The sequence below is a fragment of the Cibotium barometz genome, chromosome 29 (assembly GCF_041138505.1).
Source record: "Cibotium barometz isolate CiBa-2024 chromosome 29, ASM4113850v1, whole genome shotgun sequence".
Classification (NCBI taxonomy): domain Eukaryota; kingdom Viridiplantae; phylum Streptophyta; class Polypodiopsida; order Cyatheales; family Cibotiaceae; genus Cibotium; species Cibotium barometz.
In genome coordinates, this window is record NC_141074.1 from 26,442,312 (window position 1) to 26,586,490 (window position 144,179).

At 39.7% G+C, this 144,179-nt stretch overlaps 3 protein-coding genes and 1 pseudogene across 3 annotated transcripts; 2 read left to right on the top strand and 2 right to left on the bottom strand.

Annotated features, from left to right (window-relative positions):
- Nucleotides 1–28,312: 28,312 nt before the first annotated feature.
- On the bottom strand, nucleotides 28,313–30,284 carry LOC147621987 (uncharacterized; annotated as a pseudogene).
- A 2,602-nt stretch (nucleotides 30,285–32,886) lies between these two features.
- LOC147621988 (uncharacterized) lies at nucleotides 32,887–37,662 on the top strand. The gene is made up of 6 exons (XM_086823017.1): nucleotides 32,887–33,245; nucleotides 33,922–35,152; nucleotides 35,235–35,302; nucleotides 35,395–35,886; nucleotides 35,974–36,364; nucleotides 36,467–37,662. Exons 1-6 carry the CDS (start codon nucleotides 33,195–33,197, stop codon nucleotides 37,543–37,545), a joined length of 3,312 nt encoding a protein of 1,103 aa, XP_086679143.1. The 5' UTR covers nucleotides 32,887–33,194; the 3' UTR covers nucleotides 37,546–37,662.
- Nucleotides 37,663–44,057: 6,395 nt separating this feature from the next.
- On the bottom strand, nucleotides 44,058–47,422 carry LOC147621989 (uncharacterized). The gene is made up of 6 exons (XM_086823529.1): nucleotides 46,450–47,422; nucleotides 45,877–45,945; nucleotides 45,385–45,453; nucleotides 45,154–45,282; nucleotides 44,842–44,907; nucleotides 44,058–44,327 (listed from the first exon to the last, which is right to left on the bottom strand). The coding sequence occupies exons 1-6, from the start codon at nucleotides 47,260–47,262 to the stop codon at nucleotides 44,121–44,123; spliced, it is 1,353 nt and encodes a 450-aa protein (XP_086679655.1). The 5' UTR covers nucleotides 47,263–47,422; the 3' UTR covers nucleotides 44,058–44,120.
- Nucleotides 47,423–62,163: 14,741 nt separating this feature from the next.
- On the top strand, nucleotides 62,164–97,726 carry LOC147621990 (uncharacterized). Its single transcript, XM_086823530.1, has 7 exons — nucleotides 62,164–62,336; nucleotides 66,881–67,863; nucleotides 68,301–68,377; nucleotides 68,557–68,611; nucleotides 96,927–97,041; nucleotides 97,154–97,382; nucleotides 97,451–97,726. Exons 1-7 carry the CDS (start codon nucleotides 62,164–62,166, stop codon nucleotides 97,724–97,726), a joined length of 1,908 nt encoding a protein of 635 aa, XP_086679656.1.
- Nucleotides 97,727–144,179: the final 46,453 nt, after the last annotated feature.

A 144,179-nucleotide genomic window follows, 5' to 3' on the forward strand; every position in this document is an offset into this window, starting at 1 on the left:
CTCTTTGAGGTGCATAACCACGACCACCTCGAGCACCATAAGAAGGCTGAAAATTCTGTTGTGGAGGTCTATCCTGCCATCCACGACCATTACCACCACGTCCACGTGATGCGAATCTCCCCCTGCCTCTAAAACCTCTCTGCGAGTAGAAAGCCTGATTTCTGCCATCATCATGGCTAGAAGATGCATCCAAAAATGAATCACTGAGCTTGATTTCCTCAACCAACAAGAGGGAAACCAACTCATCGAAGTCGGGTAAACCTGTACTCCTCACTGAGATAGATGTATCAAAAGATTTGTATTCCTTGCCAAGACCACGCAAGGTAATATCCACCAAATCATCATCAGGCATGGGGGCATTTATTGTGGCCAATGCATCTGCAAACTTCTTGATTTCTTGCACATAATCATGTATGCTCCTTTTATTCCTTTTCACATTGTGTATCTGCTGTCGCAATTGAGACTTGCGAGCACTCGTATCTGTATCAAACATTTTGACCAAAGTATCCCATGCATCTTTGGGATTCTCAGCATCCTGAATGTGTATGAGCATAGCATCAGAAATGCATATAGACAAATAATGCAGCACTTTGAATGCTCTCTCTGACCATTGCTTATGAGCAATAAGCTGCTGCTGTGTAGGTTGCCGAGGTAGCTCAGGCTCTGGCTCAGCACTTGTAATTAGATTCCAAAATCCTTTTCCTTTCAAGAAACTCTTTATCCTATACTTCCATGCCTGGAAGTTCTTCCTATCCAGCTTTTCACCAACAATCTGAACTGGATTATCCGACATGTTGCTCAATGCATACACCTTCCGCACACTTCAAATCTGTAAATGAGCCTTCCTCAGCTCAACCACACTCCAATGAATGTTCCAGATACTCCAAGATAGCCAACAAACTCCAAATTTGATGTAGAAAATCAACCCGTAATCATCTGAGATGAACTGACTCACGCAGTGCGGAATACCCTGAACTGACACGCCTTCCAAGGCTCCAAATCGCAATGTAATGGTGCAATCAAGTATAGGCAACTTGCATTCACACCTAATGAACCTCAATGTTGAGTATCAACTCCATTTGACATGTGTAATTATCAATTTTTGAAAACCCCTTTTTCTGTTTTTAGAAAAACCAAAAAAACCAGTAATGATTTGGCTCTAATTCCTTCAATATTTCACCAAATTGAGCAACCAGGCATTCATTGGCTTAGCAATAGTGTCCATCAACTCCATGTAAGAGGAATTTGTCCAATTGTAAAACACCAAAGATTAATTGCTCGATTAAAATGCTCTGTTTCTCTGCAACCAGTGGACAGCCTGTTTTAATCAGCTCATTCCCAGCTCAATTAAGCATCATTGGCCAAACAAATCACATAGCCCTCTTCTCCAAGATGTAAAGCATCCAATTGCTAAGAAGATTGTGGAAGATATCAAGCACCAAGTAAGAAATCGACCTCCTCGTAGTGAAAAAACCAGTTTTCTGCCCTGTTTCCTCTGTATGGGCTGCGCCGCCTGCAAATCAGGGGTTTTGGAGTGGTTCTAGAGTTAATTGATGATGGGTAATAGTCCCTAACACTCCTAGGTAGGTGTGTAATCCACCAATGATTGAATTTTTGCCAAATACATGCTCCAAATGATTCAATTTTGGGCTTGCTTTTCTCTGTTTTGTGTGAGCTCAAAAACCAGAGTTTTCCACTCAATTAAATACATCCAAATTGCTCCAAACTTTGTTCAAGGCTTGCACATGGGTTGCTAATACATCCCTCTTTGACAAATGCATATGTCTTTTGCCAGAATCACTTGTATTTTCACCATACATCAATGTTCCCCAAGCTTTAATGGAAAGCTTCAAAAACCAGAATTTTGCCTTGCTTTGATTTGCTCTAAAATGCTTTGCTTTTGCCTGTTTCACCTGCAATCCGCTCAAGGATGTTTAGAAGACCGTACCCGTTAGGCCAAGCTCTCAGATCTGATAAGATTCGGTGTGCTCCAAGCTTCACAGCTCCAATGGCAGCTTCACAGCTTCTTTTCACAGCTTCTTCTTCTCCCTCTTCACTCACTCACTCATAAACCCTAATAAACAGCACAAGGCTCTGATACCATGTTGAAAGAACGGTAGAGAAGGAGGATACACACACACAGGAGCAAACCCTAATGTATATTGCAAACCCTAACCATAGAGGGAAGCCATGTCCAGTCTCACACAAAGCATAATGCACTAATCCATAATCCACACAACACACAATGAGTTGTGTCCACACTCTACTAACCCTAGCTAATGTCCACACACTATGACCAGCTGGACACGCGGTCATTTATGTCTCACACATGTTCCTACCTAATCTGCCAGCACATAGCATAGCTGGCTCACACTAACATCGAGCTTGAATATCTCAACAGATTATATACTAGTTTAGCACTGCAAGTGAGGCTCAAACTCAAGTTTGAGCATAAGCTCCAAATGATTGAAAACCCATAGATGCATAATTCCTCCTAATATTTTGTGATATCTATAGTGAGGGGGCTAACTTCTTACTTTGCAACTTTGCAGGCCTTTGTGGAGACCACGGAGCACACATTACATAAGAACTTTGTCAAAAATGATTTACACTTGCTTCTATGTGATGATGATGTATGGCAGAACTGGGTTAAGATCATGAGGCTTTATGCAAAAGGCTTGCTACCAAATACAAAGGGCGAAACTCCAACTAAAGGTCTTGATCAAAATCCCAGACTTCCAACTTTGAAGAGTGGGCAAATTCAGCAGGCACCAGGAACAGTCCAACTAGGCCCAACGCTGTTTAGGTGCATTTTAGGCCTTCAGAAGAGTGAAGTTTTGGACATTCAAACATCACTTCTTGATAAGAGAATACTGCTTAAAAAGGGAAAGCAAACCCATCAAAGAATGGATATGGAGGAGATGGCTTGGAAGCTAAAAACAGATCGAGTTCTCAAAGATGCAATAACCGCCTTCTATTTTGATCTGACAAGGGAAAAGATGACTTGGGAACAGGTGTGTGAGACCTATAAGCTAGGGGAGTATGAGTATAATCAATTGAGGAGCTACAGCCAGTCCTTTGTTAGGGATGCTCTCAATCCTTCAAAAAAAAATCCTTCACTTTCAAAAAGTGTAGTAACTTTACTGAATCACCTATATAGAGCATCTATGGGTATTGTATCTCAACAAGAGTCTATTCCTTGGAAAATTAGGGGGATGGGTTTTGATATGACAAAGATTATAGCCTTCTGTAGTGAAGAGCATGTACCATTTCAGCTGGCAATCATGGACCTACATGGTACAAAGGAGCAGCTCTCGTCAGAATTTTTCTCCAAGTTGGCACTTGCTTTGAACACACTAAACTCACAATATGAATATATTCTTGTGTGTTTTGTTGATTTCATCACCATTGGAATGCTTATCGAAGGGATTTCTAGCCAGTCAACAAAGGTGCACTATGAATTTGGTGTGATCCACACACAAAAAGATGATGCCTGGACATCTGGAACAGTTGAGATTGCAACTGTTATTCTTTTCATCAGCAAGGTTGACAAGTTTGAGGCCATTGATAAGGTTCTCACAAAAAAGGTATTCATCTCAGGATCTAGTGGCCAAAATAGAGAATTCATCGACAAAGGCTTTATTGATGGTCTCATCACAGGGTTTTGTCCTGAACAGAGCTATGTTGTAGAGATATATTGTGGTGGAGTTGTGCTAGAGGAGAGCTTGCTAAAGAAGAGACGATGTATTGCTTTATGCAAAGATGATTTGGAAGCGATGGCATTAGAATCAAAGTGCTCTGCTCTTTTAGATGGTCACCCGTCCTTGCAAGAGTGGTGTGGTGCAAGTGGCGGCACAAAAAAGCAAACACTAGATGATGCAGAAAAAGAGAACCTTCAAAATCTTCACATTGATGACCCACCAAGTACAGAGGACGAAGAGGAAGGTGATGATATTGACAACAAAAATGACACAGATGATGATAAAGAAGTTGGGGATGCTATAGACTTTGAAGATGCAAGGCAAAGGAATGAAGAGGACCAAGGGAATGATGCTCTATTCAATGAGGATGCCGAAGACAATTTTGAAGATATTGGAAGGCATGAAAATGATGATGAAGGTGGGAATGGTGATGATATATTGGATTCTGCAAAAGCCATGGAAGCTACAAATGTTGGGGTTGCTATGGCCGTTGAGAAGATTGGGGATACAGATGTCAACAAGGCTTTCCATGCTCATAGCCCATCAAGCTCTCAACCAAAGAAAGGTAGAAAAGTGCATTGATAGTGCTTATTATGAATGTACAACGAATCATTGAAAGGAGCTTATCAACAACTAATATTAGCAAAGGTTTTGTTCAAAGTGTGGATTTGTTGAAATAATAATTTGTCTTTTGATTAATACATTGGCTTTTTTGGATTCACTTTTAACATTTTTCTATTAAAGTGAATATTTCTATTCTATTTATCCTTTATTTCATGCCAACGTCTAGTACAAATGATGATGCACACTTACTATTAAGAAATTTCTCCATATCCTAGTGTAGCAGTGAGGCTCAAAATTAAGTTTGAGCCTAATACAAATGATGACGCACACTTACTATTAAGAAATTACACTTACTCCATATCCTAGTGTAGCGGTGAGTCTCAAACTTAAGTTTCAACCGTACCTCCACTTATGTCCAACCTTGGGGATGTCTTCCAACACAAGGCACAATCTCAAGTTGAGCAATCTTTACGTTGCCCTTGTAAGTGAGGCTCAAACTCAAGTTTGACTCTTATGTTATGGTTCCTAATTCATTATGGTACATCAGTCGAAGTTTAGTAATCTAAGTTTGGATACAAAGTATATGTGTAGATATAAAAATGACTAGTATTGTATTAGCCTTGTTGTATTATTTAAATCCTAAAAGTAATAGCATTTTATTTTAATCTTACAGATATATACAAAGAAGGGAAAGACGAAGATAACATTGCTCAACTAGAACATCATCATGAAAGCCCTACTAGAGAGATCAACTCTCATGATTTAAATGCTAGAAATAATGAAGACAACATGGTGGAGGTAGATCACATCAATGATTCAGCTTTGCAAACATCTTCAAGGCCTTCAAGTGATAGGACTAAAGAGACTAAGGACATTCCTAATTTGAAAGTTAATGTTGAGGTTAGTGAGAATAAAGATAAAGTCAATGAAGAGCTTCAAGACACTTCTGCAACCAAGGAGAGACAAGAAGAGATTGTTGAACAAATGGATGAGGCTACATATGCTACAAATAAAGGGAAAATAGTTGAAATCAAGGACTCTGTGGCAGAGGGTGTTGAAGAAATTGATGAGGCTACATATGCTACGAATAAAGAGAGAATAGTTGAAATCAAGGACTCTGTGGTGGCAGAGGGTGCCAAGAAAACTAAAGGTATATCTTTTTCAATAGGATGTTATTTAAGATGATTTATTCAGCAATTTTGTGTGTTAAAAAGTATGTTTCTCAGCGAGAGTTGTTTTTGCAGGTATAGCTGCTTCTAACAATCACAAGTTAAGTACGCAAGAAATAGAGCAACGTGTTGAGGAGCTACGTTCCGATACACAAAAGAGTAGGCCTCTAGGAAGTTTATATTCTTTTGAGAGAGATGGAGATAGATTAGTATTTCAATCTTCACCAATCAATAGGGAAATGCAATCACGTCTAGGAGCCATCGTCATAGATGAATATGGGAGCATGAAACGAAAGTAAACTTGTGGATGTTTTGTTGTAATTAGCTCTCATTGATAATATAGGATCACTTGTTTTAATATTGTTAAGTATGTAAACACATTAAAGTGTTATCATTCTTCTATATTGTATGCAGAAAATGTTCCTCGTGCAATCACCATAAAGAAACATGCACTTATACTTGATCTTAATGGAGTTTTACTCAACAAGGAAGAGAAGAGGCATCCACAAACAAATTGTATTCGAATTGATATTGGTCGCACCACAGTTGTTATTCGCCCCGGGTGTTTTGAATTTTTGGATGAGATTTGCCAGTACTTTCATGTTGGTATTTGGTCCACCATGCTACACAAGAATGTTTGTGCCTATGTAAACACTCTTGAACAGTATGCACATAAGAAATATCATTTCTTTATGGTGTGGGGACAAGAAGAATGTTATATCCATAATCTTCGAAAAGTGTATAGGCCAGATAAGCCTACTGTTGAGGCTATGTTTAAACCTTTACTCAAGGTTTGGAATCAGTTCCAAGATATTTGCAATAAGAAGAATACATTGCTTATTGATGATAGCCCTTTCAAGGGATGTGTTAATCCAAAAGACAACTATCTCTTCCCTGAAAGTTTTCAAGGAGGGCACGACTACGTACTGTGCAATGACCTTCTACCCTACCTTTTAAATCTAAATAATACAAATGACATTAGGTCTATTATTTTGCTTAATCGGCTAGGTCAATCTCCTATCACACATGGCCATAATTTATTTATCGATTTTCAAGATGTACTGGAAGAATGGCTTCAATTCACCTCCCTATTTTTGCGAGAAGAAGTGGAAAACTCATCTTCTGCATCTTCACACTTACCATTATATGGTGATAAGCTAAAGTATGTCCAATCAAGAGGGGAAAAAAGAGAAGTAGAATCTATAAGAAAGGATCTAGCAATGTTGGCATCCAAAGCTGGAGTACCATTACTATTCAAAGACCAGCTAAGCTTGTTAAAAGTGTGTTACAAAAGAAGGATTTTGAGTGATCAACACGCTATTGCTTATGCTACTCGCTTGGGATATGATCGTGGTCATCTCATAAGTGGAGTTGCAGCAAAAGCATACATATCAAGGCTACAAAAGGCTTACTTGAGCTTATGGGTAGGATAATGTCTGGTTTCATTAAACATTGAGTGACAGTATAATCAGATTCCAACCTAACCCAAACTAGTTATTGCTGTGCAGGTCGAAGGAAACCATTTCTGAGGTCTAAACGTGCAGTTTGAAGTATGAGATCTGTACAAATATCAAGACTTGTTGGGTGCAGAATGTTTGGAGCCATTTTGTACCTAAAAGCCCATAAGATAGACTTAAGCTTTGGCCAAAACAATGTACTTAGATGGGTTTAATTTTTGGATTGTACGAGCCAAATCTTTACACTATTGTATCAAGAAATCAAATGCCTTCAAACTTACTGTCATTTGATTATCTCTTTTGTCAATATTTGCAATTCGATTGCAATAAAGATGTGTTTGTTTTTTATTGAATATATTGCCTTGTCAAGGTGTAAGGCTATGAATATCATAATAATTTAATTTGGATAGACTCAATTATCTCAATAGTGAAAATTTTTTATACATCATATTCAATAAATTTGATGAAATTTAGCATTGACAATATACTCGCTCTTTTATTTTTTTGGTTGAACTAATGAGGTATTGGAGCATTTGTCTATGAAGGTTTAAGACCATCCATATCATGGATGAATTTATGTTGTTGGCACATAATATATTTATTCAAAATTTTGAATGTACATTAACCAAACATTTTGTTTTCAACAGGATATGTTGAAGCATATAGCTTTGATTTCAAGTGTACAGAAAACTTACTATTGAGGTGGCACCAATCATTGGTGACTTATGTACCTAGAGGCAAAAGAGTTCCACCACCCCCAGATACAATAAGGAAACAAAGAAGAGTATTGATACTTGAACTCAATGGTGTTTTACTTAAGACCATTGAGATGCAACATGGTGATGTATGTCCAGACTGGGCCAAACATATGCATCTTGTGGAAGAGAATACAAGTGTTTGGCATTTGATTCGCAAAGATGCATTCACTTTCCTTGATTTTTGTATGCAATGGTTTGAGGTATGGATCTGGAGTACTAATAGACTACAAAGGACTCGATGCATTCTTGAGTTGTGCTTTCCTCGGCACCATCAAAAGTTTAAGGTCGTAGGCAGGGCATGCAGCATGTCAAAAGACGGATCTTCTTATTGGATATCGATTTGTATACCACAAAAACTTAGATGTAGCATGGAGAATTTTTCATGACCTGGATGGAAATAACACACTAATTTTTGATGATACCCTCTACAATGTAATGTGGAATATGCCCGGAACCTACTTGATTTTTCCAAAGATGTGGAATCAAAATATAGAGGAGCTTCAAAGTTTTTTGGAGACAACAATCAGCGCATGGTTACTTGGTTGGATTTATGCAAAGAACAAACGGGAGTATACTTGCAACACTTTAGTAAATGAAGCAGCTTATGATAGAGAAACTTTGTATGTATTGGAGCAATACATGAGAAAACGCTATGTTTGAGATACAATTTGTACTCAATTATTATCTTGACGAAGGATTTTTGTCTTCGGATAAATTGTAAACTTGAATGTAACAATCTCATTGAATGTAACAAGTGTTCTTTGGCATTATCATCCCATGTTTTTACTTCAATGTCCCTCAAATTTGAGCATATATATCATGATTTATAATCTTGATATAGTGTCTAAGATGGGTTTTTATCTGTGGATCAATCGTAAACTTAGCATATTGTTACTGTCATTGAGATTTACTTTTTGTTTTGTTGTTTCTAACACCACACCCTTTAGAGATCTCTCATTTTTAAGGTTCCTTTTTATAATGATATTTAGAATTCTTTTGGCAAATTAAATAAACCCCATGTTTTTACTTCAATGTCTCAAAGTGGAGATAGTATTTAACATTATCTTCTTCATATGAAAGGTGTTGTATAATCTCAATTAAGTTTAGTGTCACGTATGTATCTATACAACTACAAACAAATACGCCAAATAGTTGTGTCAAGATATAATCTATTGGCACAAAGAGTGCACCAACAAATAGATGTTAGCTCAAACTACACAAAAATACCGAGTTTCTAACCAATCCTATAAGAAATGGGACTTGAATAATTCCCAAAATTCCTAAATTTGTCTTAACACAAAAAATAAAGAGTCTCTCAATTATTTTACATCATTGATATAAATTTCTAAAGGGTAAATGATAATACATGATAAGAGGTATCAAAATAGACTTTTATTCATATATTGATATCAATTTGACCTATAAATCTTAAAAATTATACCAAAAAAGGTTTAATAAACTTATATTGTTATAATTACCATATGGTAGTGACCCCAGGCAACGAAGTATCATTAGGTTGACAATTTTAAGATATAAGTATAACTTGGAGCTTTAGGCTTCATGCTTTTTGTAGACTAAATTTCTAAATTTTGCACACTGGATTTATGGGCCATTTTATCTTGTTCCCATTTGAGTCTCTCCCTAGATGTATCTCATTTTTGAGTTTAAAGCAGCATTGAAATAGGTTATTAAAATATTCAAGTTGAGTAGATTACAAAGAAGGTATGCATCCATCTAGATCCATCGACCTTGTCGAAAGCAGATCCTATTGACACAAGTAGTTAACCCATGCTCTTTCAAAGTAGGCTTGGGGCATGGTTGGAAAACATCATTAAGAGCTTATATTGTCTAAAGCATGTGCTACCTTGCATTGGAAATTTGGATCCTATTACCACAAGTAGTTGACCCATGCTCTTTCAAAGTAGGCCTTGAAGGGATGGTTGGAAAACATCATTAAGAGCTTATTGGCATGAGCCCTTCAATCCCATATTTTTAATAATAGTTAACACTACTACTTTTTTCATATAGTCACGGGAAAGTTGATTGATGTGTTATATCAAAGGATTCTAACTCAACGTGTTTTACATTGTCTAATCTTGTTATTCACAATCGTGTAAGTGATTAGGAAGATCACAATCAATTTTCTATAATGTTAAGGCAACTAACGCACACATGTTGGTCCATCATGTGAGAAATTCAATGTCCGAACTAATACTGAAATTCAAACATTTGAAACCTTTGAAGAGAAACCTACCTTTCCAAATTAAGTTTAAAACCCAAGTATATTTTTTTGAGTAAGTGGTTTCACTTTAGGGCCAACATTCAATTTTGAAAACAATGAAGTCCAAGTATAGTTTTTTAAGTAAGTGGTTTCACTTGAGGGCCAACATTCAATTTTGAAAACAACGAAGTCCAACCTAGAGGTTTGTAAAATTTGAGCAATGATTGAAACTAGCATGGATGTGCATTTACACAACCAGAAAGTTTTATCATAGATAGTTTACACATAAGCATGGACCGTAATTGAACAACAGTATATGTCCTAGCCATGTAAATGGCATTGAAGAGGAATCTACGCTCGAACATCCAAAGAAATCTATGCTGGTTTACTATGCTATTTTAGGCATGAACACTAGCTTAGCTATCAATGGTATAAATTGAATGGTTTTAACCCTACCAAACAGTTGGAACATCTCACCACATTTCATGGTATACGAGAACCCATAGTCCCATGAAAAAATGTGCATTAATAGGTAACTTTTTTTGGGCAAGGGGAAATGAGGAATCATGCATGATCAAATGTGGAAACCATGTTGTCATGTTGTAAAAAATATCTTAATGAAGTTGGCTTTCAAATTTGAAGGTTTTAATATCCTTAAAAGGGGGTTTTACTCTTCACAAAATGGATGGATTAAAATTTTACCCATTAAAAGAAATGGTAGGTTTTGAAAATCCATTTTCCAATTTCAAAAGGACACATAGGGTAGATTTTGGTGTGTTTTGTGACAACTGGTTACAAAGTAGCATGTAAATCCTATATCTTGCACGTGAAACTATCTAATTTGCTTGTATTCAAAGCTACAACCACCAAGTACTCATCGAAATTGGGCCATATTATATAGTCTTTTGGGAGCATTTGTGCTTTGGCATTAATATTGTGTACACAGTCTAAGCATATGTCGCATGTGTAGAGCTATGTCCCATAGTTTCCAAGATAATATGGGTAGGTTTTCAAGCTCTAGATTGTTGTATTCCCATACCAAGGGTACTACATGAATGGAGGAAGAAAAAATGACCCCACATTTTGGTGAGTACTAGTAGTGAGCAGTGTTTAAGAAAGTTGTGCCGCACCTTAACCTTCGATTGATTAAAAAAGAAAAATAGTCGATTGAAATCTTATGTATTTCAAAGTTCACTTTACATCCTATTTTAATATGTACAGCATCAAGACACTGGCTACCTAACCCTATATACAACCACTCATTTCTAGAACACTTGATTTTCCATAGTATAATGAACCTAAAAATTCTCATCGTGGATTGGAATGTAAATGGTTTTTAAAAATTACAATAATAATGTATTTTGTTTCAAACAGTATGTCCAAATTTTCTGCTTACTGAATAGTAAAGAGGAATAATGCATGTTTCTTGAAAATTTTGTTTGAACACTACTAATGAGTGGGATTTTGCAGTAATCCATTTTTTTCTAATCTCTATACTATTATTCTCACTATTCTTGCCCTTTCAGCATATTCACCCACATGTAACTCTATGGCCATTTCCTTTTACTACGTATAAGAAGGGAGGGTTAAAGAGTGAAGGACATGCTTTATTCTCATTTCAAATTCAAATTCTAGTGTAAAGAGGAGACAGTGCTATAGGGAGGTCACTTAAATAATGAAAAAATATCTCTCTTTCTCTGTATGATTGTTTAGAAATAGAACACCCCATCATTACATAAGAATAAAAATAGTGAGCATACCTCAACAAACATCTCCACCAATGAAAAAAAAAGCAACAGCAATAACCATTTCTATTTTTGAAAAATGGTTTCTCTTAACAAAAATTCCTCATACATGTACACATAGACATATACATACACATGTATCCCCACATGAACACACAAATTCACACCACTCATGTGTGCACACACATGTGCACACTCTCACATACACATACACACATAGGCAAATGCAAGTGTACACATACATAGTTGTAGACTTGCATATGCACATGCACACACATGATTATGCATACACACAAAGTCACACGCACTCACATGTGTGCACACAGAATCAACACACACCCAATCACCCACATGCATGTGCGTGCACATACACCCACACACAAGTACATGATACACATACACACACTCGCATGCTTGCATACATAGACACACATATGTAGACACACTCTTGCACACACACACACTCACTCACTCACTCACTCACACGTGCTCATGCGCACTCAGATGCACACTCACATGCACATACATGCATAGACACACACAATCATACATGCACATAGTCGCACACTTACATACACACATGCACACACATACGACTATGCATGTACACAAAGTTAAATACACTCACATGTGTGCACACATAATTGACACACACCTAATCACCCACATGCACACACCCACACATGTACACATGATATAAATACACACATGTACATACACACATATACATGTATAAATACACACACATGCATAACACACACATACATATACAAATACAAATACAATTGCATGCACACACATACACGCATGCATGTTCGCATGCACACACATACATGTGCATATACATAGGTGCGCGCACACACAAGCACACACTTGGTGTGTGTGCACATGCTATTATTGATGACATAGACAATCATACGTTTGCAGACACATAGAGTCGACACAAATAGTCTCAGCATGAGGGTAACATGAGCCACCTTCATGAAGGCTTTAATAGATGAGGGTGCACTCACATAGATATATGCGCGCACACTATTGACACATAAAGGCCAAACAAAGTGTAAATACTAGTTAATATGTAGAATAAATTGAAATTCATACACATAAAAAGCACATAAACAAGGCATGGAACTTGAAGTAGTTATCCAAATACTTAGGAAAAAGGTGGGCTCACTTATGATCTGACACTACCTAATAAGGTGGAGTGACTTATGGGGGATTTGGCATTACCTTTTTTATGAAAGGTCATGATGGGTATTTCTCCCACACACCTCAAAATGATGTCAAGAAATATGTCATGTGGAAGTTCATGATGGGTGTTGTTCCCACATGCCTCAAAATGATGAAAAGAAACATTTCATCTGTGAAATGTTGTAGATGTTTATCTAGAAAAGAAGACTCTTGGCATCTATTTTGGATCTACCTTATCTACCTTGCACTAAGAGCAATGCAAATTAACATGGGAAATGGGCTTTCTTGGGTGTACCAGAGTGACATGGTCTAATTGGTTGTTTAGTAAATTTGTAGTCTTGCCGAAGAGAGTAATGTATTTCTAAGAGTTATTGGAATAAAATGGGGATATGGGATATCTTGGATACCTTAGTGACATGGTCTCGTTGGTTGTTTAGTAAATCTCCAAGCCACGATGAGAATTTTTAGGTTCACTATACTATGGAAAATCAAGTGTTCTAGAAATGAGTGGTTGTATATAGGGTTAGGTAGCTAGTGTCTTGATGTTGTACATATTAAAATAGGATGTAAAGTGAACTTTGAAATGCTAATGAAGGAAAATGGCCTATTGGTTTGTGTTGTTAATAGATTCTTTTCCTCTTGAGCTAGTTAGCTAGCACTGTAAAATTGAGGTTGTGCTATGGGTCCCTTTATGTAGCATTAGGGGAATCTAAGAAAGAGAAGGGGATATGGTCATCATTTAGATATTAAAATAAATAGCTATCTTGATAATGTGTTTTGAGTTCATTTAGCTTGAGATATGGGACTAGCACCCATTCAATGGTTGTGTTTGGCTAGCTTTCCTATGGACTATGATACATTCGTTTGCGATATGTACTTGCAACTAATGTTGTGATCCATATTTTTTATACGAGCTCTCATGGTGGGCCTTCATTCTTGGAGAAGGTACCCATGTCTAATGGCTACATTCAGGTTATATAGGAAGCAATTGTGGCAAGCTGAAGGGGATGTAACACAAAGACAAGAGAGTTACCAACAAGGTGACGATATACATGACGACGTAGATAATAGTGAATTAGAGGCAAAAATCACTAGTATCCATGATAGAACTATCCAACAAAGTGGATGATATTATGTGAAACTTGGTTAAGACAGTGCCTCTTTAAGATGGTTATATTAAGGTTGGATTCTAGTTACAATTATCTCACAAAGACTTTTGGGTCCCACTAGGGAATGTGGATTCTAGTTAAAATTACCTTAGAAAGACTTTCGGGTTTGTCCTCTTCTCTACGCTTAGAATATAGTTGGGAAGGGTAGTGAACATGCAAGCTATTGTGGTAACATTCTCTGTCTAAAAATATAAGCTGAGGTGTTTTTTGTTATTTCTTTTTGTAGGCCTTGCATGCACACGAACATGCATGTGTGCACATTCGTGCATGAATAAGCACACACAAACACAAACACACACACACACACATCTTGCCAAAAAAGAATACTCTTAATCTTCAATAGATATTTTAAAAACTATTCGGGTTGTTGCAAGATTAGGGCGTCTAGTTTTGTCCAATTTATGCTGGACTAGGAAAATGCTTGGAGAGAAAATTTGGAGGGGCAAGGTACTTCAAATGAGATCAAGCAACTAATAGAAAATACACATGCACTCAAATTAACCCAATATAACTTAAATTAATATAAATTAGTATAATTAATTAAAATTACAATGAAATGATTGAAAATGATCTTTCCATGCTTAGAATGATCCTTTTTTTTCATAGATGCACCATTACAAAGTGCACTAGTCATAACTAATTACATTATTAATATTTACAGGCCTTCTGATAGCCTGGAAGAATTTTGGAAAAGAAATCATAAAAAATCCAACCATTGGATTTGCAATTTTGACTAACCACCACATTCTACTAATGTCTCACTATCTGCCACTCTTTTGATCTACAAGATTGAGTATTTGAAGTGGTAGTTATTGTGGGTGCCAAAAGTGGCACATATTATAACACTTGAAAGACCTTGAAATATTTAAAGAAAATAGAAAAATAGCTTAAATTTTTGTCGAAAAATCAAGTGAAGCTATATATTATGTGAAGATGTAAGGTCCAAAGTGGGAATCTCATATGAGTTTATATGTAAAAGATATTAGCATTTTATGGAATCAGACCAAATTTGGGACAAGGTGCTTGTACCTAAGGAAATGAGGACTTTTGAGACTATCTAATGCTTAATTAGATTATGCAGCTCTGTTCCCAACTTTTCATGTGATGTTCCAACAAAAAAAAACTTAAAAGGAAATTCCTTCATTAGCTAGGAGAGATTGGCCACTAAAGGTAAGCCTGATTTTTACTGTTTACTTGGCACGCTAATCCTGCAACCACCCATTCATATCATCAACAATAAAACAAACCTTAAATTTTTGGATCAATGAGTAACAAACCTTGTGGCATTCTCTTACCTACATGGGAAGAGAAATCAAGAAGCACCTTATAATCTGGGGGATGGGATGTTTAAGAGAAGAAAAGAAGGAGGAGAAACTTTATAAGAAGGTTATATATGATGTTATAGAACTTGAAACATATAAATGGGAGGAGGAAGTATGGAGTAACTTGTGAGTTGGGGGGGGCGTTTGAGTGAAGGATGTAAAGAGGAGAATGCTTAGGACAAGACTATAGCTATTATATATCTTGAAAGAATAGAGGAGGAGGATGCAAGGAGCACCTCCTCATAAGTTGGGTTATGGAGTCCTGGGAAGGAAGAAGCAAGGAGGAGAATGCTTAGGAAAAGACTATGTGGGGAGTTTGAGAGAAGGAAGCAAACTTAAGGAGAAACCTTAAGAGAATGCTTAGAACAAGACAATGGATATCATAGATCTTGAAAGAAGAGAGATGGGAGGAGGAACCAAGGATCACCTGCTCATAAGTTGGGCTATGGAGTCTTGGGAAGGAAGAAGCAAGGAGGAGAAGCCCTATAAGAATACTATAGATGTTGCAAAACTTGAAAAAACATAGTCAGGAAGAGGAAGTCCTTAGGAGAAGGCTATCAATGTTGTAGAACTTAAAATGTAGAACTTGAACACACATAGATAGGAGGAGGAAGCCTCTTATGAGTTGGGGCTATAGAGTCTTGGAAAGGGGGAAGAAAGGAGAGGCTATGGAAGCTTGAAATTCTAAAAACATAGAGATGGAAAAAGGAATCAAGGAAGAAAACCTTAGGAGAAGGCTATAGATGCTATAACACTTGAAAATGTAGATAAGGAAGGAGGAAACAAGGATCACCTAATGGAAGGAGGAAGCAAGGAGCACCTCATGAGTTTGGTTACGGAGAAAATGGAACGTAAAAAACACAAATACAAAATGAGGAAGAAAGAAGCACTTCATGAGTTGGGCTATGGAGAAAACAAATGGAAAACACGAAGTTAGGAGGTGGAAGCAATGAACATTTCATGAGTTGGGCTATGGAGTCTTGGGAAGGAGGAAGCAAGAAAGAGAATCTCTAAAAGAATTCTATTAAAGCTTTAAAATCTAAAAATATAGAGATAGAAGAAGGAACCAAGAATGAAACAATAGCAAGGAGGATGAACTGAAGAATTAGGCTATTAACAGTACAACAGGTTCTTTGTGAGAGCAAACAGGTAGTTGTCTCTGAGTCTTAAGCAGGATTTGATTGTCAAAGCTTTCCGTGAAAGCTTCAGACGGATGCTTAGTACAAGCTACGATTAGATACTAAACTTGCCGTGCAAGTTGCATCATAACGTGGTGCTTTTTCTTAACGCGGTGCTTTTTTCTTATTATTATTTTCGTCTTTTATGGACCTCTAAGTTTGCTTACGTGCATGAGACATGGGTCTCCACTTTTAGAGTTCTAATTTTGGTTTATGTTCTATTCTTTACACGATCACTTTATGCTCGTTTGGTACATGCCTATTTTTGGCTACGTTTCTCATATCTCGTACATGGTCTGCAAGTTTTGTGATCTTATCTTGTACATGTTCTCACAACCCAACATGGCAAATACCATACTTGTTAACAGATTTCCTTCTGGGCAGCAGCATTCGGTTCCTCTTTTCCAAGGCCAAGGATTTCCTAGTTGGAAATACAAGATGCTATTAATTTTGGAAGGAGACGAATTGGGAGATATTGTTCTTGGTATTCTTGCATGCCCTCCTCAACCTATTGATCCACTTCAGAATGACGTTATTATTACCGAAGGTCCTATTTTTGAACAGTGGAAAATTGATCATGCACACTGGATTCATCATGATAAGGCTGCTCGTCGTCCTCGGTATATACTTTCTGCCCTTAACGATTCACTCATGCTAGATGTTTATCCGTTATCCATGTCATATGCTATATGGGACTATCTTATCACTATTCTTGCATGCCCTCCTCAACCTATTGATCCACTTCAGAATGATGTTATTATTACCGAAGGTTCTATTTTTGAATAGTGGAAAATTGATCATGCACACTTGATTTGTCATGATAAGGTTGCTTGTCAGTATATACTTTCTGCCCTTAATGATTCACTCATGCTAGATGTTTATCTGTTATCCACATCATATGCTATATGGGACTATCTTATCACTATGTTTGAGAAAAAAACTATTACAGAGATTTTGTATCTTCGTAATCTTTTGGGCAAGCTTTAATTCAAGGCAGGTACATCCATGTCTAGTCACATTGAATCATTCAAAGGTATTATGAATCAACTTTCTACTGCAGGGGATCCTATTCCTCGAACTCAATTGGTTACACACCTTATTGATACGATGAAGGATCCTTTATATGATAATATTGTCACTATATTATCTAACAAGAATGGAATTGACTTTGAGCATACATGTATTTCTTTGATTTAATATTCTCAACGTCATGATCGTCAGACGTCAGTAACTCATGAAACGGTCATGATTACCCTAGAGTACACAGAATCAGAGATAGCCTTTGCTATCTGGAGACGTCAGACGTCAGTAACTCATGAAACGGTCATGATTGCCCTAGAGTACACAGAATGAGAGACAGCCTTTGCTATTTGGGCAAGCTTCAATTCAAGGCAGGTACATCCATGTCTAGTCACATTGAATCATTCAAAGGTATTATGAATCAACTTTCTGCTCTACAGGGGATCCTATTCCTCGAACTCAATTGGTTACACACCTTATTGATACGGTGAAGGATCCTTTATATGATAATATTGTCACTATATTATCTAACAAGGATGGAATTGACTTTGAGCATACATGTATTTCTTTGATTGAATATTCTCAACGTCATGATTGTCAGACGTCAGTAACTCATGAAACGGTCATGATTGCCCTAGAGTACACAGAATCAGAGACAGACTTTGCGATCTGGAGACGTTCATTTCAGCAACACCCTTCTTCCTCCTCCCAATTTACATCTCGTGGCTTCCAAAGAGGAGGTAATTCTTCTCGTTTGAGATTTCCTCAAAAGCATTTTTCTTATCACAAAACTAGTCACTTGGTATCTGAATGTTGGGCATGAGAGTACGATGAAGAACACGGTATTACAAATAAGCAACCTCGTTTATCAAGGGGTTCTTCCTCTTCTGCAACCTGTGAATATTGTGGGAGCACAAGGCATTCATCCAGTCGATGCTTCAAGAGGCGTTATGATGAAGCTCGAAATCAAGCTTATGCTACTCAACAAAATCCTCATGATGAAGACAATGTTCATCAAGAGGCTAATTTGGTTCATTATAATGACTCTTTAGAAATGGTACTACATACTCGTGATGGTTCTCTCTTTATTGTTGATTCTAGTGCTACTGGCAACATGATATATCAATTGCAATGGTTACACAATTATCATCCAATTCCTATCAAGAAATTGGTTTATCTTGCTGATAATACAACTTGCCAAGTAATGGGTATTGGCGACTCGTATTTGGGAACTTCTTCCTCAACCAAAATACTACGAGGAGTTTTATATGTTCTTGATTTACAAAGAAACTTACTTTTTGTTGCGTGGCTTGTGGATCTTGGTCTATTTGATAATACAAAGTGTCGCATCGAAAAGGATGGCACCACTATTGTGGTTACTCACCACTATTGTGGTTGCCCCTCGACATGGTAATCTCTTTGAAATTTCATTGAATTAGGATGTTGCAAATGTTGTTACAGCTCTAGAAGATCTGGATTGTAAGCTATGGCATCATCGGTTTGCTCACTTAAATTTCTCACAAAGCTTCTTGATATTCATTGTCATGATTTTATGAGAGGTATGGACCTCAAATCTCACCCACATATGGGGATATGTGAATATTGTGCTCTAGGCAAACATCATCGTAAGCCATTTCCAATGTCTACAAATATTCATTCAAATAATCTTTTGGATCTCATTCATACTGATATTTGTGGACCCTTTCCTCTATCCAAGTCTTGCTACCGTTACTTCAATACTTTTATTGATGACTATTCACGATATACAAATGTCTTTTTGTGACATAAATCAGAAGCATTGGACATATTTAAGAGGTACCAAATATCTGTGGAGAATCACACTGGTCGAAGAGTCAAAATTCTTCGAAGTGATAATGGTGGTGAATATATTTCCAACTTATTTCATGATCATTGCATCAACCACGGCATCCACCATGAGTATACCATTCCATATTCTCCCCAACAGAATGGAGTTGGAGAGAGAAAGAATCGTACAATTTTGAATGCAATCAGATGCATACTTATTCATTCTGGATTATCTCGCTTTTTTGGGCAGAAGCAGTATTGATAGCCATTTTTGTTCAAAATCATCTTCCAACTACTGCACCTTCTCCTAAGATTCCAATCATAGCTTGGACAGGCCAAACTCCTTCTGTTGCACATTTCAAAGTCTTTGGGTGTATTGCTTATATTCATGTCCCAAAAGAGACATGACACAAGCTAGAACCTTCAAGTTTGAAGGTTATTTTTATTGGCTATTCTGACAACTCAAAGGGTTACAAGTTTTACGATCCAAGTTCTCAAAAGCCAATTGTTAGTCGAGATGCTATATTCAATGAGCAATTGATGGGAGGTTCGTGGTCCACAGATGATGCTGATGATACAAAAACATTACTCACTTCTTTTCCTTTTCTACTTTTGGACAATGATTTGCATGATGACAACACTCTTTTGATGGATATTGAAGACAAGTCTATTGATGTTCATCTTACAGTTTCAAGGAGACTGCTATAGATCTTGATATCTATGTTGATCTTCCTATTGAACTTGAGCACGGTGAAAATCATGTATATGATGATGATCTTGAAACCTTTAATCACGTATTGGTTGTTTGTTGTGAAGATCCTTCAACTTATGCAGAAGCTATGTCCTCTCCACAAAAGGAAAAATGGAAGGAAGCCATGGAAGCTGAATATGAGTCTTTGATCTCAAAAGGTACATGGGTTCTTACCAATCTACCTTCTGATCATACTCCTATCAAATGTAAGTGGGTTTACAAGACTAAAACAAGGATCCTTTGATAAATTCAAAGCTCCTTTAGTTGCAAAGGTATACTCATAAATTGCAAGGATTGACTATCATGACACTTTTCCACCCGTAGTTCGTAGTATAAGCATTCAGGTACTACTAGCTTTTGCAACTCAGGTTGATTTGGAAATACATCAAATGGATGTTAAGACGGCTTTTCTTAATGGAGACTTAAAGGAGGAAAAATATATGGAGCAACTTGAAGGATTTACAATTCCCAAAAAGGAACATCTTGTATGCCAACTCCACCGTGCTTTGTATGGACTAAAACAAGCTTCACGATCATGGTACATCAAGATTTATCAATTTCTCACATCTCAGGGGTTTGTTTCTTGCTTCTCTGATCCAAATCTTTATATCAAGCACAATGTGGATAACCATTTTGTGATATTGACCCTTTATGTTGATGACACTATACTTGTGTCATCAAATAATCTATCTTTCATGCAACAAGTAAAAAAGGTTTTATCCTCAGCCTTTGATTTGGTGGATCTTGGTGACATCCATTCATGCCTTGGTATTCAAGTTTGAAGGTATCGTCACAATGGTATTTTGCTTCTTCGTCAAACAAAGTTTATCCAAGATATTGTTCAAAATTTTAGATTGGCTACTGCACATTAAGCAAACACTCCTTGTCTTGCAAGCTCTGCTAGGGGTACTTCTGCAAATATTGAGGCTGAATCATTAGCTTTAAATCAACCCTATGCTAATCTTGTTGGTTTTCTTCAATTTGTCGGCATGAGCACTCATCCTGATATTCTATTTGCAACAAATCTATTAGGACAATACTTGTCCTCTCCATCTACAAGACATTGGTCTCAAGCTAAACGTGTTTTGAAGTACTTGAAGGGCACTGCAGATTTCGGACTTGTATATCGCCGTCAAGAAGACATATCTTCATCAACTTCTCTTAATCTTTTGGGTTATTTAGATGCTGATTGGGCAAGCTCTAACTTATCCATGTGATCCACCAGTGGTAATTCCTTCTTTATCAATGGCTGTTTGGTATCTTGGGCTAGCAAGAAACAACGTTGTATTGCAATTTCTACTACAGAGTCTGAATATGTAGTTGCATCTTTAGCAGCTCGTGAATTGGTTTGGCTTCGACAATTGCTTGCTGATATTGGTCATTCTCCTTCCTCAAGCACTCCTCTTAGATGTGACAACCAAAGTGCTATTAGTCTAGCCAAGGACTACGTGCAGTTCATTATGCAGTTCATTATCACTATGTTCGACATGAAGTAAGGAAAGGAGCAATAATGGTAGAACATTGTCCAACTGATCAAATGATTACAGACATTCTCACCAAAGGACTCCATGAAGCTCGGTTTACACTTTTGCAAGATCAGAACTTGGAGTTGCGGTGGCCTCTCTTTTTGGAGATTAGCACATCTCACGTCATGTCAATTTTGTCTAGACTTGTATACATAGCCTATAGACTTTAGGACACTTCACACATTACTTCACATCATGCACATTTATTCTTTGTACTTTGTATATAGAAGCACATTGCACATGGACTTTAAGGTGGCATTGTACATTTATATGTAGGAGCTCGGGTTTTTCCCTTGTGCTCCCAAGGGGTTTTTTACTAGCTGGAGACCTTTATTTGAGTGGGGGTGTTGGAGCTATATATAGCTATCCCTAACTCACTCTAGGTCTTGCCTATATATATGTGACTTGTGACTAATATGATTCATTCTTGTGGAGCGTATGTGGTGTCTCTTGTCTCGTCTCTCTCCCCCTCTCTCAACACATATCCAACCTAATAAAGATATTTTTTTTAAATGTTTTTTATCCAGGAAGGATATAATACCTCGATTTTTAAATGTTAACGAGGGTAAAATTTAAGGCTTTTGAATTATAATCACTTGGATTTTTCCAAAACACGTAAAATTCAAAGTTACTTATATGTCCAAACTTGTGTGATTTATAGATTTAACTAATTTATGGAGGCATATACAAATAGAATATTTTTAAAAAAATCTTTTAACTCAAAATTTAGGTCAAATTTAAAAAATATCTTTAAAAATAGCATATCAGATTTTTTGAATGCTGGTTTTTAATTATTTTTTCAAGAAAACCCTTTTTGTGGTTTTTTTAAAGAGAAACTTTAAGGAGATACATTTGTTATTACCCATTTAATCCATAATAGTGTTAATAGCTTCACATGAGGACTAATCAAGTTCCAAAGCTCACTCTTGTTTTTTGTGCAATCTAGAGAAAGTCAAGGTGTATGCTATCCAATTGTGCACGAAAACGGCTACTCTAGATTAAACAAAGAATAGAATATAATGTTCATTTATGCTTTCCTTTGTGTGGAAAAGGCTTAGTTTTAAGGTTTACAATGATTCCTGACAACTTGCATATATGGATCAAACAAAACATGTTAAATTTGACTTATCTTTAAGGTTGTATTTGAAAACAAGTGCAAACTTCAACATCAAGATGGTTACTTACAACATTTGTAGGTTAATTACAACATTTGAGCTATATTAAGGTTACATTTGAAAACATTAAGTGCAAAATTCAACATTAAAATATTTGCAGGTTCAAATATGTTATAACTTAAACTAACTTTTTGGCACAAAGAAAAATTTGGAAATGTAGAGTATCTTAGCAACATATAATATTAGAATCCAATATAATATGCAAATTTGATGCATGTCTCAATTCGATGACATTACAAGAAGGTTCAAAATCTTACTTCATATTAAAAAAGATACCTGATAAGACCATATTAGGGAGTTTGGGAAAATCCTCATACTTTGGGAATTCCAAATGGTAGCACTTTTAATCTACTTATTAGAGTATATTGAGCACACCAACTCCAAATTTGTCAAAGATTATGTATTCAGAGCCTACACATAAAGAGCTTTTCAATGATATATCACATGAGGGGGTTTTGACAAAATATTGATAGGGTTCACCATGCTCCCTTTTTGTGAATCTTTGCAAAGTGGGAATTGGGAAATTTCCAAACTCCTTAATATTGTCTTTAACTACTAAAGCCCAAAATGTAGCTCATAGTGGGTGGTAGTCTTCTTAATCCTTAAGTTCTTATGTGTACTTTGTACTATAAATTTTCATTACCTTTATTGATGATATTGTCATTGTGGATTTGTGAAATTATGTTGAAAATGTGAAGCGGATTTAAAAACGTAGTGGCATTAAGTATTGCCCAATTTTATGAAGAGCATTTTCATGCTCTAAAGTTTTATCCTGAGTAGCATTTCATGGGTGCACTATGGGTGTATGTGTCATTAATTATGTACTTTGAATGTCTAAGGGTTCATACCACCTAGAAATGAAAAAAAAAGTGCAGAGGTACTATTAATTACCTAGTGAAAAATGAAGAGAAAAATTCTCTAATTTTGTGCAAGCCCCTTAGCAGCTAGCCTACAACAACCGATGGTGGAATATCCACAAACATTAGTCACCATGGTCATGCCTTGGTTCTCACCAAGTTTTCCTTCCCAAAACAACACCTATATCATGGTAATCAATCATGAAGCAATACATTGGTGGAATACGTCAGCCCTCCAACAATGCAAGTAGCCTCACCTCTAAAGGTTGCTTCAGTTGTTATCATATCAAGGTCTAAATTTTCGCTTTGACATCAAATCAACACCATGTTACATGAGCAGATGTAGAGACAATGCTAAGCAACCATGTTTCCTCTCAACCTCCTGGAACACTTTCTCTCTATCCTATTCATACAAGACTCCATCTACTTGTGAATTTCATAAGCATCGCTATAAATTTTAGGAGATCCCACAAAAAAGTGGTTTGAAAGTAAAAAACAAGTATACCACTTGTGTGCACTAGTGTAAAAATACTAAAAGATGGAGCGATGTCAATGAGACTTCAAAACATGCAAATCTTTTTGTGAATCACAAGAAGGAGAGATTGTCTACTATAGGCAATGGGATTTTGGTTGATTAGTTTTGCCAATCTTTAGGCTCATGGCATAGGTGTCTCATTTGTCCCCGAAGAATAACACATGAGAGTTACTTGTCCCATTAAAAATACAATTTTTTGAGTTAACTTAGGGCCATTTTCTATACAAGACAGATAATAGCATAGTTGGCAATCACTTGCAATTTAACAATTCAAAGTTCATATGTTTTGAGTAATATTAGTTCTTTAAAACCACCTTGTAAAAGTACTGTAGCCAACTTGGGCAATCTATCAACATAAAAAATAAATAGTCTCTCAATTATTTTACTTCATTGATAAAAAATCTTCAAGGATAAATAATAATACACAATAAAAGGTATCAAAATAGACTTTTATTTATATATATATTAAAATAGACATTTATTCATATATTGATATTACTTCCTATAAATATTTAAAATTGTATCAAAAAGAGGCTTCAAGATCTTGTATTGTGATAATTACCATACGGTAGTGACCCCAAGCAACCAACTATCATTGAGTTGACAATTTTAAGATATAATTATAGCCTAAAGATTTAGGCTTCATGTTTTTTTTGGACTAAATTTCTAAATTTCACACACTGGATATGTGGACCATTTATCTTGTTCGCATTTGATTCTCTCCCAAGATGTATCTAGAAGCACCATTGAAATAGGTTGTTAAAATATTCAAGTTCAATAGCTTACAAAGAAGGCATCCATCTAGGTTCATTGACCTTGTCTAAAGCATGTGCTACCTTGCATTGGAAATTCGGATCCTATTGACACAAGTAGCTGATCCATGCTCTTTCAAAGTAGGCCTTGAAGGCATCTCTTAGTTGGAAAACATCATTAAGAGCTTATTGGTGTGAGCCCTTCAATCCCACATTTTTAATACTATTTAATACTACTGCATTTTTCATGTAGTCTCCTAGGAAAGTCGATTGATGTATTATATCAAAGGATTTTAGCTCAACCTGTTTTGCTAGTGCACATAGAATCAACACACACCGAATCACTTAAATGCACATGCGTACACACACACACCCACACACTGCACATGATGTACATACACACTCGCATGCTTGCACACAACACTTACATTTATGCATAACACACACACACACATACAATAGTATAAGTACATGTGCATCCACACACTTGAGTGTACACACACACATACACACATGCACGTATGCATGCACACACAAGCGCACGTCTATGTGTACACATATGTACACTTGCACACACACATGTAGGTACATACATGTGTGCATCCATACACACACGCACATACATTCACATACACATATGTACACATGCACACAGCATGTACATACATATGAACACACAGAGTTGGCATGTACACACTCGACACACACATGCACACATACAGTTCCATGTGTGTGCACATACATGCATATGTATACACACACACCTACACACATATGCACATGATATGCATACACACATATATACACACACACTTGCATGCTTACATGCATAAACTTGCACACACATACTTAGACATACGTGCACAACAACACAAAGACATACATATGCATATACACGTATATGCACACACTTGAGGGTGCAAACACACACACACACACATGTGCATGTTTGAACACACAAGTGGTCATGCATACGTACGGATACACATCCACACACATGCATACGTACATCCACATACACAAGCATATTGATGCATACCCACACTCTCTTACACACATACACATAGAGACATACACATGCATGCACACACAAACACACACACACACACACACACACATGCGCACGAGGCAACACACATAATCATATGTCTGTGTACATAGAGTTGACAAACACAATCACACACACATAGTCGACACACACACAATTAGAGCATGAGGATAGCATGCGCCACCTTCATTAAGGATTTACTACATGATGGTGCACTCACACAGACATGTGTGTACACATTATCGACACATGAAGGCACACACACTCATATGCACATGCATGCACACAAAGTTGATGTGCACACAACTGACACACACATACATGTCCACGTGTGTGCACGCACATACACACACACACATAGGTGTACATTGTTTGAGCACAAGGTTCTATACCTATAGTAGCACGAGAGTGTGTGTGTGTGTGAGAGAGAGAGGGTACATGTGCGGGCGGCAGGTGCGGGTACATACATGTGTGTGTTGTGTGTGTGTGTGTGTGTGTGTGTGTGAGAGAGAGAGAGAGAGAGAGAGGGTCGGTAACGCCCGACTCATCAATCTATCTGGTAAATTACTTGGTGCCCACGTGGCTCATGTTGGTTTGATTGTATTTTGGGCCGGAGCTATGAATCTATTTGAAGTGGCTCATTTCATTTCGGAAAAACCTATGTATGAACAAGGGTTGACCTTACTTCCTCACCTAGCTACCTTGGGTTGGGGGGTAGGTCCTGGCGGGGAAGATAACTATCGGTGTGTTTAGACGCTATTGACTTATAGTCTCATTATCACACGTAAATGTATCAGAGACAGAGTATCCCCCGAAATAAACCGCATGAACTATGTAAAAAGAAGATGAGGGAAGTGAGGTTGGTGAGGGATGGATAATCCAATTCATTATGCAATCTTTGAGGAAATATTAATGACTTGTCACTCCAAATGGATCAGACGAGAGAGAGAGAGATGTGTGAACCTACACACATGTACACATTCATATTCATAGTGGTGTTTATCGCATCAAAACATATGCATATCTCACACTATGAGTGTATTCACACATGGTCACTTACATTCGAATATAAGCTCACAAGTTGGTACATAGTATAATTGAAACATTATTTTGAGGTGATTATTGAGTTTTTTTTCTATGTGTGTGTCCATGACTTACATGCTCTCCCTTCTACCACATGGGAGGAGGAGAGCACAGCCTAGGGGTTCCTGTGGTAGTACGAGAGGAGAAGAGCTACCACATGGAAGTATTGTAGGCGGGCTGTCCACTCGATAATGCGAGAAAGTAAGATTGATTTCCTATGTCTACCATGTGGTAGGTCTGAGAGCTACTCTCTAACCATGTGTCACATGGCAATAGTGTAGTACCAAGAGGACAGTGCGCAGGCGACAAGCATGTGGGTCAAGTTCTAGTGTCTTTAAAATACACTTGTAAGGGACATCTCAATTATGATAATAAGTTTAGGTGGAAATAAATGCAACTTGCTTGTTGTTAGTCTTTTAGAAGACTTCACAAGTCTAGCGAAAAATTATCGAGCATATCAATTTTTTGTTATTATCTGTACTGGGCCTTGGTGGGACCGGTGTCAGAAAAAAACCGTCCTTTAGTGTAATTTTGACGGCTCAAATCGAGAGAAACCGGTTGTAATTTTGCCCAGCCTTGAATTTAAAGATAAAAAATTTCACAATTTTAGTTATAAAATTGATTAACCTATGTATCCTGTGTATTTTTCCAATAAAAGTAAGTTGAGCATGAAGGTCATCCTTTTTTTCACTCGTTCAAAAAAAAAGTTTATTTATGACAAATGAAGACACAGCGTATCGATAAGGTGTTGAAGTCCCATGCATGAGGTGCTGGGTTCAAAACCTGCTAGCTATTGACGATGGCATGAAAAAGCATACACGCGCACTAGCACAAAGATCCAAAAAAAAAAATATTTCTAACAGTGGCTGGGACGGCCACGATGGGGCTCTAATCAAACACACAGTCTTAGATTTTTTTTTTAAAACCAACAAGCGCAAGAATTAATTAAGAGAGACAGAATTTACACAGTCTGGCTGGGAAACAGCCCAACACAAATAATAATTACAAAACTCATTATCTCATATCTTCAATTCTGGATTGCAAAGTATATAAAAAGCGAAAGGCCTCCTCCTTCTTCATTTGAAGTGCACATTGCTGAGCTTGTGACGGATTACTTGATTGCAATGAGGGTTCTCCAAGTACTGCATCTTGTGTGGTATATAATTTCATCTGAACCAGGTGGATGTCATGGATCTGCACATGAAATTCAGCAAACAACATTCTCAGATTTGGAATCTGGTAAGCAACCTCAAAAGCAGTCGCACATCTATCTTTCCAAATTAGCTAGAGGAATTCAGCTCTAACTCCGGCCCAGCAACGAGAGACCACCCCAACCGAGTCCCCAAGAAGGAGTTGTTTTGCAGATGGAAGGCAACCCAGAGTAGCCCAAATCGGAGATAGTATGTCAACAGATCTCTGACAATTTCTGAATAGATGCCCAATATCTTCGATGCAAAGTTTACATCTAACACAAATCCCATCTGAGATTCCACATTTCCTACATTTGTCACCTGTCCAGATGGCTTTATGCATAATCAACCACATTAACACAGATTTCTTAGGCTGAATCTCTTTAGACCAAAGTGAGCTGAATTTGAAGTTCCATTGGCGTCTATCATAGAGGACTGCCCATCTTTTATCGAGAATCACATGAACAGGGGTAGATAGAGCAATTGGGACACGGGGGGGTGATAGAACGCTGTGCCTCCTCTCCAACATAGACCTTTGAGGGAGATGGGCTCGGAGACTGAAATCTGCCAGGCCACTTCTTCAGGAAAGATGCTGATACGTTCTTGCACCAGCCTCACTTCCCATGGGAGGAGAGAGAATTTTAACAGCAGCTCATCATTAGTCATCCACCTATGGGAGGGAAGGTGCCACACGTCAGCCCAAACTTTGATTCCTTTTTTGTGAATACGTAGTGCAGTACGTATTGAGATGCTGGACACCGGAGGCACTGGACTAAGAGGAAACCACGGCGAGTCGGAGGCTCTGATAGCGAAACTGTGTCTGCTTTCCCACACAACTCCTACTTTGTCACAATATTTGTTCCAGGCTTTCCATAAACAGCGAAGCAGATCAGAACCTTTAGGTTTGACAGATTCATGACCTATCAAGATGGTAATCCAAGGCAAATCCTTCCATCCTGAGAAGTTTTCCAAGGAGAATTGGTCAGAGTTCCTGAATAGCAAACGGGAAGAATATTTCTCAGGGTTAGAGACAGCTCTAATAATAGCCTTAACAGCAAGACGGTCAGCCCTAGCAAGAATATCTACTACCCCCAAACCCACTTTGTCCCTGGGAAGGCAGCAGAACTCCCATTTAACTTTGGCAGCTCCTCTCCTGAAAGGGTCTCCTGACCAAAGAAAGTTCCTACACAACTTTTCAATTTCCTTTAGATGGGAGTCTGGGGGTCTCCAACAGGTAAGGAAGAAAAGGACGTAAGCAACTAAGAAATGATTAATTACCAACACTCTGCTTGCTAACGAAAGCTGCATACCCACCCATCTATTCAGCTTACCCCTGAATTTTTCAACTACCCAGTCCCACCTTTGTTTCAGGGTAACCCCGAAGCCCATAGGAATGCCCAGTAACCGAAAGATTTCACCAGCCCTAATGCTGTGACAGCCCTGCTGAGTCAACCACAAAGGGAGATTTCCTTCTACAGAGAACACGCCGGTTTTTGTATGATTAACCCTTGAGCCAGAAGCTTGACAGAAGGTGTCCAACACCGTCCAGAAGGTCAGGAGAGAATTCTAATCAGTGATGAGCAAGGCGTTGGTGTCATCCGCAAACCATTTGAGCTCGGAAAGGGAATGCCTTGGATTAGCCCCAGTCTCTGGGATCTTTGCACCATACAATTCAAGCTATCCACAGCTATCACAAACAGTAGAGGAGCAAGAGGACAGCCCTATCTGACCGACCTGGCCAGGGGGAAAACATCTGACATTGAGTTGTTAAGTGCCACTCTAGCTGAAGCGTTGCCAAAAAGGGTCTTAACAAACTGGATCAAGCTCGGGCCAAACCCCATCTTCTCCAGACTGAGTAATACAAAACTCCACTCCAGCCTGTCATATGCTTTGTCAAAATCAACTTTGGCAAAAATAAAGTCTATACCTTTCTCCTGAGCATACTCTACTCCTTCCCAAATTGAGATTACAGCTTCAATAAGTCTTCTTCCACGTATGAACCCTTTCTGCTCAACTGAGATGTGATTTATCACTTTGGCGAGCACTTTGTATACAGAGTTCAGCATAGTCAGAGGCCTCCAATTCTCAAGGAGATCCTTAGGACCACGTTTGTGGATAAGTTTTATCACTCCCGTATTAATAATAGTGGGCAGGGCAGAGTACTTCACCAATTCTTCCCAGACCTTCTGAATGAAAGGGGCAATCCAATCTTTAAATGCAAGGAAGAACTCACCAGGCATACCATCCAATCCAGGAGTTTTGTTAGGTTTCAGACACTCTATGGCCATCTTAATTTCTGAGATTGAAATAGGTACATCAAGTTGCCTTGCCAGCTCTGCAGAGATGACCTTATATCTAGCCTCCCAGACAGTGTCACGTGCTTTAGCCTTCAGCTCACTGGGCTCTTCAGGTGACCTAAAGAGCTTTTGAAAGTGATTACGGACTAGCACACAGTTTTCTTCCTCAGTCCTAGCCGTGCCATCATCTGTGGATAGTAGGGGTACAAGATCCCTCACTTGTTTTTTCCTTTGTATCTTGAACATTTCTTTAGACGAGCGGTCTATCTTTCCAGCCCACCACTCTCTAAAGAACACCGTGGCATGCTTGAAGGCTAGTTCCTCTTCAGATCTAATATGGGCCCTTAGCTTTGTGATCACTTCTTGTTCCTCAGCTGCAGCATTGCTCTTGGCTTCAAGTTCCATAAGCTGGAGATAGATAGATTCTCTCCTTTTCCTCCTAATGATAGTCACCTCTTTCCTAAAACCAATGAGAGCTTTTTGTGACTCCCTCAGAGCTTGAGACCAGGCTGCGGCAGGGGAGTGAGCTTTGCTGAATGCTCTCACCCAGATCTTCTTGAGTTCATTTTGCACCACCTTAAGATGGAAGAGGGAAGCGTCAGTGTGAAACCATGAATTTCTAACTTTAGTGGCTTTGTCATCCAAGGTGACTACTAGAGGATAATGATCCGACAAACAGGAGGAGAATTTAGGTTTGGACTTGACTCTGGAGTATAAGTTGGCTAGATCCGAGGAGATGTAGCATCTGTCTAGTCTTGCCTTCCTGGCATTATCGCCAGAGGAGTAATTTTGCCAAGTGAACTCAGCTTCCTCACCTACATCCCACAAAGAAAAGAGCTCTTTGACTTGGTCCCACCTCTCTTTCTCTAGACCTTTGATTATTTGTCCCAGGCCTTTGTATCTATCCGCTATGGACTCTACCATGTTGAAATCTCCTACAATGACTACTGGTCCATCCATTGCACTAAGCTCACTCCACAAATTGGCTCTGTCAGCAGCAGCAGCACCCCCTGCATAGACAGAGTAAATCTGAAACTTAACTGGTTTATCTATCTTGGCTGAAATCTAGTTAGAACCCCCAACAACCGAGTTAAGGGAGACATCCCAATTAGCAGGTACACCCAGGACAGCACCTCCAGAGCCTCTAGAATGCGACGAAGAGAACCATCTATGATTCTCAGAGACCTCCTTAAGACGGTTAGATAGATCGATGCCAATGGTTTTGACCTCCTGGAGAGCTATTATCTCAGATTGGTTAGAGCGGAACCACTGTTTCAACTTCCTGGCTTTGATGGGGTCTGAAAGCCCCTTGATGTTCCACGAGGTAATCCTCATTTATGGGACTTCTTGTTGGATTTCTTGGACTGAACTCTGATGGGCGAAGCTTGTGAAGCAGCTTGCATAGGTCTTTTGTGATCTTTGTGAATCTCCATAGGAGTGGACAGCCCAGCCTCCTCCACCTGAGCTTCCTTGCCTTTTAAAGCAGAGGTGTCTCCCGCCAGCACATTAGGGTTCATTTCTCGCATTACAGTTTGATCATTTTCATTGACCTGATCTTCCAGAGATTTGCCCATCTCTGCTTCTTCATCAGAGCCCAAGAGAAGAGACTCATCAACTTCCGAATCAACCCACTCCGGCAGAGAGGCAAGGAGGGCAAACTTGTTCACAGATTTGGCCCTAGTCTTAGAAGCATCCTGCCAGGATTCTTTGGAAGCCCTCTTAGGGGGGGTGGCTCTAGCTGCTTTAGGGGCTTGCTGGAACGGGGTGGCATCAGGGGAAGCAGGGGAAGGGGCGTTGACAGAGGTAAGTCGAGGACAATTTCTGACCATCCTCCCTTCCGCCTGTTTTCACTGTGGTGCCAATGGGCACACAGCCTTAGATTTAAAAAAAACGCCTTAAATGCAGATTAGTTAAGTATGTACTATGGGAGAGAGTAGATTAGTAAAGAATATACTATATGGGTGTGCAGAATCCAGCGAATGGAACAGATGGAAGGCAATGGGCATATTGGTTAATAATGGAATTGACTCTGTGGGAGCACGCCAACGTGAAGTCTTGAGTCTTGAGTCTTGACTCTTGCCCACTGCCTCACTGTCCTTTAGCCCGTCTGGCCCCGTCAGCGTGCTCAACTTATCTCTGGGCGCACGGGGGGCGTAAACCAAGAAAAGCTGCCTGGAGTAAAATCGATTTAGGCGACTAATGTACTCCATAGTAAAATCGATTTAGGCGACTAATGTACTACATAGTAAAATCCATCTTGTTCGTCACCAGTTCGTGAGTCGTGACTACCTTTTCTTTACTGTACTGCCGGCCTGAGAATCATGCAGTGCTCTAAATACCCTGTTTCATAGGCTGTACAGGGCCAGGGCCAACCTCAACACTAAAGGGCACGGGACACTGGGGAAGCCAAAGATTTGGGATCGAGGGTGGGAAAGTGGGGGGACGCTGGCGGCTTCAATCTGGGCCGTCGGATGCAGTGAACTCGGGTAGCAACTGGTGAACTCGGGTTTCGGCTGAGCTGGCGCCCCAAATCGAAATTTAAAATAAACTCAATAGCCACGTTGGCTTGACGTGGAGGGCAGGCTTCTCCAGCGTGGCTTGCAAAAGGGCAGAATTTCAAATTTGTATGATGACGTCGTAGAGCATGTGTTGCATGTGTTCTGTAAAATCACCACGGCTATGGAAAGCTCTTCTCAGGAATCACTCAGATTGATTCCAGATTTAAACCAGGTACACACACACACAAAAACTCACACTTGCCAATCAACAGGCTCTCTCTCTCTCTCTCTCTCTCTCTCTCTCTCTCTATGTGAAGAGCCCCTTACTTAGGTTGATTTTGGATTTAAACCATGCACACACACACTGGATTTAAACCACGCATGCGTGCGCGCATGCACGCACACACACACACACAATTTTGCCACTTGAAATCAGCTTTTCTCTCTCTCTCTTTGAAGAGGTTTTTGCATTGAAGCTAAATGGATGCTCAATGAATATTGAAAACATGGGTCAATCAAGCCATCTAAAACAGAGACCACCTCATCTTTGCGAGAACAGATAAGAAAGAAGCGCTCATGGAGGGAAAAATGCATACATTGATTGCAACACTGTGTCTTGAGCAAAGCCTTGTAGGGGATACTTCTAGCCGTAGCGCTTCATTCATCATCCAATGTTTGATTGCTTCTAGGACTAGCAGACCCCCCATAGCTTGTCATTGGCTTTGTGGACATTCGTAGAGCGGAGGGTGACATTACCTTTGAAGTGGCATTAGTTATAGAAAGGTTTGCCCTTCCTAGTGCCCTACATTGTTTTCATAGCCATAATAAAATTAGCAAACGATGCAAAAACTTGTTTTAAGAACATGTCCTACCTCTCTCTGCCTATCTAACTTGGACTTCAATAGCAGGTTGATTGGAATCCAACGAGTGACACAAGTGACTTCGCGGTGCCATGGCAGGCTAATTGGAATGCATCAAATGAGGCTGATTGGAATGCATCCAATGACACAAATCAGTTCATATTGGATGAGTATTTAGATAATACAACAAGTAGTGACACTACATCAAGTGACGACGCAGATGTATGTGACCTCTTCCAAGATGATAATGAGGGTGTTTTTCCAAGTTCATGGAGTACACCTAGGCTTGATTCATGGGGGGCATTGGATCCATTTACATATACATCAAGCTTTTTTTTCTCTTTCGATGAGAAGAGCTTCTCCTTAATGGAGAAAGATCTTAGAGGAGCTCTCACAGTGACGCTTCCAACATTAAAAGCACACGATGCAAGAGACTTGTTGGATTTGAAGAGGTGGAAAAGAATAAGAGAAGAGCTTTGTTTCAGCCCGCTTCACCTTTGCCTATGTTCGAAATCAACAGGATTGAAAATAGCATACATTGAAGATTGGGAGCGTATTGTCATGGCAGCCCATCGTCCTCTTGAGCATGGTGTTCATCATGGTGTGAATGCCACTATCAATGCAATCAAGGCAGAATGGTGCACCGACAAGAGGAGGCATGGAATTTCTCTTGACTATGTGAAAGATAGGATTATCGCTTGCGGCTGCCTGCTTACTGAGGTCGGGGAACAGACCCCTACGAGCAAAAAGACCATAGCTCCAGCATCAACAATTGTCACAACTAAGTCTCAAGTCAATCAAGAGTTGACCAACATCATGATCAAGCACCAAACAAAGCTAGTATTACTTCGATCCACAAAGAAGCATGGACCATCCAAGTGGGTGCAAGAGTACATGTGCCATAGGGCAGGAAGTATTGCTCGGAGAGGTGCTAACAAGAGAAGATTGCGGAGGTCCAAGAGGTGTGGGTGTCCCTTTAAGGTGGTCTTGCAGCACTCTCATGACACAGAGAAGGTGACCATGCTAGTTCATGATGTTCACGAGGGACATATACCAGGCTCACGTGTTGACCTCTATTACTTGCCTGTGCACCCACGTGTGATTGCTTGTTGCATGGATGACTTGTTCGACGTAGGGACATGTCGTCATGTGGCAAAAATGTCTACATCAAAAGAAAGATTTCACATACAAAATGCCTTGCCATTAGATCGTGTAATCTTTCGCTTCTTCATGATACCAAAAGAGGTGCAAATGATGTCATATCAAATGCGCACACAAGGTACTTTGCTTTGCTTTACCAACAATTCTCCTTGTAACTTTTGGTTGTTTTATACTTCTAATCTGCCTCTCTATCCTTGTAGGAAGATGTACAAACAATGATTGGGCTGCGATGTTTGGAGAGGCTCTTCGTTTGCAAGAACAGAACAAGGTTCTTTATGTTCAACCTTACAGCCAACGTTCTTTATGTTTGAAGCTCTTTCCCCTATTCTTGCCTCTTTATTCATCATGATTTCTTTGTAGGTTCTTTATGTTCAACCTTATAACCCACAAGCCTCTGATGAAAGTAAACGACCCTTTGTCCTCATCATTCAAGATGAGTGGATGCTACAAATTGCTCTTCGTTTCTCACGACACAACACTTGGGCAGTAGATAGCACATTCAAGACAAATGTCTTTGGTTTGCCCCTGTATGCTGCAGTTTTGCCCAACCAAAATGGCATGGGTATTCCAATATGGCTCATGCTATGCACTAATGACATCGGCACTAACCAAGAAAGTGTAGCCTTGGAGTTGACCTTCAAGATGATCTTCACAAGGTTGCATGGAGTTCGTCCGACGGCTATTATCATCGACAAAAACCAGCAAGAGTTGGAAGCCATTATGAAGATTGTTGATGTAGACCCCTATTGCTGGACACAAGATGAAGAAGGGAGACGACACCAAATTGCATGCCATGTCTTGCTATGCTGGTTTCATGTTAAGAAGGCATGGGTAGAGAACCTCCTACCGCAAGTAAGTCACCTTTTAAAAGCTAGATCCATTCTATTGTGCATATCATTATCAGGTGGTATGTATATTCATTTTATTTTGGCTGTGTAGGTTCCAAAAGAGAAGCGAGATGATGTGTATAGTTCCTTGTCAAATCTAATGCAAATGGCAAGTGAAGAGGCATTTGAAGAGAGATACCAAGAGCTCTTGCAGAGATATTCAGCGTATATCAATGTTCAACGATACATCTCGAATGGATGGTGTGCCACCACATGCATGTGGCGGAGAAGGTGGCCAAAGTTTGGGCGTCTATTTTCACATGGAAATGTGGATACAACAAACTTGGTCGAGAGGCTCTGGCAATACATCAAGTACACTCTTCTTGATGCAAAGATAAATAGATCAATTCTAGTTCTGTTACATGCTATTGCAGGGGATTCTCTAACGGGCACTTACATCGGCGGAACGCTACTTGAGTTCTTTAAGAACAAACAAGAAATAGGTAATGACCTCTTTTTTTCTCTTGTGGCTTGTCCCCCCTTTGTTGCTTGACACTCATGAAGAAAAGGTGTCGTGATACTAACCAGCTTTACGTACTTTTCAGCTGATTCTCAACGTTTTAGTATTCATGGATCAAGCAAGAGTCATACGTCCAGATTAGCAGCAGGTGAAGAAATCTTGAGAAGATTTGAGGCTAGTTCGTCCACCCTTCAAGTGATTGATGAGTCCACTTTGCTATTCAAAATCTTGAGTATGTCTTCATCTTCGCAATGGTATCATGTCAGTGTTCAGTCCAACTATTGCGATTGTCCAAGTTGGGGATCTGATTGTAAGCATCTTTATGGAATCCGCCTAATAATTCAACATCATTTTCCACATCTACATGCCATTTTCCCTGTCCTTGATAGTCTTCATTCTCTAAGTCAAATGGACGAGGACATTGATGTTGGGCTAAGTGAGCAGGACATGCCAGATAACATAAAGAGTGGTGAGTGCAAGGTTGTCAACATCAATGAGCAGATAGCTTGCTGCATTCAAGACATGAAAAGGGTTCTACATGTTTTGGAAGAGAATCTATCAGCATGTGACACCAAGTTGAAAGAAGCAATACTCCAGCAATTGAGCATCTCACAGAATAATATTTCAGCTTTGATTATCCCAAAGGAGATTGATTTGCCAATGAGGGGGTCCATCAAACAAATCCAAGCTCATGTTACGCTTACTCGGCTTGGTCACGGGAGACCGCATGAAGTAGCTACAACCGTATGTGATCAAGAGATAGCCTGCTCGCCTCCAACAAAACGTGCTTGTATGACAGGGGTCTTGAGACGTAAGCATCAACGTGGCAGGAGTCGGGTGCGGTTTGACAAGAGACCTCGCATATTTTGTCATCATTGCTGTAGTAAAACTCTCCTAGTTGATCCTATACAAAGTCACTCGTGCCATACATGCCACGCGCTCCTTCCCCTTTCAAGTAGACATGCCCCAGTTGGTTCAGAGGCTCCTCTTATTAACCGAGCTGTTAACCTCTACAACAACCTTTGCATTGAAAAGGGACTACTCATCTCATGTATGTATGGGTCACTTGAAGATGAGGAGAGGCACTTCACTATGCATTTATCTAATGGTTCAGTACTCGAGAAGGTCCTTGCATCCGAGCAAAGGATAATACTTGTATATTAATAATGCAGATGTATTCAACTTGTACATTATATCATTTTGGAACGAGTGAGGAGATTTTTTGTCCATTTTGGTATAACCTGCTGCTCTAAAAACCAAATGTATATGCTTATTTTGGATCAGCTGGAGACTCAATGTTTTGTAAATTTGTATGTATGTTGTTTCTGTGAAGGGAATTCATGTTCAGTATAGCTTGATATAACTTGCTGCTCCAAAAACCATATGTGTCTGCTCATTATGGATCAGTCAAGAAAACGACGCTCAATTTGTGTTATGTTTTTTGACCATAGCTGATTTATACAGCCCTTGGGCATGTAATGCAAGACTAGATTCATGCAATCTTGTCCGAGCTTCTCTCTTTTTTTGTGTGCTCTTAAAACTGTATATTCTTTTTGCATGGGTACACAATGTGGGTTAGAACTTAGTTTTACTTGGGTTGACAGACAGACATTAGTTATTTCAAAAGCTGGTGGTTTTGGTACCACGAGACCCTGCAGCAGAAGTCAGTTTATTTGCAACAGGTGGGATCAAGAGCGGGAGGCCTGGTTCTCGTTGGGAGAGGGCGGATGGAAGAGGGAGTTTTGATAATCAGCTATGAACGTATGAGTGTTGTGGCTTTCCCTGCATATTATGTCGCATGGTCACTGTATTGATCTGTCACATCAACTCATTTCATGACTGACATGTCAAGAGGTAGTAGTTCCAACTGTTCAGTTGTTATGCTATTGTAGGGGATGGCCAGCCGGCTGTATGACACGTTACCCAACCTACAGCTGCCCGACCAGCTGCTCAACCCTCCAGACTAGTCAAAATGCATCCAGATCTGTCCCTACACGGCTTCCCAGCTGCCAGGCTTAGGTGTCTTGCCTGTGTGCTATCTACTTGCAATGTCCAATGCTTGACACTTGGCCTAGTAAGCATCCTAAGCATCTATACGTATGTCGACTCCAAGTGGGTTACAAGACTGTGCAGAGTTTGTGTACAAGGCAGGGCTCTAGAATAGCCTATTTTTTCGGGGTCTCAGGCAAAACACTTGCCTGCGTCCATCTAACTTGAAGAAGAGTGCTAATGTCTTGGATTGATGCCATGCCGATGCTCTTGCTAATGTTGGGTGGCTGGAAATCTAATGCCTTGGCTGGGAAGAGGCAGGGCCTTTAAATAGGGCAATTTTCTGCACCCTTCTGCTTATCAGCCTGGCCAGCCTGCTGTATGACCTGTTACCAACCTTCAAGCTGCTCAACTGCTGCAGACTAGTTAAAATGCGTCCAAAGTACCATCCCTTTCATCTGCAACCTCTGGAGCTCCATCAAGGCATCAATGATGCTTCTCCAACAAAATTTCGTCTTCTTGATACTGACTGGACTACACACATCTGTTGATACCAATGTTGATGCACCCAATGTTACTGAGCTTGACTGATATCCTTTGCTCTTGACTGTCCGAAGAAGATCCCTTGCTTTGAGCTGACCTTAGCTCCGAACTGCCTTGGGATGAACTGTATTCCAGGCGGCCCATGGCTCTAGCATGTCTTAGGACGAACCCTAGCTTTCATGTGCCTTAGGGCGAACCTAATGCTTTGATATTTTGATACTAATGTCTTGTGCAACATGGCCTTGCTCTACAATTTCACACGCAGAAGCCTTGATACTCATTTCTCATGCAACATAGCTTCCTCTGCTCTGATACAATGTCACATGTGGAAGCATTATACATACATAGCTGGATTGTGCATACTGTGGTGTGTAAAAACCAGACAACATTGGGTCCCAATACCCGCTGAGGGGCCCCCACCTTTCATTGTATGGAGCTTTATTATGAAGCTGAAATATCCTTGACCTGAGATAACTTCCTCCCTGCCGAGCTGAAAATAAGCATGTATACCTAGACTAGTCACTAAAAAATAGGATGCTCCAAAGTTCAAACAGGTCCTTAGCGGAACAATGCCTGCTGAGCAGGGCTTTGCAATACCCTGTTTTGTCAGATCTGAGACAAATGCCATCTACCTTAAAGAAGAGCCCTGATGTCTTGGATGATGCCATGCTAGATGTTGCTGCTATTGCTCTCTGGACCTGTCATGTCACCATGCAATTTCTGGAACTGTCATGTCACCATGCCACCCAAGTGCGGGGTGCACGTGACACCATGTCCCTGTATACGGGCCCAGGTGGCCAAAAGAGTATAAACGATGTCACTCCATATACTGCAAATACACTGAGTGTCATAAACAAATACCCTTAAAGGCCTCTGAGCATCTAGTCTTCCGGATATGCAACGACGTGATACTAGCAATAATCTCCGGTGGTATCCCATCATGTCAATGTTCCATCTGCTGGCCGACAGAGACCTGGTCCACCACAATACCTTCCATGCCTATGACAGCTAATGAAGCTCTAGAATCAAGTCTTTTATCTGCTGCTGCAAATCAAGGATAAGCATAGGGATTAGCATGTCCATGTGCATGCACACGACGTTCCCTTCTGCTAAACTTGCTGATGGGATTCCAACTTTTGACCAGCCAGGCACAATTCTCAATCAAGCTTTATAGTTTGAATGCAATGAACATGTTAATCTTTTTGTCACCCAAATTATGAACACTTTCAATACTATAAAAAGATTAAGATCATTTTACTAATAGCTTGATATTAGAAGGTAAAAAAGTGATCATATACTTTTATGGCTGCATCGGTAGAGCAAGATCTCTCTCTCTCTCTCTCTCTCTCTCTGTCTCTCTCTCATCATATACTTTTATGGCTGCATCGGTAGAGCAAGATCTCTCTCTATATCTCTCTCTCTCTCTCTCTCTCTCTCTCTCTCTCTCTCTATGTGCACCAGGACTAGCTTGAGAGTTTACACGTCCCACACAATCTACAAACAGAGACCATATCCAAAACGTGGAAGCACTTTGGCTCCTTACAATGCATGTTGGAGTGTCATTATACTCGATCTTCTCGCTACTTGGGCCAAGATATGGGGCTTATCTAGAGCAGCGGAGAATCTGATTCAAATTCAACATGAAGAGCTTCCAGTACAAGAGCATCAACAAGAACCATCATGTTGCGGAACTAAACTAAACACCAAATAGCAAAGTTGAAAAAGGAACCAACGGAAGCATATTTGTTGATAGACAATTTACATCGGAACCAAAACAAATTATATTGAGAAGCTAAAAAATATCATGTATTTCATGTGAATTGGCTGATACAAAACATCCTTAGATGCCAAATATGTTTATAAAGATGTTCATAAGAAGTGTGTTGCCCACGACAAGCCAAAAACACCGCTTCAAAATCGCATAGCTGGTGCCAAAAATAGAGGTTGCTGCTCCAAAAAGCATCTACATGCTTGTCGCTCGTGCAGGACTTCGCGTCATAAGTTTGCCACCCACCGATAAGCCATGTTACACTGCTCCAAAATCACATCGCTGGTGCGAGGTTGTCGCTCCTACAGTGCTCCAAAATCACATGGCTGGTCCTGCATCTACATGCTTCTTGCTCGGATGTCACTGCTGCTCAAGACAGTAGACGTGTCACAGTTCTTCCAAAACACTCATGCACCATGTGTGAAGCTCCATCCTAAGCGTGCATACATCTTCATGTTGAAACCACTGATCTGTGAGCTGAAAAAAAGCAAAGCTGTAAGCGTAAATGAGCTTGCATGTTCTTCTTGAAGCAGCAAAGACGTAACACGAAGCAAGCACTTACCCAATTCTTGTCTACATTGTTTTGCAATATACCAGCAATGAGGTATCTCATAAACGCCATCACATAGAAGCCACAATCTGTGCTATTGTCCTGTTGCGGTACCTGCCCCAAATGATGCACATGTAACACCAACATTCAGCATGTAGAACATTCATAACAAATTCAACTCGCTGCTACCAACAAATCAACGTCACCTTCACCTTAACGATTTTTAGTTTCAGCTCTGTCTCGGGGTTGAACAAAGCACCTTGAAGGGTTGAATCAGCCACATGCGGTGCCAAGCATTTTAGAGCACTGTAATCAATCCAAACCAGAACCATGTCATGTGTCATGCATTGTATGAGTATACATGAACAAAACCAACATGGAAGAGAATTTCAATTTACATGAACAAACTATCCAAGCACTCCTCTGGATTTATTAGTCCCAATGAATCCATGTATAACAAATAGCTTTTGTTCCCTTTTAAAAGGGGCACCTCCTCGTTCTTGTTAACATACAGGGTAAAGAGGGACCAATGATTCCTATTGCACACAATAGCCAGCCATTAAAAGCGCACAAATTTGAGTGCCAAGTGGTATGTAAAAAAGCATAGCCAAAATTCTTTACCAATGAAGTGACCACACACACCTGCATACAACGGGAAAGAAACATAATTGAATGGCTGACATATCCATTTTCTCGAAGAAGCGGGTGAGGAAATTCTCCACGCACTTACGTGACATAGAATACCACAAAGAATCAGCCCAAAACACCTTCTCAAGAATGTCCAATGGCAACTTGTTCTCCATCAACCTGTGCATGCAAGGAGGGAATGAAAGTGCATCCATGTAAGTGCACTAAAATGTTTAAAGTGATACACTTACATCCCAAACAAGGTCATGGTCCTAGTGGATGCCTCATTAACAAACATTTCCCTCAAAAAGCTATCATCTACGCGCACAAAGGTTTTGGATCTCATGGAAACAAAGTCAATGTCAGCCCCGGAAGCTAACCTGCAAGGCAAAAGCCAAACAAAAAAAAATGCAGCAAACCACACAAGCTGAGCTATCATGACAATACATGGTTTTGATAAACTGTCAATCGTGTAGAGCCTCTTACCTAGATCTCGCAACATTGCCCCTTGTTGCTACCAACCTCCCCTCCCCTTTCTCTGTAACAATAACCTGCATGTTGGAGATCTCGAATATAAATTCCATATTGTTGTATGCTTCAGAAAAAGTCGGCGATGATACAATAATCGGTGTTTCTTCATTGCTACTTTGCTTTGCACGAGAAGTCCTAATAGGCAACTTTTTCCTTGAAACCTCAAACACCTACACAATGGCAAGAAAACAATGCATTCACCCATTGAGTCCCTTTAGGACATAACAAACTCCAGGGTTGAATTAGCTGCACTTACCTGGCCCATGCAAGTAAAGAGAAGAGTGAACTAACAATGTAGGCAGCAACATGAAAAGCTTTAACAACTCGGCATAAAGGATATTGGAATCTCTTACGTTCTTTTGAGTGTTGTCCTTCTTTCTTGTATTCACGCATGGCCCAACACCCTCATGGGCTCCGGAATCCTGCAACAAACAAGAACAGGGCCCATGCAAGTAAAGAGAAGAGTGAACCAACAATGTAGAAGAACATGAAAAGCTTTAACAACTCGGCATAAAGGATATTAGAATCTCTTACGTTCTTTTGAGTGTTGTCCTTCTTTCTTGTATTCACGCATGGCCTAACACTCTCATGGGTTCCGGAATCCTGCAACAAACAAGAAGATGGCCATGGCCCAAACGATCTCAAAGTGTGAGGTGTATGGAGCCATGTTAGGCAGCGGCAAGGACTTGAACAAACTAGTGGGAAACCAAGATGATGTGACTCAGAGCAAGGAGATGAATGAAAAATATTAGAAAGCTTACGTTCTTCTTAGTGTTCTTCTTTTTTATATCCACACATGGCCCAACACCCTCACCGGTTCCAGAATCCTGCAGCAAGTAATAGCCATGCATAGTTGTATGCAATCTTTGCACCACAAACATGACTCGAAATGAGGGGATAAGTGAAGGAGATTAGAAATCTTACCTTATTTTGAGTGTTACTCTTCTTTCTTGTATTCGTGCATGGCCCAACCTCATGGGTTCCGGAATCAAAATCCTGCAGCAAACAAGAAGCATGGGCCAAATGATCTCAAAGTGTGGGCATGTAGTGAGTGAACTTGTGAACTTGGCAACAGCAAAGAAACTTGACAAGCTATGAGTGAACTTTGCATGCAGCAAGAAAACATGCATCAAGTTAATAAACTTGGTAAGCTGTGATGACTGAACTTTGCATGCAACAACTAGACAACACTAAGATTGAATGTAAGCAAACTTGGCAGCAAACTAAGAAGAATGTAAGCTTACGTTCTTCTTAGTATTCTTCTTTTTTATATCCACACATGGCCCAACACCCTCACCGGTTCCAGAATCCTGCAGCAAGTAATAGCCATGCATAGTTGTATGCAATCTTTGCACCACAAACATGACTCGAAACGAGGGGATAAGTGAAGGAGATTAGAAATCTTACCTTATTTTGAGTGTTACTCTTCTTTCTTGTATTCGTGCATGGCCCAACCTCATGGGTTTCGAAATCAAAATCCTGCGGCAAACAAGAAGCATGGGCCAAATGATCTCAAAGGCCACGCATGTAGTGAGTGAACTTGTGAACTTGGCAACAGCAAAGAAACTTGACAAGCTATGAGTGAACTTTGCATGCAACAAGAAAACATGCATCAAGTTAATAAACTTGGTAAGCTGTGACTAAACTTTGCATGCAACAACTACACAACACTAAGATTGAATGTAAGCAAACTTGGCAGCAAACTAAGAAGAATGTAAGCTTACGTTAATCTTAGTGTTGTTCTTTTTTGTATCCATGCATAGCCCAACACCCTCCATGCAATAGCCATGCATAGTTGTATGCAATCTTTGCACCACAAACATGACTCGGAACGAGGGCATAAGTGAAGGAGATTGAAAAGCTTACGTTATTTTGAGTGTTGTTCTTCTTTCTTGTATTCGCGCATGGCTTAACCTCATGGGTTCCAGAATTAGAATCCTGCAACAAACAAGAAGCATGTCCAAATGATCTCAAGCTGTAGGGCATGTAGTGTTATGTATGTGAACTTGACATCAGCAAAGAAACTTGGCATGATGTGAATGAACTTGGCATGATGTGAATGAACTTGGCAAGGTGTGAGTCGTGGACAATGGCTAGTAGACACATTGCCAACTGTTCACCGACCCTTACATGCAACTATGAAGCCATGTTAGATTAGAAGACTTACGTTCTTCTTAGTGTTGTTCTCAAACTAAAGGGCATGTAGTGATTTGTATGTGAACTTGGCAGTACCAAAGAAACTTGGCATGATGTGAATGAACTTGGCATGATGTGAATGAACTAGCAAGGAAGGGATAAGTGTGAGGACACTAAGGAAGACGATAATGTTGTGAGCTAGTAGAAACATTGCACGTGCATTGATTGCATGCAAACTGTTCACCAACCGTTGCATGCAACCATGGAGCCATGTTAATGAAGTAGATAGAGAACTTAGCAAGATTAGAAGGCTTACATTCTTAGTGGTGGTGTTCTTTTCTGTATCCACACGTGACCCAACACCCTCATGTGTTCCAGAATCCTGCAGCATGCCCAAATGATCTCAAACTATAGGGCATGTGAGTTGTATGTGAACTTGGCAGCAGCAAAGAAACTTGGCATGATGTGAATAAACTTGGCATGATGTGAATGAAATTAGCAAGGTGTGAGCTAGTAGACACATTACACGTGCATTGATTGCATGCAAACTATTCACCAACCCTTGCATGCAACTATGGAGCCATGTTAGTGATGTAGAGAGAGAACTTAGCAAACTTTGAAAGCTTACATTGTTTTTAGTGTTGTCCTCCTTTTTTGTATCCACACATGGCCCAACACTCTCATGGGTTTCAGAATCCTGCAACAAATAATATCCATGCATAGCTACAAACAATCTTTGCACTCGTGAATTCGCATACTTACTTATGCCAAGAAGCCCACATGAGCATCGCTAGGCACTTTCAACATCACAAACATGACTCAAAACGAGGGGATGAGTGAAGGATATTGGAAAGCTTACGTTCTTTTGAGTGTAGTCCTTCTTTCTTGTATTCGCGCATGGTCCAACACTCTCATGGGTTCCAGAATCCTGCAACAAACAAAAGGTGTGAGGTGTATGTCAACTTGGGCAATGACTAGTAGACACATTGCATGTGCATTCATTGCAATTTGCTTACCAACCCTTGCATGCAACTATGGAGTCATGTTAGTGCTGCAGGGAGAGAACTTGGCAAGCTGTGAGTGAACTTTGCATTGAACAAGAAAACATGCATCTAGTTAATAAACTTAGCAAGCTGTGAGTGAACTCTGCATGCAACAAGTAAACCTGCATCAGGTTAATAAACTTGGCATGCTGCGAGTAGACCATGGAAATTAGGCAATGGAAAGGACTTGAACATATTGTAGGGGAAGACCGTGAGAGAATGGCTAGGCACTTTCAAGGCAGCCATGTTAGTGAAATAGAGATATGAATCAGAACGAGGGGATGAATGAAAAATATGACAAAGCTTACGTTCTTCTTAGTGTTGTGCTTCTTTGTTGTATCCGCACACGGCCCAACACCCTCATGGGTTCCAAAATCCTGCAATAAATAATAGCCATCCATAGTTGTAAGCCCAACAACCTCATGGGTTACGAAATCCTGCAAATACAGCCATGCCAAGTGATCTCAAAAATGTAAGAAGTGAAGTTGACATGTGGTGAATAAACTTGGCCTGCAGCAAGGAAACCATGCGTGTTGTATGTGAACTTGGGAAATAGCCATAGACTTCGACCGTGTATATGACCAAGAATACATATAAATTGTAATCTAATTCAAGAACCTAAAAAAATCAGGGCATTAACTTCTCTTAAGTACATCTAGGAGACTCAAAAAGGGGAAACCAACTCCTTGGTGATAGCTCTCCACCCCCAGGCCCATCCATAACTAACCATAAGGCCTAACGCAAGCATTTAATAAATGCATCCTTGAGAGTAGAGCGAGAAGGGCACACATGATGGGTATCCTTTAGTTGAAAACACATCTTCATGAGATGAAAACACTTCAAAATTAAACCTTTTAGCTTCTAGATGCAGCAAAGCTTACCTCTTTGGAGATATTCTCATCTATCCGAGCCTGGATTTTGGCAACTCGAGCCTCTGCTGTTGACATGTACTTGTCCATCTTATCTTTCACCCAGCTTGCTATGAAGTCCTCTTTTGATTTGTTCTTGAACTGACTACAAAGGTTATCCCATGCGCGCTCAGCCTGCATGTATTGAGAATGCTCATACTTTTGTCGATTGATCTGAAACTTTCTTTCTTTATCTTGCGATCTTTCGTATGCCTGTCTCTTCCACCTCTGAGCATACGGGTGTGGGAAAGCACGAGCTACTAAGTTGCTCTTCGGAGGACGACCAAGTGGCAGCTTGGGAATATCAACATCTAACCCATGAGCAAGCTTTAAGTGCCCAATCATACTCTTTCTCTTTTCTATGAAAGATTTAGCAAGGGGGCAAGTGTCACTTGCACGACATTGGCGCCCAACCCTCCCATCTGGCAATCGTACAATGGCATATGGCAAAATCTGATCTGTCCCCTCAGCCATCCCTTCCCCTTTAACATTAGATGGGCCCGCGTTTTCCTGCATTGAGGTTGTAGGCTTCATGAGCATGGTTTCCAACTTTTTTTTGGGCCTCTTATTGAGGCTATGTGGGGGCAAGATTTCCCCTGATGCAGCATCCAAGTTTTGTGGGGAGGGCGATTGCGGTGATGCTTGCTTTTCCTTTAGTCGAGGACTTCTTCGTTTGTCAAGTTGTGTAGACTCTAGAAACTCCATTGCTTGACCTTCGTTGCCACCTGTTTTGCTTCCTATGGCAGCCTTCTTCCTCCTATGCACTCGGCTTGCACTTGGTGCCATGCTTCTATAAAATTGTGTTGCAGGCTTGATGAAGAACCATACACCTTAGAAGGCGTTGCTGGGTGCTTGTTGCAATACCAACAAGCAGGAAAAACCTTTACAGCTTGATGGCTAGCTTGATGAAGAGCCTTTGATTCTAGCTTAGAAGATCACCCATGCAAAAGCACAGCGTTGTCGCGGAGCCAAGCCTGCAATCGCAGCAAAGCGTGTAGAGAAAAACGCAGAGAGAAGCCTGGGCAAAATCAAATCTTTGAGATCTTTCTGGTATACGGGTACCCCTGCATGCACGGCTTTCCCCCGTGGCGTCCTTTTGCAAGCCACGCTGGAGAAGCCTGCCCTCCACGTCAAGCCAACGTGGCTATTGAGTTTATTTTAAATTTCGATTTGGGGCGCCAGCTCAGCCGAAACCCGAGTTCACCAGTTGCTACCCGAGTTCACTGCATCCGACGGCCCAGATTGAAGCCGCCAGCGTCCCCCCACTTTCCCACCCTCGATCCCAAATCTTTGGCTTCCCCAGTGTCCCGTGCCCTTTAGTGTTGAGGCAGGGCCAAGGCTCTATTTTCCCCCATTTTGTTTTTTAGACGGGCACTTTTTTTTCCAATGCCCCTTGCCTCTCTTAAAAATGCATTTCCGATTTTTTCCAACCTTCAAAGTTGACAACGGTCACCTACATAAATTGAGAGTGGCCCATACCCACCTTCGACACATCGTCTCGGCCCACTTTTAGACCGGCCTTTGGTAGATCGGTTGATGAGACCAATGTAAAGCATTCACTCTATGCATGTTAACGTCTATGACACATGTACATGCACATAAAGCACGTGCACACACATAGAACATACCACACACACACACACACACAAAGAACACACATGTACATAGAGCGAGTGGCACATGCTAAATCTTGTGTGTTAGAGCCTAAACGATGGGACTTGAGAGACTAGGAGCCTTGAAGGCCCCGATGTAGCTCGACATGATGTGGTGCTAATGTGGTAAGTATGAGGAATCTCGAGGGAGCTCATGAGCGATTATACAACACCTTTTATTGCCTCTTCTCTAGTGTGCTTATGTAAGATTCCTCCCCCAGCCTTCGAGGTATACAGGAGCGAATTGACTAATAAAGATCACTTCTCACGAGTCCCACCTGTTTTAAGGATTCAGAACAATGAAATCAGAAGTGAAAATCGGTGTTTTGGATATCAAGGTTTTGGTCTTCATTCGAGTACAGCCCAAAAGAAGTTCTTTATCTCTTGGAAAGTATAAGAAATTATCCCCCAGATATTGTGAGCCTTATATGAACTCAAAGAAAGTAGGTGTCTTAGCCTACGAGCTTCTTTTACCTCCTCATCTCAAAGTTCATGATGTATTCATGTAAGCCTTCTATAGATATATGTGCCAAACCCAAATCATGGAAAGACGGTAAAACTTCAGTGGCAAGATACCGTTGGCTTCTAGGTTACGCTAGCTCCTTCCTTTATAACTTTTACTTGTCGCTCATAGTAATCTTACTTCCATCGATCTCCTTCCTTTCTTAATCTCCTTCATGGCTTGGCAGCAAGAACTGGTTTTATCCATGATGATTTCTCACCTTCAAGACGCAAGCGAGTCTGTGAAGAAGGATTTTATAGAGTTGTATGAGCGCACACTTTTTCCTCACCTAGGAACTTCTGTAGCTCAGACCAAATGGCGGACCTATCAAGACGTAACTAGGGTAACACCCTGGGGTCAGCAGCACTTTCGTAACAATGTCCGCTTGGCCATGGTTATTGAAGCTTTGGGTTTGGGTCCCCGATACTACTGCGTCATGAGATCAAGGCATCTTGGGTTTTCTGAGCGGGTCTTCTTACTGACGTGTTTTCTTCCTCATTAGAAGATATGCCTTTACCCCGTTTTTGGCTTGCCTCTCAGAGGTCCTTTTGTTAGATCACCTCATACCACTGAGATAGGTGCGGCAATAACCAACAGAATTATTCCCATAGATGAGCTACCTTATACGTGCGCAGCTTGTGAGTGCTGCTTTTGTGATCATATGATGGACGGGCTTATGGAAGTGTAAATGCTCACATAAGATGAAGAGTTGAAAATGTACAAGGTTTATTAGTAAAAAACTATGAGCAATATTAAAAATATGAGATATTTTGGGTATCTAAAAATGAGTAAATACTCACATAAGATGAAGAGTTGAAAATGTACAAGGTTTATTAGTAAAAAACTATGAGCAATATTAAAAATATGAGATATTTTGGGTATAATGATTCCATTTTGACACATATGTAAGGAAGGGGAGTCCATTAAAGGAGGTGCATATTTTACATGCTTGAATGAGTTTTAAACTAAAAAATAATGTGATATTTTTATCTCTCCTCTCTCTTGAACCAAACCAAATCAAAAATGAACCAAACCGAATCAAAAAGGAACCAAACTAGGTCCAAATCTAGTCCAAATTCAACCAAACTGAAATTGGAAAATTCTAGAAATCAGTTAGCTTTGGTTAGAGCCTCCCTCTCCTATAAATAGAACTTGAATCCTTTGAAAAAAAGGAAGAGAATTTTACTATTCTAGAACTATGCTGAAATAATGCTAATATTTACTATTCTCTAAAATTCTCTCCATTTTGTACGAAATTGGAGCTTCCCTCTTTCTTCAATCTCCATGGGTGGCTCCATCAACATACTAAACCAATTGATTGGTTGGGGGCCTCTATCGTGAACAAAGAATCAAGCAATTTGTAAGGTAAGTGGTGAATTTTGAGCTTTTCTATAATCTCTCAATGTTTCTCTCTTCTCAACCCCTCTCAAGCTTGAGAAACTTAATTGAAATGGTTTTTTTTAATGCTATTGAAGTAATTAATGAATGATAGTAAAAAATTACATAAATTTCTATTTATGCTTAAATCTAATGGTTTTTATGTAATATCTCTCTCACACTCAAGAAATGGTCATACTCATGACCTATTCTCAATCCAAATGAAGCTTAAGACTAAATTAATGGCTTTCCCTATGCTTTTAGTTTATGTATTTCATGAATATTGATGATTCAATCCATTATGAGTTAATGATCCAATTAGGATCATTCTAATCATTCTTTTAATGATAAGCTTTATCTTTTAAGATAATTAAATTTATCAGTCATAGCAGCGGAGCTATGGCAAAATTTTTATAAAAATTACACATAAAATAATTTCATTCAAAGCATGAAAAGAGGACTTCCTACCATATTCTAGGAATTATCATCCTAGATTAATTAAAAGAATTTTATTGTAATCATGGAGAATTTGATTTTTATGTTATGCATAATTAAGATGCATAAGAGAAATTCTTTTATTAAAAGAACGATTTTTCATCATAAATGAATTGTATGCATAAACATATGCATAAAGGATAAAAATTTTATATTAAAAGAATGATTTTTATCATAAAAGAATTATATGCATAAACATATGCTTAAAGGATATAATTTTTATATTAAGAGTGATTTTTTCATCATAAATGGATTTTTTGCATAAATAAGATGCATAAGAGAAATTCTTTTATTCTAAAAGTGTAATTCCTACTAAATTGGATTTATGCATAGGAAGATGCATAAAAGATTGATTTTATTTCGAAAGTGTTATTCTCCTAAAAATAGAATTTATGCATGCGTAAAGAAATCTTATATCAAATATAAGAATTCTCTTGTATTCTATAAATAGATATTGAGATGTGATAGGATGAGTTAAGAGTTATATGAGATGTGATAAGATTGTGTATGGGATGAGTGGATGTGGATGTATGGATGTGAATGTGGAGGTGGATGTATGCATGTAGATGTAGATGTATGGATGTGAATGTGAATGTGGATGTGGATGTATGCATGGAGATGTGGATGTATGCATGTAGATGTAGATGTATAGATGTGGATGTGAATGTGGAGGTGGATGTATGCATGTAGATGTAGATGTATAGATGTGGATGTGAATGTGAATGTGGAGGTGGATGTATGCATGTAGATGTAGATGTATGGAGGTGAATGTGAATGTAGATGTGGATGAATGCATGTAGATGTAGATATATGGATGTGAATGTGAATGTGGATGTGGATGTATGCATGGAGATGTGGATATATACATGTAGATGTAGATGTATGGATGTGAATGTGAATGTGGATGTGGATGTATGCATGGAGATGTGGATGTATGCATGTAGATGTAGATGTATAGATGTGGATGTGAATGTGGAGGTGGATGTATGTATGTAGATGTAGATGTATGGATGTGGATGTGAATGTGGAGGTGGATGTATGCATGTAGATGTAGATGTATGGATGTGAATGTGGATGTGGATGTGGATGCATGCATAGAGATGTGGATATATGCATGTAGATGTAGATGTATGAATGTGGTTGTGGATGTATGCATGTAGATGTGAATGTACGCATATAGATGTGGATGTATGGATGTGAATGTGCATGTAGATGTGGATGTATGGATGAGGATGCATGAATGTGCATGTAGATGTGGATGTGAAAATAGATGTATGGATATAGATGTGGATGTATGGATGTAAATGTGGATGTGGATATATGTATGGATGTGAAAATATGATATGTGATGTGAAGGAATCTGAAGTGATGAGATGGAAAATGATGTGATGGGACGAGTATACATATAAATGGAATATGGAATAAGTAATGTGGATTGATGAGAGATAATGTGAAAAAATGAGAGTTAATATAGAAACTGTATTGTAAACTGTTTGTAAATGCTGTTTATAAATGACTGTTTTATGTCAAGAATGCTGGGAAAGCATTTTGACCATCTTGTGATTAAGGTCGTGGAGACCTAACTGATAAAGTTGCAACTGCTGAACGGAGAGTCAATGAAGGACGTCTCGCGTAGCAAGGTCGACCGATGTCTTGACCAGCCTCGGTTCGATTAAAATGGTGAGCTTCCGGTACGGTGGATGAGGGACCAAGGAAGCGGCCTATGAGTGAAGCGCTAGGTCACCTGCGAAGAAGGATCCTAGAGGGTGCTAACCATACGGTGCTCGGGCTCGTGGTCGCCTAGGATACCCACGTGTGTGTCAAGGAAGATATTAGAACAAGGAGTAAGAGTTGTTTTCTGAAACCGGGCATGGATCTGGTTGATTGACCTTGCTGGTCTTCAATGGATGAGTCCATGGCTCTTTATATGGATCTGTTGGTTGATCTTGCTGATCTTCAACGAGAGTCCATCTTGATTTTTATAAGTGATTATATTGTCGAGTATTATGGGCTAGGAACTATTGAAAAGGCCCCTGTGTGGACAGGTGGTGAGCGTTCTGGTTGCCAATGATGCCATAGATACTCTGATGAAGGAATGATGGAAAATTATGAATCAACCGGATAAATTGGAAGATTGTGATCAGTGATACTATGGTTTTATTAAAGGATTGTTTTAAAACTGGTTGAATCTGTGAAAAGGCAATTTCATATTGGTGGGTGTGTAAGTGGTGTGACTAGTTTTATTTTTGCATGAGAACATCCGGCTAGGGGGCCTTGGAACTCTTTTGCTTGGTACCCAGGACAAAACCTAACCAAATTCTTAATTGGATCCCATCACTACAGTGGTTGGGCGGTTGGCTAACCCATGGGACTGGATGGGGTTAGGCTGGACTGATGGATCCGTAAATCGAGACTCAATTTCTGTTATTACGATAGATGAAGTAAATCCCGGATAGTAATTGTTCTATGGATAGGAATCAACGGCTGTGCCTCTTGATGGGGAAAAAAGCGTTGATCCCAATGATCCAAGTGCAAGTTTCTTCCTTGATCTGACCGAGTATCTTTATAGGTGCAGTCGGATCAGTTTGATCAGTAATGGTCTTGACTACGTTAGAATAAAAAGTTATCCTGGTGGAATCGCCCGTGCTTTCCGAGTAAAGGAAGTTTTTCCGGGTTCGGTTTTGAATAAACCGACGGATTAGTCTCTTGTCCGGATATCCGTGGGTGAGGCCCCGAGTGTGGGACACTGCCCCTCGCAAGATGTGCTACTTCCGCTGCTAGCATCCGAATCCGTTGCGTAGTGGGGGACAAGGACCTCACAGCTTAGAAGCTCCCATGTGTTTGTTGCAAGAGAGTTATGGTTGTTGGAGGGAGAGCTACCACATGGTTGTTGGCCACTATTGTGAGAGAGCTGCCACAGAAGGGAAGATGGTCAGAACTATCGACGACACAATCTAGTTCTAGGGTAGCTAGATAAGCATGTAGAAAAATATGTAGTATATTATACTCTTTGCAGAATTATTATAATAATTGTCAAATAGGGATGGGTGACGTCAGTGGTGGTGACCATTATTTACATATGGTAATTGCGTTTGGCCTTGGGAGCTTTATGTGTGACTCATCATTCATTGGCTCAATGCAGAGAGATTTTCAGATTTAGGCAATGAGGTTGGTGGTGGGGGAGTCGGGGAAGCAGACTACATAGCCATTGGTGCACATTGAGTTCTTACATATAGAGTTGCCATAGGAGAGCCCCAGCCCCAAGCGCACCTACCATGTTGACGTGCATGTCGACATGTAGAATGTGGCTTTAAGAGTGAAGAAGAGGGCCTCGCTATTGCCCTTCGAGTAGTTGCTATTACTATTGGAGAAGCCAAACTTTGCAAAGATACTAGCTTCCCCACCCCATATCCATCACTTAAGGAAGAAGATAAAGATAAAGATGAATTCTTGATTACTTATCAAATTGCTAAGGGTGTGATTAATGTGGAGACACGACAAGAACATAAATAATGGGTTTGCGGGCAAAGGTGGTGTAGCAAAAGTGGAGGCAAAGGGTGAAACACTTGGGCCAAAGTGAAGTAAATAATTAGTACTTTAGTTTTAAATAATTAAAAACAAAGAGAGGGAGTGCAACAACTGAGCTACTATCCGAACTGCGGGGATGAGTACTAGTGGAGGTGGATGTATAAGAGAATGCTACTCTTTCTACTATAGGATCTCCACCCATGCCCACTAGGCAACGAAAGAGTGCATGCTCACTTAAGCTCAAGTGACTTGTAATGCTATATCCAACCCATTAAGTCCGCATGTTGCCTCTCCCTCCACTGGGACACAGCCACCCACGTGCTCTTCACAGTCGAAGCCTCGGGACTTAAAGCATGTTTGGCACCTCTTGTGAACATAATCCTTCTTTGGTTGGTTCACCACCTCAATAATAGCTCTAGCTATTGTTGTTGTTATTTGTGGTGGTGGTGGTGTTGTTGCTTGTGGTGGTATTCATCTAACTACATGCCATGCTCCAAGACAACCTCCTTTGCAACATGTAACTGCACATCATGCTCCATATAGGACCACCGCCTTAAGGTCCTAGTGCACATCCTAGGGTTACTGACAAAAAGGCTAATGGGAATATCACCAAAACGGAGAAGATCACGATGACTATTGAGCTAGAGGTAGGGAACTAATGGCACTGATAGGAGAGGAGAGGGGGGAGAAGCCATGGAAACGGTGATGGAGATTAAAATGGTTGTAATGGGAAGGGTTATACATTTGGAAAAACCACCCCATTTTGGTGCTGAATGCCACTTCTACTGATATTGCAACTAGCTCACATCTTGGGAAAGGCAATGGCCACAAATAAGGAGCATCTGGCCAACATGCTCGTAGTTCTGTTTTAGTGGGTGGGCAGCCATAAAGCTAGTAGCCGTGCAAGATGTGAGCGAAAGCATGGCTATCCACGTAAATTGGCATTGCTCAATCGAGATATGAGGTCGGTAAGTGAGAAGTTTGGGAGAAGCTAATAGGCTAAGTGCCTCTAGTGCATGGTGGCTAATGGCCCTACTCCACATGACAATGGAAGGGCAATTGGCACTGTTGCAAGCCATGGATTCTCTAGCTTTCACAAGGGGGTACCAGCATAGACCTGATGGGAACCTTCCATACTACTAAAATTTGGTAGCTACCATCATGCTCCTCTCCGATGCATTCTCTATCACATCGACACCGATGCCAATACCGACTCTTCTACTATCAGAAGCCAATCGTCTACGGCCATTTTTAAATACTTGTGCACACTTTCATCCTAGGAGTCGACCATGATGCTAGCACTATGCACACCATCTCGGAGGAATCCGATGACACCTTCTCCTTTTGAAGGCCGTGGATTCTCTGGCTTGCATAGGGGGTACCAGCATCACCATGGCCTTTGGGGACCTTCCATACTACAGGAGCACTAGCATCAAAATTTGGTAGCTACCATGCTCCTCTCTTATGGCGACCAAGGCTCGTTCACCATGCTTCTGTATCAATACCAATGCTAATTCCTCTACCACCTTATTGAAAGACAATCTTTGGCTCATATGATGACCAAGGCTCCTTCACCATGCGTCTGTATCGATACCAATGCTGATTCCTCTGCCACCTTGTTGGAAGGTAATCTTTGGCTATTTTCAAATTCCTATGCACACTTTTAGCCAGGAGTCGACCATGATGCTGGCGCTATATGCACACCATCCCATAGGAATCCGGTGGCACCTTCTCCTTTCAGCCTAGGAGTCAACCATGATGTTGGCACTATGCACATCATCTCGTAGGAATCCGGTGGCACCTCCTCCTTTATCCAAGGGGAGGGGGTTGTGGTGCAGGATGCGTGAACACTCAGTGCATTGGTTTCTTGCTTAGCATGGTGGCTATGTGTGCTTGGAGCCTCGAGGCTAGCGTGAATATTGCTGCGAAGACACTAGCTTCCCCACCCCATATCCATCGTTTATGTGTGTGTGTGTGTGTGTGTGTGTGAGTGTGTGAGAGAGAGAGAGAGAGAGAGAGAGAGAGAGAGAAGGCGGGTCTCCCTCGTGAAATGTTACTGACACGACCATAATAGAAGGGAGAGAAGATTGCCAGTGTGGTGTGCTCAAAGGGATTGCATAATTTCTCACCTTGCACGAGTCCTATTTGCCCACCATGTGGCCTTTCAAACTTATATTAAAGATAAAGATAAAGAAGAAGAAGAAGAAGAAGATAAAAATAAAGATATTTAGATAAAGAAGAAGATAAAGATGAAGATGAATTCTTGATTACTTATTAAATTGCTAAGGGTGTGAATAATGTGGAGACACGACAAGAACGTAAATAATGGATTTGCGGGCACGTGGTGTGGCAAAAGTGGAGGCAAATGTTGAAACACTTGGGCCATAGTGAAGCAAATAATTAGTATTTTAGTTTTAAATAATTAGAAAAAAAGAGAGGGAGTGCAACAACTAAGCTACTATCCGAACTGTGGGGATGAGTACTAGTGGAGGTGGATGTATAAGAGGATGCTACTCTTTCTACTGTAGGATCTCCACCCATGCCCACCAAGCAACGAAAGAGTGCATGCTCACTTAAGCTCGAGGGACTTGTAATGCTATAGCCAACCCTTTAAGTCCACATGTTGCCTCTCCCTCCACTTGGACACAACCACCCACATGCTCTTCACACTCGAACAGTCGAAGCCTTGGGACTTTTAGCACGTTTGGCACCTCTTGTGAACATAATCCTTCTTTGCTTAATTTACTGCCTCAATAATAGCTCTTGTTGTTGTTATTTGTGGTGGTGTTTATCTAACTACATGCCATGCTCCACAAGACAACCTCCTTGTAACATGTAACTGCATGCCATGCTCCATAGGACCACCTCCTTAGGAAGCACTTGTTGTTCTCGTAGCAAGAGGCATTGTGCCAGCCTCTAGCCTAGCTAAGGCTAGTTGTGCTACCTACAATGCATCTTGTTGAACCTTCTATAGATGAGCCTTGCATTGCTTCCTTTGTAATCTCTTAATTATTGTGTTTTACCATTGCCTACGGAAGGATGTGCAGCAAGCATGATGCTTTGACATTCGTAACAGCTTTGCCTTCTTCACCCCTCTTTGTAGTGCCAACAATGGCTCTCATATGTTTTGAGTAATATTACGTCTTTAAAACCACCTTGTAAAAGTACTGTAGCCAACTTGGGCAATCTACCAACAAAAAAAATAAATAGTCTCTCAATCATTTTACTTCATTGATAAAAAATCTTAAAGGGTAAATAATAATACACGATAAAAGGTATCAAAATAGACTTTTATTCATTTAAATATTAAAATAGACTTTTTATTCATATATTGATATTACTTCCTATGAATATTAAAAATTGTACCAAAAAAAGGCTTCAAGATCTTGTATTGTGATGATTAACATACGGTAGTGACCCCAAGCAACCAGCTATCATTGAGTTGACAATTTTAAGATATAATTATAGCCTAAAGATTTAGGCTTCATGTTTTTTGTGGACTAAATTTATAAATTCCACACATTGGATTTGTGGACCATTTTATCTTGTTCGCATTTTATTCTCTCCCAAGATGTATCTAGAAGCACCATTGAAATAGGTTGTTAAAATATTCAAGTTCAATAGCTTACAAAGAAGGCATCCATCTAGGTTCATTGACCTTGTCTAAAGCATGTGCTACCTTGCATTGGAAATTCAGCTCCTATTGACACAAGTAACCGATCCATGCTCTTTGAAAGTATGCCTTGAAGGCATAGTTAGAAAACATCATTAAGAGCTTATTGACGTGAGCCCTTCAATCCCACATTTTCAATAATAGGTAACATTACTACATTTTTCATGTAGTCTCTTAGGAAAGTCGATTGATGTATTATATCAAAGGATTTTAGCTCAACCTGTTTTGCTAGTGCACACAGAATCAACACACACCGAATCACTTAGATGCACATGCGTACACACACACATCCACACACTGCACACATGATGTACATACACACTCGCATGCTTGCACACAACACTTACATATATGCATAAGATACACACACCTACATATATAAGTACATGTGCATGCACACACTTGAGTGTACACACACACACACACACACACACACACATGCACGTATGCACGCACACACATGTGTGTTGTGTGTGTGAGAGAGAGAGAGAGAGAGAGAGGGGGTAATGTGTGTGTGTGTGTACACGTGCCGGTGCATACATGTGTGTGTGTATGAGAGAGAGAGAGAGAGAGGGTACATACACACATGCACATATGCATGCACACACATGTGTGTTGTGTGTGAGAGAGAGGGTACACGTGCCAGTGCATACATGTGTGTGTGTGTGAGAGAGAGAGAGGGTACACGTGTCGGTACATACATGTGTGTGTGTGTGTGTGTGAGAGAGAGAGAGAGAGAGAGAGAGAGAGAGAGAGAGATGTGTGAACCTACACACATGTACACATCCATATTCATAGTAGTGTTTATCCCATCAAAACATATGCATATCTCACACTATGAGTATATTCACACATGGTCACTTACATTCGAATATAAGCTCACAAGCTGGCACATAGTATAATTGAAACATTATTTTGAGGTGATTATTGGTTCTATGTGTGTGTCCATGACTTACATGCGCTCTCTTCTACCACGTGGGAGGAGGAGAGCACGGCCTAGGGGTTCCTCTGGTTGTAAGAGAGGAGGAGAGCTACCACGTGGAAGTACTTCAGGCGGGTTGTCCGCTTTGACAATGCGAGAAAGTAATCCTATGTCTACCACGTGGTAGGTCTGAGAGCTCCTCTCTAACCATGTGCCACGTGGTAGTAGTGTAGTACAAAGAGGACAGTAAGCAAGCGAGCGACAAGAGCATGTGGGTCAAGTTCTAGTGTCTTTAAAATACACTTATGGTAATAAGTTTAGGTGGAAATAAATGCAACTTGCTTGTTAGTCTTTTAGAAGACTTCATAAGTCTAGCTAAAAATTGTCGAGCATATCAATTTTTTGTTATTGTCCGTACTGGACCTTGGTGGGACCGGTGTCAGAAAAAAACTGTCCTTTAGTGGAATTTTCACAGCTCAAATCAAGAGAAACCAGTTTTAATTTTGCCCAACCTTGAATTTAAAGATAAAAAATTTCACGATTTTAGTTATAAAAGTGATTAACCTATGTATCCTATGTATTTTTTTAATAAAAGCAAGTTGAGCATGAAGGTCATCTTTTTTTTCACTCGTTAGAAAAAAACTTTATTTTTGACAATGAAGACACAGTGTAGCGATAAGATGTTGAAGTCCCGTGCATGAGGTGCTGGGTTCAAAACCTACTAGTTGTTGATGATGGCTTGGAAAAGCACACACGCACAAAAGCACAAAGATCCCCCAAAAAAAAATTATAACCTACTAGTTGTTGATGATGGCTTGGAAAAGCACACACGCACACAAGCACAAAGATCCAAAAAAAAATTATTTTTAACATTGGGTGGGACGTGGGGCACACAGACTTAGATTAAAAAAAAACCGCCGTAAATGCAGATTAGTTAAGTATGTACTATGGGAGAGAGCAGATTAGTAAAGTATATACTATGGGTGTGTAGAATCCAGATAATGGAACAGATGGAAGGCATATTGGTCAATATTGCCCACTGCCTCACTGTCCTTTAGCCCGTCAGCTGGGCGCGCACGGGGGAAGAAGGTAGAGCCAAGCAGCTGCCTGGAGTAAAATCGATTTAGGCGACTAATGTACTCCATAGTAAAATCCATCTTGAGTCGTGACAACCTTTTCTTTACTGTACTGCCGGCCTGGGAAATCACGGAGTGCTCTAAATACCCTGTTTCATAGGCTGTACGGGCGGGCAGGCTCTATTTTCCCCCATTTTGTTTTTTAGGCGGCACTTTTTTTCCTATGCCCCTTGCCTCTCAACCTTAAAATTTCACAACGGTCACCTACACCTACATAGATTGAGAGTGGCAGCTTCGTCTCGGCCCCGGCCTTTGGTAGATCGGTTGATGAGACCAATGTAAAGCGTTCACTCTATGCATGTTAACGTCTATGACACATGTACATGCACATAGAGCACGTGCACACACACATAGAACATACCACACACACACACACAACACACATGTACATAGAGTGAGTGGCACATGCTAAGTCTTGTGTGTTGGAGCCTAGACGATGGGACTTGAGAGACTAGGAGCCTTGAAGGCCTCGATGTAGCTCAACATGATGTGGTGCTAATGTGCTAAGTATGAGGAATCTCGAGGGAGCTCATGACTGCCTCCTCTCTAGTGTGCTTAGAACCTCCCATGTGTTTGTTGCAAGAGAGTTATGGTTGTTGGAGGGAGAGCTACCACATGGTTGTTGGCCACTATTGTGAGAGAGCTGCCACAGAAGGGAAGATGGTCAGAACTATCGACGACGACACAATCTAGTTCTAGGGTAGCTAGATAAGCTATGTAGAAAAATATGTAGTATATTATACTCTTTGCAGAATTATTATAATAATTGTCAAATAGGAATGGGTGCGGTCAGTGACCATTATTTACATGTGGTAATTGTGTTTGGCCTTGGGAGCTTTATGTGTGACTCATCATTCATTGGCTCAATGCAGAGAGATTTTGAGATTTAGGCAATGAGGCTGGTGGTGGGGGAGTCGGAGAAGCAGACTACATAGCCATTGGTGCACATTGAGTTCTCTAATTCTTACATATAGAGTTTCCATAGGAGAGCCCCAACCCCATGCCCACCTACCATGTCGACGTGCATGTTGACATGTAGACTGTGGTTTTAAGAGCCAAGAAGAGGGCCTCCCTATTGCCCTTCGAGTAGTTGCTATTACTGTTGGAGAAGCCAAACTTTACAAAGACACTAGTTTCCTCGCCCCATATCCATCATTTATGTGTGTGTGTGTGTGTGTGTGTGAGAGAGAGAGAGAGAGAGAGAGAGAGAGAGAGAGAGAGAGAGAGAGAGAGAGAAGGTAGGTCTCCCTCGTGGAATGTTGCTCACACGGCCATAATAGGAGGGAGAGAAGATTGCCAGTGTGGTGTGGTCAAAGGGATTGCATAATTTCTCGCCATGCGGCAGACCTATTTGCCCCACCATGTGGCATCTAAAACTTAAGATATTAAAGATAAAGAAGAAGAAGAAGATAAAAATAAACATATTTAGATAAAGAAGAAGAAGATAAAAATAAACATATTTAGATAAAGAAGAAGATAAAGATAAAGATGAATTCTTGATTACTTATTAAATTGCTAAGGGTGTGATTAATGTGGAGACACGACAAGGACATAAATAATGGGTTTGCGGGCAAAGGTGGTGTGGCAAAAGCGGAGGCAAAGGGTGAAATACTTGGGCCATAGTGAAGCAAATAATTAGTATTTTAGTTTTAAATAACTAGAAACAAAGAGAGGGAGTGCAACAATTGAGCTACTATCCGAACTGTGGGGATGAGTACTAGTGGAGGTGGATGTATAGGAGGATGTACTCTTTCACTATAGGATCTCCACCCATGCCCACCAGAGCAGGTAATGAAAGAGTGCATGCTCACTTAAGCTCGAGTGATTTGTAATGCTCTAGCCAACCCATTAAGTCTGCATGTTGCCTTTCCCTCCACTTGGACACAACACCCATGTGCTCTTCACAATTGAACAGTCGAAGCCTCGAGACTTTTAGCATGTTTGGCACCTCTTGTGAACATAATCCTTCTTTGCTTAGTTTACCACCTTAATAATAACTCTTGTTGTTGTTATTTGTGGGGGTGGTGTTGTTGCTTGTGGTGGTCTTCATCTAACTACATGCCATGCTCCACAGGACCACCTCCTTGGCAACATGTAACTGCACACCATGCTCCACAGGACCACCTCCTTGGCAACATGTAACTGCACACCATGCTCCATAGGACCACCTCCTTGGGTCCTAGTGAGGTCCTAGTGCACATCCTAGGGTTATTGACAAAAAGGTTAATGGGAATATCACCAACACGGAGAAGATCGCGATGGTAGTTGAGCTAGAGGTAGGGAACTAATGGCACTGATAGGAGAGGAGAGGGGGGCGAAGCCATGGAAACAGTGATGGAGATCAAAATGGTTGTAATGGGGAGGGCTATACATTTGGCAAAACCACTTCAGTTATTTCCAAGATGCCTACTTTGTCCAAGGGGACTCATATGATAGGAGGAGCCCTTGTTGGCACTACAAGGAGGGGTGAAGAAGGCAAAGCTGTTGTGAATGTCGAAGCATCATGTCTTGGTGCACATTCTTCTCTGTGGGCAATGGTAAAACATAATTATTCAGAGATTGTGAAGGAAGCAATGTAAGGCTCATTTGTAGAAGGTTTAACAAGCTGCATTGTAGGTAGCACAACTAGCCTTAGCTAGGGTAGAGGTCGGCAGAATGATGCCAGCACTATGCACACCATCTCGACAATGTCCCACCTTCATGGTCCCTTAGTTGCTTGTAGCTCCAAGGGTGAGTATAAAGTTTTCAACCAAAATTAGTTGAATCTTGGTACCCAGGATTCTTTTCCCACTAACACAGATGGTCAAGAATTCAAAATTCCCAATACTGAAGGGATTTTTGAACCCATTTTGACGTTGAAGGCCACTTCTACTGATATTGCAACTAGCTCACACCTTGGGAAAGGCAATGGCCACAAATGAGGAGCATTTGGCCAACATGCTCGTAGTTCTGTTGCACTGGGTGGGCAGCTATAAAGCTAGTAGCTGTGCTTAATGTGAGCAAAAGCATGGCTATCCACCTAAATTGGCATTGCTCAATCGAGATATGAGGCCGGTAGTGAGAAGTTTGGGAGAAGCTAATAGGCTAAGTGCTTTTAGTGCATGGTGGCTAATGGCCCTACTTCACATGACAATGGAAGGGCAATGAGCACTATTGCAAGCCATGGATTCTCTAGCTTGCACAAGGGGGTACCAACATCGCCTTGATGGGGACCTTCCATACTATAAAATTTGGTAGCTACCAGCATGCTCCTCTTCGATGGCTAGGACTCTTTCACGATGCATTCTCTGTCTCAACGACACCGATGCCAACACCGACTCCTCTACTATCAGAAGCCAATCGTCTATGGTCATTTTTAAATACTTGTGCACACTTTCATCCTAGCCATCTCCATTACCATCTATGTCACTGTCTTCACCTTTTTTACCCCTCTCCATGTAGAGTATGCATTGCAAGTAGAGAAATTTGCTTCTGCTGTGAGGAGCCACCATCGTCGACACAGACTTGCAAGTATATGATCAAGGTATGAGATCTTTTCCATTCATCTCTTGCTCGATTGAATCAGAGTTGCATGTATACGATCAATGCATGGGATCTTTTCCATTTATCTCATGTAAGTATATGATCAATGCAAGCGATATTTTCCAGTCATCTCCTCCTCGATTGAATCAAACTTGTAAGTATACAATTAATACATGCAATCTTTGCCATTCATCTCCTACTTGATTGAATCGGACTTGCAAGTATATAATCAATGCATGCATTCATCTCTTGCTAGATTGTATCCTTCCTGTCAATTGTTCCCCATGCCACATAGTACACATGGCTTGCTCACTCCCTGCTATGCATGAAGATGTTCCCCCTCCCTCTCCCTACAATGAACTCCACCCAAATCGATTAACCTCGCCAGTGCAATTACACTCCCTTCCTTCCTATGCACAAGCATCTACTAGTATGGCCTCAATTGCCGCTTCAAAAGATAGACGGACTCTATGCTACAAGCTCTTGGGAGGTTGCCAGCACATGGCAACCTTCACTTAAGATATATAAGGTTTCATGAAAATCAGACAAAAAAATAAAATATGTATTTCTCATATTATGATGGATAAAGAAAAAAAGTTTCAATAAGCATTAACAAAAAACATGATTTCAAACTATTAGCCAAAGAAAAGGACTACATGATCTACACTTGGATATATACATAGCTTTATCTCCAAAATGCATCTTCAATATTCTTATGAAGGTAAGATAGATTAACAAAAAAGTATAGACACATTTACTTTCTAAGTTTAGTCACCTCGAAAATACGATGGCTCTTCAAAACATTCCACACATACATAGCTTCATCTATAAAATATATCTTTATAACTCTTATGGAGTTAAGATATATCTTTATAACTCTTATGGAGTTAAGATAGTTTCTAATTGGGCCAAAAATGGTAGAGCTAGGTTTTTGCAAGAAAAACTTGGAGAGAGTCAACGTGGGAATGAACTCACACCATCCTAATAAATGCGTATTGAATTATTTGGCCAAGTTAAACTTGGCATGTAGGAAGATGGCCTTAGAGACCCATATTCCGCTTTAGTTAGTATAAGTAGGAGGAGGGGCATAATTTTTTATTGAGTAGAGTATTTTTGGCTCTTCTTTAGAAGCACCACTATTTCGATTGAAAATGAAGGTAACATGCTAGTTTTTTGTAAAAATGCCATCCCCTTTTCTTTCAATGAAATGCTTTTGCTAATTATAGAGATATTTTGCATCTATATTTTAGCTTATGATTAGCTATATTCATGAAGCCCTCCATATGTAAATGATGGGACCTCTGTTGCAGCTTATGCTTGTAAGCCCACTAGCTGCTAAGGCAGGACATGGCACCTTGACAGGGAGAGCTTCAAGAGGGTTGAGGGGCCCTTTCTTTTGCTTCCTTAAAGTTTCAAACCTTTTCTCCCAACCATAAATCAGAGGGTGCTAGTCTCTAGGGGCCCTCTCTTTTGATTCCTTAAAGTTTAACCTTTTATTTCAACCATTATTTATAGGGTGCAGATGCCTCCATTTAATTTTTATGGTATTCAAAAAACAAGCAGTGCCACCTTGGGATTTAATAACCATCTCAAAATCTTGGCTTCGAGTCCTCAGGCAGTGCTAAGAAAAAATATATTTTTCAACCAATCAAAATAAGGACAAACTGTTAAATCTATTCGGTTTTTTTTTTGAAACCTTCCCAATATGCCGATTTTATAACTAAAATGTATGAAAATTCATTCTTTAAGATAAGATAGGGCCTACTTAAAATCTCAGCCCGTTTGTATTAATTCTGGTGGGTACAAATACACTAGTTGCTGGCACGGCCACTCCCCCTCGAGCCTAGAGTACTTGGGTGGCAGTGGGCACCAGTGTTTATTTTTGAAGATTGCAGAGCCCCCTTCTAGGGGGAATTTGACCTGTGAAAGAAGTATGAGAAAGAGTCGAGTATTGCTCTTGAAGTGCTATAACAAAAAATTGCCCTTAACATGGAAGGGTGGAAAAAATTGAACCTTGCACATGAAGGGCATGTAGGTATTAATTTGTTGTTTCTTTAGATACACATTACACATCAATTAGCTTTTTTTTAAAAGACATTCATTGATGGCTTATTGAGAAAGATGATGAAGCTTTATAGCAGAACGATGGTGATCAAGAAAAACAAACTTATAAGCTAAGGAATTGTAATACGCTTAATTTGATAGTAAGTCAATGGACTTAACAATTTTATTTCATTTGTAAATGTTTTACAAAGGAGCTTAAAAGATAACCTTTATGTTGGCTCTCTTTAAAGGCAAAGAAAAAAATATGCCCTTCACACTCAAAGACAAATTTGAAAGAGGCCTTATTAAGAAAAAGGATACCCTACTTGCAAAAATAAACACTGGTGGGCACTTTTTGCCCGTTGGGCAATTACTAGAGATACCCAAAGAACCGGTCGCGCCTTGACTACACTGTCGGCGATGGAAGACTGGGCGACGCTTGCAGAAGAGCTATGAAAGCCCAATCAACTATCAAGAAAGCAGATTAGAAATTTAATACATAATAACGAAGTTCGATCGACTATCAAGAAAGCAGATTAAAAATTTAATACCGGTCGCTTCTATTTTACCACCGCTTTAGTCTTTCATCTTCATCGGCCTCCTCGTAGTACACACTCGTACTCACGCACCTTTAGGCTCTTCGACCCTGATAGGAGGCTAATTAGAAATTGCCTGCAGTTTGTTTAAGATCAATAAGCCTGTTGTTCGCTAATTAGGGTCTTACTCCATTTCCTGCGGCATGCTCACCTGTACGCTTGTTTATTGACTTTCTACATTCTAGGCCGCGTACTTTGTGACCTTGAAAACTATGGAGTCTTGCAAACAACGTCTAGCCAGAAATCAACAAGCCTGTTGTTCGCTTAGGGTCTTACTCCAATTCCTGCGGAATGCTCAACTATAAGCTTGTTTATTGACTTGCTACTTTCTAGGTACGGAGTCTTGCAAACAACGTCTAGCCAGAGATGAAATTTGAAGGTTTCCTTCCGTTGAGCTTCAAATGAAACTCATCTTTGAAACTTGGGTTTGAAGAAAAGACTGTGGAGTAATGGGTTTCACCTGAGACCTAGGCCGGTATCTTGGCTTTCAGCCTTGAAATTGAAGGCAGTAATTTTGAAATCTAAGAGGGGTTGCAGCGAATTTCAGCCTTGCGTCTGTAAGTTGTGGGGGACTGATCGAGTCAGCCTTATTTCACCTCCTAATAGCGGCTACTAATCGCGCCTCCTGATTCCTGAGACAGCTGCAGGTCGTGATTATCGGTTGTAGTGCTTATTCGATCTCTCTCTCTCTCTCTCTCTCTCTCTCACACACACACACACACTTGCTTAATCGTAATCTGCATACTTACTTGCACACTACGTCTGCTTTAATCCACCTTCGTACATTTTCTCAACCGTGAGCTTTTATGAGTTAACGCCAGAGTGATATCGATAGAGCAACATCCCTTAATTTCAGCCGCTATTGACAACTCATGATTTTGCAACCAAGAGTTAATAAGCCGGAGGATACCTGCACTGTGCTAACTATTTCCTAATTTCTGTTTCTCCGTCTGTGCAGGCGACTGGCTCGAAATATACTGTACGCAATGCTGTGGAGAAGCCCTTTTATGTGTACAAATGATGAAGCAGCTGGTGTTCCTGACTTGACACTGAACATCAGCTTTCCAGAATATAGTGCGAGCAACGCGTATGATGCTTCACATGATCTCCGCTTGGAGCTATGGAAGAAGGCCGACGATGATCGTCAGATCCACATGATGAGTAGCGGGTCTGACAGCGCCTGCCAGATCAGTGACAGCTCCACTGTAAGAAACAGCTCCACTGTAGACGTAGAGCTACATGTAGCTGCAGCAGAAAAGAAGAGGCAAGGAGATCAAGTGGCGGGCGCCTCCACGGACCTCTGCTTGGCATACCCCACCTCAGCCAATATCTCGGCCAAGGAAGCACAGTACGACCTAGATATGGCGCAGGATCTGGCAAGTGCTTCCGCAGTACGTCTCACGAGAAGCCACTCAATCTCGCATTCACGCTTGGAAACCATAGTTGATACACAAATTACAAAGAAGATGCGGTACCCTCTCTTTCGTCAGCCTTTCTCCCCAGGAAGCTCCAATTATATGCTCTCCACGAATCCTGTAAGCTCGACTTCTGGCTTAGCTTGGCAAAATCAGCTATCTAGACCTGCAACAAGCAAGGCCCCGGTAGTGGCCGATCCCCTGATCTTTTTTGCAAGCTGCAGCTCAAAGGCAGATCAGATCATGGAGACGTCCGTCAATAGAAATTCGATCAGCACATCAGATGCTGCTCTGTTAAATCTCACCGCTGCAGCTGCGGCGTACTCACCTAGCTGCAGTAGAATGGCGCCCGTACAGCAGTTGCAGGCTTCTCAAAGCAGTCTGGTCATGCGGCCGTCGAAGCAGTTGGGCGTCCAAAGGAAGCAGCCCATCCCCAAGAGAAGCGTGAGGGCACCCCGGATGCGCTGGACCAGCCGTCTCCACGAACACTTTGTGCACGCAGTGGAGGCACTCGGTGGACGCGAGAGTACTTACGCTTATTCTTTTATTAATCTTGTTTGAACAAAAGGGATTAAACCCTCGCAGCTAGCTCACCTAACTTACATCTACGCTTGGTAGTAAAGTTGAAATTATGGTTGTACATAACCACTGCATTTCTTTTTTTTAAAATCAAATAAAAGGCAGCTTATATTAAGAAATTAGAAACAGCTCATTAACACAATTCAGGAGATGATGATGTTGAGAGAAACAGTAATCACCAAGGATATTTTGCTTGTGACAGTTCTCTATCTTATTTAACTATAACCATTGCATTTCGTTTCTTTAGTTACGTACATCATTAATTACAATAAGCCTTAAAATAGCAGTATTGAATTGATTCTCTTATAATGTCTATCCTTGTAGCCTTTGAAGATGAATATTCTTCTTCTTGACATGCTTGCATGTTTCTGTTGATGTTAAAAGGAGCAACACCCAAGTCAGTGCTGGAGCTCATGAATATCAAGGACTTAACATTGGCTCATGTGAAGAGCCACCTACAGGTACCTGAATATTCTATCCACAATCTTGAATAGCCCGCTTTCAAGTCACAAAGGCGTCTATACGTATGAGAGTAATTTCTCTGTTCATGATCTTCTTTTCTCATGTCAACAGTTACTCTGGTCCTCTAGGTTGCCCTGATATTGGGATTATGTCGGGTGTTGTTCCTCTAACTGTGCAGCTGTATAGGAGTATAAAGATGACTGGTCACATGTCGAACATTAGCGGTAAATCATGTAAACACTCTACTACAACTTAACACATCGACAGTTCAACTCGTGTGTAGTTGTTGTATATGTTCGTGGATGTTGCCAAATATCTATGTGTGAAGGGTGCGTATATCTTAATTGATACAACATATTGATTTTACAGACATATTCCATACTAGTGCAAACAATTTGAGCATACAAGCATCGAATGAGTGCCTAGCTAGCCTCCATGACAAGATCTTCCCCAATTATACTATGAACTCTCCATCGAATCTTAACCTCAATGTGGGAGACACACGGGAATTGCTTGGGCTCTCCAAAAACCAACCCCACCAAAACGGCATGCCAACTAGCATCTGGAGCAATTATATGAGGTATTCCTGAAACCAATTCACCATTACTGATTTGTAATATGTATGGTCTTCATGCACGTGAGAAATGTAAGAAAATAGGGTGTGCAAGTACCTCATATCTGAGGAGCACACCATAGAGATGAGAGAATGGTGTAAAAAATACTCTAATGTCATTCCCCCTTTCTAAAACTGAGCAGTGGTTTGTGAGGGAATATGTAAAGATGCATGAATGCTATCATGTGTACAAGTATACATGCATGTATTCCATGTGTCAGCCTGGATCCAATGAGGGTGATGATGTCGGGAAGCCATCAACAGTGGCTTTGTCTTCATGTGCAGTGGAGGGCACATCTTTGGCGTGTCAGTGGAGACATGAGGTATCATGTATTTCCCCCCATTTGTTGAAAGTGGACGAATGTAACGGTGATCAAGCTACATTCCTTTGAATGGCACTCAGGAGATCAACATAGAGAGTTAGAGCAGAATAGAAAGCACCAATGGAAAAGGTGCTAGATTCAGCAAGGATGATCCCATTGGTATGAGCGGCTAACTCTACGAACATGCAACAATGGCTCCAACTGAATGGAGGAGTGGGCACATAGAATGCTTGAGTTGACAGGAGTTGGAATCACCAACAATAGAGCCTGTAGAGGCTAGCTGTAAGTCATGCCAGGAAGAAAGGCCATGTAAGGGCTGAGCTGCATGAGGAACATCGATGTAGACCTGATCCATAATGATGGGCACAATAGAGGTGTCTTGAGGGGTCTTTGTACGGGCTCACCCATTTGAATGTAGAGGATGTGCATTTGAAGCATGACAAAAAAAACCCCCTTAGGGTTGTGATTTGTTGAAGCAACCAGAGGTCCCCCTTTGGTGGGGGAAATGAGGGCAACAAAGGCAAGTAGTGGTTCCGTTTTAGTGGGGAGATTGAGGGTAGAAAAGGTATATTGAGGCCCATTGTTGTAGTACAAGAGGATGAGAGCATAGCCACGTCCACAACTGTGCTACAACAAAGGAAATTTGGGATTTTAAATTTTCCTAGCATGGCTATACACGTGGCTATTTGTGCAGCTAGGGGCATGCGGTTGCAACCGCACAGTAGTTGCATGTATAGCCTCACCCATAGCTTCGCGTAGCTATAACCTCGCCCATAGCATAGCCACTTGTATAGCTTCTTCCATAGCCTCATCCATAGCCACGTGTATAGCCTCGTATATAGCTATGCTGCAATCTATAACAAAAAGAAATGGGGACATAATGGGAGAGATGTGGGGACACATCTCTCCCATTATGTCCCCATTTTTTCTCATATATAAAATGTGCATTTAGCCAAGGAAGAAGAGATACAAGACCGCCAAAAGGTAATCTAGGACTTAAAGGAAGAACTTGAGGAAGCTCAAAAAGAGAAAAGGGCTTCAACAGATGAGGATTAGGCTTTAGCTAGAAAGCTTAAAGGAAACGTGTGGCTCTAGAGAAAGAGATCTCAACTAAACTCAAGGCAATTGATGAGAAACAAGAGCGTTTGGCCTTTGAGCAAGAGTGAAGGGCCAAAGAAGTGGATATTATGGAAGAGATCCACAATCTTAATATTCAATCACTAATCGATAGCAAACGTGCGACCCACTTCTACGGGTACAAAGAAAGATTCCAACAATGCGAGTACGGAGAAAGATTCCATAAGTACAAGAACCACAACAAAAGAGCAATCAAGCCAAATTGCAAAGCCAAGGCCATTCAACCAATGGGAACGGGCTTACAAGAAGCAATGAATAGATAGAAAGAGAGGGCGAAAGACAAAGGGGGGTCCATTGACACATGGACCACCATAACCCCAAATTGGCACTAAATGTTAGTCGAACAATTGGACTGGTTAAGTGTAGATCCAAATCTCTTGGCAAGTAGATAATTGATTGGATAATGATGATTGGGTAAAGGTGATTGGATAATTGAAAGGCGAGAGTGATGGAATAGTTTGTTGATTCGAAACGATCAATGTCCAACGCTATAAACAACCTTGTTTGATTCTTGTTGGGAGACGATACCCAATTATACCTTCTACATTCACCTAGAATCCATTCTCTTTTAAAGATGTAAGTTTGGTATTCAAAAGTCTGATCATTTATTTATCCCGAGTCTATGAAGGTTTTGAGCTTGTACATAGCATTATGCATTAAGTTGACATAAGCTATGTGTAGCTCTATGCGTAGTTATGCATAAGCATTATGCATTAAGCTTATGTATAATCTCTATGCATAGAGATCTATGCATTAAGCTTATACATAGACTTATGTATTAGGCTCATACATTAAGCTCTATGCATTAAGCTCATACATAAGCTCTATGCATAGGATTATGCATTAAGATCATGCATAAGATCAATATAATGCATAGATCTTATGCATTAATCTCTATACATAGGCTTATGCATTAAGCTCATGCATAAGCTCAATATAATGCATAGGGCTCATGCATAAGTTCAATATAATGCATAGAGCTTATGCACTAAGCTGTATGCATAATCTCATGTATAAACTCTATGCATTGAGCTTATGCATTAAGCTTATGATGTATGGCTTATGCTTATTGTATAGGCTTATGCATAAGCAATGAGCATAATGCACAAGATCTATGCATAAGCTTTATGCATATGCATATGATGTAAAGCTTATGTACAAGCCTAATGCACAAGCTATGCATAGGATTATGCATAAGAGCCTATGCATAGGCATAATGCACAAGCAACACCCAACCATTTGAAAATACAACCGGTCATGAGTTGTAGTTTTGAGAGACCAAAAAAATCCTTTAAAAACAATCCAAATCTAGCACCAAAAGAATCTTTGACATGCCCAATAAAGTAGAACTTTAAAAAGAGACTTTTTTGCTTAACTTAAAACATACTTGCAAGTGATTCATTCGCTAAATTAAAAATTTGCCAAATTTTTCACTATTTGATGTCTAAGTACAAGCCTATCAGCTACAAAATCTTAGAATATTTCAAACAAAAAAACATGACACAAAAGTTGCATTAGAGACTCACAACAAAGAGCTTCACTTTGAATACAAAATTATTGCTATCGTTACTAGAAAGCAAAATATAACTACTTTTACCTCACAACTTCAATGTCATATTAAATTAATCTTCATTGAATTAAAAAACAAGTCTAATTACGAGACAATTCCTATAAATGCTTCAATAGTGACAACATTTGACCAATTTTTTGAACCAATCTCAAAACGAAAGCTCCTCAAAAAGATTTGTGATGCTAGTTTTGAATACAAACAAACGTTGTTTAAAACATTCCCAAAACCTAGAAATCCTTGAACACCCCCAATGAGGATTTAAATACCAAAAATTGTTTGAAACTACAAGTGTCTAAATCTATTCTAGCACAGGAAATTCCTCCTCTTCATCACTAACTTCTTCATCAGTTTGCTCACGTCCTACAATGAGTGGTGTTGACTCCGTAAGAGGAATATCAATATCCACAGTATGTGGATCTTCATAAGGCTTAAGATCTGCAAACTGCATTTCATCATTAGGTCCAAAGGGAGGCTGAGGTTCTCCAGACGCATCCACCACTCTTGGGTTTGCTGCCATGTTTTTCATTCCAACCTCTTGAAACTCATCTGACAATTCTTTCATTGCAGTGACTCATTGTTGAATAAAACCAACTTGAACTGGATCTAGCTCAACAGCAATAACATTCCTTCCCTTTTTAAGAGCACTAATAGTGGTTGTTCCTAAGGAAAAAGAATCAACATGGTAAAGCTCACTTAAATGAGCAATATAAAATATGTAAAAAGTTAAGGTTACATGATTACCTGTCCCCGCAAAAAGATCCATGATCCACTCTCCTTTTAAAGATAGAAGCTCAATTAAATCCATCATCAAAAGTTGTGGTTTTTGATAAGGATTCATGATCTCATGAATTTGAATCACCAAAAAGATCCCTAAGCTTTCGACACACGCCTGGTCTATCAAAGACAAGAATTAAATAGACTAAAAAACAAAGAATAGTTCTCAACGTATTCTAAAATACACAAAGATAAGAAGTTTTATGAACTACGCGTACAGTAGAATACATACAAACTAGACTAGACAAACTTCATGTATATTAGAATACATGCAAACTAGAGTTGACTAGACCTCTACGTATTCCAATATATGAGCTGGAAAGACATGACTCAAACAAACTTAAAAAAGAATAACAGTTCTCTACATATTCCAGAATACACAAAGATAAGAAATTTTTTTAACACTAATGAAAAAAAGGTAAAGAGAAAGACATCCATACCCGTTTGCGTAATCATTGCATCTTTAAACTCTTGCTGGGTAGAAACAGGATTCATCTCTTTAAGCCAAAAATCTGCAGAGAAAACTCAAACTGCAAGAAACTTCCCTTTGTTGTTGTCTACCAGATGATGAATGATCCCACGAGATATACTTTCTTTGACTTCAACAATGCGACCATAAGTTAAATACTTTGTATTTTTACAGTAGTCTCCTTTTTCTTTAGCAATAGAAAGGAAAGGTGTGTTTGGATCAACGATTGTCTTGTGCTTACCTACCATGCCAAAGTAAATTGTCCAAGCAAATCCTTCTCGTGCTTTACCTCTTGCACTACTCTAAAGAGTTGTCGCTTCGATGCTTGAAGACTTTTTCTGCTGATGTTGAGTTAAAGGTGTGCTTCCTTGATGATGGAGGAAGTCCATAAGTAGCTAAAATCATTCTGCTTGATGGTGGTTGATCTTGTAACTCTGGAAACTGGTGAGCTACTAAAAGTTATCTTCTTGGCTCACTTGGACGCCTATCAGGGTTTGGAAGAGTCACAGTCACTCGAGGTGCATGAAAGTGAGGACTAATTGGAGCAGGTTGAGATCGGGAAGGTGTCAAGACTCCTGAACGTCCTGAGCCACCCACAGGGACAGATGTAGTTGCTTGATTACTTTTCTTTTGCTTCTTAGAAGTTCGAGCATCACGTATTGGTGAGGCCATCTTAATCCTAGACAAGATAATAAAAAATCATTATCTCATTTAAGATAAACAAACAGAGACAAAATCATATTTCTCATGAAAAAATATGATTTGTTAAGTGAAACAACATTTAAGATTAGCAAACGTGTATGTAGGGCAAACAAACATGAAAGACAAAAAGTGAAAGAGAACAAATAGACATAGAGAGAAAGAGAGAGAGATAGAGAGTGTAACAAACGAGAAAGACAAAAAGTGAAAGAGAACAAATAGACATAGAGAGAAAGAGAGAGAGAGAGAGAGAGTGTTAACCTCCATGCAAGAGATGAATAGATCAAACCCAAAACAATTAGGACCCTTTTTATCACCAAAGTACTTACAGGACCTCTTTCTTGAACACAATATGAGAAAAATTTACCCCCAAAATCTATTTTCTGCTACGTTGCTCTGATGGAGATTCTGACTGCTCTGTTGGCTTCAAAAGGGGGGTAAAACATCAGGACACCTGGTCCAAATACTCCCGGGTCGCTCCTCCTCCGTTTTTTATGTTAAGACTATAGTTTGCTGTTTTTTAGTCGCGCGCGCGCGACACGAACTCGAGAGCTTTTGCTTTCTTTGCATGTCTTCTAAAATTAGATAAAAAGCAAATCCTTTTTGCATGAAGGTCTATTCTAATGGTTTACATTGAGTTTGGGTTATTGTAGAACACATGGCAGGGCAACAAAATTCTCTCTCAAGCTTGTTTTGCTCTTTTCAAGTGCCTGTATCCATACTCACTCCTAAAAGTCTGAGCCAATCTATTAGTGATGATGATATTACAAGCCCACTATTTGCTAATTTATCAAATTTTGATACTGATGTTCCAGTTTCTCCATCATTAGTTCAGCCTATTCGTGTGGAGACATTCGCTCCCTTGAGAAGAAAAGACAAGTTTTTGCATCGCAATGCATTGAGAGAGGCATGTAGGATGTAGTGTTGTAAAAAAATTGCTTGAGGACACTTGGATTCAGAAAAATTAAGCAAGAACGTGAAAACTTCTTTGCTTTAAAACATGCTCAATAGAATACAGCATTACATGGTTTTTTATTAAGGTCTGGAGAGAGAAGATAAAATATACAGTTTCCGGCATGATTGTGTGTCGAAAGTATTTTGTTTAAGCAATCAGCAGATGCAAAAGATCTTAAAGCGGTTGCAACGGGTGGAAGAAGATTCACGGTACTCATTTAGTACACGTGACACTCCTCAGCTGTGTTCAAGAGCTGGATGGAACGATTTGTCACTTACAATGGTGAGCGCATGCCAAATTCAAAATTCACCCATTTGCCTGATAATTTTACAAAGGGAGAAGTTTACAACCTCTACGTGGAAATGTTGAAAGGAAGGAACATGTCATTTCTTTCATTAACTTCATTTCTTAGAGTTTGGAGACAATATTTTGCTGATCTGAAAATTCCCAAGAAAAATAGAATGGGGGTTTGTCAAATTTGTGCAAAGCTCAAAGCCAAAAGAGATGTTGCAAAGACATTTGAAGAAAAACGTATGTTTGATTTGTGTTTTTTGTACGTTTTAATTTATGAATGAGAATTCCAAGTGGTATAATTTAAACTAGCTTTACATTGTTTTGAGTTTTTCAGGTCCTATTCTACAAGCACTTAAAGCTCATCGAGAACAACAAAGCACAGAGCGTCAAAAGCTAGCAAAGCATCGAAAGAAGTGCCTTGAGCAGAAAGAAATGTTTTTGGGATTAGTCATAGATGGAATGGATCAAAAGAAGACGTTGATACCCCATTTTATACGTGCTCCAAAGAATTTGAAGGAAGAGAATTTCATACAACTACATGTTGTTGGAGCCCTCATCTTTACTGGCATCATGACGTCGAAAGTTTTTATAAACTTTCAAAATTTACACAACGACCCTAACTTGACCATCACCATAATTCAGAAAATAGTAAGTGAATGGTAAGGAGAATTACTTGGCACACTTTATGTGCAGCTAGATAATACGGCAAGGGAAAACAAAAATCAAATAGTGCTTGCTTATTTGAGTATGTTGGTGCAGCAGAAAGTTTTCAAAAAGATCAAACTTGGATTTTTGTTGGTGGGTCACAGTCATGATCAAATTGATCAGATGTTTAGCAGGTTTTCAGTCAAACTTGCTAGGAAAAGTGCATTTGACCTTCCAGAGGTGTGCACAATTCTTAAAGAAGCTTATGATCCTGCGCCAAAAATTCATGTTTTGAAATGCACCTATGATTTTAGAGAGTTTGTAACAGGTGGAGATTTTGCAAGCCCTGCATTTGCTCAGCTTAATGACCATAGTTTCCAACATCAATTCAAAATAAAAGAAAAAGAAGATGAAACACGTTTGTGGTGTAAGAAGTACTCTAACTTAGAGGCATGGCATCCTCGGGATGGTTTGAAGTTTTTACTCAGTGTCCTAGAATGACAAATTCTTCAGGCAGCAAAAATGCTTTTGGCATCAAGCATTGGAGTAGCAAAAGCTCAAAAAGAAAAGCGAGCCATCAATTATCAGCAATGTTTGATAGAAATTTAAGAGACCACACAATCAGCACATGTGTATTTTCCAGCTTGCTCACTTGGATGGTGGAATACATCTTTTCATGAGCAAGAAATCTTGATTGAGGAAGTTCAAAGCCCTTTCTTTGGAGGGTACAAGAACTTGAAGACCGTGATGCAACAAACATAATTGCCTAAAGAATTGCAAATATTGGTGCATGGGGAGACTCGCGAAGCATATGTTGGTGCTAGAAGGACTAGTCAACGATGGCAAGAGAAGGAAATGTGGGGAAAAAATATTGAGGAGCTCATTGTAGGTGTAATGATTGCAGTGTTAGTAACAGATGATGAAAGCGGATATCCTTTTTGGTTGAAAGGTACTTAAAGTCCTTGAGGAAAATGGAAAAGTAAGCTCAATTGAGGTCCACTGGTACAAGGTCAATGGAGATGATGCATTATCAGGAAAATATTATCCAGAGATGATTCGAGTAAATAAAAAGGGAAAGAAAGCACATCGTAGTCAACGTCGCGTGGATAGCCTAAGCATGGAGGATATGGAAGTTCTTGTTTATGGTTTTACCTTGAAAAAGTTGGGTCATCTACGAGAACAAACCAAAAAAATTCTTCTGGAGAAAGTCAAAGATTCAATACGAGAGACATAAGACCTCTCATTGTAACCAATTTTGTGGACATTATTATTTTATTGCAAATTGAGTATTTTTTTCTCAAAAAATGTGTGATTTTATGAGCAACTCTGTCATCTTTCAAAGTATTAAAGTGTAAAACTTGCACTTTTTAACAGTTTTTTGAGCTTTTTAGAAGCTCGTGCTCTTTTTGGTTTAAAAAATAGTATTTTTTGAGATATTTTAGCATTTTCAAAAAAGGGTTGTATTTTTGATGGTTTAGTTGTACTTTTAAATGGCTAGACGTTAATCTCTATGCATTAGCTTTATGCATACATGCATAGATTGTGATTATGCATAAACTTAATGGATATTGTGCATAAGAATGTATGCATTTGCTCTATGCTCTATGCATAGGCTTAACGCATTAAGCTCTATGCATAAGATTAATGTATAGACCTTATGTATATGCTATATGTATTAAGCTCTATGCATTAAGTTCTATGCATAAAGCTTATCCATTAAGCTCATGCATAAGCTCTATGCATAGGCTCTCTACATTAAGCTCATGTAGAAGCTCTATTCATAAGCTTAATGTATAGACCTTATGCCTATGCTCTATGTATTAAGCTCATGCATAGGCTCTATTCATAGGCTATATACATAAGTTTAATGTATAGATCTTATGCATAATCTTAATGTATGATCTTATGCATTAAGCTCATGCATAATTTCTATGCATAGACTCATGCATTAATCTCTATGCATAACGCTCAATGCATAGAGCTAATTCATTAAGCTCTATGCATTAATCTTAGGCATAAGCATAATGTAATTCTCCTTGCATTATAAGCTTGAGGACTTGTAAGGTTTATACTTTGATTCTCCACCCAACCATATCCCAAATGGATCCTAAACTCATGGTTATATAGGCCTAAATGGTGCATGAGCTTCGAACTTCAATCCCTTGACCTAGAAGGGACGCTAATCATGCCTTTTCATTAGCCGGTGTCTCTTCAACTACACCTAGAAGGGGGCACACTCTTTTGTGTCTCTTGGGCTTCCATTATGCACCATTTACTTTCCCTTTTACTTTAACTTTTATTCCTATTAAGCATTGATTAGGTATTTCCTATTTAAAATCCCCTAAACCTTATTTATATGCAAACCTAGCTTTTATATATAAATAATCGTTCCTAGTCTTACCTTTTAGTGTTTCTTGTCAGTCTCATAATATTTCTTTCTCCACATCAGAATGAGGGTTTAGCAATAGCAACACTTTTATAACTAGAAGGGTACGGAGATGTCGGCCCTATATCGCTACTAAACATGCTGCTACTTTTGCTAATAGGTTCGCTGCTCAGTAACGCTATTTCGCTGCTCAGCAGCGCTATTTCACAGTTGTGAGCAGCGAGAGTACTGTATAATAAATCAAAACTGGGGTAGACTGGAGAGTCTGCACATGACTCCCTAGTCTGCCCCAACTCTTTTTTTTCTAAGGTAGACACAGTAAAACTAACATAACTTCACATCATCATGGACAAGTCTAATGTAAAACTTGTCAATACCAAAAAGAAAAGACATTTGCAAACCATGGTTTTAGGAATGTCAAAATTCAATTACAATACTTAGCGGAATTACATAAGTGTATGTTTCCAGGAAAACTCATATAAAGCTTAATAAAACCTATGGAGCTAGGGGCTATCTAGATATCATGTTGTGTGATTGGTATTGTTCCTCTTGCAGCTCCATCCCCTTCGCTTTTCACATTTCCATTGCTACCAGCATGGACATTTTCACCACCGTTTCTAGTTACATGATCCTAAAACACAATCAGACGAACACAAGTGGGAATTAGTTTTACAAAAACAAAGAGGTTTAGGGTTTAGGAATGCACTTACTTACCATGCTTACCAAGCATCTCCTCCAGTAATAACAATATATTCTTCATCTTGCACCCTATCAAATAGAGCTTGCAAACCCCGTTGTAATGCAAAATCATATTCATCTTGTGTAGGGGAGCGGTCCACTCCTTTCAAGCTAAAGACATACAAACAAATGAACATTTTAGAAAGTTGTTATTTAAGATAACCTTCTTTAATTAAAAGATAAGAGACAATTTGAGGCTAATATATACTTATAAATATTGTTGGGATATCGACTCCTCTCACGTGTAATATCACGCCTTAAGTTATTTGCCATCTATTTAAGAAAAAACATAAATACTTAACTCTTATGCATAGGAAGCTACCGGCATGCTACCATGCGTTGGTTGCTATCGGCATGCATAGGAAGCTACCAGCATGCATTGGTTGCTACCGGCTTCCATAGGTTGCTACCGGCATACATTGGTTGATATCGGCATGCATAGGTTGCTACCTCCATGCATAGGATGCTACCGGCATGCATAGGATGCTATCGAAATGCGTTGGTTGCTATCGGCATGCATAGGAAGCTACGGACATGCATTGGATGCTACCGACATGCATTGGATGCTACCGACATGTGTTGGTTGCTACCGGCATGCATTGGAAGCTACTGGCTTCCATAGGTTGCTATCGGCATCCATAGGTTGCTATCGGCATGCATAGGTTGCTACCAGCTTCTTGCGTAGGAAGCTACCGGCATGCATAGGTTGCTACCAGCTTCTTGCATAGGAAGCTACCGGCATGCATTGGTTGCTACCAGCATGTGTTGGAAACTTTCGGCATGCGTTGGAAGCTACCGGCACGCATTACCGGCATGCGTAGGAATCTACCGGTATGCATAGGAATCTATTGACATGTTTAGGAAGCTGCCTCCATGCATAGGTTGCTACCGGCTTCCATATGTTGCTACCCACATGCATAAATTGCTACCTTCATGCGTAGGTTGCTACCAGCATGCGTAGGAAGCTACCGGCATGCGTAGGAAGCTATAGGCATGCGTAGGAAGCTACCGGCATGCATTGGATGCTACTCGCATGCATTGGTTGCTACCGGCTCCCATCATAGGTAGCTACCGGCGGCATGCATAGAGCACTGAGCATGGGAAAATAAACAAACCCTATAACATGTAAAAGTATAAGAGAAGAAACATACAAGAAAGAGATCTCTTACCTTGTGTGGCTTGTATGTGTTGAAAACCTACAAAATCAAACCAAAATAACAAAAAAATGTATTAATAACAAACCCTAATCTTAAAAGCCCTAAAACTTACAAACCCTATAAATATGTAAAAGCATGAAAGAAGAAACATACAAGAGAAAGAGATCTCTTGTAAGGCTTGTATGTGTTGAAAACCTATAAAATTAAACCAAGTTAAGGAAAAAAAAGTATTAAGAAATATCAAGATCTCTTACCATATGAAGCGTTAATGGAGAGCTCTTAATTAGGGAAAAAGAATAAGGGAAAAAGAAGAAAAGAAAAACTTAAAAGAGAGAAAAGAGAAAGGAAATACTCAAAAGATAGCTTTCATGGTGGAAAGCTTGTTTGCATAGGAGATAAATGAAAATAGTAGACATACCTTGGTTGAGCTTGAGGAGGATAGGGTAGGAGAGGTAGAAGTGATGACAAGGCAAAAACCTACAAAAAATACTCAGAGTACAAGTTTATTATATTCAAAAGATTGAAATACGCGGCAGGAAAAGAAGCGGGATATTTTTACAGTATAGCAAGGTTTCTTCGCTACTATAGACGCTACTAAAGTAGCACTGGTGGGGCAACGATATTGCTCTACTAAAAGCGTTGCTTAGCAGTGATAGATCGCTATTGAGCATCTTGAAAACCCCCACCAGTGCTGCTAAGTAGCACTGGTGGGGCAACGATATTGCTCTACTAAAAGTGTTGCTTAGCAGTGATAGATCGCTACTGAGCATCTTGAAAACCCCCGATATTTTCCTTCCAAAAACGCTGCTACGCTCCCGATGTGTTGTAGTGTCCCTTGAAAGAAAAACTTTAATTCTCAAAAACAAACTCAGAAAACCTTTTTCTTTAGTATAGCGACTCTTTCCCAAGTTGATCCTTGTAGGGTACCTTGTAGCCTACACTTTCAAATTTTTTAAGTATTGTATAAGGACCATAATACCTTGGACGTAACTTTGGAACTTTGGAACTTTTTAACGTTTTCGACTTATATAAAACTTATACATAGGCCAAGTCACCTTCCTCAAAGCTAATTGGTCTTCCTTTACCTTTGTCATAACAAATGGCACAATCTTGTGCTCTTTTAATATTGATTTTTGCAATGCTTAAATTCTTTGCATGTCTTTGAGAAAGTCTACAAAAATTGTTTTGCTTGTAATAAACATATGCTTGAAGCATATCTTCTAGGACTTGGTGAACACTTTTCATGTGTCTATCGCTTTGTGGATGTTCAAACGTACTCATACTAAGTTTGGTGACCAAGTTTTTAAACAATTCTTTCCAAAAATGTCATGTAAACTTTGCATCTCAATCATTTACTATATTCGCTGGCAATCCATACAATCTGATAGATGATGGATAAACATTCTAGCCTATTCTGGTGTTTGTACTTCTTTTTTAGTTGGTAAAAATTGTACAAACATGGTTAACCTATCTACTACTACCCACACTGAATCATGCCCATTATGAAATACATAAAAATACTTTCCCACTTACTCTCAGGTATTTCTAGTGGTTGTAATATTCCACCTACTTTTAGGCACTCAATTTTATTGACTTGGCATATAGGGAATTTTATAACATAATTCTGGATGTCCTTCTTTAAACCTACCCAATAAAACTATCTTTTAACAAGTGCATAGGTCTTAGAAATTCTCGAGTGTCCCGTACTTGGATTGTCATGACATCCTAGTAAAATATTCTCACGAATATTTTCTTCTTTAGGTACATAAATGCGACCTTTATATAACAAGTACCCATTATCAATGTAAAATTTTTTCCAATGACATTTTTCACGTATTGACTCTTCTTTATGTGATTCCTTTGAACCACTATCTTTTTTAAGTGACACCCTTATATCATTGTAGCTGTATTTTCTTTACTCTAGCTATCTTTTTTAATCAAGTAGTTCCAAACTACTTGATATCTAGGGCCATTAGCACATTTTCCTTTTAAGTGAGCCAGTAACTCACTTCTTAGTTGAGTAAAACTCAATTCATTTATCGTGGGTGCTTGATTTAGAGCATCTGCCACCATGACGTTAAACTTTCCTTTTCTATATCTGATTTTAAAATCAAACTCTTGTAGGATTTCAGCCCATCTGGTCTTCCTAGCTCTTAACTCCTTTTGAGTATTTAATCATTTAAGACTTTCATGGTCCAACAATACTTAAAATTCACACCATACAAATAATGATGCCTCCTTCTAAGAGCATGCATAGTTGCAAATAGTTCTTTTTCATAAGTTAAATAGTTACTTTGAGCTTTGTTCAATTTTTCACTTTTAAGTAATTTAGATTTTTTAACAAATAATTTATTTTTTCTCAATAATTGAAATAATTTTCTAAGGTGGTCAAAATGTTCTTGTTCATTTTGACTAAAGACTAATATATTATCAATAAAAATCACCATAGATTTCCTTAAATAAGGATGAAGTATAGTGTTCATCATGGTCATAAAAGTATCAGGAGCATTAGTTAGACCAAAAGGTATAATTAAAAACTCATAGTGCCTAAAATATATCCTAAATGCTATTTTGGCACATCTTCAATTGTAAGTCTTACTTAATGAGATCCATACCTTAAATCTATCTTACTAAAATATTTAGTAGCTTTGAGTTGATCAAATAACTCATCTATCTTGGAAATAAAAAATTCATTTTTTATTGTGATTGCATTTAATCCACGATAATCTATACAAAATATTTTATCCTAGGTATATTTTTTCTTTAATTCTATGCAAAACATCAAGTTTTATGGAAAAGTTGATGTTTTGCATAAAATCGATGTAAAACATCAACTTTTTCATAAAACTTAATGTTTTGCATCAACTCGATGTAAAACATCGAGTTGTGTGGAAAAGTTGATGTTTTGCATCAACTCGATGATGCAAAACACCAACTTTTCCACACAACTCGATGTTGTGCATCGAGTTGATAACTTTTCCACACAACTCGATGTTTTGTATCAAAGTTGATGCAAAACATCAAATTTTCCACACAACTCGATGTTTTGCATCAAAGTTGATGCAAAACATCAACTCTACCATAAAACTTGATGTTTTGTATCAAGTTTCAGATGCTCCGGAGAAAAACGTTAGAGGATCGGAGGTTGATTTTCACAAACAGACTTTTTTAGCAATTCCGTTTGCACTAGCATGATCAAACGACCTATTCCATAAATTTTGAGTATGAACATAAATATGTTTTGATGGGATTTGTAGACAAGACAAAGCAACTTGCTGATGCAGTAAGCTGCTTTGTGACGTCTGCAAATCGCATCGAAACATAATTGTGTTGATACTCAAAATTTATGGAATCAGTCGTTTGAGCATGCCATCGCGGACGGAATCACTAAAATAGGCCGTTTGTGAAGATTGATCTTCGATCCTCCGGAGCATCTGAAACTTCATGCAAAACATCAAGTTTTGTGGTTGAGTTGATATTTTGCATCAACTTTGATGCAAAACATTGAGTTGTGTGGAAAAGTTGATGTTTTGCATCAACTTTGATACAAAACATCGAGTTGTGTGGAAAAGCTGATGTTTTGCATCAACTCGATGCAAAATATCAGCTTTTCCACACAACTCGATGTTTTGCATCGAGTTGATGCAAAACATCAAGTTTTATGAAAAAGTTGATGTTCTACATCGATTTTATGCAAAACATCAACTTTTCCATAAAACTTGATGTTTTGCATCAAAGTTGATGTAAAACATCAAGATTTGTGGGAAGTTGATGTTTTGTATAATGTTGATACAAAACATCAAGTATTGTAAAAAAGTTGATCTTTTGCATGAAAATTAATATTTTGAATATAAAGTTAATGTTTTACATTAACTTGATGCAAAATATTAAAATTTCGTAAAAGTTGATGTTTTGTATCAAGTTGATGGAAAACATCAACTCTTACCTGAGAAGTTCTTACTCAGCATTAAGTTGGCCGCAAATGTTATAGCTAAAACATCTTTACTATGTGTAGTAACTAGTAGGATTCAAACCTTAGTCCCTGCCTACATGATTTCATGCATAAAGATTATGAATAGTCTTGTGCATTTAAAAAAAACAAGTAAAGAATTTATCCTGGGCACCCAGAGGTGCAAAAAAATCAAAGATCCAAGTCAAGGGCATACCTCTTATGCTTGCTAGAAGCGTGCGAAAAGTTGAGGGTGTTTCGTGAAGCCTAAGATCTAAGCCTCCTTGCCAAAGATGTGGACCATTTACCTTAACCTAGCCACAAAAATAAAAAGATTAGTAAATCTTTTATTTAATAACTTAAGTAAACTATTAGGGTATGTATACAAGAGAAAGAGAAGAGAGAAACATAAGGAAAATAGAGCAAGAACATTGAGGTAACTCTCAAACCCTAAATAAAACATGTAATCATTTTGTTTTTCTTAAGATTTCTTGTGATGCTTATAGAGAGAGGGTTTTCTTTCTTGTGAAGGAAAAACAAAGCTTTTTTTAAAGGGAGAAAAGGTTGAAGATGGAGAAGAGATGATAGCTTTGTAAACCCTACACAAAACTTTATTATTAATTAATTAATTTTTAATTAGAAAACTTTTAAAAGAAAACTTTTAAAAGAAAACAAAAAAGGTGAGCTTGAGATTACTTTATTTCTTATGATGCTTGTGGAGAGAGACCTTTGTTGATTGTGAAGGGAAAAGAGGGTTTGCTTGATAGTAAGGGTAAGAGGGAGATTAGGTCAAGGTACAAGAGCATGCCATATCTAGGGTTTGAACTTTGGAACAACAAGGAGGAGATGATTGATTGAAGATAGGTGATGCACCATACGAGAAGGGGGTATCTTATTTTTTCAAAATTTTCATAGTACATGGCTATAGCCTCATGTATAGAAATGAAAGCCTATAGCCTCTTGCATATATAACCTCATCCATAGCCTTGCCCGGCTACAACCTCACATATAGCCTTGTGTGGCTATAGAAAGGTACATAGTCACGCACTAGACATGCATAACCTATGTAGCTATGTCAGGTCCTCTCTAGTACTCTCTCTCCTCATCATGTAGCTATTCTGCATGGCTATGCTACCCTTGTCTTGTTGTGTTGTTGGAGGGAAAGAAGTTGCAGTATGAGAGGCCACGTGTAGAGGCAAGAGGGGATTGGCAAGGCTATGATCCATGAAAGGTGGCATGAGTGGTGTGCCTTGGTAGGATTTTTTAGGGGAATTTTCCTCTGCATGTATTGAGTGGTCAATAAAAATAGGGCCTTTTGAAGGCTTAGGCCGCCTAGATGAGAGAGTAAAATTGTGTCTGAGTCTACAATCCGTGAAAGTTGGCACGACTAGGGTTCTATAGGGGCATCAATAGAAATAGGGCCCTTTGAAGGCTTGGGCCTAGAGCGAGTAAAATTGTGTCTAGGTCTCCCATCATTGGAGAGAGGAATGGCAACAAAATCGATCATGAACAAAAACCCCCCTCTATGGGATAAGAGATCGATACATGGGCTGCTCATCATATATGGGGGCCTAGGATTTTGACTACATAGTAAGCCTGAAGAGTGCTAGTACATGAATCCTCCCATGATTTGAGGGTGGTTGATCATAGTAGGAGCATAGAGGACCAATGCTACAAACGTGTGTAAGAGTTCTTGGGCTGTGAAAGCCTAGTCAATCGAGAACATGAGGCACCCCTAGCATGTCGAAGGGCAAGGGATACTTCAACTCACAAGGGCCCCCCACCATCATTTGAGGGGGCTAGCATTATATCCCCATTTCATCTGAGGGGGCAAGTTCTTGATGCAAAGTTGGGCTACATTGGGTAGCATCACTTGAAAGGACTCCCTTTTGTTAGATAGATAGTAGGTATGCCGTTGCATAGGAAATGCCAAGGTGTGTCACCTTTATAGGTCTAGTAGAAAGCCTTCATAATATGAGGACTTTGTAAGAGTAGAGGAGCCTTCATGAAAGATGGATGCTTCTACATGGACAAGCAAATGTCCCCCTCTATGGGAGGAAAAGGTGTTAACCTGATAGGTAATAAATAATGAGCTCATAAAAATAGAATTACCTCCTCATCAGATGAAAGATCCAAAGGCTCAAAACCCTCTACATGAAATGCAGATGGTTTCATGCATATAATTTTGAGATAAGAAAAATGGAGATTACCACCTCATCAGATGAAAGATCCAAAGGCTCAAAACCGTCTGCATGAAATGCCTAGAGCAGTGGGTCACCTTGAGGTAGAACCTCATCAAGTTCAACAATTAGTTCATGAGAAGATTGTAGAGATTGTGGGAACCCACAGAGCCCCGAGGCTGAGATGACTGATACCACGTAAACAAGGTGTGAAGGTACCTCGTGGTGGCTGAGGAGCACATCATAGAGAGAACAATGAAAGATGTCATTGCCTTGTGATGGTGCCAGTCTAAAGAGGACATAGAGATGGTGTTGGGGAATTAAAGCCAAGATGTGTTATGCATGCATTGTTAATTATAATAGAGAGAAGCCTTCTTAATATAGAAGGACAAAGCAGTTACAAGCTATTACCTAACTACTAATGGACAAGTGTTTGGTGCCTAAAGGTGCATGGTGTGATGTGTAGGAGCTTGTATGCATGCCTAAGAGAGAATGGTGTAAAACATACTCTAACATGAAAGAGAGATACTATATCTAGCCATGTTCATAACGTTTTATGATGGCTTGATGTATTACTAATACACATATTCAATTTCATGTCCCAACCCTTGTGTGTATTGTTTGAAATTATTAAATAGTTTACAGGTGTATACTTTCATAAAGAGCTGAAATTAGCTATCAAAAGGCTAGAAGACCGAACTTTAACATGGATATATATATGAGAATATGAAAGGTTGATTTCTACTCTCAAGGAAACTCAACCTTTCAAAATCTTGTCTGTCCACTTTACAATCACAAACTACTTGAGATACTTTGTCTTCTTGCATTTAAATATCTCCAAAGCTATAGCCAGTTGGCAATTTAGGCCTACATGGAAACTAGCCCCAATTCGTAATATCTAATATAGCCAGTTGGCAATTTAGGCCTACATGGAAACTAGCCCCAATTCATAATATCTAATATTAAGGGCTTTGTTGTAGCTTGTACCTCAGTTTGTAATATGAAAAAAACAAGATCCTAAATATTCGGACTAACTTTCATGTCTCAATTGTATTATCAGATTGTTGTATTGAAATTATAATTAGCACCAACATCATAGAGTCAAGTTGGGTTCTTAATCATGCATTTATTATCTATACATATGGATCATACATGTGCAACATATGTACATGCATGCTACTACACACAAAAAAAACCCATTCATGCATGCTTCATACATACATTACATGTTACACATAAGAAGGTCTACTGAGTTTTGTTGGCATGTGTAACATTACATGCTACACATAAGAAGGTCTATCGAGTTTTGTTGTTATGAATAGCTAGCCTAGGTAGTAATTTAGAAGGAAGGAGGGAGAATGGGGTTCAATTTGTTTTTTTTTTTTGGGGGGGTGTTGGGTATTGAAATAAAGTAACCATAAGCTAATATTTGGGACACATCATCATTTGGATTAGCATATGCAATAAGCAACTAGAATCACACATAATTTCTAAATGATTTAGCATTTCACCAAACGATGGAAATAACCTTCCATAGGCCAATGTATGGTAGCTCAAGGCTCCAATGTATGTTCAAAAGTCATATGATCCAAAAGATAGAAATGAGGGTCCATGAGCCCCTTTTATACTTAAGACCTATGACCATAAACCTAAGATATATGAACATAAACCTAAGCTAGCTATTAAAGTTTCTACTCCATTACAAACCATCCCTTCCCCAAATATTTTGTCCTCAAAATCTATCATGTGTACAATTGCCATATCTCCCATATACATTAATGACAAGAGAAGGTTCCACCATATGTATAAGACAATGGTAGGGTCTCCAAAACTACCCATGTCAAAGTAGTATGGACCCTAAATAGATTCCATGAATCCATAGCATGAGCAATGTAGAACTAGACCCTTGAATCATGAAAGAAGTGCTTTTGAACCATAGTGGACTATTATGATAGCCCATGTTGATGTCGAAACCACTTGCAAATCTCTCATGAAAACACTTCAAAATGAAGCCCAAATTACTTGTGTACAATGACAAAGAATATACATATCATAAACTACCACCATAGTAAAACCATTAGAACTCATTGGGATCACTAAAAGACTCCAAAAAGTGCCTATACCAAATGTGTCCATAAAATTCCAGAATGCACATCTTCCACTGTAGGAGTCATAAAAGCCCATATAATGCATACCAAATGGCCAAACCACATCCTCTAATAATACACCTTATTGTTGCACATAAGAAAGTGTTTCCATATAGCCTCACCCATAAGTAAATCCACTAAAGTGTGAACATCTCTCCCATAGGTGAATCCCACCATCGGGGACAAATGGAAATGTATCCTTTTGAAATGTTGTGTCATCCACAATGTGTCCATTATTCCAACCCCACTGGGGTCAAATGGAAATGAATCACCCTCTTTTATGAAAAAGTGATCCTCATGTGACTCTTCAACTTGTGTTCCTTCATGGAAGTCGTTAAACTCTTCAACTTCATTAGACTCCTTAGCATCCTCTCCTCCATCCATGAGAATCATGGTGGCTTACAACCTTCATACATGCCCGGGTGACCATGTCTCTTTGCACTTGAAGCATAAGCCTTTTCTTCTTGACGCATCAATATTTGGTTCATCCAACATTTGAGTCTTGTTGAAGGTTTGAGGACACTTCTTGGTGGACGTATTCCCTTTCTTTGCATCAAAACAAGGTTCAGTCTTGGGCTGTCCACCCCCATAAATGGTAGGAAATCTAGGAATGGAAGAGGAAGAGAGTTTGCACCCTTAGTAGAAGAAATAATGGATGTCTTAGATGAGTTATTCATGAGTAAATTGGGCTATGATTTTCTGTATTTGGGCTCATAAAGCTCCACCAACCTCATAGCCTCTTTAAGGGTAGGTGGTATTTGAGCCGACACATCTACCTTGATGGAAGAATCCAACCGGTGCATAAAATTCTTCATCTTCATTTTCTCATTAAGCCCTTCCACATACATGGATAAATTCATAAAGCTTTTTATGTACTCCCTTACTACTACCATGCCCTTTTGAGAAATCTCATACCATTGCTCATGGTATCTATCAAGCACTAAAGGTGAGATAAAAGTCAAGTTCATCTCTCTTTTCAAACATTCCCATGTTTAACTATATGTATCCACCATTGGTGAGCATAATCTTCCATGTGGAAGGAATAAAATTGCACTTTATCTTACTCACTCTTAGGTTAGAGTTTAAAATAAATGTCTAGCTTGGTGATCCACTCCTCCAACTCATGCAAAGCGGAACCATCACCCTTGAACTTAGAGAGGGACACCTTATCCTTGATATCTTTGGAAGAATTGGAAGAAGAAATCCCATGATGTGGCTTGTTCTTTTGCGGTTGCATGTAGGAATTAGAAAATTGAGCAAAGTCTTTGTACTCCTCCTCAATAAAATAAGGCTTTATTAAGGCAATTACATCCAACTATCATGAGCTTCCACTTGTCTTTGTGCAAAATATATGTGCTCCCAATCATAATTGGCCCCATCCTTATCCCAAAGAATCTCCTCACCATGATGGAGTAATTTGATTTTGAATAAGATGGTACCTTCTTGGCATTTCCATAACATGAATCCATAGGCTTGAATGACTCTTGTAGTGGTTTACTATTCCCTTGAGAAGTACCGGGCTAAAACCTTTATGAGAGGTTTCCTAGAATCCATCATAAAATCCACATGAAGGAGTCTTCATAGAAGCCTCTTGCATAGATTTGTTACCTCCCTTGTGACCAATATAATGAACTTCATGCATAGGTTGCTTTCTCTCATGAACCCCACCAATTCTATTCTCAATAGCTTCTTCATGGTATTGATTCATGGATTGACCCAATTGATCTTCAATGGCTCCAATTTTGGTAGTCATAGACTCAAACTTTAAATTCAATGTTTGTTTGATGATATCCAATATATCCATGAGTGGCTTAAAATCAAGTTTATTCACAAGCAATTCCAAGAGAGTATCATTTGAAATGGCTTTCAAACTTTGAGAAGTGTGCTTATGGGCACTTCCCACAATAGCATCCACTTCAAGGCCCTTTGAAGTTTGACCCATGGATTGAGAGATTTTCATGAGTGCTTCCCCCAACCATTTTCTCTTCAAGCTCTTCCATTGTGTCCATAGTGCCCTGTTCCATCAAGTCCTTCGCTTCCATATCCTCCATTGCCAATGATAGCTTTGTAGGTCTACCTCTCAGCTTACCAACCATATAGTAGAACTATTTTGGTAAATTTTCCAATATAATGATGTAGGAGTGTCAGATTTGGGTGTTTAAGTCTATATAGGAAGGTATTAGGATAGGGACTAAGCCTATGATATCACTTTTGGTTTAGTCAACCCTCTATATGCCTCTGTTTTAACTTTTTCCCTCAAGACAAATAGTGATAGTTTGGTCCACCACTTGCACTCCAATGATCCAAATGAGTTGAAACATTTGGCAAGTGGAAAACACAATGGTGAAGCCAAATTTATGATCCAAGACTTAGTTCAAAATTTCTCCAAACAAGGTATGTGGTAGAGAAATAGGTGTAACTCCGTAATCCGAAAACCAAATGGGGTGGTTGAGGGCTCTATAAGTGATGTGTGGTAATCCCCAATATTCACTTAGGTTTAGTCTAAAATCTCTTAGACTTAATCACACTTTAATGAAAACTTCAGATTATGTCAAACTATCAACCTCGCAAGCAACTAACATTAGGCAAGCAACCTCGCAAGCAACTAACATTAGGCAAGCAACCTCGCAACTAACATTAGGCAAGCAATCTCGCAAGCAACTAACATTAGGCAAAATATGGACTCTCATTTTTGCCCCTTAAGGATTTCCACACCTCCTCTCTCTAGAAAAATGGGCTCATGTGGTGAAATTTTTGCAAATCAACTCAAAAGTGAGAAGAGTTTGGACATTTGGAATCTACTCTTCAAGACCTTTCCGATGATATATAGCATGATAAGTAATTTTGAATATTCAAGAAGTCCCCAAATTGGTGATGATGTGGCATGTAACCACGCCATCACCAATTTGGGGACTTCTTGAATAATCAAAAATTTTCATCATACTATATATCATTGGAAAGTTCTCGATGAGTAGATTCCAAACGTGCAATCTCCGCCAGCTTTTGATTTGATTTGTAAAAATTTCACCATGATCCCATTTCTCTAGAGAGAGGAGGTGTGGAAATCCTTAAGGGGAAAAAATGAGAGTCCATATTTCACCTAATGCTTGCAAATCAATGCATTTTTGCATCCCGACATATCCAAAGCATCAATATGCGTCTAATTAGCATCCACCCAAGGTATTTTGACTTGATTTTAGAAACATTTTGGTATGACCTTGATGCATTTATGAACCAATCTTAATCACTTATATCAGTACCAATGTGCCCAATAATGCCAACTATGCATCCTTGTAAAATTCCATTGATTGTTAATTGCATTCCAAATCATTCACTTGTATACATAAACCATTTCCCATTTGATTTGATATAGGAAGTGGATGGAGAGCTTTTGCTTGCCGATCTCTTGGCCAAGCCTTCTCACCCCCTTACCAAAGTTTGAAATCAAATGGCAAGGGTTGAGGCCATGTCTTGATCACCAAGTACCTAATCCCTTTCTGTACCTCTTTCCCACAAAACTCATGGCATGGAAAGATCAAGACACACTCTCCTTGCTCTCTTCTCCTTATTGCCAAGGTACCCTCATGACATATATAGTTTTCTACTTATGCAAGGATCAAATGAAAGCTTAGAAATAGATGAGAGTGTAGATCAGTTACAATTGAATACATGAACTCATGCCATACAAAATCATGGCATGTATCATATGATTCCCCTTTTGATCCATAACATGATCCATGTAATTTAGCTCTCCAATAGTCTCCCCAACATGAATCATATGCCCTTACAATGGTATCCATGTGAGTATAGGTAATCCAATGAATAGCAATCATGGCATAAGCATCAAGTATGTGTGTTCATTGACATCCTAAACATGTTAGAAGTTTTGAATATCATGAAATCCAATCCCAATGGCATTTTGCACCCAAGAATGACATCAAAGAGCCAACAAATAGCAAATCCCATAGCTGACATGCATTTTACATCTTCATGAGCCTTAATTCAACTTGGTGAAGAAGCATCAATAGCTTCATTACACTTCAAATGGCATCCAAGTGCATCACTTGAATTTTGTATGCTTGTATGAAGAGTGTCAAAATGCTTCAAGGAAGTATCCCACGCTTCAAGGAAACCATCAATGGTGTGTAATCACTACAACAAAATGTGGGTTTGGTAGCGAAAAGAGCAACGCTTTTATAACTAGAAGAGTACAAAGATATCGGGCCTATATCGCTTCTAAACACGCTTTTATAACTAGAAGAGTACAAAGATATCGGGCCTTTATCGCTTCTAAACATGCTGCTATCTCTGCTACAAACAGGTTCGCTGCTCAGCATTATTTTGATGCTCAGCAGCGATATTGCGTTGTTGAGTAGCGGAAGTACTACATAATTAAAAATAGTTGGAGTAGACTGGGGAGTGTGCACAGGACTCCCCAGTCTGCCCCAGCTCTTTATTTTCTAATGTAGACACGGTGAAACTAACATAACTTCACATCATCATGGAAAAGTGTAATGTAAAACTTGACAAATACCAAAAAGAAAAGACATTTGCAAACCATGGTTTTAGGAATGTCAAAATTCAATTACAATACTTAGCAGAATTACATAAGTGTATGTTTCCAAAAAACTCATATATAAGATAAAGCGTGATAAAACTATGGAGCTAGGGACTATCTAGATCTCATGTTGTGTGATTGGTATTGTTCCTTGTAGCTCTAGCCCCTTCGCTTCTCACATTTCCAGTGCTACCAGCATGGACATTTGCACCGCCGTTTCTAGTTACATGATCCTAAAACATAATAAAACTAACACAAGTGAGAATCAATTTTACAAAAACAAAGAGGTTTAGGGTTTAGGAATGTACTTAGTTGCCATGCTTGCCAAGCATCTCATCCAGTAATAACAATTCATTCTTCATCTTACACCCTATCAAATAGAGCTTGCAAACCCTGTGGTAATGCAAAAGCATATTCATCTTGTGTAGGGGAGCGGTCCGCTGCTTTAAGCTATAGACATACAAACAAATGAACATTTTAGAAATTTGTTATTTAAGATAACCTTCTTTAATAAGATACAATTTGAGGCTAATATATACTTACAAAATAGTATTGGGATATGTTTCCACCATAATGACCACGACGTTGTGCTCTTCCCCCTCTCAAATCATTCTGTTTGCGAAAGCAATCTCTCGCCATATGACCATATTTGCCACAATAATGGCATTCCACATCTTGCATAGAATTTTGTTGGCCTTGCCAACGTCCTCGACCACGGGGGTTACCTCTGCCTCTTTGAGGTGCATAACCACGACCACCTCGAGCACCATAAGAAGGCTGAAAATTCTGTTGTGGAGGTCTATCCTGCCATCCACGACCATTACCACCACGTCCACGTGATGCAAATCTCCCCCTGCCTCTAAAACCTCTCTGCGAGTAAAATGCTTGATTTCTGCCATCATCATGGCTAGAAGATGCATCCAAAAATGAATCACTGAGCTTGATTTCCTCAACCAATAAGAGTGAAACCAACTCATCGAAGTCGGGTAGACCTGTACTCCTCACTGAGATAGATGTATCAAAAGATTTGTATTCCTTGCCAAGACCACGCAAGGTAATATCCACCAAATCATCATCAGGCATGGGGGCATTTATTGTGGCCAATGCATCTGCAAACTTCTTGATTTCTTGCACATAATCATGTATGCTCATTTTATTCCTTTTGACATTATGTATCTGCTGTCGCAATTGAGACTTGCGAGCACTCGTATCTGTATCAAACATCTTGACCAAAGTATCCCATGCATCTTTGGGATTCTCAGCATCCTGAATGTGTATGAGCATAGCATCAGATATACATATAGACAAATAATGCAGCACTTTGAATGCTCTCTCTGACCACTGCTTATGAGCAATAAGCTGCTGCTGTGTAGGTTGCCGAGGTAGCTCAGGCTCTGGCTCAGCACCTGTAATGAGATTCCAAAATCCTTTCCCTTTCAAGAAACTCTTTATCCTGTACTTCCATGCCTGGAAGTTCTTCCTATCCAGCTTTTCACCAACAATCTGAACTGGATTGTCCGACATGTTGCTCAATGCATACACCTTCCGCACACTTCAAATCTGTAAATGAGCCTTCCTCAGCTCAACCACACTCTAATTAATGTTCCAGATACTCCAAGATAGCCAACAAACTCCAAATATGATGTAGGAAATCAACCTGTAAGCATCCAAGACGAACTGTCTCACTCAGTGCGGGATACCCTGTATTGACACGCCTTCCAAGGCTCCAAATCGCAACGTAATGGTGCAATCAAGTCTAGGAAACTTGCATTGACACCTAATGAACCTCAATGTTGAGGATCAACTCCATTTGACATGTATAATTATCAATTTTTAAAAACCCCTTTTTCTGTTTTTGAAAAAACCAGAAAAACCAGAAAAACCAGTAATGATTTGGCTCTAATTTCTTCAATATTTCACCAAATTGGGCAACCAGGCATTCATTGGCTTAGCAATAGTGTCCATCAACTCCATGTAAGAGGAATTTGTCCAATTGTAAAACACCAAAGATTAATTGCTCGATTAAAATGCTCTGTTTCTCTGCAACCAGTGGACAGCCTGTTTTAATCAGCTCATTCCCAGCTCAATTAAGCATCATTGACCAAACAAATCACATAGCCCTCTTCTCCAAGATGTAAAGCATCCAATTGCTAAGAGAATTGTGGAAGATATCAAGCACCAAGTGAGAATTTGATCTCCTCGTAGTGAAAGAACCAGAAAACTGCACTGTTTCCTCTGTATGGGCTGCGCCGCCTGCTGTAGGGCTCTTTGGGAGTGATTAACTTGCTAATTGAAGAGCTAACCAAGTCCCCAACACACTTGGGTATGTGTGCAACCAGTCAATGGTTGAATTTTTGCCAAAAATATGCTCCAAATGCATCAAATCTTCACCTCCTTTTCTCTGTTTTGTGAGAGGTCAAAAACCAGAGTTTTCCACTCAATTAAATACATCCAAATTGCTCCAAAATTTGTTCAAGGCTTGCACATGGGTTGCTAATACATCCCTCTTTGACAAATGCATATGTCTTTTGCCATAATCACACGTATTTCCACCATACATCAATGCTTTCAAGCTTTAATGGAAAGCTTCAAAAAACCAGAATTTTGCTTTGCTTTGATTTGCTCTAAAATGCTTTGCTTTTGCCTGTTTCACCTGCAATCCGCTCAAGGATGTTTAGAAGACCTTACCCGGTAGGCCTAGCTTTCAGATCTGATAGTATTTGGTGTGCTCCAAGCTTCACAGCTCCAATGGCAGCTTCACAGCTTCTTTTCACAGCTTCTTCTTCTCCCTCTTCACTCACTCACTCATAAACCCTAATAAACAGCACAAGGCTCTGATACCATGTTGAAAGAACGGTAGAGGGGGAGGAGACTAACACACAGGAGCAAACCCTAATGTATATTGCAAACCCTAACCATTGAGGGAAGCCAGGTCCTCTCTCACACAAAGCATAATGCCCTAATCCATAATCCACACAACACACAATGAGTTGTGTCCACACTCTACTAACCCTAGCTAATGTCCACACACTATGACCAGCTGGACACGCGGTCATTTATGTCTCACACATGTTCCTACCTAATCTGCCAGCACATAGCATAGCTGGCTCACACTGACATCGAGCTTGAATCTCAACACTAGCTTCCATAGGTTGCTACCGGCATGTGTTGGAAACTACCGGCATGCTTTGGATGCTACCGACATGCATTGGTTGTTGCTACCGGCATGTGTAGGAAGCTCTCGGCATGCGTAGGTTGCTGTCGGCATGCGTTGGTTGCTATACTGACATACATAGGAAGGTACCGACATGCATAAGTAGCTACCGGTATGTATAGAGCATGGAGCATGGAAAAAAAAACAAACCCTAAACTTACAAACCCTATAACATGTAAAAGTGTAAGAGAGGAAACATGCAAGAAAGAGATCTCTTACCTTGTGAGGCTTGTATGTGTTGAAAACCTACAAAATCAAATCAAAATAAGGAAAAAATATATTAATAACAAACTCTAATCTTAAATGTTGATGGCACGGAAGCGATAAAGCTGTTTACGCCTTTATAGGGTACCACACTTCCACACACGCATGCAAACACACTAGAACACCAGACCAAAGAGCATGAACAAGACTTATATTTCAGAATAGACCTTCATCTATACAGAGTCGGATATCCTAGATATCCTTTGAATCAGCTTTATCTGGCATCCACTCGCAATCAGCCCTCTCCAGCTCCTGGTCGCTCCAAATCCCTTCGCTCCTTTGCTTCTCTGCAGCCGACCTCTTCGTTCTTTGCACTGCACCTCAGCTGAAGGCCACTCTCTCCTACACCACCAGCAATCACCTTCTTCTCCTTCACTCTGCTCTCTCCCCTCGCTACTAACCACACACACAAAAAACAGCTCACTTGGGCGATCCCTTTGCACTATCAGGCTTTATTCCCTCTCTCTTTGCTTCAGCTTCCAGCCTGTTAACGTCTCTCTGTTTTGCGGACGACCCACCCTCTGTAGCAGCCCCGCCAGCCCACTATTCCATCATCTCTTTCTTTCTCTTTGCACCAGCCACCACTGCGATGTTCGCTCCAGCCTGTCACCTAGACGCCATCTTCACTTCATTTCTATGCCACCTACTGCGCCAACCAGTCATCACCAAGCAACTCCTCTGCGACCCACTGCACTTGTTACAGTCACCAGCCTGTCTATTTAACGCCAGTAGAGCTGCCAACCCTTGCGTTGTCACCTAAGAAGCCCCCGTATGGCAGCTACGCCCATCTATCACCTTCACTTCAGCTTGCTAGCCCGTTGACCTTCTCAGTTGACGCCAGCAGCAGCGCCAATCGCCAGCCCTCAGGCTCCTCCACCCAGTCAACTCCTCTTTGTTACCTTTTACCCCCAGGCGGCTCCCCTTGGCTACCAGTCGCTAGTCACCATTGTAGCCCCACTCCTGTCCTTTGTGACTGTTTCTCCAGCCGCTGCTCTCCTAGGTGACTTTCCAGCCCGTCACCTGCACGCTCCAGAGGCCCCCTACTCTTCACACAGGAGGCCCCACTTTGTGTACTTGTTGCCCGTCAGCCAGCAACCAGCTTCACCGAACGCCTGCACATACAACTGCGCTTTTGCTTCTTTTTACGCGTCCCCTCCACGCTCAGCAGCCCGTCGCTGCTTCAGTCACCGTAGCCACCCTGCCTCTTTCCCTCAGGCAGCGCCCCATCAGCCTCTGCCTCCTAGGCGGCGTCTCAATCTTCGCCAGCAGCTCCTAGGCGGCTCCCACACACGGCTACACCTTCTCACAACCTGCCGTTGCGCCCGAGACCCCCCACGTCTCCGCCAGTAGAGCAGCCACCTGCTCTTCACAAGGGACGCCTCCGTGTCCCCAAGCGGCCACCTGCGACTACTCCTTGGTGTCACCAGCCAGGCCGACCACCTCTGTGTGTGCCTCCGATTACGCCCGAGAGCCCCCCTCAATACAACACCGCCTCCTTTTTTTTTTCAGCTACGCCTTCCTCTTCATGCTTCGCCAGCTTCCAAAAGATGTGCTAGCAGCACTTAAAACATCCACGTAGGTTACCTTATAAGTGGCCACGTTGTTTATCATTTCTTTCATTTTGCTTAAAACCCTATGGATGGCCACCATTACTTTTATCCTTTTTACATCAAAGCTCAAAGCTACCTTGTCCCCTTCATCTTTATTTGCCCATGTCTCCATACCTTCTCAAGATGCAACTTTCCAATGCCACTTTATTTTGGACGCATACACACTTCAAGACGACCGAGCAGCTAAAGTCATCTCTAGCCGACCATGCTCTGGACAAGCTGTGCTTCCAGAATCTCAACATTTTCCTGCAAATACACTTCCATCAAGGCCCCTAGCTTGATTGCCGCATCCACAACGTCCACACTGTGAGAATGGGTGCTCCCATGACCTTATCACAACACGAACATCACTCATGTACACATGTACAAGTTGAGTTTGAGGTTCCCAAAAAACTACACACATATTTAGCAACCCCCTTTTTTCTGCTGAGACATTTATGTCCAGCAGTTGCACAAACAGAAACCATTTATCCTCTTGGATCAAACAGAAACCTCGGTGCATCTACCCTCCAATCCTTCAAGCATTTTCCTCTGTCAAACAACCATTATCAATACACCCTGTCATGGTCTTCCATTTCCAGCAACCCCCTTTGCTCTTTATATATGGCCTCATCACCATCTACTGTTGCACTTCCTCCTCCATACCAGTTCACATAACCTTGTGATGGAGACAACCACTCCTCACCTCTACTCCCCTCTGACACATCTGAGTTCCACTCATAATCATATACCGAAATAACAAACATCTGATCATCAACTTCCACCTCACGGTCATCCAATCTGCGCCCACATCATTGGCTTCCAACTCTCCCTCTGGACAAATTGCCAGACTAGAACTATAGCCAAACCACTCATCCATATGCTGAGCATCAACATGTGGTGTGTCCACCATAAACTCATTTCCCTTCAGCCCATCAACATCACACATAGCAACCTCGTGCACTGTAGACTCATCATTGTCACTTTCCTGTAGTTTCTCCAGCTTCAAGACCATTGGTGATCCTTCAAGATTCTTCACATCTTGCACAGGCATCTCTACCAAGTCCAAGCTTCCCAAACTCCCAGGCAAAGCATCTTGGTCCCCCTGACCAACAACAATAGTCTCACATGCATCCTCACCACCACTGACAACCGACTCATTCTCTTGGGCATGACAAGGAACACACACCTTATGATCAGCAACCACACATCCAAAATCAATCACATCATCATCCAAAGTAGCATCTAACCCATCATCAGTCACACCATCACTCCCTTCCTGCTGCACAGCTGGCATGCAAGTAATCTTCTCCAAGGAAGCCAATTCCAACAGATCATCCAATGCATTATCAAGAACACAGTCCAGCTCATCATCCACACTCTCACAGGCTGCAATATCCAACTCATCACCCAGATCATCCATACAGACTCCATCCATAGTACCTTCATTAGTAACACCTTGATCATTACTCTCTACCTTGACTGGCTGAAGTACTGGTACCTCCAAGTCATTACTCTTCTCTGAATCAAAGAGATCATCCAAATCATATCCATACTCAAACACATCAGGTTCTTCAGCATTAGCAGCATCACCTTCACAATCCACAGCGTCATCAACACTCCCATCCTCCTCCTCCTCACCTCCTGAAAGCTCTTTAGGGCTGATTCTAGAAACCTCACCCTTCTCCATTCCCAACAGATTAATCTGTCCCATATCCTGCTTTGCAAATGTGACCCCATGGGCTTCACAAACATTGCCAATGGGCTGAATTGCATCCTTCACCTGCATATTAGGGCCCATCACCTTATCACTCATTCCCAAAGACAATTGATATATGCCACCATTAGCTTTGGCTGGTCTCTCACATTGTGGACTGATATGACCCCACTCACCACAATTGCGGCATTGCACATCACACGGATACCCTCTCCCTCTTCCAATATCTACTGAATTTCCTTTAGGAACCAGATGATGCATCAGTCTTCCTTCCCATAACATCCATGCCTCTTCCTCTTTCTGCAGACTCTATCCAATTCAAGCTTAAAGACTTCATGAGCTCCACTGCATCATGAACCTCCCTCTTCAAAGAATCCTCCTGTTTAGGAACAACAGCAGCTTTTCTTCCAGGATGCATACTCTCAATCTTTGGCATCTTCACAAACCTCTTCGGCTCTTCCTGCATTCCCAAGTGCCTCAGACGCTTCACCTTCCACTCCTTCTCATGAGCAACTCTGACAGCCTCCTCAAAGCTATCCAGGTTCTTCAGCTCCATCTTCAGACGCAAGGTTGGCTCCAGACCAGCCACAAACCGCTCTCTCTTTATCATCTGCGGGGGTACTTCAGGAATCAAAGCCTCACACCATAGACTCCCAAGTCTTCCAAACTCTATCAGATACTGATCCACATCCTGACCGTCCTTCTGCTGAATGTTACACAATTCCTTCCATACTTCGTTCGGACTCCTCACACAGGCAAATTGTGCCAAAAATGCAGCTCTGACTACACGGTACTCAGGATCCTGTTGATGAACATTCCTGTGTGTAGTCACAAACATCTGTAACCATACTTTTGCATCACCCTGCAAGCAATAAGTCAAAATCTGAGAAAGGATCTCCGGGGTTGCCTTGTCTTTCATCAAAGCTGTAAACTCCATCTTCTCCAGAAACCTGACTGCACTCTCCTGTGGCAATCCCCAATACTCCGGAAAATCTTGAGCCATCTTTCCAAATCTTGCTTCACATAGTCCCTATCTTCTTTCTCAAACCAGAGGAAATCTGCTCCTCTGTGGAGGCACCAAAAAGTGATGGCACGGAAGCGGTAAAGCTGTTTACGCCTTTATAGGGTACCACACTTCCACACACGCATGCAAACACACCGGAACACCAGACCAAAGAGCATGAACAAGACTTATATTTCAGAATAGACCTTCATCTATACAGAGTCGGATATCCCAGATATCCTTTGAATCAGCTTTATCTGGCATCCACTCGCAATCAGCCCTCTCCAGCTCCTGGTCGCTCCAAATCCCTTCGCTCCTTTGCTTCTCTACAAGCCGACCTCTTCATTCTTTGCACTGCACCTCAGCTGAAGGCCACTCTCTCCTACACCACCAGCAATCACCTTCTTCTCCTTCACTCTGCTCTCTCCCCTCGCTACCAACCACACACACAAAAAACAGCTCACTTGGGCGATCCCTTTGCACTATCAGGCTTTATTCCCTCTCTCTTTGCTTCAGCTTCTAGCCTGTTCACGTCTCTCTGTTTTGCGGACGACCCACCCTCTGTAGCAGCCCCGCCAGCCCACTATTCCATCATCTCTTTCTTTCTCTTTGCACCAGCCACTGCGCTGTCCGCTCCAGCCTGTCACCTAGACGCCATCTTCACTTCATTTCTACGCCACCTACTGCGCCAACCAGTCACCAAGCAACCCCTCTGCGACCCATTGCACTTGTTACAGTCACCAGCCTGTCTACTTAATGCCAGCAGCTGCCAACCCTTGCGCTGTCACCTGAGAAGCCCCTGTATGGTAGCTACGCCCATCTATCACATTCACTTCAGCTTGCTAGCCCGTCGACCTTCTCAGTTGATGCCAGCCAGCAGCAGCGCCAATTGCCAGCCCTCAGGCTCCTCCACCCAGTCAACTCCTCTTTGTTACCTTTTACCCCCAGGCGGCTCCCCTTGGCTACCAGTCGCACCACTGCAGCCCCACTCTTGTCCTCTGTGACTGTTCCTCCAGCCGCTGCTCTCCTAGGTGACTTTCCAGCCCGTCACCTGCACGCTCCAGAGGCCCCCTACTCTTCACACAGGAGGCCCCACTTTGTGTACCTGCAGCCCGTCAGCCAGCAACCAGCTTCACCTAACACCTGCACATACAACTGCGCTTCTGCTTCTTTTTACGCGTCCCCTCCATGCTCAGCAACCCGTCGCTGCTTCAGTCACCGTAGCCACCTCTGCCTCTTTCCCTCAAGCAGCGCCCCATCAGCCTCTGCCTCCTAGGCAGCGTCTCAGTCTTTGCCAGCAGCTCCTAGGTGGCTCCCACACACGGCTACGCCTTCTCACAACCTGCTGTTGCGCCCGAGACCCCCCACGTCTCCGCTAGTAGCAGCCACCTGCTCTTCACAAGGGACGCCTCCGTGTCCCCAAGCGGCCACCTGCGACGACTGCTCCGTGGTGTCACTAGCTAGGCCGACCACCTCTGTGTGTGCCTCCGGCTACGCCCGAGAGCCCCCCTCAAAACAACACGGCCTCCTTTTCTTTTTCAGCTGCGCCTTCCTCTTCATGCTTTGCCAGCTTCCAAAAGGTGTGCTGGCAGCACTTAAAACATCCACGTAGGTTACCTTATAAGTGGCCACGTTGTTTATCATTTCTTTCATTTTGCTTAAAACCCTATGGATGGCCACCATTACTTTTATCCTTTTTACATCAAAGCTCAAAGCTACCTTGTCCCCTTCATCTTTATTTGCCCATGTCTCCATACCTTCTCAAGATGCAACTTTCCAATGCCACTTTATTTTGGACGCATACACACTTCAAGACGACCGAGCAGCTAAAGTCATCTCCAGCCGACCATGCTCCGGACAAGCTGTGTTTCCAGAATCTCAACATTTTCCTGCAAATACACTTCCATCAAGGCCCCTAGCTTGATTGCCGCATCCACAAAGCCCACACTGAGTCAATGGGTGCTCCCATGACCTTATCACAACACGAACATCACTCATGTACACATGTACAAGTTGAGTTTGAGGTTCCCAAAAAACTACACACAACGTCCTAAAACTTACAAACCCTATAAAAATGTAAAAGCATGAAAGAAGAAACATACAAGAGAAAGAGATCTCTTATAAGGTTTGTATGTGTTGAAAACCTACAAAATTAAACCAAGTCAAGAAAAAAAAAGTATTAAGAAAAATCAAAATCTCTTACGATATGAAGCTTTAATGGAGAGCTCTTAATTAGGGAAAAATAATAAGGAAAAAAGAAGAAAAGAAAAACTTAAAAGCGAGAAAAGAGAAAGGAAATACTCAAAAGATATGGAAAGCTTGTTTGCATACGAGATAAATGAAAATAGTAGACATACCTTGGTTGAGCTTGTTTGCATATGAGATAAATGAAAATAGTAGACATACCTTGGTTGAGCTTGAAGAGGATAGGATAGGAGTGATAGACAAGGCAGAAACCTATAAAACAAAACTCAGAGTACAAGTTTATTGTATTCAAAAGATAAAACTACATGGCGGCAAAACAAACGGTAAAAAAGTGGGATATTTTTACAGTATAGTAGCATTTATTCGCTACTGGCCAGCGATTTTTCATTGCTAAACGCGCTGCTTAGCAATGAAAAAGCACTGCGGAGCAGTGATAGATCTCTGCTGAGAGCATCTTGAACCCCCCAATATTTTCCTTCCAAAAATGCTACAAAAACGTTGCTACGCTCTCGATGTGTTATAGTGACACATTTTAATTTACGTTCAAAAAGCATAAACCCTTTCAATCCCCCTTCACCAATGTTTCCAAGAAATCATTTGATACATTGACAACTTCAAATCATTTACTCTTCAAACCCTATGCTTATCATGGCTTGCAAAACCATAAAGTTGCTTGCAATTGCATTAGGGAATCACCACAACACCCTTCAATTGAAGAAATTAAGCAAGATTGCAACAAGCCTTTCAACATGTAATTCTTGAATTCCCATCACCAAGAACAATGGCAAGCAAGACCGCTGTAGCCTCACATGAGCTAAAACATGCAAAAATAGCCATTTAAACACATTTAAATCTGAACTTACACTTTGATAGCACACTTTCTGATTATTGGCATCAATTTTAAGCTCATGGAGTGGTTTATTTGAGCATTATATCACCATGGAATGTGTAAAAAAATCGACGTAGCTGAATACGCTCCTCACAACCAGAAAATGGCAATAGAAGCTTCATTATTACAAGGCTTATGCTAAGACATATGATTGCTCAAGGTGTACCAAAGCTTATGCAAGCTCTAATGTAAGACACAAGTCCATGGAATGGGGAAAAATGGCATAGAAGAATGCGACTTTACGGATAGAAAACGTTTATGAAATCCGCCATTGAAACACTCTTTGTGAAGCTTGAACCATGCTCTAGGCTAAGATGTAAGTTATGGCCACAATTTGGAATCATGAAGAAAGACCTATAGCTCTCAAAGATCAAACAAAGAGGGAAAGAACAAAAAACATTTTGGATTAAGGACACTAATCTTCTTGATCCTAGATTTTGGTCCCGAGTTTTTAAATTTTGGTCTAGCTCCCCTAGAATTTGGTCCAGCATAAACCCATGGCCCCAAAAGCTTAGGAATTAAACAAAGAAAAGGAAATTTACCCATTCAAGGTCACCACCATAACCATCTTCTTGATCAAGAAAATCAAGAACACTCAAAAGTTTTTCACAAAAACTCAAGAGAGTGGATCAAAAGCAAAGCTCCAATGCTGATTGAAATGAACCAACCATAAGCTAAGATTTGGGACAAATCACCATGTGGATTATCATGCAATTAGCAAGAATCACACATAATGCCTAAGTGATTTAGCCTTTCACTAAAGGATGGAAATAACCTTTGATAGGGCAATGTATGGTAGCTCAAGGCTCCAATAATGTATGTTTAAAAGGCATATGATCCAAAAGATACAAATGAGGGTCCATGAGCCCCTTTTGTACTTGAGCCCTATGACCATAAATCTAAGCTATATGACCATAAACCTAAACTAACTATTAAAGTTGCTACTCCATTATAGGTATGTTAGGTAGCATGAAAGTTTAATAAAACGAGCTATAATCAGTTGACAAGAATGACTTCTACTTGCAAGTGATTGGGCTATTCCATCATCATAGCAACATTTTGGTTAAGACCCGAGTATTGTTGCAAAGGGCTCTCAAGCAACCCCATCAAACTAAGTGCTTCAATTTTGCATAAGCATAATGTTAGGAAGATGATGTGAGTGGGCTACTCCTTCATTGTAGAAACATTTCCCCCATAAGAGGTGCCATTTGTTTGTTTAGGTTAGAAGCTTGTGAAGCTAGCCTAGGAATTCATTGAGGAGAAGATATGTTTTTTTTGGAAGGGGGCTGGTTGGAGGTATATTAGGTAGTGGAAAAGTTGAATAAAAGGGGACATAATATTTGTGGCAAGAAATACTTCTACTTGAAAGTGCATGGGCCACTCGTCCATCACTGTATAGCAACATTGTGGGAGACGCACAATCATTGTTTGGGATCTCAAGAAACTAACCCCACAAAAACAGCATGCCAACTAGCATCTAGAGCAATTATATGGGGTAGTTCTGAAACCAATTCACCATTACTAATCTGTGGTGAGTATGTGCATGCGTGCATGCATGAAAGAGAGAGAAAGATAGAGATAAATACTATATCTAGCCATGTTTATAACTTTCTATGATGGCTTGATGTAATTACTAATGTATATAATGATTTTCACATCCCCACCCTCTGTGTGTATTGCCCAATGTTTTCTTTAATAGTTATGGGTGTATACTTCATTGAAGAGATAAAGTTAGCTTCTAAATTAGGCTATAAGGTCCAACTTCAACATGGCTATATATCAGTAGATTGAGAGTTGATTTCTACGCTCAGTTAAACTCGTAACTAGTGAGTTCACGCTTTCAAAGTCCTGTATGTCCACTTCACAACCACAAATTATCATTGAGGAGAAGCCTTGGATCATATTATTTCACCATTCGGGTTCATTTGGTTAGAAATCTTTCCATCAACCTAAGGTGAATCTGTTATATTGAAATGTTGCGAATGGTTTACTTGTTTTTGTTCTTTAGCACTCCTTGAAATGATAACCATGTAACCATCAATGGAAATCGTATATTATAGAATCTATGGGTCTACGACAAAGTGACCAAGGTTTTGCCTCTTGATAGAGTAGCTGTCAATTGAAACTTAGCTCATGGCTTGCCTCCCTCACTAGAGACTTATCGAGTTTTAGAAACCTTAGTAGATCCCCCTTACTTTTTCAATGCTAATGCCTTGGTTTTACTAGACGTTTACCATGAAAATAAATAAGAATTGAGTTGTATAACTCAATCCTTGTAATTATTTGGTTTACTTGTAAATATTAAAGCTCGGAATAAAGGATTTGGAATTCTTGCACTTTGTGTTCTTATGATAAGACTAGGTAGCCTAAGTGTTATAATTCTAAACTTAATCTTGCATTGATAACCAGGGTCATCAACTTCTTTCTCCCAATGCACAGGAGAAGAAGCTCTTGCGTAAACAAATGCAGCCTCCCTCATTTAATGGGGCACGCTCAAAAATTGAAAGGAAGGTGAAAGTTTGGATTGAGGCTAAGGATGAATATTTCTAAGGTGCTAGCACCACAGGAGCCGATAATCAATCCATGTTTGCCAGGTTTCATCTCACGAGAGATGGTAAACTATGGTGGAAATAATGTTGTTGAGACAAGGGGATCACCGAAGGTTCCCAGACCTAGAGTGACATTAAAGACGTTGCAAAGGACGACTATCTTTCCCCATCTCATGAATCCATTATGATGAATTAGTTCTTCATCTCAAGTAGCTCAGCTTAACTCTAGAGGAATACTACTTGAAATTTTTGACACTTCGCAACAAGTATGCTATGCCTATGACAACCACCCAATAGGTGGCCCGTTTTTGCAAAGGGTTGAATGAGCCCCTAGACTGTCGCCTTAAAGCAATGAGACCGACCACTTTGCAAGATGTTCAAGCCATTGGTAAAAGAAGTAAAGAGTGGTCGAGTCAAGAAGAGATTCCATCCTAATTCTAATCCAAGGGGATGCTTCCAAAGGAATTTCCAGCCAAATCCTCACAATAACACTCTTGATCAGTGGTGGCCAGACAACTTTTCCCCCGCACTTATGCTATTTCTAGCATAGAGCCCTATGGGAACCAAAGGTGTTTTTATTGTAATGAAGATGGCTACTTTAGAGTTGAATGACCCAAACTTACAAGACGCGCTTTTAATCCTTGTGCTATTCCACAAGGTGGCTAAGAAAACCAAGGCTATGGGACCCCTAACCACCAAGCTCGACGAAGTGCTAGTGATGGATGTGGTAAAGGCTATGGACTGGTCTCTCATATTTGTGCCATGATTAGTGAACCGACCTTAGAGATGGAAGAAGAAGAGTAAGCCACCCTCCATCCAGCTATGCAACGTCAATGCTCTTAAAAGATTACGCATATTTTATGTCAAGATCGAGTTTTTTAAAGGAGGGAAGGATGTAATATACCTATTGTACATATAGCACATTAAGCACAATTATGGCATATCAAGTAGTATAGCCTAGGTAGTTCATTATGGTTGCATTTAATTGTTATTTCTTATCAAGTAGTATAGCCTAGGTAGTTCATTATGGTTGCATTTAATTGTTATTTCTTATCTTTGAGAAGTTGCTATTTTGAGGCAATTACAAATTAAGCACTTTCTATTCAAGAAATGAGAAACGTGAATTTAAATTTGAAATCTTAAGCATGACAACACCCCATGTAAGGCTTTTTCTAGGATTGAAAAAACGAGTAATCAAAGTGGCCTAAGTGACCCGTGAAGTTTTGAAATCTAGTAGCTTCAAACCAAAATTAGTAGGATTCTGGATGATGGATGGAAAGGGCCCATGGGACCTTGACATAATCCCAAAAAAATTTCTCTAAAAAAATCTCAACGGCCGACGAATGCCCTTGGGCACACACGGAGTAGGTCCCGCCAAAATGACCCCCACCCAATGACATAGCACACCTACAAACACCTTCTCCGCATACCTGAGAGCTAGTTATGCACACACGTATCCATGGGCATCGTTTGCCAACACCATGGATCCACGGGCACCGCCCAAAAACCCGCTCGGATAATGCTCGCCATCCTAGGGCACGTCTCCCTACATGTACACCTTGCCACCTTCACCCCCCTCTAGACCCTTCGTAAACAGGTGGTGCACATAACTATCTGTAATGAAGTAGATTTGGTGTCACAAGCACATGGGGAATGGGGCCTAGGACATAGGGTCATTTACATGTGTACCTTTTGGGGGCCTTCGACGATATGATACATAGGCCTTGGGCTATATGATACTTTTGCTCATTTTGACTATTACCTTTCTCGAAGCTATTATGGCCAAGATTCCATGGTGAAATTCTCCCTCTTGAGATGTTAGCATGGTGACACACACCCATGTTGTCACTCCATGCCTTGAGTGGCCAACCCTAGTTTCTTGCATTGGTATCAGAGCTTTGATTTTGATTCACTCTTTGATTTTTCCAAAAAAAATTGAATTTTCTTGATCAAGAATATGGGGAAATTGGATGGTTGAATCTTTTAATTTTTGTTGTTTCTAACTTTTTGGGGGCATAGGTTTGATTGGCATCAATTTTGGGATACGCGCTCCAAAAATTTGAAAAAGGAGGACCAAAATTGGGAGAAATGCACTAATCTTGATCAAGGCATGTTAATCAAAATGTTTTTTACTGCCTTCCTCTTCCTTGCTTTATTTTGAGAGCTTTAATTTGCAATCTTAAGCTATCAAGTGCTTAGGGCTTTGATTAGCCATGACGACCTATTAGGTTTTGGGATCAACCTTCTCGTGAAATTATTGCATAATGTTGCTATCCCAACCTTTCTCTTCCCATACATGTGCCAAATCCCACCCAAGATTTAGGGCTTCTTGGCTTTCTTGAATGATTTGGGTTTTTTTTTCTTGAAAATTAGGGTTTCCAATTATAATTTCTAAGATCCGGGGTGTTAATTCTCTTCTCCTATCTCTCATCTAATCTCTCATATCATTTATTTGTTATAATGATCACAATTTTAGGGTTTTTGAGAGAATTAGGGTTTCGAGATTTGCCTTCAAGATTAGGGTTTGTGGTGGGATTTCTAGAATTTTCAATCCACAATCCTTTTTCCCTTGATCTTCTCTACTCTACATAATCATGCATTTCTTCATCAAATTGGCCAAGGGTATTAGGGTTTTAGGAGAAAATAGGGTTTAGGATTAATTCTTGCTTATCATGGGATTTTCATCACTCCCTTGCATATAGCTTGCATTGCTCCAAACTTATATTTGGTCTTTGTCATACGCACACATTCTTCCAATCACTTTACCCAATACATGCAAAGAAGCCAACAAATTGGATTGAAATAAGAGAAAAGTATGCAATCATTGATGTTTCTTGCATTTTCTATGCCTTGGTGAGGGCATTGTTTGTTTCTCTTTGGTTCGATGATTATTGCAAGCCTTGGAGCAAAAGGTTTTGATCAAGAAAGTGTATAAGGAGCATAATGTAAGCATGATTATATGCTTAGTTTGTAATGTACATGGGCATGAGTACATGCTTTGAAATGTAAAACTTCAAACACTCCACTCGCTTTACATTGCTAAATTCTCAATCAAATTGTATAAGTTCATTCCAAACAAGAACTAGAATCTAGCATGTTGAGATGGTGTTCTTGGCATTGGTGGAGAGGCCAAGGGGAAGCATGGCTTGAACTCTCCTTTTCATGAGTGCTTTTGGAAAAGTGGCAAAGGAGGGGGATTAAGTATATGGAGTGTGAAGACATGGCCCCAATGCTTGCTATTGGATTTTAAACTTTGGTAAGAGGGTGGGAAGTCTTGGCTAGGAGATTAGCAAGCAAAGCTCTCCATCAACAAAATAAACCTCTTCATCAACAATCAATCTTCATCAGCATAAAGGTCACATGTAATATGCTAGGAAAATTGAGATTTGGTCACTAATACAAAGGAGACCATGCTAAAAAAAGTTTAAAAATTACATGCATGGTTGGGATTAAGGAAAATTGTGGACACACATAAGTTGCTTTTGGATGGCAAAGATGCTTGGAAGCAAGGGGTGGTACATGTGGAACATGCGGAAGGCAAATGGGTACCAAAAGAGCTCTTGTGCAAAATCTGCAAATTCACACTCGCTGTAATTTCAAGACATCAAGTAAATGAGGAGATGTCGATGCCGCTTATCTCTCAACAAGACATCATCAATGTATTCGTGGGTGGTCAATGGGAATACACAAGTTGAAAATGGAAATGCTTGAATTACTTCTATAAGTGCTTTGATTGATACATTTTTAGCTTATGATATGATGCCATGAGATCATAAAGACGTGATCATTGAGGATATTTTGGATGTGCATGCAATTGTGGTTGACACAATGGATGATGATTCATGTGATCATGTACATGCCTATGAGGTTGAATTTGACATAGGTATTGCACATGAGGATGAGGATTGCACACATGGTGGAGACACATGCATTGTTGCCCATGGTGACATTAGGCATCTTGATGAGGGCGCTCATGTAGTTGTTGATGACTCATCTACCATCATTACTAGTGATGAGGAGCGCATATATGGTGATGTGGATGATGGTAGTATGCATATACATGCTACGTATGAAGAGGATGAGTCCTATGAAGAGGATGAGTCCTATGATGCTAGTGAGCATGTGGTTGACATCATCGATGTGGATGGCATTGATGATATGGATGACATCGATGATGAGGCTACTCATGCATTTAGTAGTGAGCAGTTATTGGGTACCTCATGGAGGATCTATGGAAGCCCAGTCTATGACCCTTTCTAGGGAGATGAGTGGAGAGTTTATGATTGTGATCTCTACAAGGGTTATGTGGACAGTGATGAGGATTCTGCCTTGGTACATATGGATTAAGCTCAAGTCATCACTTGTGATGTGGATCATGCCTATGGACCTACGCATGGTGATGGATGCAGTAATGACATGGATTCACATTTGATGGAGCATGCTATGGTGTATGAGGCTTTCTCTTTTGATGCTCATGGATGCCTATGCATTGTCACAGATATATTCTATCAGGCATTCACTTTTGGACATGATGTATTCACATATGATCCGAGTGGGTGGTTCTATACGTACTATCATGTACCCACAGGGACCTATGCATGGATGCATTATTATTTTGACCCACCTAGGGGGACATTGGATGTATCTTATCAATGAATGTGGTGCATTACACCATCCATTTGATCCAAGAGGAGGCAGGATTGATATGGTCATGGGTCATGCATGGCTTGGATTTCCATTTAATCCAGGCATCATTATCATTAGCCTCACCGTCGACAATGCCCTCCTATCCTTTCCATTCGATTTGGGCAAGCGTCATGGACATGTTTTGATTGCGGCGGATACATCTAGGCCATGAGTGCATTTTTGGCTTTTGTATATAGCCTCTTGTATATCCCACTTGTGCACGACTACCCTTCGATTTTGAGGACAAAATCATTGTAGGAGAGGATGGTTTGTAATGAAGTAGATTTGGTGTGACAGGCACATGGGGGATGGGGCCTAAGCACTTGGGATTTGAATCATTTACATGTGTACCTTTTGGGGGCCTTGGGCTATATGATACATAGGGCTCATGGGCATTATACAACTTTTGATCATTTTGGCTATTACTTTTCTTAGAGCTCTTATGCCCAATATAATATGATATAGATATGTGTGTGTGTGTGTGTGTGCGCGCGCGCGCATGCAAATATATGTAAATGTTTAATTAATTTTTATGAATCAAACTATTTTTTATTAATCAAACTAATTTTTATTAATTAAGTTATATTGGGTTAATTTGATTGCATGTGTACTTTCTATTAGTGTCTTGAAGTAACCTGCCCCCCAAATTTACTCTCCAAGAGTTGTCCTAGTCTAGCATAAACTGGACAAAACTGGACACCCTGATCTTGCAACAACCTGGATATGGAAGCGTGGATTTGGTTGTTGATCCGATTTTAGGGTCTCTTTTGTGAACATCTTGCGATAAGAACTATTTCACGTAAATATTGTTATTTTCAAAGAATCTTTTAAGGAACATTGTGGAACTTCTTTAATTAGAGAACCTGTTTTTATATGTTTCACGCGTGGTAGGACCTCATTAAATAACAAGAATATATGGGTGAGTGAGTGGATGGATGCCCAGATGGTGCGAACAACAGGCTTGTTGATCTTAAACAAACTGCAGGCAATTTCTAATTAGCCTCCTATCAGGGTCGAAGAGCCTAAAGGTGCGTGAGTACGAGTGTGTACTACGAGGAGGCCGATGAAGATGAAAGACTAAAGCGGTGGTAAAATAGAAGCTACCAGTATTAAATTTTTAATCTGCTTTCTTGATAGTCGATCGAACTTCTTTCTAATCATGTATTAAATTTCTAATCTGCTTTCTTGATAGTCGATTGGGCTTTCAAGGCTTCCATCGCCGACAGTGTAATCAAGGCGCGACCAGTTTTTTGGGTCTCTCTAGTAATTGCCCAACGGGCAAAAAAGTGCCCACCAGTGTTTATTTTTGCAAGTAGGGTATCCTTTTGCTTAAAAACGTCTCTTTCAAATTTGTCTTTCAGTGTGAAGGGCATATTTTTTTCTTTGCCCTTCAAGAGAGAGCCAACATAAAGGTTATCTTTTAAGTTCCTCTATAAAACATTTACAAATGAAATAAAATTGTTAAGTCCATTGACGCACTATCAGATTAAGCGTATTACAATTCCTTAGCTTATAAGTTTGTTTTTCTTGATCACCATGGTTCTGCTATAAAGCTTCATCATCTTTCTCAATAAGCTATCAATGAATGTCTTTAAAAAAAAGTAATTGATGTGTAATGTGTATCTAAAGAAACAATAAATTAATACCTACATGCCCTTCATGTGCAAGGTTCAATTTTTTCCACCCTTCCATGTTAAGGGCAATTTTTGTTATAGCACTTCAAGAGCAATACTCAACTCTTTCTCATACTTCTTTCGCAGGTCAAATTTCCCCTAGAAGGGGGCTCTGCAACCTTCAAAAATAAACACTGGTGCCCACTGCCAACCAAGTACTCTAGGCTCGAGGGGGAGGGGCCGTGCCAGCAACTAGTGTATTTGTACCCGCCAGAATTAATACAAATGGGCTGAGATTTTAAGTAGGCCCTATCTTATCTTAAAGAATGAATTTTCATACATTTTAGTTATAAAATCGGCATATCGGGAAGGTTTCGAAAAAAAAAACCGAATAGATTTAACAGTTTGTCCTTATTTTGATTGGTTGAAAAATATGTTTTTTCTTAGCACTGCCTGAGGACTGGAAGCCGAGATTTTGAGATGGTTATTAAATCCCAAGGTGGCACTGCTTGTTTTTTGAATACTAAAAATTAAATGGAGGCATCTGCACCCTATAAATAATGGTTGAAATAAAAGGTTAAACTTTAAGGAATCAAAAGAGAGGGCACCTAGAGACTAGCACCCTCTGATTTATGGTTGGGAGAAAAGGTTTAAACTTGAAGGAAGCAAAAGAAAGGGCCCCTCAACCCTCTCGAAGCTCTCCCTGTCAAGGTGCCATGTCCCGCCTCGGCTAGTGGGCTTACAAGCATAAGCTGCAACAACAGAGGTCCCATCATTTACATATGGAGGGCTTCATGAATATAGCTACTCCATACCCATGCCAGTCATGCACTCGTCATGCAAGCAGTGTGCCAGCAGCAAGAAAACAAATTGTAACCATCAGACATTCTTGAAAAAGATCCTTGCATTGTTTGAAACTTCTGAAGCTTGCCAAAGCATTTTGGCACCTGCCCCCCCCCAAAAAAAAACCCCACCCCTCCGCCCCCTACCCATCCCCATCTCTCCTAGTTTAAGGCCTTCAAAGAGCATCAAAGCCCTTCAAACCTTCTTGAGAAGGCCTCCTACATAATAGGGTGTCAAAATGAAAGCCACGATTTGAACTTTTTTCTAAATTTTAGACATGAACATATATATAATTTAGCTACTTTTGAATGCCAAGCTAGTTTATGGCCTTCAAATTTGAGCCGTTTTCTCCACAGTGTTTAAGAATGCTCCCATAGAGCCTCCCACACTTGTTGTATTCACACATTTCCTTAGTTAGACATAGCACTTGTAGGCGTTCATGCAGATGCACCTAAACATGCTCTTAGAATTTGTAAGAAAAACTTGGCCAAAGAACCACCATGAAGTCTCCTTCTCGATTAAGTGGTGATTTCACCTGACCAAACAGTTCCATGGGAAAGCGATGTAGTTATAGAGTGTGCTTGCAATGCTCTTAGAATTGGGAAGATAAACTTAGCAAAAGCAGCACCGTGACGTCTGCTTCTCGATTTAGTGGTGATTTCACCTTACCAAATTGTTGCATGGGAAAGTGATGCAATTGTAAAGTGCACTTGCGGGTTTCACTCTCAAGTCCCACCAGCTAGTCTCCCTTGGGGCCCACAATAGGGTTTATTTTTGCAAGTTGCAGCACCCTTCTAAGAGGCATTTAGCCTTCAAGACAACTGGAAAAAAATTTAACCCTTAATAAAAGGTTAAAGTTAAAAATTAGCCTTCTAAAAGAAAAGGCAAAAAAAATTCCTTTATATCGAATAGTGGTTTTGTGACATATTTTTTGGAAATAACTTATATTAATAAATATAAAATCAACCTTGTCATTTTTCATATTTTAAGCTCTTTGAGGTAGCAAAAGTCTTTAGTCCAAAGGACTATCCATAGGATCACAAATCTTACTTTGCCATGGGTAAGATATGGATGTATGTTTTGATGGAAAAGTTTGCAAATTTAGCATGTGAGATGCAATACAAAGACTTTATGATTAGATTGAAGTGAGCATACAATACAAAGATTTTATGATTAGATTAAAGTGAGCATGTCCAAGGATGAGTATTCATGTAGCATGAAAGTTTTGTGGTCATGATGAGGAGTCAGATCAAACCTATGGTGAAATGAAGAAGCTTTGGCGTGCATGCCTAGTCATTGTTGCAAGCATGGTGGATTACGAGAGGGTTTTTTCAAAGATGAATTGAATCAAATATGAAGATCAAAATTTGTTAAACTTGGAAGTATTGAATATGCTTATGTTTCTCTCTTACAATGGCTCTAAAAACCTGATAGAGTTGGATTGAGATTCTAGATCTATCTTTTATGGGATGACTTAAAGCACCATCGTAATCCCGAGGTCATGACTACTAAGAAACTAAATGTGGTTATACTTTTTTGGTACTCTATGTTAACTCCATAAGAGTTATAAAGATATATTTTATAGATGAAGCTATGTATGTGTGGAATGTTTTGAAGAGCCATCGTATTTTCGAGGTGACTAAACTTAGAAAGTAAATGTGTCTATACTTTTTTGTTAATCTATCTTACCTTCATAAGAATATTGAAGATGCATTTTGGAGATAAAGCTATGTATATATCCAAGTGTAGATCATGTAGTCCTTTTCTTTGGCTATAGTTTGAAATCATGTTTTTTGTTAATGCTTATTGAAACTTTTTTTCTTTATCCATCATAATATGAGAAATAAATATTTTATTTTTTTGTGTGATTTTCATGAAACCTTATATATCTTAAGTGAAGGTTGCCATGTGGCAACCTCCCAAGAGCTCGTAGCATAGAGTCCGTATATCTTTTGAAGCGGCAATTGAGGCCATACTAGTAGATGCTTGTGCATAGGAAGGAAGGGAGTGTAATCGCACTGGCGAGGTTAATCGATTTGGGTGGAGTTCATTGTAGGGAGAGGGAGGGGGAACATCTTCATTCATAGTAGGGAGTGGGCAAGCCGTGTGTACTATGTGGCATGGGGGACAATTGACGGCAAGGATTCAATCTAGCAAGAGATGAATGCATGCATTGATTATATACTTGCAAGTCCGATTCAATCAAGCAAGAGATGAATGGCAAAGATTGCATGTATTAATAGTATACTTATAAGTTTGATTCAATCGAGGAGGAGATGACTGGCAAATATCGCTTGCATTGATCATATACTTGTAGGAGATAAATGGAAAAGATCCCATGCATTGATCGTATACATGCAAGTCTGATTCAATCGAGCAAGAGATGAATGGAAAAGATCTCATACCTTGATCATATACTTGCAAGTCTATGTCGACGATGGTGGCTCCTCACAGAAGCAAATTTCTCTACTTGCAATGCATACTCTACACGGAGAGGGTAAAAAAGGTGAAGACAGTGACATAGATGGTAATGGAGATGGCGATGCCGATGATGAAGCTATAAGTAAGAGCGATAAAAGGAGAGAGAGAGAGAGAGAGAGAGAGAGAGAGAGAGTCATGCATATAGTAGCTTGAATGAATGGAAGTATGGAGAAAAGATTGAAATAAGTGAATGCATGATACGTTGTAGAGAGAGAAAAATGAGAGATAATTTTCCCCCACACACAAACAATGATTTAATTTAGCTTATAGGTACCACCATGTAGCCTTTATTTTTAGATGCCCATCACCCACACCCTATTATGCTACATTTAATTTCACAATTATTAACCATGCTCACCTTATCACTTTTATTATTTTCATTAAAATGTTCCTAAAAATTACTCAACCCGAACCTTTTTTAAAAACTTTACAATTTTGGAAAAGCAAAATTATTCCATTTTCTAGCACATTATTTAGTTGATGCATCTGAGACTCATTCATTGAGCAAATGACGCATTAAAAAGTTACCCTTTCTCCTTTATGTGAAGGGCTCTCCTCCTCTTGCCATGTGGGGCTCTTCTTTCCTTGCCACATGGCAGGTTACAAATATGTGTGTATGTATTTTTATATGTGTGTCTGTTGAGCACTTATATGTATGAGAAACTTATTCAATGAGCAAATGACCTTTGATGGTGGTGACAACTAATTGTGAGCCCCAATGCATCTAGGCTTGTGGAAAAGAACCGTTCCTTTTCAAAAGTTTAAAAATGTGAAATTCTCATATATATATATATATATATATATATATGAGACTCATTCAATGAGCAAATGACTCATTAAAAAAATTATGCTTTCTCCGTTATGTGAAGGGCTCTCCTTCTCTTGCAAACTGGGGCTCTCCTTTGCTTGCCACACGAGAGGTTACAAATAAATGATACATAGATAGATGATTCTATTCTAGCTTATATATTGTACCATGTGAGTTTATGTATTGGGCTCAGTTTACACAATTTTTTATAATCATTGCATGGACAAAAAGTCTTTCAAAAGGCATCATGAGTCTCTTTAATTTAAAGTCACATTTTTCCTTCAAATTTCAGCACTGGTCGGTAGGCGCAGTAGCTGCCGATTTAATACAATGCATTGTGCTGACCGAGTATTTCTGCAAGATGCCCATACTCATGAGTATCATGCATGCATCACTAGCTAGCATTTAAGCAAGGGGAGCTCCTTGAGTATATGAGGTGGCCGACCAGCCTCCACTTGCTCCCGAGCCTGCCAGCTAGCTGCTGGTCCTCTCAGCAGCTTGAACTCCAAGCTGGCCGGCGTTTTCGATGCAGGAGCTCCCGTGGTCGAGACGTCGAGATGGGAGAGAGGACTGAGCACGGGACGACCGCATGTTGCAGTGCTGATGAGATACAAGCTCTTCTCAAAATGATCCACCACTCCCGCGCCTACAATAGGCGCCCTGGCTGAGTACTGGCCATCCAGTCGTCCATGGTCCCTTGCGGCCTGCAATTAGCATTTTGTAACACACATGAGCAAAGAACCAAATTAGTGCTGGCTTGTGCTGTGCTGCATATGCTTAATTTTATTACGCAATATGTTAAATAAACTTGCCTCGAGTAAATCGCAGCTTGCTATAAATTTTTGTTGTTGTTGTTGTTGTACAGTTGAAGATGGTTGCAGTATTCCATGTCGAGCAGCAGGTGGGATTTGAGTCCCTTGGGTTGCTTTTGTTGATGGCCATGCCAATCTGCAATGCAGTTAGCTGCTATTAATCAACGTGGACCATGCACGTGTAGTTGGTAAGGTAACCACTTACCTACTAAGAGTACAGATGGATATACAAACTGTGCTGTGTGAGAGAGTGTAACAACTCAACTGATATATTAGCCTTACATCCAGTTTGATTAGAACTTTCAAAACAATCGCTTGAAATTTAGTGTAGATATTTGTTTTAATCAAGCAATAAAATGCATAAAAAGAAATGCGGTCATGAAGCAAATTGAAACGAGCTTTAGGATTTGAAGCATCACTAGGTCTATTAAAAGTAGTCTACATGGCTAAGTCTTCTCACAAGAGCAACCAACCATGATGAAGTTTTACTTTACCTTAGGCTATACACAGCCTAGCCTAGTATGTTGGGTTATGGGAGAGTTCACTATATGTAAACCCTTTGTATCACGTGCGTTCAAGGCCTACTTTAAAAACCCCTTATCTGTGAATTTTTTATGGATAAAACACACCCTTTTTCTATTCAGCTTGTGAATACCCCATTAAATGGTACCCTTCTGTATATAAAAAATGTGTTAAAAAGAGATTTTAAAAATCCCTTCTGTTGAACGCACGTTACGCTTACATATTTATAAGTGACCCCCATGAGGTTGGGTTATTCTCTTATAGAGGCAAGACAAATCTAAAGCATGCATTAAAAATTCTTAGGGGATTTGTGCCCATTCGCTTTTAAGGAAATGTAAGAGAGCAAGTAAGTTGTCTCATGCATGGCCTTTTATCCTAGTGGTAGTGCCTTGCCTCACTTCCTTCCATGGAGGAAGGTGTTGGATTCGAATCTGCCTCCATCCATGGTGGTCTTCAATGGCATTCAGTACCGTCTCTCACATTTCCACATTTGAAAAAACAAACAAAGCAATATAGCAGGTTAATTTCAACATAGGAGTTTTGTTTATTGTAAACTATAAGAAAATTCACACACATAAGTTAGGTCCAAAAAAGGTGGTTTTACAACCTTCAAATTCACAGAAGGTGTATCTAAAATGTTAAAATCTCACATATAAGGGGTTATTAAATTACCTCTTAATGAACATACATGACATATAAGTTTTTCATGTTGTGATTCCCCAGCCCCATTTCTGAGGGTTCAATGCTCACATAGTCTCCAATGCTCTAATAGCCTCTACAGTACATACATGGGCATCACCTCTTAAAAGCTTTTAAGAGACATTTTATGGTCTTTCAAAAGGGGTGTGTGTGTGTGTGTGTGTGTGTGTGTGTGAGAGAGAGAGAGAGAGAGAGAGAGAGAGAGAGAGAGAGGGAGAGACTTATATTCAAGAAGTTCATTTTTCTCTAAATAAGTAATAACGATCCAAGACTTATATTCAAGAAGTTCATTTTTCTCTAAATAAGTTATTTTATAATAACGATCCAAGACTTGAAAAATATAAAGTAAAAATATAAATAGTGATCCAAGTACTTATATCACTTATAATTGGGCCCTATCACTAGCTCTCCTAATTTAAATACATGTGTTATATTACCTTTGTTAAAATATATTTTATAAAACCCCTTAATTATGAACCTCCTAACTCTATGGAATGGTCCTCGTAGAATGTTTTTTCTAAAACCACATAAAACTACCTCTTATATACTAAAGATATTTCTAAATTATATGCAAAAATGTTTTCATAACAACCCTTTTAATCAAGTTGCATGCTACCTCACATACCACCCCGCTTGGCCCTCCTAAAACCCATTTCTCCCTTCTAACATCCTAGCCTAGCTTCACAAGCTTCTAGCCGAAAGCAACCCACCACCACATGGCACCTCTTATGGGGGGCAATGTTGTTGCTATGATGAAGGACTAGCCCATTCACTTGTAGAAGTCTTTGTTACCAAAAAGATTATTTCCTAAGAAGTTGAAATATGGGGAGTGGTTTACTTCAATTGTTAGCCCTGTCTCACAACTTGAATACCTGTCATTGGTTTGAAAGGACATGTCACCTTTCTCTCTGGAAATTTTGGCAGACATTAATCTTGCAAATTATTCTCCAACATGATATGGTGGTGCCATATCTTCCATCCAAATGTTTGTGAACCTATCCCTACATAACTACATTTAACATTTTAAAATCATTGAGTTGCTAGTGAGAAATCTAGTTTGTAGCTAACCTTGAATCAGCTAGACGTTATGCACACATGTAGATACAAGTAGTCAACACTTAGATAAGCAAATAGCCATTGGATGGGAAGTGCTCATTTATGTTCCATGTTTCCACGAATGTAGCAGGGGATACATCACCTTCCCAACATTGCCCTTATGAATAAGTGGAGCACCTAGTTTGTCTTGTAAAAAATGGAGCTAATTTTTCTTGACTTGGTTCTTTCATTCTCTATGGCCACCTAATAATCTCATATCTATTTTCTTTAGCTACCCACGTTTTTCCTTATGTGCATGAGGAAGTGAAGAGACTTCACTTTTGTATGTTTGTAAGTACCCAATTTTTAACTTCACGTATTTTGATTGGCTATTCATAACAAAAAAACTTAGTAGACCTACATATGTGTAACATGTAGTGTGCATATGTCATTTTGTATGTATGAAGCATGCATGTATGTATTTTTTTATAATGTATAGTATGCAAGTTACAAACTCTATGCACAATCCATAGGTAGTTCAATTTTCTTCTCTTAGAGAAGAAATGCATGATTAAGAATCCAATTTGTCCCTATAGCCATTGGTGCTAGGTTCTAATTTCAATACAACAATCTAATAATATAATTGAGACACATCACCAAGTCCAAATAAATACGGTTTTATTGTTTTGTCTGTATTACAAACCGAGTTGTAGGTTACTGCAATGCCCTTGATATTACATATTATGATTTCGGGTTAGTTTCCACGCAGGCCTAAATTTCCAACCATTTAAGATTTAGAGATATTTAACTATAAAAACACAAAGTATCTCATGTAGTTTGTGGTTGTTGTGAAGTGGGCACAAAGGACTTTGAAAGGTTGAATCACAACTGGTTGTAAGTTTCACTGAGGGTAAAAATCAGCCCTTCATATATGTAAGATCCCCGCCTTAGTTAGGCCCAAGGGATCCTTTTGATAGGCAGGTAAGTTCCATGGTCTTCTTTGATTGACGACACCTCAATCTCTTAAAAATATGAGGATACAAGAAAATGGAGGGACCTAACTCTATCTCGAAGGGGAAACATAGTCATTCTAACATGAATCTATTCCTCCAATTGAATAGCACTCAATGTGCATGATCGAGGATGGAACAAGTTCACACTTGGTTCATAGAAGTGAACGCCTTTTTTTGTTCTCTTTACACAAGGCATAGCCGCTAGCTCTATCCCCTAAAACGGAACTTGTTCGGGACCTATTCTTACTACGGATCGTAATAAATCTATTGGAAAGTTACTTGACTCATTGGGTCCACCCATCCATAAGAAAAGACAAGTTTTTGCATCGCAATGCATTGAGAGAGGCATGTAGGGTGTAGTGTTATAAAAAAAACAGCTTGAGGACACTTGGATTCAGAAAAATTAAGCAAGAACGTGAAAACTTCTTTGCTTTAAAACATGCTCAACAGAATACAACATTACATGGTTTCTTATTAAGGTCTGGAGAGAGAAGATAAAATATACAGTTTTCAGCACGATTGTGTGTCGAAAGTATTTTGTTTAAGCAATCAGCGGATGCAAAAGATCTTAAAGCGGTTGCAACGGGTGGAACAAGATTCACGGTACTCATTTAGTACACGTGACACTCCTCAGCTGTGTTTTCTCAAGAGCTGGATGGAACGATTTGTCACTTACAATGGTGAGCGCATGCCAAATTCAAAATTCGCCCATTTGCCTGATAATTTTACAAAGGGAGAAGTTTACAACCTCTACGTGGAAATGTTGAAAGGAAGGAACATGTGAAGCTAATGCAGTAATAAAATCCATACTGATACATTCCCACTTCAATGGATGTAACTTCCCAATCATTTTTACTCTTTTAGCTTTGACTTTCTGGCATGTCAGACATTGACATACATTATTCAGTACATCCTTTTTCAAACCAGGCCAAAAGAAGCTTTTCTTTACACACATGTAGGTTTTGATGAAACCTGGATGTCCTGCTATAAGGCTGTCATGGGCTTCATTCAGAATGATCCTTGGTTCCCTCATCATTGGGAATGCATAGCCTGCGATTATAATACATAATGCCATCATCGAGGCTGTACCCTTGAACTCTGTTCAACTCCTGAGGAGTTTTGCTTTCCTGCATAAGTAGGGTAGCAATAGGGCCAAGGAACCTATCCAGCATGATCTTCTCTCTTGCTTCAATAATCAAGGGATTTGATACTACAGTAATTGCAAGCAAGGAGGCTTTTCTGCTGAGGGCATCTGCTACCACATTTTCTTTGCATGGGCGGTACTTGATTTCAAAATCAAATTCCTGCAGGGTCTACATCCACCTTCTTTGGCGCATGTTGAGGTCCTTCCGAGTAAAGATCCACTTTAGCTCTGATGATCTGTCATCAAAGTGAATCTTTTTCCCAATAGGTAATGTCTCCACAACTTTAAGGCATAGACTACTGAAAGTAATTCCAGGTCATGGACAGCATAATTCCTCTCATGTGTTCGGAGCTTTTGGGATTCATAGGCCATTGCATGACCTTCGTGCATGAGTGCACCTCCCAGGGCAAAACCACTTGCATCAGTTACTACCTCAAAGGGTAGAGAGAAATCTGGCAGCTTCAGAACGAGACTGGTTATCAAGGCGGTCTTTAGCTTATCAAAAGCACTCTAGCACACCTGGCGGCAGACCACTAAAATGGGGTATTCTTTTTGAGAAGGTTAGTCAGGGGGGAAGCTATAAGAGCATACTTTGGTATAAAAATTCTATACCAACCAGTCAATCCCCAGAATTCTCTGACTTCTTTTACTGTCTTTGGTTCAGGCCAATCTATGACTGCTTGGACTTTTGCGGAATCTACAAAAATTCCATCTTTTAATACCAGAAAGCCCAAGTATTCAACATGGTCAGCAGAGAAAGTACATTTACTCTTTTTTGCAAAGAGTTGGTGCTTCCTTAGAATCTCAAGAACTTTTGTGACATGAGCTTCATGGTCAGCTGCATTCTTTGAGTAAATCAGAATATCATCAAAGAAAACAAGAACAAAATCATCTAAGTATTCTTTGAGAATGTCCTGCATTAAGCGATTGAATATAGCTGGGGCATTTTTCAATCCAAACGGCATGACAGTGAATTCATAATGCCCATACCGAGTATTGATGGCTATCTTCAAGATATCTTGCTCATTAATCCTTATGTGAAGATCTGGGCTCCATTTAGCCTGTCCAAAAGCTCATCAATTCTTGGAATAGGATACTTATTCTTAACTGTCAGCTGATTTAGACCTCTGTAGTCCACACAGAGTCTAAACTTTCCATCTTTCTTTTTCTGAAAGAGAACTGGTGCACCCCAAGGTGAAACACTGGGTCTTACAAACCCTTGTTCTAACAGCTGTCTAAGCTGTTCCTTGAGTTCGATGGCTTCAAGAACTGGCATTTTGTACGTGCGTAGGGCTACTGGGCTGAGCTCCGCGGGTCAATTCAATCACATGATCTACTTCCCGAATTGGAGGCATTTCAGTTAGTTTTGCTAGGAATAGATCATCAAATTCACTTAACCATTCTGGTTCTTTAGCCTTAAGCTTTGAGTCTACTGGGTTCATTTTGACAACATAAATTTGCTGCTTCTTCCGAAGTCCTTTCAGCAACCTGGAAGCTTTTATTAATTGAAGGTCTGGGGATCCGGAAACTCCAGTTCCTTGGACTTTGTTCCCGTGAAGGTCATGGAAGGAAATGGTTCCATTGTGACAGTGTATGTCAGCTTGATTTTTGTGGAGCCAATCCATTCCAAGGATCCCATCAAAAACTCCCAGAGGTAAGACTTTGAACTGACAGTCGGCTTCATTACCATCTAGTTTGAACTGGATAAGATCTGTCTCATGGTGAGTGAAAAGAGTCTTCCCATTGGCCAATTTAACTTGCATAGGTTTCCCTGATTTCTGTTCTAAGACTAGCTTACGCAAGCATCTAGGGGAAATGAATGAATGAGAACTGCCTGAATCAATCAAAAGCTTAAAAGGCTTACCCTGATATTCTGTTGGAGTATGGATGAGTGAGAACTGACGGTTAGGTCCTTGGTTTTCAATTGAAGCAAAGATTTGCCCTCTTTCCTCTTCTACTACATCTGAAATTGTGACTGCTCTGCAGTCTAAGGTGGAACTCTTTCTCTTTGGTTGCCCCAGTTCTGGGAAGCAGTTCTGAGGTTACTCTGGACAGAGGCAGATGGCTGAGCTGGAGTTCTTCTGGGGTTACCCTGGCTTGGGCGAGACGGACCTTGATTGGACTGGTATGAAGGGGTTGTGAATTCGGGGTCCTTGACTTCCCTGTCCCCTTGACATGGCAAGAGTCGGGCAGTCTTTCAGTTGGTGACCGAAACCTTGGCATCCAAAACATCGATTTTCACTTCTGAGCTCATCCCTCTGATTTCTTGAAAGAGGGGGGGCTCCTGAGAAAGTATTCTAGGGGAAGGGTCTTCCTTCACTTCGGAATCTTCTTGCATCCTAATTCTGATTCGGGCCTTGCTGCCTCTTCGGGGGTGGAAAGTTTAAAGTACTTCCCTGGGCTTAGAATCTTTTAAAGTTAGAGGGTGCAGGCTTTGGCGGAACCTTTACTACAAAGGCTTTGGCAAAATCCTTTGCCATTTTTACTGCTTCAGCCATGGACACTGGCTTGGCATTTTTGATCAGTGTGTCCAAGGGTTCGTTCATTCCCCGAATGAACCTGGCCATGAGTTGTTCTTCATCTAGAGGTGGTGAATATTTGAGTAGAAGAGCAAAGGCCTGGTGATATTCCTTGATGGTTTCGCTCTCCTACTTTAACTCTAAGAATTCATTCATTTTGATTTCCAAAAATCCAAGGGAACAAAATCTCTTTCTTAGATAGGTTTTTAGGTCATTCCAGGACTGAGTATTTCTATCCAGACGGTTGGTGTCACAGTGGTTCCTCCATGCTACCCTGGCTATTTCCACTATTTTCAGCCGGGCAAGAGCCATTTTGCTCCGCTCATTGTAGCCTGTGACGTCAAAATACCCTTCCATGGCTTCCACCCATTTCTCCACAACCTCGCCCAGGTTCTCTCCTTCTCCTTTGAAGGGTCCTGGCTGAGTCCTATGAAGAGCCTTGCGAACATCAGGGTCAAGCTCGTCATCTTTCAGAGAGAGGGTCTGGCTGAGGGCCACGGTTTCCTCGTCTCATGATTCTGTCAAAAATTTATATATTATTAAATTTTTATTTTGATATCATCCACGAGATCCTAAGACTTAAGAAGTTCGGAAAACAATTTCTTAAACAAGACACTAATCTTATTGGAGATTATGACATATGTCCGATAACAGATTTTTGTTTATCAGATCGTCCGTAAACAATCACTTATACAACAGATCATCCATAAACAATCACTTATGACATATGTCCGATAACAGATTTTTGTTTATCAGATCGTCCGTAAACAATCACTTATACAACAGGAAATTTTTCTTCGAAAATATTTTTATATTTATATAAAAGTTGCAATATGTACATAGAGCATCTCGGCTCCAGAATCACTGCCTCAGACGTAATCATATAAAGAAGCGAAACTGTGAAGAAGACATACCATGGTACACACGATTCATTGCACAAAGAGGTGCTGTAATTCTATTTCTCAGGATAAAGCGGCTAAGAAGTCTAAAAAATCGGCATGAAGTTCTGAAGTTCCTGGGTGAATGATCAAAGAGTTGAACATGCTGAACAAGCCCTAGTCTTATCAGAATCATGGCCAAGGAAATATTTTGCCTCAGCCTCTGACACTGACTGGTACTGATATTAATACAACGTCCTCCATTGAACCACATATACCATTGTCACTCAAGAGGATCACGAAAGTAAAGACTCTCAAAATGGCGAGCGAGTCTAACTCTGCTCATTCGGGTCGTATAGCAGAATTGACAAGGTGATCAAATGCAAAAGCTATCATATCCTGACTCTGAGAGAGTCCAGGAATTCCAGATAGGTTCGGGGTGTCCATCTATAAATTTCCAATTCAATTCATAAGTTTTCAATTTTTGAAGTTCATTCTCATAGTATTAACAAGTGAAAAACATTTCTTTTCCAGATTTCTATTAAAAATGTAGGCAATTTCTGCTCTGATACCAACTGTGAGATCCCTCTGCCCCCTCCACGCACCGGGGACTCCTGGTATAGCTGATAGCGGAAGCAGTCCCCTGATGCGTAGGGTAGAGTTTCTCACTCGGGGCCTCGCCCCCACGAATGTCCAGGCACGAGACTAAGCTGGTGGTCACTCCGAAAACCGAAATCAGAAAAATTTCCCATGCTCGGAATGCGGGGACGATTCCACCTTTTTGAATTTTCTTAACGAATTTTTCTAACGAGATCAAATCTAAACTATCCTCACCTGAATAAACCAGATAGAAGGAAACTATCACTGATATAATTTGATCATCTGAGCGATTTCAACGCTTTTTCCTAATCAAGGTTAGGCACAGCAGTTGATCCACTCAATTGAGAAAATTATCAGGGAATTAACTAACTACTCGAATCCTAGCGTAATCCTAAGATTTTTCAGTTTGATTATTAAAACTCCATTGATTCTAGCCTAACCCCATCCGGCCCATGGGTTAGCCACCACCCTGTCCCCACTGGAATCGGTAGATCCAAACAAGTACTCACCCACTCATAATTGAAATACCTTTCTTAACTTTAGCTTTAAAAAACAGATACGCACACACTCCTCTTTAAAACTTAAAATAATCCATTGACAAAACAGATATGATCACAGATTTCATAATTCAAAATTTCATTCAATCCCTTGTTTCACAAAAATAGTACCAATCTGGACTCTCCGTTGGGACCAGCTGGTCAGCATGAGATCCATAACAGATTACAATAATCACTTCATCAACATACATATATATATCTTCCTCGATATACGTATGGGTGTCCTAAGCACCGTGAGCCCGTGCATCGCCTCGTCAAAACCCTCCAGGATCCTCCTTAGCTGTCCTGGAACTTCACTCAGGGACCGCTTTGTCGGCCCTCGCCCATCGTACCAGAAGCACACCATTTTTCACCATACCTAGGCTGGTCAAGATGACCTGGGCAGGTTTTTGCCGCGTGAGCTGTCCCTCGAACACTCCCCACCAGCCGCTGCAACCGAACTTCCCTTAGATAAATGTATATGCCAAATGCTCCCTCCAGCATTCTGGCGTAAGACAATCCTTTAAGAAAACAGGATTTCTATGCAAGTTTTCAGTTTTGATTTTGTTTGAAAACTATGAATAATCTTAAATCCGTATCTCAATACTTCTAGATCCAGGTTTGAATTCCAAACAGAATTCCTCGAATTCTGTTAACTTGATTCTCAGATCAAAATCAAAAGTCTTAACTTAGTTTCAGATTCGGTGGGTGTTTTGAGTGCATTTTTCCTGAACTGAGCACATCGTCATTGACAAAGAAATTAGGTCTTGGTCAATAGTCTGAATCAGAGTTTGGGTCTGGAAAGGTTCTTCCTAAACTATCTTTCTCGAAAGGTACTATTTCAATTTCTCTTTTTCTAGATTTCGTTCGATGAATATTTGCTTACAAATTTCAACAAAGGGGAAGGCTTCTATTTATAGGAAAAAGTGAGCTTCTAACCAAGCCAACTGATTCTAGAATTTTCCAGATCAGTTTGGTCAATTTTTGATCATTTTTGGATCAGTTTAGTCCACTTTTTGGATCTAGTTGAAACAGGAGAGAGGAGAGATAAAAATATCTCATTATTTGGGAGTTTAAAACTCATTCAAGCATGTGAAATAGGCGCCTCCTTCATGAGGGGAATTTCCCCATACTGAGGTGTCAAAAATGCATCATTTCACCTAAATATCTCTCTTTTTTAACTATTAACCTTGTCCTTAGTCAACTCTTCATCTTATGTGAGTATTTACTCATTTTTGGGAGATTTTCCTTTTATTCTTCTATTTATCTCCTCCCTACATTTGGATGAATCTTATTGGTCCATAGGAACCTTAATTTAAAATTTCAAAAAAATCTTGACCCCCAGGATAATGCCTCTTGAGATTATACTTAATTTCTAATGCACCTTCTGAAAATCTTTTTGAACTTCTGTTTCAGGGGAACTTATTTTAAAATAAGATGAGATATTTTTCTATCCAAAAATATTTCAAAACTGAATTACCACTCTCTAGAATATTTTCTCTCTCTAGGCCAAAACTAGTAGAAACGAGATCTTTTATATTTCTGAAGAAGAGGGATTTGATTAGAGGGAAAGATGCTGGACATCTTGAGAGGCTGGGGAGGAATCTTACAATAAACTAGCTTAACATTCAAAAGAAGCTAAATTATATATATGTTCATGTCTAAAATTTAGAAAAAAAAACGCAAATAGTGGCTTGGTCCTTGAGTGAAGTGCTAGCACACCTAAGGAGGATCCTAAAGGGTTCTAACCAGGTGATGCTCCGCTGACCGGGTGCGAGAAAACCCATGCATATGTCGAGGGAGATCTTCATGGAGAGGCAAGAAATTTATTTAAGTAAATTGGAAACTATGAAATTGGATCTCGTTGGTTGACTAGCCGGTCTTCAATGGAGAGACCAGATCACACTTGATTATAAAACAATGGAACTGGAATTGTAAGATCCCTGTCCCCACCACGCAACAAATTCAAGGGTGCTAGCAGTGGAAGTAGCACTTCTTGCACAGGGCAGGGTCCCACACTCGGGGCCTCACCCACGAATATCTGGACAAGAGACTAATCCATCGGTTCTTCCGAACCCGGAAAAACTTCCCTTGCCTAGAAAGCACGGGTGATTCCTCGAGGATAACTTTTCTCTAACATAGTCAAAAGCCTTAAGTAACTGAACTGATCTGACCAAACTCGTAGTATCAAAGTTAGATCAAGGAAAAGATTACACTTGGATCATAGGGACCAACGCTTGGACCAAACTCATAGTATCAAAGTCAGATCAAGGAAAAGATTGCACTTCGATCATAGGAACCAACGCTTTTTTCCTCATTGAGAGGCACAGCCGTTGATTCTTTTCCATAGAACAATTTTTATCCGGGGTTTACTTCATCTATCGTACCATAACAGAAAGAAGTCTCGTTTTAGGGATCCATCAGTCCAGCCTAACCCCATGCAGCCATGCAGTCCCATGGGTTAGCCAGCTGCCCAACCACTGTAGTGATGGGATCCAATTAGGAATTTGGTTAGGTTTTGTCCCGAGTACTAGGGAAAAGAGTTTCCAAGCCCCCTAGCCAGATATTCATGCAAACATAAACTAGTCACACCACTTACACACCCAATATGAAATCGCCTTTTTCACAGAATCAGCTATCTTTAAAAACAATCATTTAATGAAACCATGGTGTCACTAATCATATTCCTCAAAATCTCTGGTTAAATCCTTATTTTCAATCATTCCTTCATCGGTGTACCTATGGCATCATTGGCAACTAGAACGCTCACCACTTGTCCACTTAGGGGCCTTTTTGATAGTTCCTAGCTCATAGTAGTAACTAGCAATATATTCACATATCAAAATGGAATCTTCATTGAAGATCAGCAAGATCAACCAACGGGTCCATATAAAAGAGCCATGGACTCATCCATTGAGGACCACTAAGGTAAATCAACCAGATCCATGCCCGAATTTAGAAAACAACTCTTACTCCTTATTCAATATCTTCCCCGATGTACTTGTGGGTATCTTCGGCGACCCAGAGCCCATGCACCGTATGGTCAGCACCCTCTAGGATCCTTCGTAGGTATCCTAGGGCTTCACTCATAGGCCGCTCATCCACCATACTGGAAGCTCACCATTTGAATCAAACCGAGGCTGGTCAAGACCTCGGCCGACCTAGCTATGCGAGACATCCTTCGTTGACTCTCCGTTAGCTGTTGCAACTTTATCAGCTAGGTCTCTACGACCTCATTCACAAGACGGTCAAAATGCTTCCCCAGCATTCTTGACATAAAAACAGTCATTTAAAGGTCATAAATATAATTTCTATAACGAACTCTTATCTTTCCACATTAATCAACATTACTTAATCCACATTCATTTCATATAAATTCCCATTCTCGTCCAATCACTTCATTTTTCATCTCATCATTTCTTTCCTCAAATATCCTCATCAGATCTCATCCACTCGCATTTACCCATATCCACATCTCATCCATTCAGACCACATCTCATCACATCACATTCTCATCCAATCACATCATTTCTTTCCTCAAATATCCTCATCAGATCTCATCCACTCGCATTTACCCATATCCACATCTCATCACATCACATCTCATCCATTCAGACCACATCACATTCACTCACATCACATCTCATTCAGACCACATCACATTCACTCACATCACATCTTATTCAGACCACATCACATTCACTCACATCACATCTCATTCAGACCACATCACATTCATTCACAACACATCTATTTCAGACGACATCACATTCATTCACACATATCTCATTCAGATCACATCACATTCATTCACATCTATCCCGATTCACATCCCATCACATCCATTCACATCCCATATCATTCATTCACATCATCCTGATTCACATGACATCACATCCATTCTCACATCCCCACCCATACCATTCATTCTCATCCCGATTCACATGCCATCACATTCATTCACATCCCTTATCATTCATTCACATCCCGATTCACAAGCTATCACATTCATTCACATCCCTTATCATTCATTCACATCCTGATTCACATCCCTTATCATTCATTCACATCCTGATTCACAGGCTATCACATTCATTCACATCCCTTATCATTAATTCACATCCCTTATCATTCATATCTATCCAATTTACATCACATCTCATTGCCTCTATTCTCGTTCATATTCATCACATTCACATCTACATATATTCTTCTACGTACATCCACATCCATACTCATCACATAGACATCCACATCTATCCTTTCACCTACATCTACATCCATCCTTTCACATACATACATCCACATCCATTCTTTCACATACATCCACTTCCATTCTTCACATACATCCACATCCATTCTTCACATACATCCACATCCATTCTTTCACATACATCCACATCTATCCTTTCACATACATCCACATCCATCCTATATCACACAGTCGAGGTGTTTAATAGGAGAGATGACGAAGGTAATTAGATCCGTGATCAATACAATAAGTTAAATTGGATTTTAATGAGACCAAGTACTCGTGGGAGTTTCAAGGTCAAGCTCAAAGATGTAACAGACCCCAACAAACAATGGAAAGGTAGAATCATAGAGTTCAAGAGATGCTGGTATGGTACAATAATAGAGGCTTTCATTTAGCATGTTTATATGCACAAAGATATTCGAGTGCATCATGACCACTTTAGTTCTTGCAAGACATAAACCTAATAGTAAGTTTATATCTATGTGCTTTGTGTTCTTGTGCTTTGAGTCCATGGTTATTAGATAGAGTTTTAATACAAGCATGTTTGGTGCTTGTAGCTTTATATCCATCAACTCTGCGCATGAATGGCAAAATGTAGAGTGCTTAAGTGGAAAGCTAAATGTTTTACATGCAGAGATAGGTGCCTTGATCTATGACAACAAGAGTGCAAGCAAATTGGCATCTCAGAATGTTTACTTTTATGATTCCACATATGTTGTGGAGAGACATAGTTTGGAGTACATTCTACTACCACCGTTGTCTAGCCAGGAATGGTATAATCCTAGCTTAGACATACCCGAAGCATGTAGGGTAAATATAAAAATTGATATTCATGCTGCCATGAAATACTCCACAGGCTCTAGAGATGTGCATCTAAGTTGGTTTGTTCCAGTTATTTTGTTTGCACAATTGTTTGGATCCTATGAAGTAGTAAAGAAAACTAAGATTACGTATCAATGCAAGTGCCCATCTAAGGATTGGATGACTCAGTTACTAGGTGAGTCATGGCATCTCAAGAGAACTCACCATGATGATATCATTGAGTGCAGAATCACTGTGTCAAAATGTTACCTTTAGGTAAGATTACACTGCTGTTGATTGTTTATAGTTTTTATTCATAAGTGCTTCATTACAGGAGGACACCGATCGTTGATTGTTATTGTTGTTTTTATGTTTTTATATTTGTTGTTGATTGTTGATTATTATTTTTATGTTTTTATGTCAGTTGTTTGTTTTTTATGACAGATACTTCATTGCAAGAAAAACTTTGTGCATTCGCTTCAAGTATAGAAGGTGGTGACTTCTACGAGGGGAGTGGCTCAAAGACATGTGAGATGGCACACATTCAGCAGTCATTGATGTGAATATTCTTTGGGAGGGTCATGAACCTTTTAGTGTTAATGTAGAAAGTCATTGGCCCCTTAGTTTTCTAAGGCAGGAAATCCAACTCATGTCCAATGATCCCCCTTATAACTTTTATTTCAAGTTGGATGGTAGGAAGGTTGGGAGTCGAAGTGAACATTGCAAAACATAAAAGCAGTGTGTTACTCCACACATCCTTGAAATTGTAGAGTCCATGTAATTCTTATTCTTCCAAGTGAATATTAAAAATTGTTTCTCTAAAAGTGTTGTAAATTTAATTTTATTTCATTTTCATAAATTGTAGTGGTTTTTTTAAGTCTATTGTGTTTCAGATCCATTAATATGTAAGAAAATAAATATAAGTATAAGTAAGTATAATTGTAAATATAAGTATAAATATACATTTAAGTGTAAACAATAATATAATTAATTATCTTAGAAATATAAATATGATTTATGATTTCTTATATTTTAATGAAGTGTCATTAATTTTAAGTCTATGGATATAAGTATAAAAATAATATAACTTTAAGTATATATTTAAGTGAAAATAATAATATAAGTAACTTTGTAAATAATATAATATAATAATAATATGTAATAAGAAGTAGAAGTATGATTTATTATTTATTATATTTTATTGAAGTGTCCTTTATTTACTAAAGTATAAACATAAGGAATTAAAATAAATATAAGTTTATAGATATTTTAAGTACAATAATAAACATAGGTATAAATTGCATCCATCCAGCCTCATGAAACCCAAAGTCATAACCCACTACTAGCTTCATTGAGTGCCATCACCATTGAAGGGTGGAGTACCTCCTCATGTAGGATGGGTTGGAGCTCTTGGAGTTTTAATGAAATAAATACTACTCCATTAAAATTTTAATAAAATATATATTATTTTATTAAAGTTTTAATGAAATAATATATAAATTTATATTTATAAGTATAAGTAGGGGTTATTTTCATTCACTTCTATTGCATTCTCTATCTCTCACTTTCTATCCACCTTGCTTGTTGCTCCCTTTACGCCTTCACCATGGCTTCTCATTGATACGTTCGCACAGTGGATGAGTGAAACCGGTTTATGGTCAGATGTGGGACCAGATTTACCCTAGGTTTTGTTATAGTTTGAGCTAGAGAATATATTAAGGACTCTAGAGCCCGATAGCTCAGTTCTCCATGAAGAGTGGTGACAGCCATAGAAAGGTTGTGCAAAGAGCACTTGCCCATGTTCCCCTCTGCCTTTCGATCTACCTTTGTGCCCTCACTTTTGAGGAGGCAAACCCGATCGATCTCATCGCGAGCAGTATATTGCCTTTGCTATTTGTATATTATGCTCTGATTTTGAAGAGGATAATGATGAGGAGCCAATGGTGCCTCTTCTCACCTATGAAGAGAAGGAGCCATAGGAGACAATAGAGGAGGAGGCATGTAGCTTGTCTTTGGACTTATCGACTATCCACCAAGAGGCAGCCCATCCTACTGAGAATGCAAAACTTGCATCATTGAGTGCCATCACTATAGATGGTGTTGAGTACTTGCTCATGCAGGATGTCCTTGAGGTCTTGGATTTGAGGGAGGAAGAGTTGTACTGCCACCTTGTTCGGGATGCTGATGAAGACCTCATACTTTGACATTGTGGATGTCCCTCCACAAGTAACTGAGATTGGTTGATACGATGGCGTGATCATGGACAATGTCTCTGCAATCATCCACATCCAAAGAAGTGTTGTAGAAGTTGCTCCTGACTATGATATCTCAGATGCAGAATTTGAGAGGTTGCAAGAGGAGCTCTTTGGACCTCGACCACGCATTGACCTCTTGGACTCTCTACATGGTGATAGAGCGATCACTAGGGGTAGACCTAGATGCACCGATCGGGAAACATAATGATGACGCTGAGAGGGTACGTAAATGTTTTTAAAAATCTTCATGATTGAAAATTTTGGTGTAGGGCCTAGGGAACCCACACATGTGATCTGGCATGCATCGGGGCCCTTTAGGCGGCATGCTAGCCGAGGGTTGGCGAGGATGGCCCTGGTGAGGATGGCCCTGATTCTGCAGAATCAGGGCCATCCTCACTAGAATCAGGGCCATCCTCACCAACCTTTGGCTGGCATGCGTGGAGGGCCCCGATGCATGCCAGATCATATGTGTGGGGTCCCTAGGCCCCTGAGGCCCCGCACACAGACAATTTCAACTCATTTGAAAATATTTTCTTTTCATGAAATTGTATTCTGGAATAATTTTTGACATTTTATTTTTGCATGTAAATATTTTCTTTAGGAAATTGTCTATGTCGATGAGTTTGTATCAAGAGCTGGTGGAACAAGTGGTGGCAGAGGAAGAGTCCAGGATGTAACTTTGAAGGAGTATATTTGCAAGATCTTCCAAGACATCATTGTCTTTCACAAAGTATGCTCCCCTGATGGACAAGGCTCTCTCATGAAGATCAAGGCTTTAACAAAGATTTCTGCATTCAAGTCCATGCCTGTGAAATTAAGCTTAAAGAAGGTGGTGCTTGTGAAGCGCTCGAAGCTCCTATATTTGTTCAAAGTTCAGTGTGGAGGGAAGATTCATTCACTTGTTGGCCTAGGCCTTGCTACTGGGAAGATTGATCTTCATGCTATACAACTCGAGCTCGATGGAAATTTTGTTGTAATTCCTTTGCTTCCTACTGACTCTCCTAAGCCTAGTTCTAAGAGGCGTAGAGTTTGTCAGTGATGGTGACTCTCTTGGCATGGACTGCTGCGTACATTGTGTCACCATACATGTCCACCAAAAAAGCTTCAGCAGCCTCTTGAAGAGCTTCCAAAGCTACTACTGTCCATCGTGTGGGAGCCTCACTATTGTTGACCCCGACGAGGCCATTGAGATATCCGGCTCACGTTCAAATCATCCATGCTCTCCTTAACGAGGCGATGAAAAGGTCTCCTTGGGATTAGAAGGTTTGTCGTCTTTCGATAGTTTCTTGTCTTGAAGAGCAACGATGCCAGGTCTCCACCAACGTTTGCGATGTGTGGGCGGTGCTGGGGGCCTGACCTCCATGGGATCAATCCTCCTGGAAATTTGATTGGTGTGAGCCATGTTCTTTTGAAGAAGATAAAACAAGAATAGAATGAAAATGAAAGACTCTAAACTTATATGTATAGCTTCAAAAACTGAAAATATAACTTATATTTATATTTTTATAGAATGAAAATAAATAACTCTTAAATTTTTAACTAATTTTTATTATATTTAGTAATTTTCTTATTTATAAGAGCCCCTCTGATGCAACATCTCACTAGTTCCCTAGGGTTTCTAAAACTTTGTTCCATGTTTAAAGTAATCTAATTTTTAGAGTAATTTTTATTATATTTTTTTAGTAAAGGCATAATTTTTAAATTTTCTAAACTCATTCAAATTTTATACACTTATTATAGTCTTTCTGTTGTGTGAGAAATCCTAAATCCATATGAGGCGTGTGAACAAAAAAATAATGCTTCTGATAAACTTGAAAAACTATATGAGAGAAAAAGATAATAACAGCCAAGATATTGAGAAAGAAACATCAAATTGTACATGTATTAAAAACACTTCTCATAGATTACAAGTACATTGAAACACACGTTTATAATGCATCATATGATTTACTCAAATCATATTATCCATGTTCAAACTGAAGACATCGCCATTATTACAAGTCTCATTTATCCTTGTCCATAAGAGTGATGGGCTTTGCATGAATGGCTGCCAAGTGACCATCGTGCATGAGGTCCACTGAATATGCCTCAGCTGCTTCTTAAAGATCAAGCAACGCTTGGGCTAACCATCGTTGTTGCACATTGTGACTGTAGAACTAAGTCTTGAATAGAAACTATTAAGAGACATTCATTGGAGATCTTGCAATATCTCTCGCACCAGTCTTGCAAATGGCACCCTTGATATGATTAAGTTTGTACTTTTCTGATACTTCCTTATTTCTCGAAGAGCAGCAGCGCCTGGTCTCCATCTATGCTTCTTGTGATGTGGCCGATGTGGATGCGTTGATGTGGATGCGTTGTACTTGTAGTAGTGCCTCCTGGATTGTTAGATTGAGTGCCCTCACTCTATCAATCTCCATTGGTATATTGACCTGGGGCTGTGTTGGGAGAGTCTTAGTAGGGTTCCTCTTAGCACTTTGCTTGGTGCGTGCCATGCCTTGAAAGCTAGAAGACTATAAAATGTAAATGTCTCACCACTTATGAGCACTTGTAAGTAATAGTTTAGTCAACTTTATTCAACTTTAAAAAAATAACACAACTGTTCACACACAAGTATGCATATACTCTCACACATAAAATTATTTAATATTATGGTTATAGTTAGTGAGATTATGGGTAATATATCAAATTGGTTTACAAGCTCTATGTGAAAGCCATTTTGGTTTAGTAGCGTAATACTTGCATCAACAAAAAATTACAGAGTTTCAACTTGCATTTGCTAATTTGAAACACTTGACTCTCGGGTTTTCCACTTGCTTCCCTCTCTTTCTTGAGTTCTCAACCATTCAGCATGTTTCTCTCTATACCTGATGAATTCTCAAATCGTTCCTTTCTAACCTCACATATGACTGTGTTTGCCTGTGATCCATTGGACATAGGTTTCTTCTCCTCTAACCTTATTACTATCTTTCTATACCACCATAAAAGTAATTGTTTCATTGGATTGACATCATAGATTCCACCTCCCATGAGTAGTTGTCTTTTGGAAAGCACATCATGCTTGCCAATGAGATCTCCCCATGCCCTATGCAGACCATATTTCTAAACTTCCTTCATTTGCATGTCACACTTGAGCATGAGCATGTAATATATGCTACATCAATAAACAAGGTAATTATTGTTTGTCTCTAAAACCATATAAATTAATTATAATGTAACACTTATTGTAATGTCACACTTACCATGTAATGTGTTATATTACTTGAAGTCCAGGCTTCAACAACTGATGCATAGAATATACCAATCACCTCCTTAAACTCCTTGGAATCATCTGGTCCAAATGTCATCTTCTACAAAAGCACTGTTAATTTGTCAAGAGTAATCCACACGTTTTCTTTTTCTACTCTAGTCTTTCCTCCATTGCTTCGATTAGGAATGACCATATGTAACTTTTTCCATGCTTCATATTTCTCTGGTTGTACTAGTAGTTCTCCATTTTCATTTTGTGGTGTAGAGTGGAATTTCCTTGATTTTGAGCCTCCAAAGTAAGGCTTGCATGGTACATTGCTGCTTGCTTTGAACTTTTTTCATCATTCTTTATTTCTACGTGGCCTCGATGTAAACCCATCCCAGATAATACTTCTTCCACCCTTTTACATGTTTCTTGGGCATCAGAAGCTGGCTGCATTTTATAAGCAAAACACACATATTCCTAAACGAATTTTTCTATGATCCTCACTAGTGTATGCAAAGTCCAAAGGTGTACTCTTGTGTCAAGGGGATGTCAAGAATAGGATCCCACTTAGGATCTACTCGTACCATTTGGCCCCCACGGCAAATAAATTGATCACGTGTAGGGCACCCTTCTCTGCCTGTTTCTTCCCATTGTTTCTTCCCATTCTTACCTTTCTTTCTAGACCACATACAACATATGCAAGGAAACTCTGCATTTGTTACATTTGACACACCAAACATGCACTTCAAAGTTTTGAGATCTCCAGCAAGGTGCCATTCCACTTGATACTCACCATAACCTTCCACGTGCAAACTTTCACCATGATTTTGACATTGCACTATATTAGGTATCTTTGTCAAGTTAAAGAAAATGTTCAAAATCTCATGATCTTCCTTTGGTACTTCAAATGAAGCAAGCCACCAAATTTCATTCTCAGATTGTACACTAAAGTAATCAGGATGACCAGGCAAGATGTTAGGATCCAGTGCTCTATTCATGAGAGTTAGACTACCACGTTCTAACTTCTGACCTTTGATAACCTCACTTTCATCAAGCTTCAAAATAAATTTTAGCTTGCCTCCACATTATACTGTAAAATTTTACCATTAGAGATTGTAACTTTCATACATCTAATACAAAATTGTTATTTGTGTGTGAGACAAATGGCACTTCCTTTCACCCATACTCGCATACATGTCTGTGACATAAGTGCATTGGCTCACCAATTAATTGTTCCACCTTACTGTCTAATGATTGCCATGCTTGCACCACATGAAATGGTTTAGGAAGAGGCAATACCCTTTTCTTTTGCAATACTTTTTTAAACCTTGTATCTAAATGTTTGTATATCATGCCATAAGACTGAGAACTTTCTCTTACCTTATCACATATTCCCTGCATCTCATTTGATGTGAAGGAATCACTTACCTCTTGTAAGCATTGTATGATAACTTCATCACCAAAACTGACTTAAACTTTGGGCATTGAAGCGTAGACTTCAGCATATCTTTAGTGAGTAACTTTTTAATTCCCTTATTCACTTCATTTTCTAGATTGCTAAACATCTTTTGTATGTTATCACATTGTGCATAGATCCTTCGCTTGTCTTTGCCAACATGTGCATAAGTTTATATGACCTTTGGCATTTACGTACCTCCTGTGTCATTGTGGGCCCATAAGTGACAGTCTTTTCTAGCATTGTCTTCATCTTCTTATTGCTAGCCTGTAAATCATTAACCTGGTTAATGAAAGTGGCATTTTGCATTACCATGTCATGCATAGCATCTTGCAAAACATTCTTCTCTTCTTGTTTTGCCAACAATGATCTATTAAGTTTCATGATCTGTTGTGCACAAACATGGGCTTGGGTTGCAAGTCTCCAAGTATAACCCTATAACCCTGCATTACCCTCACAAACATACTTGAAAAATGATGTTAGTCCTGAGAATTGGGGAGATTGTTGTGTGATAGGATCAGGTGGATATATAGATCCATCAACCCAAAGATCTATATGTTTTTTCCCTACTATTCTGTGTAATTGCATCATCGATGGATTCATCATTGAAACCTCAATTCTCTTGTACAATGGGGCATACTCTTCATCTAGCTGGAAGTGTATACTTCTCTTCTTAGAGCTTCTTGCTTTCTAAAACATCAAAAAACTAGAAACACTTAGATACATCACTATCTCATGATTATTAACACATATGTGTAACTTAACATCAACTTTAACACAGTATTTTTAACCAACAGTGATGCACATACTATTATTATTAACCAACAATAAAATATATCTTACTATTAACTTTATTATTTACAAATAGTAATGCACATAACCAACAGGAAAACATAACTTATAGAGCTTAATTGAACATAACCAACATCAAAACACTACTAACCTCCATTTTTGTTCTCTCTTGCTTCTTTGTGTTGGCTTTGTGTTGTCTCTTTGTTGCTTCTTTCCTTAATAGCAAGATTAATGAAGAGGGGAATGGTTTGTTGACACCAAAAAATCAAATCACTCTTCATTCTCTAGCTTTGTAGAGTGAACTGTAGAGTGAATAAGTGCAAAAGAACAGGAGGGAAATATAAACTGTTTGGAGATGGAGGGAAATACAAAATATTTGGAGATGCAAATTTGAAAGTAGAAGAAGAAATGAGCTATGAAAAGAAGAAATGACCTAAAGAGAAGAAAAAGCTCTATCACAAAAAAAGGAGAATTCGTAATGCACTATTCTCTAAAATAACAAATCTAAACACATTCTTAAAATCTTAAAAAATGTCTATTGTCTTCAAATCTCTATTAAAAAACATAAAAAATGCACCAGAATGTAGATAAAGCACGGATCTACGTACTTGTAAAAAGAAATTATGAAATATAAAGTACAAATCAAGATATTCCATTTTTAGGATAAAATTCTTTTAGAATCACGAAATGATTGTTTCTTCAGTTATAAATGAATGTGGGCATTTAAGAATGTCATATATTCAGTTAAAAATGAATCTGGGCATTTAAGAATGTCATATCTTTTGAGATATTTGAAACCAGCTCAAATAAAAAAATAGTTTTTGAGATATTCGAGTTTTGAGTAGGTTTGGTACAGTTCTTGGACAGTCAATAAAATAATATAAGTGAATCTATTATAAAACTAATATTTTGAGATGTACAAGATTCAAAAAGAGAAGAGAGAGGAGCAATATTATAACATTATTTTTGCACTTTTCCTTGATCCATAGAAGAGAGAGAAAGCACTTAGAGGGTTAGTTTGTGAGTCCAAATTTATCCTAATGGCTAAAATGGTCCATGATTGGTCCAAAAACCATGTCTACCTACAATTTGATGACTCAATCCTTAGAGTAGACCTAGTGATTGGTCACGTACATCCAATCGGTAGTGTTGGACTATGCGACCATAGATCTGATACTACCATCCATTCAACCTCTTTGCAACATCAGAGATAAGAAACTGATGTAGGGAAGGACCCACCATGCAAAGATGCTAAAAAGTAACCTATTGAGCCTAAAGATGATATAAATGGGATACATATGAGGGCTATAATCATAGCTAGGGAGCTAGAGGATCTACATGTTTTACACCTGATGGTGAGGAGCTCGCTAAGGTCATGCCAGTACGAATGATTTGTGCTTCACCTTCTGATACCGAGGGGATTGGCTATAGTGAACTTGAGTTCACATGGGATGACTCAAGATTAAGTACCAATAGTGGTGAAGGGGTCTAAAATACAGACTAAAAGTGAAACCAACTCATCAATAAATACAAGAAAAATAGAGCCCACAACATCCAAAGAAACTGCAAGGAGCAGCTTCGAATCTGATACGGATTCCAAATTTTAGGAAGGGGGCAAAGTTTGTCATCAAGATTGCAAGGAGCATTTCCGAAGATGGCAGGATGTAAACGCTATCCAATGAATTATCATAAAAGGCTACAAGAAAGAACAACTACTGCCCAATGGCTCCAGTACATCGGTGCATTTGGCTTATTTCAAAAGTTTATAGATGATTGGGGAGAGGAGTTAGAAAAGGTCAAGTATTGTAGACCACCTCCTATTGATATGGCTAAGGTGGAAGTCTCTAATTGTAATGAAGCAACAACTTTATATTAGGTTTAGAACCTTGGTCATGGGCTCAAGTATAAAAGGGGAGGCTCATGGACTACTATTATACCTTTTGACTCTTGGAGCCTCATGGCTTTCATCCTTGGCCTATGGAAGGCTATTTCCATCCTTTGGTCATCATGACTCTTGGAGCCTCATGTGTTTCAACCTTGGCTTATGGAAGGCTATTTCCATCCTTTGGTGAAAGGCTAAATCACTTAGGCATTATGCATGATTTCTTGATAATTGCATGATAATCAACGTAATGATTTGTCCCAAATCTTTGCTTCATTTCAGTTGACATACATATAGCCCAGAAATCACCCCAAGAATTACTCCCCAACAAACTATCCTACCTACTCCATGCGTTATGGGCATTGACCAATTTCGGGCTTTCATTGCACAAGCCACCCTCGAGCAAGCAGCCATGGTGTAACATACCTCCGAGATTAACTAAGTTATGATTAAAGATAATCTTAAGTTTTGGATGCTACAGATTTTAGTAATGAATTCCAGCAGAGCAAGCAAAAATTCTAAGTGTTAAAATTAAGTAAAAGTTTAATATTGATTTTTCAATTAGTTAGTATGCGCAAAGGAAGCCTTTAATTGTGTAGATGGACATGAAAATTGAAATTTGACAAAAAAGTAAAACGTTACCTAATTTTTGGAGGTGACTTTCACATTATTTTGGCAATTTCACCCACGATGGGTTGTAGACCACATGTGTTCTCGTAATTTTAAGTATCCACACGACTAGTATCTGATAACTCTGTGCAGAGTTATACTTGTTGCATATTGCAGCCCTCATAGCATATCTAAGAGGCTTGCCAAATCTACAAGTAGCTCTTCCGGAGAGTAGACATGGATTTCGAATCAATCAAGACATTAGCAAATATATTGGGGAAGTACACAAACACTCTTTCTATTATTTTGCTTTAAATTCTTTTGAGATTAAATAAATAAATCAATAAGTGCATATATGAGAGAATCTAAGTCGATATAGGGCGCGCTTAATGATGAGTAATTCTTGACTTTATTAATTATACAAAATCTATTTAGTCTATGTAACTCATAGAATAAACACTTTTGGACATAAAGAATTGGAAGATATAATATTTAACTAGTTTATGACTAGATTCTCGATAAAACCTTCATTAGGGGGAAAATTTTGCAAAAAGTTTATATTTCCCTACATTTAGAATCAAATTTTGATGTAAACATGAAAGTTTTAGACGGCAAGAAACTCTACAAGAGTGGATGAGACTCTAGAAAGCCAAATCCCTATTATTTTTAAGTTATTCGAGTGCAAAGTGGGGCACTTAGCTATTTTTAATAGTTTTGTGCAGCAGTTTTGTGCTGAAAACACAACTTTGGCTGTTTTGAATGCTCTCAAAGAGACCTTAGAACTCATTTTTAGAGAACCATCACTGAGACATGCTTTATAGAGCATTAGAAGTCCTAATACTTTATAGTTTTGGCCTTTCTCTAATTCTACATAGATTGGAAGATATTACTCTCCCAAAGAGACCAGTTGTTAGGCTTTGCCTTAGAAATTGCTATTAAGATTGACTACCTTGTCTATATAGACCGGATGGACTAATGCATAAGCATAGTTAAGACTTAGTTAAAGATGACCTCGCTCATTAGAACATGATAATTGATTATGTTAAAAACAAGGACTCCCATGTGACTTTAAAGATAAAGAGAAGTTAAAGACTGTTTAAATTAAAAGCTTATTTTATACTTGAAATTGATTGTGATTGATTTGAATATGCATGCCTTGAAAGATTATAGACTAGAGATGAGTGTGAGATGATATGTATGAGTTATGATTTCTTTGTTTTGAGATGAATGATTGATATGCATGCATATGACTGATTGATATGCATGTGTGTGATTAGACTCGGGCCGACCGTCCTTAGACAAGGAACGCCAGACAGAGAACAAGATTTATGCCCTCTCGGAGCCATGTGGTAGAACCTAGAGAGGATGAGATTCAGAGAGGCATACTTGGGATAGCCGCGATGTCCAGTGTGGAGGTTGGGTGGACGGGCATCGGAGAAAGCCCTAGATTGGCTAGATTTTGGTCATTATGACTAACCATGTTGTCGAGCATAGTGATGATGATAGAATCTTGAGATAGACACATACATTGTGATTGATTGAGATGCGATTTATATCATGTGGATGTTTGTTTGAGATTACATGATTCTTTGCTTATGTGATACGAACCTTAGATATGGCATGCATGCTTGTTTGCTATTTTAGAAGGTTGATTTGATTGTATTGATATGTAGAAATAGCAAGATTAAGTGAGTTTAATGTTTTCTTAGATTAAGTTGTACGATCAAGATATGGTTAGATTAAGTTGTACGATTAAGATATGGTTAGATTAAGTTGTACGATTAAGATATGGTTAGATTCACGACTGTCACAAATGGCTAGAGCCTATTTTACCCATGGTGAGCTAGTTGCATGCCCATCATCAACCACCACCATGGTCACACTTACACCCATACCATCCCCTACTTAAACCCCCCCACACTCAGGCCGTTCCTCCAACCGCAGTTGCGGTACATGTCGTAGGGGTAGTGGTGTTTGTTGTGGGATGTGGTAGTGCCACGGATGCATTTACCCCTCCACGAGAGCGTCTAAGACACCCACAACAACACAAAGCAACTATAGACGTGCTTGATAGACGTGCAAAATAGCGGGCGCGTCTATAGGCGTTGCTTGAATAGAGAAATTACGGGCACGTCTAATAGCGCGTCTAATAGCACGTGTCTTTGCGCGTGTATTGACGCGTCTATTAGCGCATCTACACTGAGAATCTAACACTGCGTCTAACAGCGCATCTATTTACGCGTGTATTAGCGCGTCTATTAGTGCATCTACACTGAGAATTAGACGCGTATTTAGACGCAAAA

Bases quoted from the DNA above. Each gene is read 5' to 3' on its own strand.
- LOC147621988 (XM_086823017.1), top strand. From the start codon at position 33,195: ATGGAAAGCTCTTCTCAGGAATCACTCAGATTGATTCCAGATTTAAAC. The intron at 35,303-35,394 runs GTTCTTTATGTT...ATTTCTTTGTAG, and splicing joins GTTTGCAAGAACAGAACAAG to GTTCTTTATGTTCAACCTTA. The intron at 35,887-35,973 runs GTAAGTCACCTT...TTGGCTGTGTAG, and splicing joins TAGAGAACCTCCTACCGCAA to GTTCCAAAAGAGAAGCGAGA.
- LOC147621989 (XM_086823529.1), bottom strand. From the start codon at position 47,262: ATGGCACCAAGTGCAAGCCGAGTGCATAGGAGGAAGAAGGCTGCCATA. The intron at 45,946-46,449 runs GTAAGCTTTGCT...TATTTATTGCAG, and splicing joins ATGAGAATATCTCCAAAGAG to GATTTTGGAACCCATGAGGG. The intron at 45,283-45,384 runs GTAAGCTTTCCA...GGCATAAGTAAG, and splicing joins AGGACTACACTCAAAAGAAC to TATGCGAATTCACGAGTGCA.
- LOC147621990 (XM_086823530.1), top strand. From the start codon at position 62,164: ATGCCTACTTTGTCCAAGGGGACTCATATGATAGGAGGAGCCCTTGTT. The intron at 67,864-68,300 runs GTACTTACGCTT...TGATGTTAAAAG, and splicing joins GGCACTCGGTGGACGCGAGA to GAGCAACACCCAAGTCAGTG. The intron at 97,383-97,450 runs GTCGCTAGTCAC...CTGCTCTCCTAG, and splicing joins GCGGCTCCCCTTGGCTACCA to GTGACTTTCCAGCCCGTCAC.